The 134,131-nt window shown below is 36.8% G+C and overlaps 2 protein-coding genes across 4 annotated transcripts; both read left to right on the top strand.

Moving 5' to 3' along the window:
• Window positions 1–17,410: 17,410 nt before the first annotated feature.
• Window positions 17,411–37,107, top strand: C2H5orf47 (chromosome 2 C5orf47 homolog). The gene is made up of 4 exons (XM_087923169.1): window positions 17,411–18,080; window positions 20,214–20,302; window positions 20,957–21,059; window positions 35,591–37,107. Exons 1-4 carry the CDS (start codon window positions 17,672–17,674, stop codon window positions 35,674–35,676), a joined length of 687 nt encoding a protein of 228 aa, XP_087779295.1. The 5' UTR covers window positions 17,411–17,671; the 3' UTR covers window positions 35,677–37,107.
• Window positions 37,108–48,313: 11,206 nt separating this feature from the next.
• NSG2 (neuronal vesicle trafficking associated 2) lies at window positions 48,314–107,479 on the top strand. 3 transcript variants are annotated; one of them, XM_087924511.1, is made up of 5 exons: window positions 48,314–48,521; window positions 49,231–49,381; window positions 72,534–72,653; window positions 102,212–102,322; window positions 103,841–107,479. In XM_087924511.1, exons 2-5 carry the CDS (start codon window positions 49,253–49,255, stop codon window positions 104,030–104,032), a joined length of 552 nt encoding a protein of 183 aa, XP_087780637.1. In that variant the 5' UTR covers window positions 48,314–48,521; window positions 49,231–49,252; the 3' UTR covers window positions 104,033–107,479. The 3 variants fall into 3 exon arrangements, with proteins under 3 accessions (XP_087780637.1, XP_026551890.1, XP_087780638.1); XM_026696105.2 differs by having other exon boundaries at window positions 48,315–48,533; XM_087924512.1 differs by lacking the exon at window positions 48,314–48,521 and adding an exon at window positions 48,894–49,046.
• The last annotated feature ends 26,652 nt before the right edge of the window (window positions 107,480–134,131 follow it).

The raw sequence follows: 134,131 nt of genomic DNA, 5'->3' as shown, positions 1-134,131 counted from the left end.
TTGCAAAGGTTAAAGAGACCATTAAAAAGTGAAAATACCCTGGAGGATTTTTCCCACCTGAAGAGAAAAACTGCACCTATTTTTCCTCTCCCTATCACCATACCCTCTCTGGTGATATTACATCACTGTCCATGATCCCAGGTTCATAATTTATGAATGATTGGTAGGTTGGAGTAGAAATAATTAAAGTACATAAGCATTGCAGTCTCAGATTTTAATCCCTGTCCATCCCTTAAGTGCAATACTTGATTATAATAATTGCTCGGTATGATTCACATATTTAATACTGCTGTTACTGATAAAACCTGTACAGCAGTATATATAATATGTTATGGAAATTACTTCACTTCTGTGAGCTGACAGTTAAGCTGGTAGACTGGGAGCAGGTGGAATATATTATGGTTAACCTCAGCTACAGCAGATGCATGGACAACTTTGGTCTTATCACTTTCACCTACCATACAGGTTTGTTGGCATAGGGAAAAATAGGAAACTGGCATCTTAGCTTCTGATTAGCACTAAGTAACAACTATTATTATAAGAGTTTCTGTAGCTTGCCCAATTCCAAAACTCTGGCTGGGTTACAAGAGTCAGAGTGAAGATGATCAACTGACCAGTCCAGGGAAAACTCCATAAAAGAGAGTTTTCTCTGGACTGAAGGTTTTTCAATTTATTAGCAAGGGAGCTTAGTTTATATGACACTCCGGGGTTAGGGAAAGTCCTAGAATCATCCACAAGATCCTCCATGCAGCAGCAGTCTGCAGGACAATTCGGGGAGCTGTGCTCCAGAGCAGCCCATGAGCCATTCAGCTGGGGTGGGGTGGGGTAGGAGGAATGCAATCACTTCTTTGTTGAAAAAGTCGTTTCAGTGTGAGGTTGCTGTTCAATATTACCGCTATGCTGCAGTGGTCATGATCCTCAATAACATTATTTATTAAATTTATATGCCACTCATCTCACTGTTTGGGGTGACTCTAGGTGTTCCCTAACATCTTCCCACAACTCATTTGGGAAGCTTGCAGGAAAAAGTCGATGCGGATCACTTAGGTGATGGTGGGATCACAGTAGCAGATTTCAACTTGCAACTTCCTTCCTGGGAAGCTTGCAGGGAAGGTTGCCAATTCTTCGGGTAAGTCTCCAGTCCCCACACAATCACACCCAGTCCCTCTGCACTTGCAAATATCTGAAAGAGTGATCCAAAAATTCACAGGTTGCCTGGTTATAAAATAATATAGAAATACATCAACATTATTAAAAAATATACTACTAATAAATCAATCCTCTCTTAAGATGGATGCCAATAACATTTAGCTAGATTTGAAGGATCAGTGTATTAAAACTATCTTTAAAGATCCTGTAAAAATAATAAGGGAAAGAGTTTTATGGACCTTTTGGGTGGGTGTAAACTTGTCTGTGTATGTGTGTTTTAAACTGGAATCGACAAACAACAAGAATAAGAGTTTTACTTATTAAAAAACTAGAATGGGAAGAATGAATAATGAAACCAAACTTGAAAGATGTTCGCTTTGGTCAATGTGTTTAAAGGTTATGATTTCTTTAGGAGTTCCGGTTAAAGACCAACATATTAAACTCCAGTTTTTCAGTGTCATGTGTTCATTTCATTGTTGTATTCTGTAATATTTAGCCATTTGCCTCTGGTTGTTTGACTGGCTTGTAACCTGTATGGAACAGACATCAATTTATACTAGTCCTAGCAACTTCAGTCGTGTTGGAACCCTTGTAACATCAGTTGATATCACAGGCCCAACAATAGGAGAAAGTCCTAAAGTAGACATCAGTGCACTGAGGATAAGCCTTCAGCTGTCTGCTCACATGTCAACTGGGGTGGGGGGAGAGCCAAATGCTATTTATATTTTGTTAATGTGGTACTCAGATATACATTGATGTCTCTGGCTGGAATCTCGTGACTTTGGCATGAATATTCAGCAAGCTCAGCATCCTGGCATTTATTTTTAAACTTACAGCCCTGAGTATGTCAACTAGGTCAACAACAAGGAGCCAAGTGTTCAGTCACCTGCTTCCACTTAATGTTCTGCTGCTACTTAATCGCTGGGGTCAAAAGAAGCCCAGAATGAGATGCTCAAATAATGGTAAGTTGGGAAAGGAATAAGACTTGAGATGGCCGTGCGCATCTGGGGGGAAAAAGAATGCAAAGCATTGGGAAAGTGAGCTGTCTGGCAGAGTGGAGTAAAGGCTTTGCCAGGCCTGCCAGGCCCACACCAGGATTCTTATGGATAACTCCATTGCTGTAGCACTCTGGGAAAACACTGGGGGAAAGTGAAAAGCTTTTATGGAATGCTCACAGCTGAGGCCTTGAGCTTCTCATTGGGATCTATTTCAGCACTGGTCTGTTAGTAGTTAGAATATTCCACCCAAGAATATTTTGGATTTTACCTTCAGATACATAGTTGAAATAATACAAACAGATTGGCACAGAAATTTCCTCTCCTAATTTTTTCATGTCTCTATTTTCCCAAATGACAACTTTGAAGTATGACAAAAACATTTGCTTCACATATGCGCTTTCCATGTCTATGAGTTCCACATAAAACTTCAAAAGTAACATGGCCTTTATTCTGTAAATGAAGGGGTCAAATTTTATATTATACCAACCTATTATTCTTTAAGATATAGAGCCCACTCTTTCCGTTCTGCAAATATAATTAAGATGAAGGGCGGTCCTGGGACACACTTAACATTTTGCTTCCCTCTCAAAAACTTGTAATACAAATCATTTTCAGCTTCTTACAGAATGACTCATGGCAACTGATTGACAGTTTTTTTTAAGTGAGATTGCCATCTCATGATATTCAGTCTACTCAAGACCTCACATTTTAGTCAGAAAGTAATTCTTGCCACCTGGATATCAGACATATGTTTAATGTGGGAAAAAGAATGAGACACTGACATTTCTCCCTGTTTTCTTCCCAGTCTTGTAATTTTTGCTACACCACACTGAATGCTATATGGCAGATAAGAAAACAGACTCCTCAGGAAGAGCTGCTTTTCCAGTTTAAGGTGGCCTTAAAGCAGCGGGCTCCAATATTTTGAGTGCCAGGGACCGGTTCCATGGAGAGAGGCTTTTCTGTGGACTGGAGGGAGTGTGGTTTTATGTGTTGCCTGCATCCCGCACACGCATGGATGGGGGCTTTGCTCATTAGCATGGCTGAGTTTCTGGTGCGCTATGGACCATTACTGGTCCACAATCTGGGGATTGGAGACCCCTGGGTTAAAGTATTAGATGAGATCTTCCTGTACACCCTAAGGCCTTTGGAGATACAACGGGTCATATAAACAAGGAGTCTTGGAGACAAAAAGACCAAAAATACCCCTGTGTAGAAAGTCAGGTTATCTTCTAATGTTTAAAGTTTACCTTTTACATCAGGCCTTTAGTGGTGGGGTGTTTTGTTTTTTTTTGGCTACTTTAATTATTCTTGGGTTTTTAGCTGATATTTTATTCATTATCACATTGGATTTTAGCTATGTTTTGATTAAGCACATAGGTGTTTTCAAATAATATCTTCTGTAAGTTGCCCAGAGCCAATGTGAATTAATTGAGTAGTTGTATAAATTTTCTTAATAAAATGTAAATATTACAACTTATTATTATGCAATTGAATAATAACAGGCCTGAACTGAAAGTAGTTGCAGCTTTTTCTGTACACCCCTGCATTTCTTTTCTAAGATGATTTTAAATAAAAAGCATGAGGTAGAAAGATTACAGGTGTTCTGGTAATCCTTTGACTTTCTCGACAAATTTATAATGAGTGATTTTTAGAAAGCCAATCTAGAAATGCTGTCTAAAGTATGCAACACATAATTTGTATACACCATTTATTTGATATGAAAGCTTTGATATTTTTCCTGTTAATGTCTCTATAAAAGAGGCTTGGTTAGTTTGGAAAGCACAGTTAGTGTATTCCAATAATAAAACATATGGGGGAAAATGATCATGGCCAAAGTTCACCCTGACCTTGAAAATACTAGTAGTTTAAAAGTATTGTTGATTTGTGGGGCTGTTTACATCAGGTGTTAGTTAGCATTCATCTTTTAAGACTTAATAGAGACCTCAAAGTGGTTGTTCAATTTCCTTAAAAGATTCAGGTGGCTGGAAGCTGATGTGGCAACACAGAGGTGTTTTCATCTGATCTTCTTGGCTCGCTGTGAGAAATGTGCCAGTCTAGCTGAATACAAGTAGTCCTCAACTTACATCAGTTCATTTAGTGACCGTTCAAAGTTACAACGGTACTGAAAAATGTGACTTATGACCATTTTTCACAGTTATGACCTTTGCAGCATGCCATGATCATGTGATCAAAATTTACTTGCTTGGCAACTGGTTCATATTCATGACCATTGCTACGTCCCAAGGTCATGTGATTAGATAACAGCTAATCAGAGTTGGAAGGGAACTTGTAGGTCATCTAGTCCAACCCCCCGCCTAAGCGGGAGACCCTACACCATTTCTGACAAATGGCAGTCCAATCTCTTCTTGAAATTCTCAAGTGATGGTGCTCCCACAACTTCCGAGGGCAAGCTGTTCCATTGGTTGATTGTTCTCGCTGTCAGAAAGTTTCTCCTTATTTCCAGGTTGAATCTCTCCTTGTTCAGCTTCTATCCATGGTTCATCTTTTATGATCTTCTGACAAGGAAAGTCAATGGCGATGCCAGATTCCCTTAACAATTGGCTTATTAGCTTATCAACTGCAGTGATTCACTTAATAATTATGGCAAGAAAGGTCATAAAATGGGGCAAAATTCACTTAAAACTATCTCGCTTGACAACTTAAATTTTGGGCTCAATTGTGGTTGTAAGTTGAGGACTACCTGTAATATATGTGAACAAAATGCTATCATTTTGTAGTGCTTTAACAAATCCCCTCCTCCTTGAACTGACATGCTCAAATAGGTATATATCTACATGTGGGGTTTATTTTTTAAAAAAATCAGTTCAGAATAATTAAAACATTCATTTTTTCACATTTTTTAGAATTTTAAATGAAAAGATTAAAAGTCAATACAAACTACGAAATATACAAATAGAAAAATAAAAAAGGGAAGTGAAGGGAGTAGTGGAAAGAGAGAGAGAGAGAGAGAAAGTAAAGGAAAACTAGAAAAAAAACAGAAGTAATTTTCCCCTTCAATCCCAGAAGGTTAAAAATAAGTTTAGTTTATTACTATCTCTAAATAAAACATAATCTCTTTTTTCCCCATAGCTGCTGTTTAAGGTAAAGAAAACAAAGTCCAAATTCTATGTCAACCTATTTTTGTTAGCAAAAGCCCAGGCAACTAAATATAATTATTTTCTTCTTTTACCCCTGGTTGAAGAAGCCAATGAAATTAACTTTATCTGAGTTTTTCAAATCATTATTTTAACCCCTTCAAAAAAAACACCACCACCTATCTCAGAGATTGCTTGTTAATTATCTGGATTCCAAAGCAAAAATCCATCAGAATTTAAATGGATTTCTTTTGGTATCAATAAAAAAAAATCTTTTTATTTATCACTTCTAAAAAAGTTCTTCCAAATCTTAACAGAGTTCTTCTGTATATACAGAAGAAGAAAAATATCCAAATCAGTTTCCTGTTTGAATATTTGTTCATCTCCTTTAGGGAATAAGTCATTTCATAGACACCCATTGCAGCTCGTTCTTGTTTTATAACTTTATTAAATATATTCTGTCAATTTGATCAAACATTTAATCCATTCTCTCTCTAAAAAAAAAAAAAAGACTGAGAGGTATTCAAAAGTTTGCACTAAGGCTTTCTACTCCATTGTCTTTGTCCTCTGGTTCAAATGTTGAATTTTCAAGATCTCAGTTTGAAGCAATCTCTATTTTTCCATGAAAATGTAATAATTCAAAACTATAATTCCACTCTGAGCCACTTAAAACGTCATGCATCCTGCATGTTTACTCATGAGGAGCAGTTGTGACACAATGATTCAAGTGCAGGACAGGAGCTCATTTTAAGATTTGGAATATTTGTTCCTGTTCAAAAATACCTGGCATATACCTGTGGTGGGGGATCAGTACACTTCTCTTCCCTCTGGGAAGGTGGGAAAGTTCAAGTCTGTACTATTAAGTCCTGACCCAGATTTAATTTTAAACTTAAAATTCTCCAAAACTTTATTAAGAGCCTGCAGTCTTTGTCAGAAATGCAAGGACTCATCAACTAATGTTCTCAGGTGAATGCACTACAAGCAAACTTATATAGTCAAGTTCACAGTAGGAATTTCAGATGATGAGATATTTTGATGACTTATACATCTCTCAGCAAGTGGAACATTCCAAAGGTTCCTTTGCATGTCATAATAGTGCCATTTCTGTAGTATTATTTTGTTATAGGGTTGGTTCCATTATCTGTAGCAGCTGTTTCACAGTGTAGTGTGCAGTCCCATCGCACCTGGGCTACGTAAGCATAGCACTCTATTCAGTGCTGTTTCAGTTACCTTTCCATCTTAAGAATAAAGGCTCTCTGGTTAGGGCTATCCCTTTTTATTAGGACTACATTCCTCATGAATCCCCCAAATCCCTCTGGGTTCATCCATCTCTTAAAATCTGTCTCAATCTACAAAAGAGCCCTATGTAACCACAGTGACCATACATCCTTTACTCTAAGGGCAGTCCTTAATTTCAGAAAGCTGTCCTTTCAGATTTATTTTTCACAATACACTTTTGTCTTATATTTTGGTCATTTAAAATTTACTGTACAAATGATAGCACTTAATTCACAGTCTTTCATATTCGTGTGGATAGTAGGGGAATTGAATTTATATATGTGATTAAAATATTTATTTTTATAAAGTTTATCTTGGTTTTGTTCTTAAATTTTCATTTGTAAAGCAAAGTTAAACATTTTTATATCCTTATGAACCTCCTTGAGATTTGTTCCTTTTTTAGGTTCCTCTATTTTTTCCCCAAAATTATAGTCATCATATCTATAACTCAACTTATCAGAGACAAGACATGATATAAATCCTGTAGTAAGCAAATAATGCAAATGTGAATCAGCTATTTGGTAATAGTCAAAAACATGGGTATGATTTTTGTGGTATAAACCCAAGGTAGGGATGTAGTCATTATATTGAATTGAAATAGGCTTGCTCTGATCCGTGCAGGTATAAGAGATCAGCATAGGCATTGGCAAGGAATGCTGGGAAGTGTAGTTCAGTAACATCTAGAGAGGTATAGATGTGCATTCCTTGGTTACTGCTTTGACAAGGAAGTGCCTGAAAATGCAGTGGATATTATTTGCAAGGGATATTGCACTAGCTAAACTTTTTAGGTTTATGTGTATGATTATTATAGCATTTTCTATTAGGTTAGATTATTTGTAATTTTTTTCCCTGAATAGAGCCTTCTCCTTTAAAATGCCATTTTGTACTAGTTGTTACATGAAAACCATCCATTTTCTCTGATTTTTCTTCTCACCCATGTCAGTGCAAACACACGCACAAACATACACAGACATCTCCTTTTGGAAGTGAAATGGGAGTAGATCTCCACAAAATAGTATCTCTTCTCATTGCTTTAAAACAGATTACTCAGAAGGAATTGCTGGCCAATAAATGCTTATAAAGCAATTCCTTAGCTGCTCTTTATTCAGCATCCTGAAAGGCAACTCTGACAACAGTCCCAAAGGCCCATTGCCTGCCTACAGGAAATCTGAGACAAATAATGGCCACAGAAAAAGAGAGCCAACCAGAAAACATTGCCTTCTTTTCTTCAGAGAAAATAAGCCAATTCAGTTTGTCTTTATGAAAAAGAGGGCCCAGGATGAGGCTGTGTATTCAGCTGCCTTTAAAGGCATAAAATGACATTAAGTAATCCCAGCGTATAAATGGATTAAGGAAATACCATTCATCATGCATTTCTACAATGTGATATAATGGATCTCTGCATAATCAAGGTGTTATTGCTTTTAAGGGGGGGGGTGTTGATTTTTTAAAATCTATTGGTTTTTTTATATTCAAAAGGAACCAACCCATCCAAGTATATGGAATTAATGGCATTATACTCCCTCTGCTGGGCTTTACTATACAATTCCACTATTATTATTATTTTTCCAGACATATGTTAAAGGTAGGATTAAATTCTATGTTTTTGAATCTGAAAATATTCTCTTTTGTGAATATTAATTAAATATTGATTTCAAAGGGGAAAAATATGAAGCTGAGAAGCACAGTTGTGGAGTTTTGTTCCTTATTTTACCTTTTGGGTATTTTCCTGTTTTCTTTCTTTTAAAAAAATTGCAAAGGATTCATTGAGGTTTAATTTTCAGTCAGGGTTAAATTTAAAGAGGGAATGAGGCATTCTAATCTAGCTGATGTATGAAGTTTTCATCTATTCCCATTAAATCCAACTTTCTTCTTCTTCTTCTTCTTCTTCTTCTTCTTCTTCTTCTTCTTCTTCTTCTTCTTCTTCTTCTTCTTCTTCTTCTTCTTCTTCTTCTTCTTCTTCTTCTTCTTCTTCTTCTTCTTCTTCTTCTCTTCTTCCTCTCCTCCTCCTCCTCCTCTTCCTCCTCCTCCACCTCTTCCTCCTCCTCCTCTTCCTCCTCCTCCTCTTCCTGCTTTTAAATGCTCCTTGCTTTGCTCTTCTGGATTAGAATATAATAAAATTTGCAATGATAATCATCCCTGTAATGGAAAACACTCATACCAAAGTTGAGGTTAGGACAGCAGTAGGGGGGCATGCAAAAGTTATAATTTGTAAGAAATTATGCTGGCCCCTATATATGATGAATTTAATATTGAAATTAATAAATATGGATTCACCCACTTATCTATCTTGATTTATCTATCTATCATGCACCCTAAAAATAGACAAATCATTCAGCTAAGTTAGCCAGTGAATTTGACTCATACAGTGCCATCACATAAGAATGTATCACATAAATAGACAATTGTGAGATAGACACATGGAAAAATTAAGGATCACTATCTTAACCTTTCTACTCTTCATGACACATTAATCAGGCTAAGATCATTATGATCTGAGAGCAGACCTGATGGACATTAATCCCAATATTTTCCCTCTCCCATACATCCTGGCATATTTTATAGGTCATGATGTCTTTTTCACCTTTGTTCATTCCACCATCTGCAAAACTAGTAGTCAAGACTCCAGGCGAGAAACTGGGAGACTGTGAGATTTAGTCCGTCTTTAGGCTTGAAAGCCAGCTGGGTCACTTCGGGCCAGCCATCTCTCTCAATCCAATCCATCTAACAGGGTTATTGTTGTGAGGAAAAGTAGGAGGGGCTTATTTACAAAAATAATAAAGGTGGGATAAAAGTAAATAAATAAATAACCCCACGGAAATATTTCAAGATTACCCAAAGGTGCTTTTTCAAGAGGCAACTGGACTTTCTGGTTTTTCTTTGAAAATGTTTTGCTTCTCATCCAAGAAGCAAAACGTCATCAAAGAAAAACCAGAAAGTCCAGTTGCCTCTTGAAAAAGCACCTTTGAAACAACCATGTTCTGGATGACTAAGAATCTCCATAAACATTTCAAGACTACCAATTCTTTGAGGCCCCAAACTTGAGCAGAACAGTTGAGATAGGCCTAATAGAGTCATTCATATCAGTTCTTTCACATCAGTTTATATTTAATTTGACAGAAGGAAATTTGCTTTATTGGGGATTGAATTGAAGTACAGGTTGAAGGAAAATCTTTATCTACTCTTTAATGATGAGAGAGTGCTTAACATATATGGCAGCCTAGGCTTACAAAGCTCTGAAAATGGATACCAAAGAGTAGATGAAGGCAGGCATATTCATTGAGTCTTTCAGGAAGTAGTCAGTTTGGATTGCCCATCAGTGAATTAAATACAACCACCCAATACTGAGATGCTGAAATGTATTTTGCTTCAAATTCCTATTCACTATTTACTGAGATGGAAGTAGGACCATCAGATATACAAGAAGCTGGGCAGTTGCTTAACAATGAATAATCGGGAAAATAGATATTTAATGTTGTATGAAATTGAAGGGGAAGGTATCAGATTGATGGTAGTTAAAAGGACCAATAAATATGGTAGCTGGTTTCTTAGGCAACTACTTAAAGGGAGAAACTTGGTGGAAAACCAAGTGAGACCCTTCACAGTGATGTGGGTTCAAACAGCATAGGTGGAGGATTTTGTCCCAAATTAGATGTACAGTCAGGAGGTCTATCTATGCTGTCACTTCTTATTGATGTAGCAAATTAATAGTTGCTAGCATCTAGGATACTAAATCATGGATTCAGATTTTCCTAATCATTGCATGGGTAATTGAATAGTTCTCACAAGTAAGGAACTAAGGGACAAATTGCCAAGTTGGCAGATTCCCATTGAGACAAGAATAATTGTGGCTAGAATATCTTTATTATATTACAAGAAATGATAGCCATGCAAGACACACGTTTCTAAGTGAGCCAGAAAGATAATTCAAAGTTTATACCTGGCCAAGCCCTTTCAAACCCTTCATGTTCCCTCTCACAAAAGGAAAGTTGGACTTATCTTTATTTTGGATAAGAGATGATTATTTATATTCCTTGCATTCCATTCAAAAGGATGGAAGAAGAATTAGACCAGTATCTTTCAACCATTAACTTGGTATGATTCATACATTAGATGAGGTGAATATAATCTTGAGGCACATGATTGGGATCTAGTTCTAAGAACAACACATTTTAATTATGGCTTCACATTGCAGCAAAGGGGCCACCATGAAAAGGACAGCCTATCAGTTTATCATTTACCAATTGCATCTGATTATGTGGGATAAAATGTGGGAATTATGTGGGATAAAAGTCTTCCCACCAAACGCTACTTGCCACTGTTATCTTGTGAATAAATGTCATAAAATTATTTCTACTGCAGTACGGAGTGGAAATATTTGATCAATATCAAGCTCAGCTTGTCCTGTCCTTGTTCCTGATCCATGAAGATGTCCCCACCTAGTAGAATTTTATCCATCTGCCAAACAAGCAGCTTCTTCAACATGAAATACCTACACATTACAAGGCAAGGGAGACTCATAGCTCAGCCTATTCCTTCAAGCAGGCTGTTTTTTTGCAATGAACCAATCCAATACGAAGAAAACTGTACAAAATCAGAATCTGTGGACAGGGGTGGGATTCTACCAGTTCTCACCTATTCTCTAGAACCGGTTGTTAACATTTGAAGCAGTTTGGAGAACCGGTTGTTAGAAGAAATTACTGGCCTAATCCTGTAAGGAAGTCAGGAAGGAAACTTTGTTGTGTTGCTTACAGAAACTGCTTCTCCGTTAACCCTTATTACGTTCTTGGCAGGACTAGACTTCCTGTCTCAGGAACTTCTTTGGAGGTTTTTTCCCCCTCCTTTGCTGGTACTTTGCTTGTGTGGAATGACCATTCAAAGTTACAATGGCACTGAAAAAAGTGACTTATGACCATTTTTCACACTTACGACTGTTGCAGCATCCCCGTAGTCATGAGAGGCCAGGCGAGGAGATGGTGCCTCGATGTGAGTGATATTGAGTTGGCCATGCCCAGCCAATATCATGACCACCAAGCCATCTCCACCCAGTCAAATGACCACCAAGCCATGCCCACCAACTAAGCCACACCCACAGAACTGGTTGTTGAAAAAATTGAATCCCACCCCAGTCTGTGGGTAAACCCTGGTGGAACTGAATTTCTGAGAACATTAGAGCCCAGTGGAGACCTCCTTTTGCAAGGGTGAGCAAAACAGAGAAAGCCAGGAGGGGATTGTGTTGTTCAATGATTACTCTACCCCAGTAGAACCAAGCTTTAAAATCCCCTATGAAGGAAATTTAATAGATGCAATCACAGTCTGGCTTCTACAAGCTCCTTAAATTCTCTATATTGCCAGCATTATATTACTGTAAACTAGATGAAGCATATATAATGAGGCATTAATTAATTAAAATTAATTTTAAAAAGTCTTAATTTTCCTATAAGATGGAAGAGACTGTGATTTAATCACAAAATATGCAAACAGGACAACATCTATAATGGGTAACATCTTCAAAATCATTAAGTTTTGCTCAGCCTTTCTATTTATGCTAAATTTGTAGCAATCCCTTTGCTTCCAATTTCATCCTATCTGTTTTACACAAGTCACATACAGGTAATCCTCATCTGACAACCACAATTGAGCTCAAAATTTCTGTTGTGAAGTGAGACTTTCGTTAAGTGAATTTTACCCCATTTTATGACTTTTCTTGCCACAGTTGTTAAGTGAATCTGGCTTCCCCATTGACTTTGCTTGTCAGAAGGACACAAAACGGTGACCATGTGACTTTGGGAAACAGCAACGGTCATAAATATGAGTCAGTTGTCAAGCACCTGAATTTTGATCACATGATCATGGGAATGGTGCAAAGGTTGTAACTATGAAAAATGGTCACGTCACATTTTTCAGTGCTGCTGTAACTTTGAACGGTCACTAAACAAACTGTTGTAAGTCAAGGACTACCTGTACTACCATGTCTGTTCATAATTTTCATTTCTATATCTTTTTCAGGTACAACATTGTAGAAACTAACTTCAGCCTTCGTTTTCTTTATCTCTCCTGCTGTATTTTTGCAACACTAGCAGAGTCTTTGCTGAGCCTTAGAAGCCTCACCTGTCTCATATGTCTATTGCAGATTAATTTTGTTACCTACCCAACCCATTGATTGTTTGTAATTTGCTTGTCCCAGATATTGTACTTATACCAAACCAGTAAACAAGCTGCTGTCAGTTTAAATATACATGATGCACAATGTTGTATGCATTGGCAGAAAGTGGCTACCATGGCAAGAGTTTTGCTCATTCAAACAACAACAACAACAACAACAACAACAAGGCTATGATTATTAAAGAAACTAGTCACAGGCACTAATTCACCAGAAATGTGACTGCCATCCTATGCACTTCCCTTAGATGAACTGTTCTGACCCAGACTTTGTAAACTGTAATTATTCACAAACTTGTTTTAAAAACAAAACCTATTTTATTGCAATGCTGGGAATTGTTTTCATTCCCAGCCAGAATTAAGCTCAAACAGTCCCCCAAGGTAAGCACACACCTTTCAGTTCTGTGAAGTACTGCCAAAACAGAAGTATCAAATTAAACCAACTAAAGTACAAGAAAAAACAACCAAAGTACAAAGAGCTTCAAGGATGACTCAGAACCGATCGAACTACTTTGCTTCCTGCGAAGGTTTCATCATCTTGGCCTGACTTTTATCCCTTATGGGAGAGGCAATCACGTTCTAGCCTTACTCCCAAGTTGCCCCTTTTGTTTCAGCTGATCTCGCCTTCTAGCAGCTCTGCACATATGCACACTGGGAACAGGCTCCCCTGTGTCCTCTGCCTCGCTGCTGCCAGACTCCAAAGGCTCTGAAGGCAGCACCCCACTCCCAGGTGGTCCTGGCCCCATCTCTGCCTTGGATGCAGAACTGTTGTCTAAGTCCTCTCCAGACTCCCTGATTGGTCCCCATTCTTCCCCACTGTCTGATTCTGCTGCTGTCTGCACTGGCTGCCAGCAAACCACAACATGAACTCTTTACATCTCACTCCAAAAGAGTGAACTACGTCTTTTATTTTTCTAAGCAATACTTGTATTGTTCACATCCCTATAATGTTGGAGACTGGTTATTTTCCAACTAACATGCTAGGTTTTTTTTTTTAAGTTGAAATAAAAGTGGAGAGAGGCGGGGGGGGAGAGAGGAGGAGAGGAAGAGACAGAGAAAGAGAATATTTGTCAAACAGGCAGGAAAAAAAAACCAGTCAGGCACTAAAAAGATTTGTTTGTTTTTTGAATAGATAAACATATTTCATGGAATTCTTATGAAAGTAAATTAAAGGATCACTAGGAGAAGGAATCAAATGTTTTTGTTTGACTATATAAATATAATATATCTATGTATGTGTGTGTGTATATATCAATCAGAGCTAATAAAAAGATATTGATTCTGTTTTAGTGCTTAAAAGGAGAAATGTGATAAACTGTATGTACTCATACATATACAGTAGTTTGGTCTGGGCTAGCTTTGAGTATCTCTCTCTCTCTCCCTCCCTCCTCCCTCTCTCTCCCGCTCTCTCTCTCTCTCTCTTCCTCCCTCCCCCTTCCCCTGACAGATGCAGAATTTCTAGTGACAAATATAAAGTGCTTTCAAATATTTAAATTCCCAAATTGGATTCAGACAGTTTATGACATGATGCATTCTTCCTTTTTTCCAAATAGCAATCAGTTAAACAATGTAATTGCTGGTGTTTTCTTACCAGGATGACAAGTTTGCATTTCATAAGGGAAAAATATGAGCACCTGGTTCCTTGAGCAGAATTACCTGTTTGTCAACATACTAGAAGACAAATAGCAAGCCAGCCCTACCTACTTGTTTCACCCCACTCCCTTTTTCTGGAGGGAAAAGGTTGTTCTCTGCTAGTTTATACATTATTAAAATAATATTCTTCTCTTGTTCATCTCTCCATAAGATGAGGTTCCTCTTGGCTGTAAATGCCTCATGAAAGCCTTGGGTAGAGTTAATATGACAGAAGAACAACATTATTGAATAATGAAGAATAGTTACTTCATATTTAATCTTCTTAACTGACATTTACAATTAAATCAAATTTAGGTTTTTTAAAAAAAAAATTCTCACGGACGCTCCCATTTGTTGGAATGTGACCCCTGGAATGCCCTTCAAAATCCGAGTGTGGTCTTTAGTCTAAAAAAGGTTGCACACTTCTGTGCTATATGATCTCATTTTAATGGAATGAATTTCTTCTGTGCTGTGAAAAACAAATCCCTATCACTCATAGCAAACCATCCTGCCATGTTTTAACAAGCTGAGTTCATGCCAGCAAACCATTTTTACCTACAATAGATTTGCCATCCAGGGAATCCCTTTGGGATGGATTTGTTACAATGATTTCTCTCCAATTACAAGACTGCATTGAGATATCTTGCTACAATTCTTTCTGGTTTCACAGTTAAGAGTGCCATCTCATGGTTTGTTCTTGAACAACAGTTTGTATCCTTTTAGTTATGCTTTTTGTTTATTTTTGAAACTCTAGTACATTCTATTTTGGGAAACTTTAGAAAAACAAAACAAAACTTGTGCATGCTTTAAATATTTCAATAGACAAATCAATGCATTTGTTAACACAGAATGCATAATCAAATAGGTAATACACATCCACTATTGACTTTTATTATAAAAATAAATGATGGCTCTGGAACGGAATAATTTACATCCTTATGAAAAAAACAGCAAACATGATAGGAAGATGGCTGGGAAAAAATAGATTTGCTTAGGTCTACCACACTGTTCTGCATGCTTGACAGGTGACTATCCTCTGCTTAAATCAGTACAGCAGAGAAGAACCCAAAAACCTCAAAAGGCAGACAGTTCCACAAATGGACAAATATTATTAGGGAGTTCCTCCTTGGTTTTGGCCCAAACCTGATTCCCTTCAGTTTTCACAGAGCATAATTTGTGAAACTAGCGAAGCTCTATTTGAGCAAAAACCTGTCCATTGGATTATTCACTGGTCTCCTCCTAAAAGTCTTGTTGGTTGGGAATATTGGCAACTGTGAGCTCATGCCACTCAACAGTTGACATGGCATCAGACCAGTGGGATTCAGCCAGTTCATGCAAACTGGATGTTAATTTTACATCCAATTCAGCAAACCGGTAGTTCCGTAAACCATCTGGCTTCGCCCCACCCTTCCCAGGAGTCCCCACATACCTGGTTCTGGCTCCCAGGTAAGTGCAAGGAGGTCTTCTAGGCCCAAGATGGGGCACAGGAGGATGTGGCATGGCCCCTGCGCCCTGTTTTGGCTCCCAGGAGGCTCCAGGGAGGCTTTCTAGGCCCAGAACAAGGCATGGGGGGGGGTGTGGCAAAAGAAAGAAAGAGAAAGAAAGAAAGAAAGAAAGAAAGAAAGAAAGAAAGAAAGAAAGAAAGAAAGAAAGAAAGAAAGAAAGAGGAAGGGAGGGAAGGGAGGGAGAAAGAAAGAGAAAGAAAGAGAGAGGGAGGAAAGGGAGAAAGAAAGAAAGGGAGGGAAGGGAGAAAGAAGGAAGGGAAGAGGAAGGGAATGAGATATGGATGGATGGATGGATGGATGGATGGATGGATGGACGGATGGACGGATGGATAGAGGGAGGGAGAGAGGTAAAAAGGAGAGGAAGGAAGGACCACAAACTCTGGCACTAGATGCAGCTTCAGAGGATGCTTTGAAACAGCACAGCAATCCAGGGCTGGAAGGGACCTCAGAGGTCATTTAGTCCAATCCCCTGCTCCAAGAGCATTGTTAAAGTGAGCTTCTCTCTTTTGACCCACCCAGTCACATGACCACATAGTCATGCCCACAGAACCAGTAGTAAAATGTTTTGAATTCTACCACTGCATCAGGCATTTGGTAACACGTGGACTTCATACTTCAGCAGTATTTCTTGCAACTTTAATTGTGTGGACTTCAACTCTCACACTTCCCTAGCCAGCATGCTAGCTGGAGAAGTGTGGGAGCTGAAGTCCATACACCTTAAAAGCTGCCAAAGTTGAAGAAGACTAACCTAAATGGATCTGGCAACCCATTTATTCTGCTCATTAACATCCTTTTATAAACCTGGAAATCTTATGTACAAAATTGTGAACTTTTAAGAAACATTTAAAACAATTAGGATTGAGGTGGAGATTTATGACATCAAGCAATGTTGAATTATTTCTATTGGAGAATGTGACTTTTGGGGGCTGTTTCTAACTTTTAATATTGGACGTAATTCCAGGTTGTGTCAGATCCAGAATTACTATGGAGTTTGCCAATTTGATGCTTTCCTAAATAAAATAAATTGTCTTGGAAGATGGACTTTGTTCTTTTCTTTTTAAATGGATTTCATCACTTGGAAACCTGACATTGGAATTTATTATCCCTTCTAAATTCATATCAATTGGCAGCAGAATAAAAGTGTAAAGCATCTGTTTTTCCATAATTAAGAATTAAGAATTGTCTGTCTTTGTGTCTGTTTAATTGTTTAATAAAGAAAACTTTTTTAAAAAAGTTTCCGCTACCGGTTCTCCAGAACTAGTCAGAACCTGCTGAATACCACATCTGATAATATTCCTGTGTTTCCCATTCCACATCAGTTATTGGTCCCACCAATAACTGTAATGCACTTTATTCCCTGAGCTAAATAAAGAGGTGCTATTAAGTATTATTAAGGCATAAATGTATTCATTTCCAATAGACTTTATTAGATGAGCAAATTCTGGGTCAGAATACCTACCTTGTTCCATTATGGATTAACATATAGCCTTTTAAAAAAATTATTCACATTTGTTCTGTTTGAAACTCTGACTCCTGGACAATATTCTAAATGTCAGCTAAAAAAACGTGGATGTTAAAATGCTCTCCCTCTTATTCTTTCAGATACTGTAAATTGCTTACTCATTGCTACTGCAGTATGAGTCATCCGGGCTTCCTGTTATTGAACAAGCGTATTATTTCTCCACTCCCTTCATGCTGCAGGCATTACAACTTTTGCTCTCCCTGCTCCCCTCATGGGCTCACCCTGAGTCTCCCTCCCCCCCTCCTGGTTTATTGGTTCAGTCCAGAATCTCCTGGTTGTGAGTGATCAGGCAGGAAGATGTGCCTCAGAGCTTGCTAGTCTTGTATCAGTATGAAGCCCAGTTCTGGGCCTCGCTTTGGCCGGCAGCATTTTCCAGTTATTTATGTCACTCGTTTTGGGAAACACCCCTGTGGCACGAAGATTCGTTCTAGTGGCAAAAGTCCTCCTAAAAAAGCAGCCCAGGAGGACCTCCGCTCCTGCCTTTCTGACAAAGCTTCTTCTGCCACTTTGTACAAAACAGGCCCGTTGGGTGTCACCCTTCAGAGACAAAGGAGGCGCCCAAGCCTGGCACCTGGGACGATGCAAGTCCGAGGAAGCCAAACTAGACATCAACAACCACAGAGTGAAAGCGGGAGCAGCAGTATGGCCAAGCTCCCAGGCCGAGAAGCTTCTAAGCAGGCCCCTTCAAGGAAAAAAGGCCAGGGAAGCAAAAGGGGGGCAGCAAATCCTACAATCTCTGGTAGAAATGCCTGGCCTATCAGCACAACCCAGCATGTACCAGATATAACACATTTCCCCAAACTGTTGCTTTCCAGATTTAAATGGCTCTTAGGCAGCATAAGCCAATACAGTGGAGGACTGACAGATTAAAGCTTAAATACACTGTTCTTTCTGTGAATAAGAACCATTAATTTAAAGTACACATATTCCCCCCCCGCCCCCCCAGATGGGTCAGTCTCATGGTGGCCAGCCAATCCAGCTATTTATTTATTCTTTCATTTAGCATATGTTATGTGGACCAGCAGTATATATTAACATTTCAGCTAGATTAGTAAAACACAATATAAATGTTCAAATACCAAAGTCTAGGCCAGCTAACCATTGAACCTCAGCATTGTTTATATTTTTTTAAAAATCAGATAATGGACTGGTATATTCCCTCAGCTTACAGCCAGTCACGATGTGATCTATAGTTTGACATGGGACTTCACAGGCACACTAAGGGGAAGATATTATGCTCCATTTATACAGAGTGTCCCAGCAGATGCCATGTGAGGTGTAAATCCTATTCAGAATTGTCCATTGCTGAAATGGTAGTTCAAAGCTTGGCACTTATTTTGTGAGGACATTTATATGTCTGTCTACAATAAGTCTGGGTGTTCAATCCGGTGATTTTACATAAATGATGAGCAAGGATAGATTCCCTATGAATTTTGTATTAGCAAGTGGATTTTTCTCTTCCTTCTTGGTTACTATGAGGCCACAATAAGCATTTCTCAACCTTGGCAACTTTAAAATGTCGGGACTTCAACTCCCAGAATTGTGGGAGTTGAAGTCCACACTTCTTAAAGTTGTTAAGGTTGAGAAACTCTGACATAGAAAATATTGCCTACTTTGTGACAAAGGGCAGATCCTCTTCACACCCTTAAATGGCTCCTGTCCTGTGCTCATGCCAATTTGACTCTAAACTGGTTTAAGAGAATCCTGTCCAGATTGAGATACTTTGGCAATAGCTTGTATAATAATTCAGTCTAGACTACAGGTTACTGTGTCGTACACTGCACAATTCCCCTCTTACTTTTCCCTCACAGCTTTATGTTCCAAAAAAGCAATTGCCAGCAGCTTTCCTTTCTGTGAGTTTTAGTAAACTCATATATTTCATATGTCTGTGTGAGTGTGTGTGTGTGTGTTTATGTCTATATACCCATGAGGTTAAATTGAATTTATATACATAAACATAAAATAACAAAATGCATTCCCATGAGGCACATCAACTAGCTCTAAAGTAAAAATTCTTTTTTTTTTAATGGCCCAGGCTATCTCTAATGTTTTTGAAAATACCTTTAGTAGGAATGCCATTATAACATTATGGTTAAAACACTTTTTAAAATCGAAAGTTCCTAGTTTAATGCACTTCAGATTTTTTTTTCTTTTAACAGCTATTATTCCTGCATTTCCCCATGCAATAGCTATTTTTCCCACAGTTTTTTTAAAATAAGTCCAGAGCACTGGAACAAAATAAGGAAATGCTCATTTTCTTTAAGTCTACAGAGCAGTTGATTATTTGGAAAAGAAAAATAATACAAGGTTCTTAAAACAATACTTCATGGAAGTAGAACATATTCATAATTTAAAAATTGAATAAGTTTCTGCTTTCTGCTTTCCAAATTAACTTCTAATATATTAAATCACAAAAACGTACAACCTAACTTTATATAAGCTATCATGTCAATCACTAGTTATAATCTAGGATGCAGACATAAAGAACAATTTTAGCATATCTAAAAATACAAATGAGCTTTTAAAAACTGATTTACTTTAGAAAGTCAAAAGGTTACTGCCTTAGCCACAGACAACATAGTGAATTCCTCCCTCCATTTTACCTCATTTTGATTTTCATCTTCCTTTTAGTTTCAGCCGCTATATGAAGGAAAAGATGAGCAGTATATGAAAACATATGGTATCCTCTGAAAGGTTTTAATTCTGCTTTCAACTGATATGAAGTATTGATTTTTCAAAATAGTTTGTTAAGATCAACACCTAAACATACACCTTAGTTATAATGAAAGAAGAAAACATATATTTCATACCCACACGGTCACAGTAGCTTAAATTGAATCACAAAATAAATACAATTAAATTATTTTAATAGGTGGCTTCAAAGAGAGTGGAGCAGATGAATATGAATTCTTGACATCCAAAGAAAACACTAATGAAATGATCAGGGAACAAAAGAAAAAGGTAGAACATCAGAATAATAGCAATATATTGAAAAACACTTTGGCTAGTACATTGGTCTCAGTAATGGTTGAAAATGGTTTTCTGTGCATATTATATCAGTGCAGAAACAATTATTAACTTTAAAAGGGTGTTTTAAAAGCTTATCAAAGAACAAGCAGGGTAATGCCCTCATTATCAAAACTATAGCTACGTAGATTCTCATAGAGAATCATTTTCCTTGATGATGATGATGCAATTTATACCCCATACAAACAGTGGTGGCTTTGAACATGTTGTTATCCTGCCTTAAAATGTGTGTGAATTTAATAATATTTGATATCATTGCTGGCTAGCCTATTAAAGTTAGTATATTACTATTAAAATGCTAAGGAATGATTTTTGAATTATATTGTTAACACAGGCCCAAATTGCATTTTAAAAATTCCCTTATGAGAAAACAAACTTTTTGAGATATGCCTAGACATACTTTAGGTTTCTTTGCCAAGTATACATATTTTTTTAAATTCACCTACGGCTGGCCAAAAGGTATTCAGAGATGGTGGTTCATAGAAAATGATTTAGAACTGGACTAGGGAAAATGAGAGGAAGAAAATTCTTGATACATGAAGCAGTACAGTTTTGTCCATGTTTCTCACATATCTTTTTTTTTCCTAGTCTGCAGTGTGGCTTGAAGTATTTGAAGTAATTTCCAAAATGGTAGAAGAAAATCGATACTTTAGGAACAGATTGGTGTCTAATTTTCATTTTTCAGGTGAAGGTAAGTAACACATGAACTCTTTTCACAAGGAGAAATTGCCAGATAATTGAGCATATTTTTTACAAAATGCATTGGTTAAGAAGGATTTTCAAATTAATTTTATCTTACTGAAAACAATAATCCCTTTTTCCTCATTTAGACCAAAAAGCTGTGGTCCAGTCCATCTAATGTTAATTATAGTACACGTAAAGCTTAAATCCAAATTAAAGCATACTCAATGGATAGCCATCCATCTGCTATTGTATAAACTGGTAGAATCTGCTCTTGAATTTCATTTTTTCATCATGAGAGTTTTTAAACATTCATAACTATAAATAAGGTAACCTCAGGAGGGGAAAACAACTGGCTTATTTTATCTGAACTCAAAGGCTAAGTATGGGAGAATAGAGAATCCCAAACTGAGGTGGATGAATGAGTATGTGAGGCCGAGAAGTCAGAAACAACCTGTAAGAAGGCACTTCATGAAGTTATTAGCATTTGCACTTGACTTGAAGGAAGGAAGGAAGCTTTATTATCTAGCACAATTCTGTATCCTGCATTCTGAAACAGTAGAAACAAGCCTTGATTTTTTATGTGATAACCCTTTAATGTGCGTAAAAGTGAACAGGTCAAATTTTCATTGATTTGAGTGGAAGCCAATCTATAGAAAAATTTAGATGTGTTGTATATTAATCTGAACTATTCCATCATGGCTTCCCAATAAAAACATCATAAGGCTTACAATGCACTTGATACAGAATTGTATGGATTTCTTTTTTCAAGTAGTTTTCCCATGCAGTCTAGAATACTGCTACTAGTTGCTTAGGAAGCCATCAAAGCAATGTTCTCTCTAGAAATTATCCCTCCAGAGAATGAATGCCTATTTATTTGTTTAACTGATAACCTGACTTTTCTCTGAACCTGAAAGTGATGTACTTAGAACTCTCTCCTTCATTTTTTTCACAACTTGTGGGGAATAGTGGGGCTAGGAAACAATTACTGCCCCAAAATCATCTCTGGGAACTTCAGTTGCTAAGAATAGTTATGTATCTGGGTTTCTCAGCTTCAAGCCCAATACTTTTATCATTTTACTGCAGTGAGATGAATGGAGCTTTGAATCATCACTATTTTTTCTCACACCTTTTTTATTATGTGGAGTAGCACTTCTGAAAAGAGTTAATTCTGACATTTGTTTGCCTGATTAACAAGGGATAGACAATTTATTCTTGCATATTTATGCAAATCTTCCTTGGTTAGAAGTAGTATAACTCTTGTGTGATTTGACATGTGGCAGTTAAATATTCTCTTAAAGTGTATTTTTTTAAAAATTCATAACAGTGGTATTCATTATTCCATGCCTTAAGGATGAATGAGATGCATTTCAAAATAAAGAATTTGATTTGTTGGTTTCTTTATTGATTTGTCCTGGTAATTGTATTTCTTGCAACTTTGGAATGCCCTCCCCAGAAAGGCAATATTTTGGCTGTACTTTCCATGCTTTCAACTGGAAAGAGATTAAAGAGAGAAACAAATGGAATCAATGTGGAGCAGTGGGCTTGCAGAGTTGCTTCTGGCCTGGTCATTGATGTTAGATTCAAAATCAACTGCCTGGGGATTTGTCCATTCCAAATGTGCTTTTCCAGCTAGAATGCCTGATATTTAAAATAGAAAAGTCTTGATCACAGAGTGGACAGAAGAGATTTCTATTGTCAGCTGCCATTGCCTTGCCTATTTGACAAAGGCAGATTTTTTTAAAAAAAATTCCCAAGCTTCTTATAATGTGTAAATATTGCGGCAATATTTTTAACTTTTAATTGCTTTTACTCTCCATTATTATATACTTTACTGTGTGATTTATTTTGTACATTTTTGCAGTTTTTTGACAGTGTTTTATAATTTTGTTAGCCTTTTATGAATTTAAATTTTAAACTACACAGAGATTTTTTAAATAGCAAATAATGTACAAGCATATTAAATAAATAGTCATTTCTTTAAAATTAAATGATAGGAAAGCTGTATCATCATGAAAAAATAAGTGTTTGATACAGAATGTAATAGTAAAGTTTCTCCATCTGTAAGATTAGAATAAGGATCATTCCATAGAACATATGTGTGATTTATTGATAAACTACTTCATTGTGTATGCTGATTCTGACTTAGAAAAATGTAATTTTAGAAAATTTTACATCCAGAGGTGGCCTAGGTGCAGAATTTCATTATGTGAAAATGAAGCAAAGATTAAAACTGACATTCTATTGATGTAGTTTCTATTAAAGCTTTGTTGCTGCTGCACAATTCAAAGTAACACAATATTAAGCTTACCAACTTAATTGGAATTTCTAGCTTCATAGTTTAATTAGTTTTAGGAAACTGATTTACCAATCCATTAAGTGTTAACTGATTACATTTATACTGACATATTCCCTCCCTCAATTTGCCTTTACTCAAAGTAACTTTTGAGTTTGTAAGCTATGTGAGAGCAGAATATTTATCATAATATATTGCAAATGAATGCTGGTAGGTTGGAATGCTTCATATTTCTTTGAATTATTAACATAATAAACAATACCAGCTAGCCAGATTACAATTCTTTATTTTCTTTATTGTATATGAAGTGTTTTGGGATGATTTTTACTAGTACAAGAACCCAGTTTTTTAAAGAAATAAAAATAAATTTAAATGAATTGACAATCCATATTATACATTGTAGAAATTTAATATTAATACATTATGCCAATTATTATGCAAACATTCATCATAAGATCTTATCTATTCTAAGTTTAAAAAAAAATGGTGTATGTCATACATTTTTGGCTGTTAACCATGACCTGTAATTTAACCTATTGTACCATTTTATAGAAATCTTCTGTTTCTGTAATTTCAAAATTATAGTTGGCTTCAGCATATTGTCTATGCTGCATAGATGAAAGAAGCATTGGACCCAAATTGTTGGGGGCAATATGATGACTCTGTAAATCGCTAAAGCAGTATATAAGTCTAAGTGCTACTGCTATTGCTATATGAAAACACAGAATTTGTTGAAGCACATTCAGTACACCAAGTACAACTGGAATATCTATGGAAATCTAAAAAGACCTATCTTGAAAGACCTATCAGATATACCAAGTACTGTTGCTTGGAAGATATGTCAGATATATGAATTACAGTTGTTACATATGTGAATGGAACAGTCGTGCAAGAGAGGCACAATGTCAGGTTTCCAAGTGAGAAATCCATTTAAAAAGAAAAGAACAAAGTCCATCTCCCAAGACAATTTCTTTTATTTAGGAAAGCATCAAATTGGCAATGTCTATGGTAATTCCGGATCTGACACAACCCGGAATTACCCCATAATATTAAACGTTAGAAACAACCTCCAAAAGTCACATTCTCTAATTGAAGTAATTCAATGTTGCTTGATATCATAAATCTCTACCTCAAGGGGCCTAAGCACGGACAGCTCGTTTTCCCATGGGAAGACGAATCACCTAGCCAAAACGACTCTCTCTGTCTCCATTCCTCCCCCTTTAGGAATGTGGCAAACCCAAAACCCTTCCCCCCATGACTGCCACTGAGAAAGTAAGAAAAATAATATATACTAAGCCTAACTAAAATGGCTACATATATGTCAGTTTCAGACTTGACTGGCTGTCCTCCCTCATTTGAAAAGAAACACATTTTAACCTCCTCTGCCACCCACAGAATTCAGTTTGGGCCTATGTGGATATTTTTCATGGAATTTCCCCACCAACCAATCAGCATTTACTTTCCAGCTATTTACCCAAGTCGCTTGTGAAATTGGATAGCCTTTCCAATAAATTAAATAATGTAACTTCCCCCTGAAAATCCTAGAATCCACAGTTTTCTTAACCTCATAATGTTTATGTCCTGCAATGAACAAAGGCTTCAGAGCTACACGTTCTGCTGGCCTCAAGGAAGAATCAACAAATGTCTTTTTTTTAAAGTAACAATTTGGTCAAGAATCTGTATTCTCATCTGTCTCACTTTTCTGGGTACTTGTTTCAAGACCACAATCTCCTTATCTTTGTATTTCAATGTTTTCTCTCTTGCCACTTGCAATATTTGCATTTTAATGGCTTTCTTTATAAATCTAATGTGAACTTCTCTTGGTAAGCTATTTCTCATCACATATCTTGTGAAGACTCGATAAACCTCATCTATTCCATCCATCATCTTCTCTTCAGTTATTTCCAAAGTTTCAACCAATATTTCTATCATTATCTCGGCTAGATTTTGTCCTTTTTCTTCCTCTATGTTTTGGAATCTAAGATGAAATTCTGATCTGTCCATCTCCCATCTCAGCATACCACATTTATCTTGTTCAGCCACAGTTAATCTGTTATCAATGTCTCCAATCTTCTTGTCTCTTTGTTTTTCTTCTTCTTCAATTTTTTGGAGTCTCTCATCATACTTCATCATCATTTGTTGGATATTCTCCACTTTTTCATCAGTTTTCCCTGTTCTTTGTTCAATATTCTCTGTTCTTTGATCAATGTTCTCTATTCTCTTTTCAATATTCTCTGATCTTGTTTGAATATTTTGAATTCCTTGCATAATCATCTGCAGGGTCACTTTTTCTTGTTCTTTTTCTTGCCTTAATATTGTCTGTATTGAACGTTGTCCTCCAGATGGTGGAGAGGAAGAAGTGGAAGTTGAAGAACCGGGAGCTGTTAATTTCCTACTCATTTTGAGGAGTTCAAAATCTTCAGGTTCTTCTAAACCTTAATCTAGTTGTAAAATAACCAATTGCAGTTCGAAATAAAAATAGTAGGAAAAAAGTAGAAGAATAGTAAGAAAAGAGAAGCCCAATAGTAATAATAGAAAAAGAAGAAAAAATTTCTTCAGGTTCTTGTATCCAATCGGTTGGTTAGATGACAGTAAAAATTCAAAAATGAAGGAAAAGACCATAAACACACCATGGACACACACACAAAAGAAAAAGTTGTAAAATCCTAAAAATTCTTTCTAAAAAAGAAAGGAAAAATTCTTCAGGTTCTTCAACACCTTGATCCAATTAAGAGGTCTCAAATATAAAAGTATGCATAAAATAAACCATAATTTTTTTTCCATTGCTAGAAGTTATGAATGAAGTTATGTTAAAGAAGAGGATAACTAAATCATGGTCAGAAGCTTATATCACACTTGTTCCAAAAGAGGAGACCGATCCATTACAAATCAAGAACTATAGACCTATCTCTCTACTAAACGCAGATTATAAAATCTTTTCTTCAGTATTAACAGAAAGACTTTGAGAAATATTTAAATAATTTTATCCATCCTGATCAAAATGGATTTCTGGCAAAGAGACAAATCAAAGACAATATGAGAGTAATCTGGGATACTTTGGAATACTATGAGGCACATCCTGAAAAACAAATGGCTTTGATATTTCTAGATGCACAGAAGGTATTTGATAATGTGAATTGGTGATTCATGTTATTACTGCTGGAACAGATGGGCTTTGCTAGAACATTTATTCAATCAATAGAAGCTATATATCATAAGCAGACGGCAAAGGTAATGATAGAGGGAGAACTGACAGAATCTATCAATATAAGAAAAGGAACAAGACAAGGGTGCCCACTATCACCTCTGTTGTTTGTGTTAACTTTGGATGTGCTAAATAGAAATATTAGAGATGAAAAGAATATAAAAGGGATGAAAATTAAAAAGGAAGAATTTAAGTTGCAAGCATTTGCAGATGATCTGGTTTTTATCTTAGAAGACCCACTAGAAACAGCATCAAAATTGATAGAAAAGATAGAGACATAAGGAAAGGTGGCTGGTTTGAAAATAAATAAAGATAAGACAAAGAATATGCTATCAAGACAAAAGGAAGAACTGGCAGTCCTATTGAAAATTCAGGTCACAAATAAGATCAAGTACTTGGGGATATACTTGACAGCAAGATGCAGTACACTAAAAGAGAATAATTATATCAAACTTAAACAGCAGATAGCGCTAGATTTGGCGAAATGGGAAAATTTACAGCTGTCATTAATAGGGAGAATATCAACAATCAAGATGAATATATTACCCAGAATTTTATATTTGTTTCAAACAATTCCAATTAGGCTTGGAAAAGACTACTACTAATTGTATAAGATGTTTTACAGGTGGCACTTTCCCCCGACAAGAATAGCAAGAATGTTCAAGAATAAATCCGAAAAATGTTGGAAATGTCATCAGACACCTGGCTCATATTACCATATGTGGTAGACTTGTGCAGATGCTAAAAAGTACTGGACTAAAATCCACATGTGGTTGGAAAAAATGACAAAAAAACATATAGACTTCAAACCAGAGATATTTTTATTGAGAATTTTACCTGAAATATATAGTAAAGACTTGAAATATCTGATTGTAAATGTATTAACAGCGGCTAGGATTGTATTTGCTAAAAACTGGAAAAATGAGAAAATGCCATCATAGGAGGAAATCATTCAGAAAATATTGGAATGTGCTGAAATGAGTAGATTGACATTTGAAATTAGAGAACAAGAGGATAAACAATTTTATAAAATTTGGGATCTATTCTATCAATGGTTAGACAATAAAATATAGTAATGAAATATGTAGACTTTTAGAAAATAATAAATATACAAAGATGTATTTTTTTCTTATATCTACATTCTAGGATAGATCTGGGATGATGATACGAATTGTCATAAAACAAATTAAGTAAAATATGATCATTTTGGAAAACATGAATGAATAAAAGTATAGTCAAATGATTGATTAATAATGTATTTAATATATTGATTGAAAATACAAGATTATATACAATGTAATTATAATTGAAGACTATGAAATGGAAGCACAAAACAATTTGCAAACAACCGGCACACTGTATGTATGTATATGAAAGATGATTTGATGTTTTTGTTGAAATTCTGCCTAGCAATGACAGTTGTAGGTTTTCCCATTTCTTCAAATCAAGTGCTATCTGCTGTTTGAGTTTAATATAATTATTCTCTTTCAATGTAGTGCATCTTGACGTCAAATATATCCCCAAATACTTAACTTTATTCATAACTTGAATTTTCAATAGGTCTGCCAGCTCTTCTCTTTGTCTTAATAACATGTTCTTTGTCAGAATCTTTGTTTTATCTTTATTTATTTTCAAACCAGCCATCTCACCGTATGTCTCTATCTTTTCCAATAATTTTAAAGCTGTCTCTAGAGGGTCTTCCAGAATGAAAACCAAATCATCCACAAAGGCTTGTAGTTTAAATTCCTCCTTTTTGATTTTCATTCCTTTTATATTTTGGTCCTCTCTAATATTTCTATTCAACACTTCCAAAGTCAATACAAATAACAAAGGTGATAATGGGCATCCTTTTCTTGTGCCTTTTCTTATGTTAATAGAGTCTGTAAGTTCTCCCTCTAACATTACTTTTGCCGTTTGCTTATAATATATGGCTTCTATTGCTTGAATAAATTTTCTGGCAAAACCCATCTGTTCCAGTAGTAGTAACATAAATCTCCAGTTCACATTATCAAATGCCTTTTGGGCATCTAGGAATATCAAAGCCATTTGTTTTTCAGGGTGCGCCTCATAATATTCCAAAGTGTCCAGAATTACCCTCATATTGTCTTTAATTTGTCTCTTTGGCAGGAACCCATTCTGATCGGGATGAATAAAATTATTTAAGTATCTTTTAAGCCTTTCTGCCAAAATTGAAGCAAAAATTTTATAATCTGCTTTCAATAAAGAAATAGGTCTATAGTTCTTGATTTGTAATGGATCAGCCCCTTCTTTTAGAATAAGTGTAATGTAAGCTTCTGACCATGTTTAGGTATCTTCTTATTTGACATAACTTCATTCATGACTTCTAGCAATGGAATGTTCAACGATTCTTGTAATGTTTTATAAAATTCTGCCGGTAGCCCATCTGGACCTGGTGCTTTTCCATTATTCTGTCTGTTAAGTGCTTCGGTTAGTTCCATCACTGTTATAGTACTTTCTAGCATTTTTTCAGTCTCATCAGGTATCTTAGGTAGGTTAGCATTTTGTAAATACTGTTTAACTTTTTCCTCATCAATATCCTCTTGTTTATATAGTTGTCCATAGAAGTCTCGGATAATTGCCTTTTTCTCCTTATTACCATAGCACATTTGGCCTTGATCGTCTATTAACTGTAATATTTTCCTTGATTCTTTCTCCTTTCTCAGTTTGTATGCTAACCATCTACCTGGCCTATTTGCATCTTCAAAATAGTTCTGTTTAGCACTTCTAATTTTTTGCGCCAGTTCTTCTTTCTCTATCTGACCCATTTTATGTTTAATTATGTCCATTTTAAGTTTAATCTCTTTTTTCTGTGGCATTTTCTGTAATTCTTTTTCCAGTTTTTTATGATCATCTTCTAAGTCTTTGATAGTTTGCCTCTTCCTAATGTTCTTTTTCTTTGTATAGTCTATTATTAAACCTCTCGCATATGCCTTCATTGTATCCCAAACATTCTGTATTGAAGTATCTTCTTTTTTATTTTCACTAAAGAAGAAGGCCAATTCTTTCTCCATCCATTGTGTAAAGTCTTTTTCCTTTAAAATAGTATTATTTAATGCCCATCTAGATCTTCTTTTTTGTCCTTTCCATTTAATTGTCATTGGATTATGATCTGCCCATGTATTTGTTACAATATTTATTTCTTGGATATTAGATATTAATTCTGTTGAGGTCCAAATCATATCTATTCTGGACCATGATAAATGTCTATTTGAGTAAAAAGTATATTGTTGAATTTTAGCATTTCTTTCTCTCCATATATCTTTTAGGTTTAGTTCATCTATCATTTTGAAAAAGGATTTAGGGAGAGTCTTTCTATTTTGTCTTATTGCTGTTGCTGTATAGTCCAGTTTATTGTCTACAATCCCATTGAAATCTCCCATCATAACTATATTAATATAGTCCAGTCCCAATATTTTCATATGTAATTTTTTGTAAAAATCTTCTTGTTTATCATTTGGGGCATAAATTGCAACCAGGAGTGTTTTTGTATTATTATCCACTATTTCAACCATTAATACTTTTCCCTCTTCATCAGTATATATCAATTTTGCTGTAATAGTTTCTTTAATATATAAAACCACTCCTCTTTTCTTACAATGGTTCAGAGAAGTGAATATTTTCCCTAATTTTGGTTGTGCCAGTAATTGTTCATGTTGTTTTTTAATGTGTACTTCTTGTAAGCAAATTATATCAAATTTTAACTTCTCTAATTTATGAAAGGTTTTTCTTCTTTTGATAGCTAATTTCAGTCCATTTATATTCATAGAAATAAATGTTTTTTCCTCCATGATTATGTTTTGTATTTAGGTCTAACAGCTCTCGTAGATCTTATTTCACGTTGTTCTTTAGTCTCCACTTGTCCACCTACTGCACCTTCTTCTTTTCCCATCTCCATTTGGTCCTCTTGAGATTCAGTTGCGATGATCTCTTTTTCTGTTTCTATTTCTCTTTTTTCGAAAAATTGATTGTAAAATATTTCTGCTTTCTCAATTGAGTCAATTCTGTGTCTCTGTTCTTGCCATGTAAACATTAATCCTTCTGGAATCAACCATCTATAATTCACCTCCTTTTTCAATAACATTTTAGTCAGGAATCGATATTCTCTTCTCATCTCTCTCACTTTTCTGGGTACTGGTTTTAAAACCACAATCTCATTGTCTTTATATTTCAATGTCTTCTCTCTTGTCACTTGTAGTATTTGTGTTTTGATAGTTTTCTTTGTAAATCTGACATGAACCTCTCTTGGTAGATTGTTCCTCATCGCATATCTTGTAAAGACTCGATATATCTCATCTACTCCATCCATCATCTTTTCCTCTGATATTCCCAGGGCTCCAGCCAAGATTTCTATCATTATTGCAGCCAAGTTTTGTCCTTTTTCTTCCTCTATATTTTGAAATCTGAGATAGAATTCTGACCTGTCCAACTCTCACTTCAACATCCCACTTTTGTCTTGTTCAACCATTGTTAATCTGCTGTCAATATTTCCAATTGTCACGTCTCTTTGCTTATCTTTCTCTTCCATTTTTTGGAGTCTCTCATCATATTTCACCATCATTTGTTGAATATTTTCAATTTTTCGTCGGTCTTCCCAATTCTTTGTTCAATAATCTCCGTCCTTTTGTTCAATACTCCCCATCCTTTGTTCAATATTCTCAGCTCTTTGTTCAATGCTTTCTATTTTCTTTTCAATAATATCCGATTTCGTTTTAAGTTCTTGAATTCCTTGCATAATCATCTTTAAATCCACTTGTCTTTTATCTTGCTTCAACATTATCTGGGTTAAACATTGTCCTCCAGCTGTTGGTGAAGCAGGAGCAGAGGTTGAAATGCCAGAAGGTATGGATTTCTTACTCATTTAGGTAACTCAGGGTCTTCAAGCTCTTTTAATCCAATTAGTAGTGTGGTCAATTATGATCCAATTAGGAAAAAAGAAAAATAAGAAAAAGACAATAAAAAAGCCCAAAATTAAAAAGAAAAAGTTCTTCAGGTTCTTCTAGACCTTAATCCTATTGTGAGATAGTCAATATAATTCAAAATAAAAATTAAAAATGAAGAAAAAAAAAGAATAAAACCCAATAATATTAAAAAATAGTAAGAAGAGAGAAAAAAGAAAAAATTCTTCAGGTTCTTCACACCTTAATCCAATTGGAAGATCTCAAAAGTAAAAAAATAGCCATCAAAAATGGATCAAAAATGGAGATGGAAAAGGCAAAAATCCCAGCAGGAAAAGAAAAAAAAATATTCTAAGGCTTTCCCTTTACAAAGAAAAAAAAATAGATAAAAATAAATATACAATTATTACCAAATACTATGGGATTGAAGAGGAGGGATAAGACAGCTAAGAAAAAATAAAAAAGAGCATACTGCATTTTATTTAATTGTCCAAGGCTCTTATTATGGCTTCTTCACAAGTTTCAAAGCCAAGCTTCAAATATTCAATTGTTGATAGAAGTTCCGAAGAGCACCTGTAAAAATATTCTCCAGTGTTCTTCCCTCTATCTTATCAAATTCCAGTGTCCTTGAGAGAGAGTTTTTCACAGTTCTCTCAGCTTCAAATCAAGCCTCTAGTTGGCAGTGTTACAAAGTTTCTTTGATCCACTCCCCCTTCTTTCCCAGAAAAAGCATAATAGAAAAAAAAGATATATATGTATATATATATATTAAAAAAAAAATTACTAAAGGGAGCCTCTATTCTAAAAAATATGAACTGTCAAAAAGGAGAGAAAGAATAGGTAGATATAAGAGAAAAAACCAGTCCAGTTAATAATTGCTAAGTCGCAATAGAAGTTCAGTAAAAAAAAAAGTAAAAGTAAAAAGCCAAGCCTCACTTTGACATTTCTCTTTAAAAAATCGCCGCTAAGTCAGTTTTGTCAAAAATCTTACAGATTTCTTCTCCTTCTTAGTGTGTCCTTAAGTCCCAAATATTAATAAAAAAAAAAGTCCTCACCAACCGATACACTTTCTCTTTCAGCCTCTTCCTTCCAGAGCTGTCCCAGCTTCAGCAGCTTAGTGGCTGCCTCTCCGCCAATGGTAAAAGGGCTTCTCCTGGATCAACCAGGGACTTTGCGATGTCCCTGGGATCAACAGAATGCGCCCCTTACTATCACCATCCCTACAGGACGGTTTAGGTCCGTTGGGACCGACCAGGGGCGAAGATATCACCTGCGATCTCAGAGCCCTGAGATTGCAGCTGTATCACAGCGACGTGGCTCCGCCTTCTCCGATTTGATGTTTTTATGTTTTGTTTGTTTATGTTTGTTTTAAACACCAATAAAAATTAAAAAAAAAAAAATCAACAAATGGCTTGAATAAACTACTATGAAACATGGGATGCACCTTCCCCAATAGCCTAGGGAGATTAAGGTTCACTGGGTTTATTACTTTAATTATCTGAAAGGGCTCTATAAATTTTGGACTTAATTTCCTAGAAGGTAAGTGTAACTTCAAATATTTAGTTGACAAATAAACTTTATCCTCCATTTTAAATTGTGGCTGCTGGGAACGATGTTTGTCAGCTTGCAATTTTTGGATTTGTGCTGCCTTATTAAAGCTTTTGTTGTGTTTTCCCAAGACTCTTTAATTGTGTCTATCCACTCAGTTACAGACATGGGTGGTGGGGATGTTCCTCGGCAATTCAGGCATGGGAACGAACTCCATCCCAGTATTAATTTGGAAAGGTATTAACCCAGTACTGCTATGTACAGTATTATTATAAGCAACCTCTGCAAACAGGCAACAAATCAGCCCAGTTTGTTTGTTGATAATTTACATAACATCTTAAATATTGTCCAATAATTATGTTCGTTTTCTCATACAATCCATTAGTTTGTGCATGAAATCCTGAGCTTAGACCTTGAGAGGATCCAATTGTTTTTATAAATTCCCTCCAGAATTTTGCAGTAAACTGAACCCCTCTATCAGAAATAATTCTGCGAGGCACTCTAAGATCATGGCTTGAGACTCCCTGGCTGCAGTTAGTGGCCGATCGGGTCAGGAATGGGTCAGGAATGGTTGCTTGGCCAAGCAGGTCTCCTTCCATCTGCTGGATACTTATGCTTCCAGACCATTCATTCTGGGATTTTGGGCGGGCCCTAGCTGGCGCACAATATCCTCCACGACCGCCATTCCCCTGATGGTCTCCTGGGGAATTTGTTGGGAGGCCTATTGCCCAATCGGCAACTTAACACAAGCCCCCCCCCCCATTAAAAAAACCTGGTGAAAGAATTTGGTTCCAATTTAGAAAAATGTGGCATGTGAATTGCTTCTTGATCCATCAAAGATACTTTTGCCTCTGCTTCACATAAAACTCGGGGTGATGAAAAATTTTGTAAAAGTGATGATCAAGGATGGTGAAGGTTTTCGTTATTTGAGCAGATGTTTCCAAGAATAACTGATGCCAAGATTAAGGAAAACATTTTTGTTGATCTGGAGATTAGATATATTGTCATTGGCAAGTGTTTTGATGATGTGTTAGTGGGGCTAGAGAAAATTGCCTGGAAAGCATTCAAGGATCTTGTTGAGAATTTGCTTGGCAACTATAAAGCAGCAAACTACAGCAAACTTCTTACAACATACAAGAACATGAAATGTAACATGTCACTGAAGATTCATTTTCTGCATTCACACTTGGACATCGTTCCCAAATATGTGGTGCAGTCAGTGACAAACATGGTGGAAGGTTTCACCAGGACATTGCCACAATAAAAAAATAGTATCAGGGCAACTGGAATCCATCAATGCTGGCTGATTATTTTTGGATGCTGCAGCAAGATGCATCAGCAGCGAAATACTTTTAGCCTGTTGAATGCATGCAGCATGTCAGAAACGTTATGCAATTAAATACTTTATAGTCATTAATTTCATATTTCTCAAGATTCTACATGATACAGACATTCTGAAATTATAACTATGTTTAGTTTGAGAGGGTCTATCATAATCACCACAAGTTTTTCAGGAAGCAAAACCTTTTGAAAAAAATTGTTATCCAGTGAACTAATGTTTATAATTCATCTTAATTCAATTTGCACACAATGAACATATTTACTACTGTTTGATCTTTATTGTAATCCTGTTTACCTACAATATAGGTTGCTATGTGCATTGCGTATAGGATTCAAGGCTCTTGCAATAGGAGGATCCCTTGCAGCTTTTTCCTGCATTGCTTTCTTACAATAAGAATTATATTGCTTGAATGCACTTCTATTTTTTTTAACAAGCAAACAAAAAAGACTTTGTGGACATACAAAACTTCCACTAAAAACATGTTGCAACACATTGGTCCTGAAAGTAGTAAGAACTGTTTTGTCAAAAATCTGTTTATACCTCTGGAGGAAAGAATGAATATGAGTAATGCTCCCTACCTCTCCTCATTTGTCATCATTCATTAGAAATTACATATTGGCAATTATCTTTGGCTATAATTTGCATTTTTTAAAAAGGCACTATTATGTTACTCTCATCACTAATTGTAGGTCTTTTTTTTTCCCCAGAGCTTTGATTGTGGCTCACTTATTAAACTCTATTTAGCTGAAAGCTCTTGATTCTAATGCCTTTTTTCTAATTACTAGATTTTGTTCAATATTGCAAAGAGATAAGTTTCCTATTGATCTGAATTCTTTATCAGATAAATTGTGAAAATAAATGGAGTAGTCCAAGTAGGATTGCAAGATACAGAATAATAAATCTGAAGAAACAGGTTCATAAGTGATGTGCAAAGTGTTCTCTTATCTTTATCTAATATAATTTTAATAATATACATTGTTTAATGGGGATTATGAGAGTTATTTTCCCCATAAAACAAAGTACTGTTCACTGTAGTGACTAAAGTGCTAGGTTAGAAACCCGGAAAATAGGCGACTTTGGGCCAATCTTTGTCTTTCAGCCCAATCCACCTAATAGAATTTTTGTGAGGGAAAATAAGACACAAGGGAATACAAAAATACAAGGCAAGATAAAAAGAAATAAAAATAAATCTAATCTATTCTTCTATATTTTCTCATCTGAAATTCTTGTACAGGTACAGATATAAATCAGAATTTGCAAAGTGAAATTTCTTTTATTGAGACAGTAAGTAAAACAAGTTTTCTTTCAATGACAAAATAGGATTGTTTAAAATATATAAAAATATGGCATTTATACACTTCGGCCCAGTGGAAACCATTCATTAGATTTACTTATGGAAATACTTTGGGTTACAGTTGCATTATTGCTTTGTATACTGTATATAGTTTTAGTTCTTAACTTATATTTCTTTTATTATATATCTTCTAGCATTTTATTATTCTCCACTGTAATTTTCACTCCAATTTTGGTATAGCATGTTAGGTCCGTTGTGCTCCTTTTTAATAATTGTACCCATGCCCTTATTTTGTAACAATAATAAAAAATTGGTTTGGAGGGAAACACTTTTTTTGGCCAACCACATTTGTTTATATTGATCAATGCTAATTTCAGAGGCAAATAAATGTCAATAATAGAGTCAATAATAACAATGGAATATAACAGCGGCACTAGGAAAGTTAATATTATGGTAAAAAAGGTTAAGTTATTGAACAGCTATTGTAGATGGTTTTTAAAGCTGTTACAAAATGCTATGAGTTTGCCTTTTCATCCAAGGCCGTATATACACTTTTATTTCAAATAAACTAAGGAGACTTTTGTTGATGCAATTTTTCATAATGGTTTCCTCAAGAGATATTATTTATTAATTAGAAATATGTTATCTTTTACAATAGACCCAAGACATGGATATGTCTATCGTGAAACTATAGATTCCAAACATGTACAATTTGAAATTACATTCTTTGCCATATTTCATTTTTTTAAATTGCTGACAGAAGGAGACTATCTAGTCAAATAAATTCATTATTTGAATTTGTAGAATATAGTATTAATATTTGCTAAGTGCAAATCCCAAGGAATAAATTTGTTGATTTATGCTAATTTCTCCTATTATACTTTAATGTTAGGAGGAGTTTCTGCTAGTATCAAATATTACCATTTAGGGAATCCAAGATACATAGGGAAGATCAATTTTATTCCATGCCTATCAGCCCTTCGAGGCAGATTATGTCAGGAAACAAATTACATAAAAATGTTAGAAATCTACCTTATTGATGTAGACTATATAGCAGAAACTTGACAGCCAGAGTGTGTTTTCCTTTCCTTCATTTTATAATCCAGGGATTTAAGGTAAAATCAGCTTGAGTTTCTTTTTAACGGTCTCTCATTTCTAAGGCTTAAAACATTATTATTTTGCATTTCAATTCAAAAAAGCTCTTTTTCATTTCACTCTCACCACCCTATGCAATGGGTTTGGATTAGAAGTAAGATGGGCTTTTCTGCAATATGTGCAGAATATTCTGCAGTTATACTGTATGTTCTGCAATATATATATATCTGTACACATAGAAGGCCCTTAATAAATTATGATTTTGCAGATAGATAAGTTAAAGTCTTTCAACTTGATATACGCAGAAAAAGAAATAGTTGGTACATTTGTTTTAACAAGCTGTTCCTAACCAACATATTTAATCTTTTTCTTTTAGGATGAGGCAATTTTTGGATGGGTATAGAAAAAAAAAGCAACAAGGAAAAGAAGATGTATTTATTGTTCATATTTTCATTGTTATATATAATTATCACCTAACCAGTCAAGAGAAAAACATTCCCACCACCAAAAGTGCTGGAACATAAGTGCCATATAGTTTATATGAAGAATGTACAATATAAAGTGCAAAGTATGCATTGTGATTACTGCATTTAGTGCATTTATGATTATATTACACTGTTATAATATTTTGTTTAAATTTTGAGTAAGCAATGCTCTTTGTTTAGTACAGTATTTTGTTTAAATTCTTATATAGGAATATAATATGGATCTAACACTACTGAAAGAACATTTAGAATTTCAGAAAAAAATAAGTTTGTATGAAATAAATATATAAATTGAAACACCTGAAGTTCTGAAATAATTTTATTCCCATGCAATTAAAATTGTATACCTGAATCTTTGTACGTATGTTGAAACATTTAAGTAGCAGTCAGTCATCAATCTCAGCTTGCCATAAGTAAAGTTCAAGGTAAGTGAAGCAGCAAAGTGTGAATTCATAAAGGTGATGGATTTGGGGTGCAAGTGGCAGTATTTTATTATTGCAGTTAGGCATCCTAATGTTATTCAACCATGTAACCTACTGAGTGTTAAAAGGAAGGGTCATTCTTCTTCCAACATTCACTGTCATGATATAACTTTTAATTGTTTCCTTGCCTCTATGGGTTATTGCCTGGAAACCTCATGAGTCATAGTGCAAAATTATATTATCTAACAGTAATATGTTTCCTGAAAACCCAAATAAAAATGTTCCTTTCCTGAACAATAAAACATTGTTACATTTGTTGATGTTTATTGTCAATCATAATACCAGCATTTATAATATAATTTATTTATTTAGGTTCTAAAACAATAAATTTTAATATTTCTGTCCCCATCCACATCTTCATGTCTTCATCTTTAAGTCCATGCCTTCACATGTCATTCCACCTGAGAATGTTGTCACAGAGTTGATATTCAGCATCCATGTACCAAATATAGTTTAGATGTCGGTCATGCATTTCCATGCAATTTCCTGTTCTCCAGTGGTAATACACAAACACTCTTCCTTTAAAATAGAGATGTGATAGTTTGGTAATTTACAGTGCAGGAAAGTAGCACACAATAATGCCCAAAATTGTGCCTGCAATATATAAACTGCACAAATAGGAACAGCAAAAATACCCCCCCAAATATATAATATATAATATTTAATATTTAATATATAATAATATATAATATATAATCTTAGTTAAAAGTAGCTGATGAATTCATAGTTAATTGACAAAATGCAAGATGTACTGTACTTAATTTCCAATTTGTGCTTTCAGATTACCAGATGTTAAAATTCAGCTTCTCTGAGAAATCTAAAACAATCAACCCAAGAATAAAAGAGACACAAAATCCAGGATTTTCTATTACGTCATTGAACTTTCCTGAAATACAATTTATCCCATTCAGTGCAGATCTTTAAAAGGTTATACTTGGATTTGAAGAAAATATCTACATTACAGTCACACAGTCCTGCTACAAACTTGGACATTGGTCCAATCTCAAAGTGGAGAATCTGTAGCCATTAAATTGCTGTTTTCTGCAGTCTGGCCAAGGATAAAAATGTTGGAAGCTGCTATTCAATAAGACCTGCTCATAAGAAAATACATTGATGCAAGACTTATCTGATTGAATTATAACTCGTGTATAGTTTGGTGTTAGGAGAATTGAAAGTAGCAACAGAAAGTATATAGGCTTAGATTTTCATTAAGGAATCCTACAAGATATTATTATTTATTACAAGATAAAAGTCTTTTAAAAATATGTTGATTTCTTTCATCCATCCTTAGGATTAACATCCCTCAGGAATGAAACCTTGTATTAATTATTTATGTAATATATGGTAGGCAAAGGAGGTGTATGTTCATAGATTCTACATTTTAAAACTGAATGTGGGAAAAAAAACCCCACACTGCTTTTATTTCTTACTGACGTTTTTTGAGTTGATGATGAATAAGTCTGATCAATAAGATAAGAGTGAATTGGGAGAGAATTAATTATTTTTGTTTTACAAAGGTATCCTTGAATGAGAATGAGAGAAAACATTCATCTAAAATGATAGGTCCAAGTAAAAATTGCACCCAATCAACACCTGAGGTGTTTTATTTTATTAAATCCCTATAGCCTCAGGGAATATATCTGCCTATGGTATCTACAGCTATGGGAATATATTTTTTCTACCAGAATGAGCTCAAGCATTAGGTGCAATGGAGTAGACTAGAGGCTTTGGATTTCAAATATAGGCCAAGTAAAATAGGGCCTAGCCCACAGCCACTGCTACTCTGATTGTTAATAACTTTATCTGCCACTAATGTCATTCACTGAATGTGATTTCAGTGGAATCTAAGCACATACAACCTCCATCCTTTTCAAGGAAGCATATGGATTTTGATGCCTTGCTTGGAGAAGCCTCCAAATGGAGGCATCAAGGTCATAAAGACTGAAACAAGCATGCTGTTACCATCTCCTTAATCTGAAGAACACCTCAAGTCCTGCCCAATACATGTGGTTGCCCTGGCCAGCTCTTTGGATACAGTCTGAAATCAAAACTAATTATTTCCAAGCTTCTCACTGAATTTTTGCTAAGTTTATTGAGATGAAAGAGATAGGATTATAACAAGCCCAGCAAGTGAATTATTTCCCATTTAGAGCTTAATAGGCAGATGATTTTTGGTTTCTAACAGCCTTTCTATGTTCTAATGAAGAACAAGACCACTCACTAGCAACAAAATGCTTGCAATACACTTTTTACTTAAAAGTCTACAGACTTGAGTGGTCCTTGGTGCTCTCTGAGCTTGGTTGTTTTTTGGCAGCTATTTCATTACCCTAGCTAGCATTGATGATGTTACCTGGCTTGGTTAATGAAATGTCTGCAAGAAAACAACCAAGCTCAGAGGGCACCAAGGACTCCCCCCCACCATGTCAACCTTGAGCTACAAATGTTTTCCTTTATTGGTCTACAGACTGTTCATTAGCCTAGGACTTCATTATTACAGATATAAACTGTGCCAATAAAGTTGCCTTTTGCAACTGACTGATGGTGATTTTCTCAGGTGGTGATGTAGATAGTTTGGATTGCACCCCAGGTATCATAAGTACTGTCTTTGCTTGTTTTTGCCACAGCCATTTTACTTCCACTTGCAGGTCTTTGAAATTTGTGATTTTCTCCAGTTATTTCTCCTCTATTCTGCTGTCTCCAGGTCAGAGGTGGTATTCAGCAGGTTCTGACTAATTCAGGAGAACCGGTAGTGGAAATGTTGAGTAGTTCGGAGAACTGGCAAATACCACCTCTGACTGGAGATTTTACAGTATCCTTCCCCGCCACGCCCACCAAGCCATGCCCACAGAACTGGTAGTAAAAAAAAAATTGAATCCCACCACTGCTCCAGGTACTGCAATATCCACAAGATTTTTTTTCTGGACAATTGTTAATCTGTTAAGTAGTGTTTGTATAGTATGTTTGAATTCTAAAGTCTCTGAGCACTTTCATTTCTTCATTTTCTATTATTTTGTCTATTTTGTGGTGCCATCCATTCTGCTTATAGGCAAGTAGTATTTTTTTTGCAAATATTCCAAATTAACCAATTTTGCTACTTTGCTATGCCATTGTTTATATCCAGTCTGAATGATTTTCTTGCAGCAGCTAACTAGGGGGTCCACAATTTCTTCAGCTTCTTTGTGCAGGCAGAATTTGTTATCTGTTGCTGTCTTCTTAATTCAGAAGAATTAAGAAAATACATTTGTATTTGTATACATTTGTTCTTAAGGCTTGGTCTTGCACAACCACAATCAGTCCCTTGGTCTCTTTTTTCAATTTTCCCTCTCTTAGCCATTGCCAGGACTTGTTATTATCTAGCTCTGTGTGTGTGTGTGTGTGTGTGTGTGTGTGTGTGTGTGCATGTGCACACATGCGCATGCGCGCCTATGCACACATGTAATACTTTTTTTGGCATGTCTCTTCTATTTTTCCTTCGTTTTTTCTTGTAAACCAGTTTGGTCTCTTTGGTATTCAGTAAGCCTCGATGGTGTACTAGCTTCAGTGTATCTTCTTCATTGTGCTTCAGATATTCTTCCAGTGTCCTTTTTCTTCTTCCATTTTCTATTTGCAATATTCCACACCTATCTATACACTTTAGCAAGTAGTCAGCATTGCTGCATGGATAAAGGGCATGATTCATTGTCATTATTTTTCTGCTTCAGTGCTCCAGTGTGTTAATTACTATTATTATTTTAAATGTATTATAGTCATTCAACTTCAGTGGATACTGGGTGGCATATAAAATAAAAAAAATCCATAAAACAGATAAGACATAAAACCACTTACAGTAGATAACCTGGACTAAAACAATCTGAAAAACAACACAGATCAAAACCCCATCCCAAAATATAATAACATCAGCCCCAGGCTTGGGGCCGAAGTCATATTTTGAAGGCTTTCCAGAACCCTAGCACAGTCCATATTTATAATGGGATGCTGTTCCTGAAGGCAGGGGCCACAGCAGGCATGCTTCCTCCATCTTGCAAGTTGACAACATTTAGTAGAGGGGATCTGTCACATGATAACAATCATTTCTGCATGTTGAGGCTTCAATTTACTGCTTTATTGTTCAAGCTTATACACAGGAATCTTCACAGCCGTTTGCACCTGGGTAAAACTAGATAAGGTTCAACAGCACCTCATGGGTGTGAGTGTATTGGACTTCACTCTCTTATGACTACATTGAGACTCTAAACTAATACCCCTCTTTACTCCTCCCCCGGGCTCTGCAAGTCTGTCTCCAATAGCACTCCCACTTTTCCAGAACTTTTGTCTTCTTCAGGTAAAAGTGATTTTTGCCCCTTGAGTAATCAATTTGCCCTTGGTTTTAGTTGGAAAACTTGGGGTTCTAGTAATAAAACCCAACAACAAAGAAGATCCTGTAAACCTAAAATCTGCCACTATTCTTGATCAAAACCATGTGGAAGGTGGCTATTGGAAATACTTGCTGTATTGCAGCTGCACAATGTCGGTAGGTTTATTTTTATATTTCCTACAGCTGTTGTCAAATTACCCCCTGTTTAATAAACTATGCACCAGCCTTTGTTTCCTGTAAACTATCCCTTTTCTTTATGGTATGCTTTAATTAGAGATGAAATGCCTAATCACAGTTGCAAAACTATAACAAGGAAGGGCTTGTATGTATCTCAATTTAATAAAATGAAATAGGATTGTTTGAACTGAATATGTATTAGTGCCCCCTTTATAAATTTTGCCCAGATTTTCAATGCTACATGCCCAAGCTATGGCATACTATAGTCACACTTCCAACTATAATTTTAGTTTGATTCAGAATTCGAGTTTGAGTCATTATATAATTAATCTTCCAATCCATTTTCCATGTTATTTGCATTCACCATCACTCAGTGAGGGTGAACAGGCTTTGTTTATAGAATGAACAATATCCAGCCTCTGAAAACTCTAGGGAAGACAGAAAATTCTTTGTCCAAAATTTTTAAAAAGCATATTACGTCTTACAGATAGGTTTACTTCAACTTCTCTGGTGATGATGGGGAGAGCTTGTAGATGACACTGTCAACCATCCGACTAACAGACCCAATAAAAGCAGGCATCTTCAGGAACTTTAAAATCCCCAAAGCAAGTCTTTATTGAGTACATCATTTTGGCACAGAAGAAAGCAAAACCAATTCTAAATTTTCCCATGCAACCCTACATGGTTCATCCCCTGCTCCCATGGAACGGGTCACATTGTCCAATTAAGAATCAGCCCATTGTTTTGATAACAGTCCACATCTTGGCAGACACCCGCAGAAGTGTCCTTGGTTCTCATGGGTAAAGATTGTAGCTTCCGCATTCCATCTCACTCTTTCCCCCACCCAGTTCATTGGCAGGTTGAAAAGCAATTAGGAGTCACAGGAAGGGTAAGCATTTTTCAATCTTGACAGACACTTCCTGTAGTAAAGATTGGTTGAAGTTGAAAAATTTTATTTATTCATTTAATCATATTTGTATAGTTACCCTTCACACATAATAACTGTAAATGATATTAATAATAATAATAATAATATATCAAACCATTAAAATAAACCATTTTGAATAAAAAGAATAGAAATCAGTTAAAAACAAAATGCTAGCAAAAATATACAGAGTGTATTGTCATATAGTAGGGGTGTCAAACTCAAGGCCCATGGGCCAGATCCAGCCCACAGGTTGCTTAAATCTGGCCTGCTGGGCTGGACTAGAAATAGCAAAGACTGGCCTGAGGTGCCTCTGCCAACCAAAACAGGCCAATTTTTGGCCTGGACGTCCCCCTGTAGCATTCTGGTGGCCAATATGAGGCACGGGGGTCCCTTCCATTTTGGCTGGCAGGGTGCTGCAGGAGGCATCCATCCCATCTTCCCCCCCCCCCACACACACTCTGGCTGGCCCATGGAGAAGTACAATGCTGATTTGGCCCTCGAAGAAATCCAATTTGACATTCCTGTCATATAGCCATCTGGCAGCTTCTATTGTGGGATCTTCAAGCTCAGTGACGAAAACCAGAAAGGCAATGGATTTGGGGCCAAGTTCACCTCAAGGAGAATGATGTTTCACAGGGCAGGAGCTATGGTAGAAAAGGTTTTCTTCCTAGGTTCCACACAATAATATCCCTTGGCTGATGGAACCCATGCTTCTCCTATGGGACCTGGGTAAATATAGTTAGGGGTGGGTGGGAGATGGTTTCTCAAATAACCTGGTTACATGCCATTTAAAGGTTACAATCTTGAATTAGACCAGGAATCCAACTTTCAACCAAATAAGAGATGTCATGTATGCAGATCTTGAAGCACATACAACTTTTGCATTGTGCATGTGTAAAAGTGTGCATTAGTGTTTGAATCTAACCTGAGCAATAATTATATTTTATAACTGTAACAAAAGGAGATCCATTTATAGGAAATACATTATAGGGATAGGCATAGGCTATGCATCTGGCTAACTAAATGCTACCAGGAGAATATCTAAAAACATGTGCTCTGTGCATGTGTGCCTAGGAAGAATGGCAGGAGGAAGTAACCTCAGATGAACAATATTTTGAACAAAGAACAGATGGATTGATAGACAACAATAGGTTCCAGAGATAATCCTTAACTATCTATACTTACTGCCGTTTTGGGGCCATGAGGTGTTGAAGAGTCAGTGTCACTGGATTTGACTCTCCAACATCCCTACGTCTGCCAATCTACAGCTCCCACTTGGTAATTTTTGAAGATTTCTCTGTTGATCTCTGGGGAAAATTTAGTAAGTGGATCTGTCAGCAATGTATCAATTGGGCGATCTAATCTGATTTGTATTCCACTGCAATAAAATGATTGTTGTTTAAACATTTCTTTGAGTTTAAAATCAGCAACCTGTGTCTTTAATTGTGCATCTCTTTTGAAGGGTGGTGGTTCAATTCAGGGAATTCTACCTGAGCATCTGTGCATGGTGGAATTTGGTTTTCATGTGCTTCAGTCACCTTTTGTGCAGCCTTTCTCCATCCGATCCTCCTCTTGATAGGCTGTAGTTAGCTAGATGCTAGACTTTGCCTATTGCTATAGTTTGTTTCCTATAAATAATCTCCTTTCTGTTAGGCTTATACAATCTGTTCATTAATTATTGTTTGGTCATAGCCTGACTTTCAAAACTGCTTAAATGCATGCGCAGAATGGTTCAACCTTGAACAAATAAAACTTCTAGGCTAGCTCTATGGAATTGATTTCCTTATTAATATGTACACTGTACATACTCAATTAGAACATTTTGGTGCAGGTAAATACCACTGCAATGTATAGATGCATTCTCAAGTGTTTTTCAAGAGAGAGAACACTTTAAATTTTTTTTTCTTAAAATATTGCAAAATACGACTGCTAGAAAATGCATATACAAGTAGTCCTCAACTTATGTCCACCATTGAGCCCAGAATTTCTGTTGCTAAGTGAGACATTTTGTTAAGTGAATTTTGTCCCATTCTAAGAGCTTTCCTGCCACAGTTCTTGAGTAAATCACTGCAGTTATTAAGTTAGTTACACGATTGTTAAGTGAATCTGTCTTCCCCATTGACTTTACTGATCAGCAGGTCCAAAAGGTGATAGCATAATCCTGGGACACTGCAACCCTCCTAAATATGAGTCAGTTGCCAAGAGTCCGGATTTTGATCACATGACCATGGGAATGCTGCAATGATCATAAGTGTGAAAAACGGTCATAACTCACTTTTTTCCCAGTGGTGCTGTCACTTCAAACAGTCACTAAATGAACTTGTTGTAAGTCAAGGACTATCTTTATAGCTTGTATAGCTATTTCAATTTTTAACTGCAGATCTGATTTATTTAATAAAAGTTTTATTCTGAGTAACATGCAGAATAATAATAAGAAAAATTTATTAGGAGTCTTAAATACATTTACACGAAGAGAGAAAATGGTTATCCATAACTCAGACATACTAATAAAACTAAAGAGCTGGTTATATTAACATAGTAATATAGATATGAACAGTGCTGGTATTGGACTAATCTGGCAATTTGTTTATGGGCATTGTAGTCGTGCTTCTCAGCAAAGATAATTGTAAAAAGTAATAACTTCTTGGTTTGCTTAAATTGAAAAGGATATATTTCCCATGCTGAGAGCCATTTAATCTAGTGATCAAGGCACCAGGTTAGAAATCAGGAGACAGAGAGTTCTAGTCCTGTTTTAGACCTGAAAGCTGGTCGGCCATTCTTTTAAAATAAAATAGACTTTGGGCCATTAAAATAAAAATTAAAAAAGACTTTGGGCTGGCCATTCTCTCCCAACCCACAATTTCAGGCTTGGGGATGATAAGGTAGTTGGTCAGTTGATAGTAGGAGAAAACAAAAACAATCTCATTCTATGAGACTCTTAATTACAAAATAAAATTAGGATACAAGGTACTCTGGCAGTAAGCAACACTCAGTACTTCCATGATCTTCTATTGCATACTTTGGTTCTGGATGGACGTCTGTTCATATTTAATATGCAATATAATCTCTAAATCTCTCTTTTATTTGTTCCTTCCAAGTTACGTTTCTGTTTGCTTTTTTTAATGGTGTTCATGTGAGATTTAACTTGTTTCCCTCTTCCCCGCCCTCTCTCTCTCTCAAGCTGATAGCTTCAAACATAAAATACCAAGTTTATATAAACTCATTATTGTTACTTCATATAAATGTATAAATAATTGATTTGGCAAGTTGTAAGGCAAAGGCATTTCAACCTTAAAATCAGCCTTTTGAACTTTCAAAAACAGCCATGAGGGCTTCCACAGCTTTTAGGAGATAGCACAAGTTTTTCTTCTCAAATTTCCACACAAGTTTTTATTTCTAGAAATACAGAGAAACAGAATTTTATGTTTTCTCCAAAACTGGTTCTGAGCAGCAAAATAAAAACACAGGTCAGATAGTTTCTTTTTAATTGTCATGATGAACTTAACTATCATATTTGATTTAATGGCAATTTAACCTCATGGCAATTAATCAAAATTAATTACATTTAATTTAGTTTTGTTATCACTACATCTTATTAATATTCAGTTAATATCATAGTGAAGGAGCAATATTTATCTGCCACTTCTTCTCTTGCTCATTCTCTCATCGTTTTGTTTCCAGCTAGGTTTCTAATTAATTACCAAATGAACACAAAAGACTTGAGACATGAAAAATAGAAATCACTGGATTTTCAGCTGTGCTCCTGCATATGGTGTTCATATTGTACATGGATTATTCATCCTAGCTTTGGCTATTGATTGGAATAAAGGATTTGAGAATTTTAGCTCTTCTTTGGGATCAATTTGAGAGTTATTATGTGTCTGTGCATGGATTATTCACTCTCTGCACTTAATTGACTCTTTCTCCTCTCCTCCCCTTCCCTTTCCTCACCTCACCTCTCCCCTCTTCCAATGAAAAGTTGAGCAATATAGTATTATCATTTGTGAGTGTATGGTACTGTTATAACCTTAATTCTTCCTCCCTACCCCATCATCATTATCATCATCATCATTATTATTATTGTCATTATCACTATCATTATTCAATTTTGGTATCACCCAGAGCAACAACTATTTGATATATTATACATATATACATATATAAATGTATATATATATATATATATTAATACACACACACACACACACATATTCTAATATGCGAAGTATTTATTTCCCATATTCTATCTTCCTCTGAGACAATTCTTAACAATACCAATAAAAAGCATAATACTAAAGGGAAAAAAAAGGTATCTAAAATAGTACTGGTGCGTCAGTGCTCTGGAATTCTGTGCTGCTAAAATGGAAGGGCAGGAGATTGTTTCCCACCAAAAGTTGGACATGAAACTTGTTTCCTTTGCCAAATATTTCCCTCAAGGAAATAGAGTTGAAATTTAACAGTGAGCACCGATCAGTGATCAAGCTGGAATTAAGGAGAAATGCAACTCAGCAAGATACATGGATAGCTAGAATGAATATTATACCAGAGGAAATATAACCCATGACAGTATTATATCCATTCCACTTTACATATGGGCTGAAAGGAAGCCTTTTCTTATTTTAAAGGCAAGTTAATCTTCACGTGTTATGGTCTGGCCTTAAGCATGTATATTGCTTGAGAGTAACTTGAGTTCAATAGGTGCATTGCTGTTTAGAAATGTATTATACTAATTTACCATTTTTCCATATTCGGATGCATATTCTTAGAGCCCTACTGTTTTAACAGTCCTCAGCTTCCAGAGGATGCTTTTTTTTCCTCTCAAGAATTGAAGAGTGAGCCTTTAAAAAAAACCCTGCTTAGGATTTCTTGGCAAATACATCTCTGCCTGCTGTAGCTACATCTACTCTAATTCCTGCAATTGTCACCTGTCTGTCAACGACATCACAGCAGATTGGGAGGCGGACTTGGTGAAGACTTAAAACTCTTAGCAGGCTGCAGGAAACAGTCAGGCCAGGCTGAGCTGGAACGTCGCCTGCCTGTGCTCTGTGCAGACTGTAGGTGGCGTTGTCGATAAGCACCGTCTCTTTTTCTCTTTGCTAGCGCTTGTGGCCGCCCTGGGCGACAGCAGGTGGTGCCAGATCCCGCACGGAAGCCGCCGCCCCAGTTTGGGAGTGTTTGCCTGCCGCAGATTCGAGCGGCTGTCTCTGCGCTCACTCCTTGATCCTCTTTCAGTAACGTTTGGAACCAGCCGGCTGAGGAACGAGGCGCTGTCCATTCAGCACCACCGGGGGGTTTAAAAACCAGCTTTTTTTTTGGCGCAATCCGTCGCGAACCTTCTTCCAAGAGCGAGGTGTGCCCTGCAGTAAGTAGATAGTGGGAGGACGATGGGGGTGGGGGGCGGAGGGAGGATTTCTCTCCCTCGATCGTCTGATTCTGAGGCATGTATTTGCGACCCGCCCCTGATTACTGGCGCAGATGCATCAGGGCTAAGAAGAAGGAGGGGGAACCAAAGGGGCTCTCAGTATCCTTCACACTGTGTTTCATTTGTTAATTTGTTCAGAGATTATAATTCATTCTGGAATATGTCAGTCGCCAGAGAAGAGGGGGTTGTTAAAGAATGATTGTTATTAAGGATCACTTTTGAAATGTTTTGTGAAGTTGCTATGATTTTTTTAAAAAATAGATGTAATATACAGAAAAAAACCTGGGCCAGATATTTTCTGTTAGCAACAAAGGAGCCAAGCTAGATTCACTCCTACAACAAGATCTTGATATAAAGCAATCCTTGTTTGGAGCTAAACCAACAGAAGCTTAGCTGAACTCTCTTGTGGGTGGTTTAGACCTGATGATACATTCTTTAAAGCAAGAAATAAAGGTAAAATGCTTCCCCCTCCCTCTCCCCCTCATTCAATTTAACAGAGATATGCAAGTGGGAACCATGTGACCTGCAGGGTGATTGAAATATGGCAAGCTGACATATTCTGCCCTTAATTTCCCCTACTTTCTGTTCCATCCTCCTTTTTTACTCCTTTAATACTGATCACATCAATATGTTTTAGGTCTGGAAAGTGAGATCTAAGGATGGTGAAGCTGGGAAGCAATTTGAATGAAAAGAACAAGCAGCAGCCGTCCAATGAGGATGGTTTTCAGACGGTTCCTTTGATAACACCCTTGGAAGTCAATCATTTACAGTTCCCAGCTCCAGAAAAGGTAAATGGAAAACAAAACAAAATCTAAAGCAAAATGAGAAAAAAGAGAGAGAGAATAGGCAAGATAGGCTTCCCATCTATTCTCTTCTATTGCCTCTCAGAAGCATAGAAAAAAACCCATTGTTCCCTTGAAAGGGGTTGACTTTTGCTGTGTGCACCTGTCTGTTTTTAAAAGCGGAGCAGACCAGCATATAATAGAAATGGATTGTGTCTCAAGCCTGAAAAATGGCAGAGTCTGTTCATCCTTTTATCCAAAAAAAACAGAGAGGGGGAAGTCTGCTTATTAGAACAATTACAATGCATTTGTGTATTTTAAAATCAGCTTTAAAACTGCAATCCCAGTTGTTCATCTGACATGAATGTAACCTGCTGCAATGAATTCTTTTGACAAAGTGTTGCAGGGAGATATTTTATGCCTATATTGCTGTACCTCCACCTCTATTAGTTTATTGTCAAGCAAGTCAAAGCTTAGATTTTGAATGGGATCCTCAAAAGTCAGTATCATTGATTTACTTCTTACTGAGCCATTATTTTAATACAATTTGCTGTCTAACCTGTACACGTTATCCTATTCTTTAGTATTATTATTACTGGGGATGACAATGTAAGGTCATAAATATGTCTCAAATTCATTTAATCTGCGTTTTAAGTGGTTAGAAAATCACTGCAGTGTATCTGTCTATTCAGTTCTCAACCCCAAAATATGTAGAAAACATACTACGTGGACTGTAGGCATGCACACAAAGGTGAAAAGAGCAAATTAAACAAATTTTGCTTAATTCATCTCAATAATGTCACTCTCCTGATAAAACATTAAAAGTTCTCTCTTTAATACATTACAATAAGTCATAATGTCTTTTCTTACATAGAGGAATTCTACTAAGTAATTTGGAGATGCAGTGATTGAGAGATAAACATGTTAGAAAAGATTAACAATTCATAAAATTGCATTTCTGATTGCAAAGTGGTGTGATGTGAATCAGTTCTTAGAAGCATTGGGTTTGATAGAAATATTGTGATGATAATTTTTATTATTTTGAACCTTGAAATGTTTATTTGTTTCTTTCCAATAATTTTAAAAATGTATTTATTTATTTATTTATCCAATTTATATGGATACCTGTCTATCCAAGAGCCTCCAGGCAACAAACCAAAGCAGAATTACATTAAAACAAAATAAAGAAACAAACAAATAAAAACAATTAAATAGCATTGAGGCTCAATAAAAACCCCAAAACTACAAGACACCCATCCCCATGCCACAGATCCCATTCTAATGTCCTAGATGTCCCAAAGCCTGGAGGAAAAGTCAAGTCTTCATGACCTTGCCAAAGGCCAATAGAGAAGGGACTGCCCATGTTTTGGGAGAGACTATTCTAAACACTTCAAGGGTAATAATCTTAAAAATATAGAAAAGAAAAATAAGTCTGTCGATTATTACTCTTGATTGTTATATAATATTTTCAGAATTAGAATGATGGGCTCAGTATTTTGCTGTGGAACATGTGGGTTTCATGATTGGTTATAATGGAGGAAGAATATTCTGCTAGATACGCCTCATATCTGGTTCAACAAGGTATACCTTGTTTTGAAATAATAAAAAAAAATCATTGAACTTAAGAATAGTCCATATTACAGACAAAGAATATTGTTTATCAGATACACAGAAGTTCTAACAGATGTAAGCTGTTGATCCAGTGGATAAATTCCTTGGATCATGGAGATCTGGGCCTATACCTTTCTTCAACCACACAATTAATCTAGGCAAATATTTATCAGTTTCAAGTCAGAATAAAGGTGATATGAACATCATTTTATTTAGGCAAGGATCTCAGTGCACATGGATGAATAGCTGGGGCAAACAAGCTATGAGCAATGCAATGCAAAATAGATAAGATAACAGATTACAGATAATCAGAGTTGGAAGGGACTTGTAGGTCATCTAGAGTAGGTTATGTGGCTGTCAGTTCTGGAAGACATGGGCTTAAGCAGATCTTGAAAAACTTTGGAAAAAAAGTCATGTGGCAGCTGCTATATTTGGGGATGTATATGTTTTTGGATAATAATTTCTACGATTGCTTGATGAAGTTGGTCATAATTGAGGATTTTTAGAGTCCCAAATATCTGGTGAACTACATATTATTTGAACTTGTCTAGGGTGACAGAACAATATAAGGTGTTACAGAATCACTATGATTTTTATTTCTGTTACTCAGACTTCCATTATGGTACAGTTCTTAAGCCAAACAATGGGACTTTGTTTACTTATGATTAATAAAGACATGAGCAAAACTGAATTATGCTGTCATTTCCCAACTGTTGCGTTGTGAATGTGTCAGATTCTATTTGGCCTTTGGTCAAGACTTGTAAGTCGTATTAGCCCTAGTTTATAGAAGAGAAGGATGTTAACTAAGAAATACATAGAAGTATATACCACAATGTATGTAATTATCATAATTTTTTAAAAAATAAACTCTTTCAATGCAAAATTCTGGTAGATGTCCCAGGAAAAGGCCCTTGGAGGATATTAGGAAATGATTACAAATCATCAACTTTACCTCACAATATTTTTATAAGAAACAAACAAGCTCAATTTCCTATGTAGAAGCTTTGGAAATTAACAGTAATTTCTTACATGCAGTGCAGCTGATTATTTTCCCGCCAAAGCAATAGTTAAAATTCTGTTACTCAGTCTTTTGCTATCTTAAGAGCATTAAAAATATCTGTATATGCAAGGATAACTGATAATAAATACTAGCAGACCATAAACTATGTATACACAATAATTTGATATCTGATGATAAATAATCTAATCTGAATGTAGATGGAATTTATATTTACCTACAAGTTTCCTGTGTATCTTAATTATATCTGAAACTTAGTTTCATTTATATTTAAGATCAAATTAGGCCTTTTCTAAGAAGGTTTTAGTGAGGGAAAGCAAGCTCACTGATGGCACTGGAAAGAAAAAGAAAGTATTGTTCTGTTATAATATATTTAAAAAAAACAAATAGGAGAAAAGATCCTTCTGAATATTTTATTTAGTGTCTTGGAAAAGGCAATAATTTTCTCAAAATCATTAAAAAATAGGGATATCTCAGTTCCAAATTTGCCATTCTTTTGTCAATTCCTCCATGCATATATAGCTTATAGTATCTATTTGAGTATATCTACTCTATTTCTTTACATGTGTGTAGAGTATTCCAACTAAGGCCACACAGCAGTTTATTTTCTAGCATACTGCCTAAAAGAATAATAGTGTGGATGATGCCCTGTCTCTTAATGTACTATAACTAAAAAAAAAAAAAATTAAATTGATCCAACCCAACCAGTTCTTCTTTGTTCACAAGAGAATCTAAAAAATGGGGAGTTCAGACTGTGGCACTACAATAATCAGACTAATGTTCATGACAACACATTGCCTTTTGCCAAATCAAGAGTTACTTTGTAGACAGTGAGGCATCCACTGCTATGGTCTGGAAACAAATATAGCCCTATATCTGTTGTTTATTACGTAGTATCATATAGAAGAGAACCAGCTTGTTGCAGTGGTTAAAGACATTGGACTAGAAACCAGGAGACTGTGAGTTCTAGTCCTGCCTAGGCATGAAGTCAACTGGGTGATTTAGGGCCAGTCATTTTCTCTCTGGGCAATTTCAAAATCAGCTCTGAGAAATGTTGCCATGAAAACTATATGGCCTTGTCCATGTAATCACCAGAAGTCCAGACTGACCTGAAAGCATGAAGTCACCACCATCATATAGAATCAGACTCCAGCATAAAGGAAAGGAATGAGGTTTTGTCTTCTTTTGGAAATGTTTGATAATATCTGTGAAGTGTCTGGTATGGTGTAAAAAATGGAGGTAGTTTAAATGACTCCATACTTTATTTAGGGCACCTCTGTAGCTCAATGAAGCTCCTCATTTGCCTACAAAGCACTCCAGATTCAGTGCTTGTGATCTTCTGTGAAAAAAGACTAAGTATGTCATGAAAAGGCCTTATCTAGAAACAGCCTAGGCTGTTTTGTGTTCAATGAGCTAATAATGGGATATGATATAAGACCTTATCTAATGCCTCATCATCCCCCAATGTATTACTATAGCTGAATGCACTCAGAGTCCATTACTAAATATAGCCAAAAGCTATTTTGCATCTCAAATTCTGATCAATGTCTATTTTTGTCTTTTAATTCTTTTAATTGATTGAAATGCACATTTTGCCTTTTTGGAAGCTCTGAAGACTGCAGGGGCTAAGGATGCAAAGTAGATAAAAATAGGTCACCGTGACTATCCACAGGGGTCAGAAAATCAAAATGGGAGTACAACCATGCAATCGAAACCCTGACCATTTTTAAAAATGCATTGCATGTACAAACAGATGTAAAAAATAAAAGCAGAGTTTCAATTGGCAAACACAGCCACCGTCTTGACTTTTAAAACCCTTCCCTGTAGATGCCCCAACATATCACTAAAATTTTCATGACATGGGAAGTTAATTTATCTTCTTTGTTTTTCAAATAATAAGTTGAATTAAACAAGTAAGCCATATTTAGAGTTTATAGAATAATGATCTTCTACATCCCACTTCACACATGCCACTGATAGTTTGTCATTGTGGTCAGGTTTGGTTAGGGTTAGGTTAGGCTCAAAATGTTGCTAAAATTTTTTTTTAGCATCTTAGGTCTTGAGTACAAAATAAATTAGTTACCGATAAGCAGAAGCATGGGTATTTCTTTTTCTTTTCTTTTTTTTTATCAAACTCTTGCTATAGTTCTTGATAAAAGAAGGGAGGTACATAGTTCTTGATAAAAGAAGGGAGGTACAATGTGGCCTACTCCTAGGATTGCTTTTAAGAAATATGATTCAGACAACTCTATACTATTTTTAACCCAGAAATTGTAGGTGGTGGACATTTTGTTCTTTGTGAGAGAATAAATAATAATGCAGTTAATGAAGGAGAAATGGAAATAAATGCATAATAATACTTTTGCTTTTTCTATGCAAGCTCTTAAAAGCAAGGGGTAAACTTTTATTGAATTTAGTGAGGGGTATAGCAGATTTGTATAAACTTGCCCTCTTAAAAATGATTGCTATGATTTTTAAATTGCATACCTTTCTCTTTCTTGACTATCTGTATCTTAAGTCTGTTTGTTGCCTTCAAGAAACCTTAGACATTATTTAAGCTACCAGGGACATTTACAAAAGATTGTTTGGCTGTTATCCTCTGGAAATTTTAAAATTAAATATGAAATTCATTTTTCAATTTTAGTGGAAAATCTCTCTATATTCTTACAAGTATTCTTACAAGTATTTCTTCAGAATAATCAATTCAAATAAAGACTTCAAAAACTATTGTGATCAGCTCAGTGATACCTTATTCCTTCTAATGTAGGGATTCAATTTTTTTTTACTACCAGTTCTGTGGTGTGGCTTGTTGGGCATGGCAGGGGAAGATACTGTAAAATCTCCAGTCAGAGCTGGCATATGCCAGTTTTCTGAACTACTCAAAATTTCTGCTACCGGTTCTCCAGATTTGGTCAGAACCTGCTGAATACCATCTCTGAGGGACATTGCTTTTATTATTTCCTTTAATGTCCTTTTTAACCTAAGCAATTTTGGAAATTAATCTTCTTGAAGTTAATTAGACATAAAGAGAACTAGTGGCACTACCAGATCAAAATGTTTATTTCCATTAAGTTTCACATTTCTATATTAGGAAATGCGAAGCTTGCTTAATTTCAGCAATTGTTTGCATTTGTTATTTATTTTCAGGCTTAGTCTAATCAGAATACCTCAAGAGTAGAAATATAAAACTATACAAAGTAATTCATGAACTCTAAATATTTCTCCTAAGAAAATGGAGCACATTGAACAATGACCTAAGATAAAAAGCTGAATGAAATAGAACTTTTGGCTGTTTTTCAGAATACCACAGGGGAGAGAATTGCACAGATTATGGGAAAAAAACAGAAAAGGTCTACCATTTGGTCCACAATCTGTTAATCTCCAATGGACTGGGAAAGTGGGTACCTTAATGGCCTTATTAAGATATTCATATAAAATGGGCAAATTCAATCCTGGTGAGGTGGTGTTTTAGGTGCAATGTCAGTCTGTGCTCCATTCAAAATCCAAGAAGAAATACTTAGACTCCATAGATTAGAGGAAAGAAATCTTTTACTGAAATTTGAAGTGGTAGCTTCAGGTAGAATTCTGAATCTAAGAAATTAGGCGCGCAGATCACATATACAAAGGGATGGAATTGTTCCCACCCCCCAAAGTTCAAAAGATTCTTCCAATTAAAAGTTCTGGATATGGTCATGTGGGCATCTTCAGGTGGTGATGAGGCCTCTGTCCGTTGACCTTGACATATTTTGATAAAGATTTGCACTTGCGCAGAGAAAAGAAAGGCTAAGCAAGGAATAGAAACTTAAGAGCAGGAATTTATACTCCCCCTCCCCCACTCCTCATTTATACAACACAAGAATGTAACACCTCCAGCTCTCTTCCCAGACACAACCCCTCCCCCCGTTACTTATGGCAGCTGAAAGATGCAAAGCAGTAGAAAAGATCTTGAAGGCTGACATGCATTGTGTATGCTATATAGGACTTTAGAGGTGGATCAATACTTTGAACTATTGATATAACTCAGAAATTTTAGAAGAGATATTATCTTGCATTGGTGAGGTTGATGTACAAGTACATGTACATTTTGGACCAACTGCAGTTATCAGGACATCTCCAAATGACACCCCATATAGAGTACAACATATTAATCAGGCTGAGCTTGAATTAGCATTACTAAAGAATCCTGGTGTAGGTATGGTTGCAAGTAGAGCACTAGATAACACTGGACAAAGGACCTCTAGCCATGGCCTGTCCCTGATGCTGAAGCTGTATAAGCCCAAGAGGACTCTTAGACCACGAACCAGTTCCTTCAGAAGGAGCAGGAGGCCATCCAAGGACCAAAGTTCTTGGATGTTCAGAAAGTTCGGATTTAATCTAAATTAATTTTGCTCTATGCAGATATCAGTTCAGACATTTAGTGTCATTCCCAGCTTAGTTTAAGATGACAAATTATACCACCAGAAGCCTGATGGCTCCTCATCCCAAACTGTGAGTGTCTCTACTTAGAAACTTCATATACATGTTAAATACCACATGGGGAGAACCTTGCCTTACCTCACATTGGAGCAACTATAGCAGCAAATACTGTGATAACAAACTAGGACTCATTCAGGAAGATGCAGAATCATTGAAGAACTGTACCTACAAACTCCAAACCACATACTTATTGAAAAGAAGAAAAAAAAACACGCTTTCCCTCAATGAAGTCCTGACAAAGCAACAATGCCATGCAACAATGCTGTTTAGGTTCTCTGACCAGGTCTGACTACTGATTGATAGCAATTCAAATACATCTCTGAAGGAAAGCTACCACCGCCTTCTTCTCCAAATGGACTCTCTGTGTTTTTGCATCTACTGTATATGTGTCAGAGAGAGAAAGCAACCTCCAGTTATCAAAAGTGTTGGCTCCTAAGAGGACTTCATCCAACCACATACTTGCAAGCAAGTGCCATCCGTTTTCATATTTGACAATCTTCTTAATCCAATTACTCACGTCCTATTGGGCTGCTTGTAGGAGCTAGCAAGTTTAAAGATCCAACTTGCAAGTGGCACAATTCCTCTAAAATAAAACTGTATTTATTTCTTTGAATGTAATAAACTCAAAAGAAACATATCAAAAGAAACTCATATATAGAAGATCCTACCTCCACCCTACAACATTCTGGTTTTAGCCTATTTAATTTGTTTACTTAATATTTAATGTGTGTACTTCTATTTTTATGAGGCTTGTAAGCCAACTAGAGTTGCTTGACAATAAGATGGGTTGCATATAAATTTAATCAATAAATCAATAAAATAAATAAACCCAGAAAGCAGCATAAGGCTCTGCCTTGTTCCCCTTGCTGGGCTCCATCCAGCTGGCACCCAAACTGGAGTATATGCAAGCAATTTTATCTACCAAGAAATCATAAATATAATTCAGCATGCATGCAGGTATTTTATCATATCCATTTTTCACAAAAAGAGTCTAAGTAAATCTACCAGTTGGGAGTAGTGGATAAATGCAAAGAAGAATTGACATTTTGCTGCTCTTATCACAAAAGTTAAAGCTCAGAGATGAACTCTTATCACTGTTTTATCACATCTGTTTGTCCTCCATTTATTACATGACACTTTCACATAATGTATTTCAGTAAGATAGAATAAACTACAGTATCTTACTAGCATTTGTCATAACCATAAGCATATCTGTCAATTTTAGTGCATTTTGCACAATATGGCAAAGCCCAGTTTTATTCCAAATATATATTATGCTATTCAATACATAATAATACTCACATCTATCCAGTTTGGACATACATGCGTGATATGGCCATACTAAGAGAATAAGGAGAAGACTAGGACAGTTGTGATGAGATGGAATTAAGGAGCTCTTCTGTTCTTGCTTCTCTAACAACAGCAAGCCATGATCAGGAGCAGCCACGATCAAGTGATAATGGGGATTAATTGTAAGATTTCTATTGAGACCTGGTCCCATTAATTGCTTACATAGACCCTTCTACCCACACTTTCTTAATCAGAAGATATCTTTTACAGTTGAACCAAGCAAACATATCACTAATTATCAAATTCAGCATGAAAAGCAATGAAAACAAAACAAAATGAATCACAAGACCAACAACAATTCAAAACAAAACAAAATGAATCACAAGACCAACAACAATTCAAAAACATACTAAAGAAATACACTAGTAGAACCAGCCAAGTCTGGTCACTGTAGAGAGGGTATATAATAGTTATCCTGCAGCATCTGAAGGCTGCTGGTTCCTTGTCCCTAATTGTTCCTTGGGTCCCTTATTTAAGAAGAATAAGACAATGCAACCTGAGGTAGAGCAGCAAAGATCCTCTCTCTATTCCCCAGTTCTCCAACCCAAGTTATTACATGTGATGTATAGCAATTGGCTGGCATTAAATTGGGTGGAAAAAAAACGCTTTCCCTGTTACTAGACAGTTAGCATCTTTGGTAGAGGCAGTGGTGGGATTCAAATTTTTTTTATTACCAGTTCTCTCGGCAGGCTTGGTGGGCGTGGCTTGGTGGGTGTGGCAGAGGTAGGATACTGCAAAATCTCCACTCCAGGGGAAGGATATTGTAAAATCCCCATTCTCTCCACATCCCACTAACCTGCTTTCCAGCTCCATTCTCCTGTGCAGGGCAACAAAAGAAGACCCAGCTGATCAGCTGGGACTCGGGAGGCAGAGAATAGATGGGGGTGGGGCCAGTCAGAGGTGGTATTCCAAACTACTCAAAATTTCTGCTACCGGTTCTCCAGAAGTGGTCAGAAGGATATCATCTCTGGGTAGAGGGCTTTGTGCAGAAAAAATATTTTGCTATTCAGTTGGAATTTCCCTGAAGGAAATGTGATTTCTTTGGCTTTATGCTCATGATGACATTATAAATTATGGGAAAAGGTACATCTTCAGATATTTGTCTTTGAAGCAACTTGATGTCAGACCAAAAGGCATCTTCAGAGGAGTTTTGCTTTTAGTTTTTTTTGTCTTTAAAAAACAATGTTTCTATTATGGGAGAATATACCCACAGGGATTCAACGGTAAAGGCCAGTACTTCAAAATGTCAAACATATTAGTTGGCAACCTTTTTCATAACAGAATAAAGAAAAGGGATGGGAGAACATGAGTGAAGACAACTCCCTCTCCTCCCAAAGAGCTTTTATCACCAAATGGCTCCGTAGAAAGAAAGGCAGTGTGTTCATTTGTGTTTTGAAAGATATAATTTGCTGGGCTTTTCATTAGGATTGTTGATTATACTTAATAGTATTTGTATTCTGGGAAGTGTGATATAAAATAATGGCAATAAATAAAAAAGAGACAAAACCAGTGAGAACTGTATGCATTTTCAGTGTGAGGACAAGGAGCCATTTCAAATTTAGATACTGGCCATCTCACTCACAGAGCAATGTACAGTTAATAACACCAAAGGTTAAATCAAAGGTTAAAAGCCATATAAAAATATCATGCATCAATAAGAAGAGCCAGATAAAAACAAAAATAGAATAAGTTAAAAAGCCACCCAGAATTGTTCCAAAAATGAGATAGATAGGTATACATTTAATAAATAAATTACATTTATTTATTTAAGAAAATTTATATGGTCATCCAACTCACCTCAGTGACACTGGTTGTCTTATAAAGATAAAAAACCCAATATAAAAAAATTAGGAAAGCAACAACTCTCCTGGCAATGAAATAAAAGTTAAAAGGTGGGGCAGGAGCCATCAAGGCACTAACCATTCCCATGGTTGTGGGCTGCCCAGTGAGCCCCAGGTGAGTTGCTAGAGCCAGGGCTTCAAAACACCTTCAAAAGTGGAGGCCTGCCTGACCTCCAGAGAGAGAATATTCCAGAGAGCAACGGCAATGGCAGAGAAGGCACTTTTCCTGATTAACTGATGGAATCCATAACGTATCTTCCTTATTTGATCAAGTGAGGCAGACTGAGGTGATGGAGATGAGTCCATTCCTCTGGCAACCTGGCCAACATTTGTGTATCTCTTCAAAGCAAGAAATTTTTCAATGTAGGATCAAACCAGGTTCTAACCACTCTCTGAATTCTTTCCAGAAGTCCCTGGTTAGGGATGGTTATGATTCCATATTTCCTGAGTGGCCAAACAGAAGGTTTCAATAAGGCAAATCTCTCTCTCTCCTGACTCTTTAAGAAGGGACTCAGGAATCAATCTTGCTAAAGGCAAATCAGCATGGATTCTGCAAAGAAAAACCCTGGCTCACTAAAATAGAATTTTTTAAAGGAGGTTAAACAGGCACATGGATGGAAGTGACCTGTTGACATTGTATTCTTGGATTTTCAAAACATCTTAAATAGAGTTCCTTAGCAAAGGATTCTGAGTAAACTTAATAATTATGGGAGGGACCTATCTGGCTTTTTAAAGAATTACTAAGAGTCAAAAAGTAGAAAGCAAAGGGTAAGAATTCATGGGCAATTTTGTCAACGAGTGAAGCTAAGAAGAAACCTTATTCTGACCAGTGCCCTTCAACTTTTTTGTACATAACCTTATCTTAGAGTTAAGTAGAGAGCTATCCTAATTTTCAGATAATAGAAGACTATTCAAGGTAATAAAAATCAAAAGTAACTGTAAAAAGCTCTAGAGATGTCTGTTCAAACTGAGCGAATAGAAAATGTGGGTCAATTCAAGTAAGTATAAAGTGAAAGCACTGGGGAAAAATTGCCCTGTGTTCTTATATACTGATTCAGTCTGTTGTCCTTAACCAGTAAAAAAAAGATCTTGGGGGTCATAATAGATTCTTCAGAGAAGATATTGATTCAGTGTTCGACAGCTGTGAAAAAGGCAAGGGATTATTTAGGAAGAGGGTAGAAATCACACTGTGATACTGTCATACAATTCTATGGTAAGTACACGTCTAGAATATTGTACAACTCTGGTCATCACATATAAAAGAAGGATTTAACAAAGAGGGTAAAAGCTATGAATTTCCTTTTCCAGTTGGTGTGCAAGCATTTCCAGTTTTGCAAACCGGCAGGGGAGGGAGAGGAAATGGTTCTGTGCGTCTGGCTGGCAAGCGTGCACTCACAGCTCCATTTGTGTGTATGTCTGCCACTCATACAAATGGAGTGCGCACACACTATTTGTGCAAGTGAGGATGCATGTGCATGCACATGTGGTCACCAGCTGTTTCCATTGCCTGGTTGCAATCCCCTCATGGGCCACTAGTGGGCCATGACCCACAGGTTAGGGACCCCTGTCCTAGACAGTATATGTGATAAAACAAAACCGGGTAGTCATTGAACTAGATATCAGTTTGAAATGGATTTAGACAAGTCAGGAATCTGTCTTTGGAAAAACAAATATATGGAACCTCCTATGGTTTGTTGCTCTCTTTTTCTCCCTAACAAAGGGAATGCTCTAGCTAAATGGACAACCTTTCTAAGGATGAGTAGACCAATTCCAAACCAGGAAATTTAATTTCTTTTGGCATTGTTAATAATCTGGAGAAGAAAAAATTAAAAATTCATGTTCGGTGCTCCTTATGCCTCCTGACCTGCAATACATTATATACTCTGTTGCTGCAAAGTGAGAATTACATGTCCTTCCCTTAAATGAATAATTTAAGAGCATTCATAGCATCCAATCATGTTAAATATTTCACTCTGTCCTTGGTAGAAAAAAAGTTTAAGTGCAAGGATAAAGTGCAAATAAATGGTACTAAATGTCCTAAAATGAAAAATAGTCTTCAAATAATACAAGCCAAGATTCTGAACAGCCTTAGTCTTTAGCCTAAAAATCTGGGTTTTTTTAAAACATGGGAAGTAATATATCCTTGCACTACATTATATGCTTTATTTCTTACTGTATCTCTCCAATTCCCTTTTTAATTTGAGCATCCATTAAAGTTTCAAACAAAGTTCATGGGGTTCATGCTGGAACATGAAGATTAAACTTAGAAAAAAGGTGAGTGGGCATTGCAACTTTAAGTCCTTCTTCAGCATATATTAAACTTCGATCTGGAAGGAAAGTTTCCAGTTTATGATCTTCCTGTTCATCCTCCTGATTGGAAGTTTGTAAAACAAGGAGATAATTCTAGGAGGGCTTTTTCTGACTAAAAAATCCCTGTCAATGCTAGTTTTGGATGGAAGAGTCTGACATATTGGGATGTAATAAAATGGCCGGGTGGTGGGGAAAATCCATCACTCTTGTCATTAGATATACTTCTCCCAAAGATCCTAGAACAGAGTTCTCCAACCTTTTTGTGGCTTTGAGGACTGGTTGTGGGGCAAAGCTTGTGCAAATGGAGCACTCAAGCACACACTCACCCACCACTTCCGGTTCCAAAAGGCTCAAGACCCAGTGACTGGGCATCCCATCCTAGAAAATAAACTGTATGTTCTACTGTTGTTGCTTGTGTCTATATCTCCCCAGTCATGATTGAGCAATATCTGCCTTGGGAATTGTTTATAGAGAGAAAAGGTGATATAGCTTCAAGAACAGATTGGTGCATGTTATTGGGTTTCTTCTTAGTGGCTTAGAAAGAATACAGTCATTTTGGACAGTGAGATGGGAAGCGTATACATTTTATAATCAATCAATTTGCAAACTGGAATTGCCTAAGAAAAGACAACTGCAGTGGTATCTCAATACCAGAGGTGGTATTCAGCAGGTTCTGACCAGTTCTGGAGAACCGATAGCAGAAATTTGGAATACTCCTGAGAACCAGCAAATACCACCTCTGACTGGTGATTTTACAGTATCCTTCCCCTGCCACGCACACCAAGCCACGCCCACAGAACCGATAGTAAAAAAAAAACGAATCCCACCACTGCTCAGTATTTATTGTTAATTGGTTCCAGGAGGTGTGATGAATACTAAAAATAGTGTGTACCAAACAAACCATGTGACTTAAGTTTGTTTTGGCCAGAAAGTCACGAGGCAGCCAACAATGACAAGTACTAGCTTGTGCATTAAGTACCAAACAAATCACAATTTCACATCAAAATGTTTCGAGTACCAAATTCAATGAGTTTTAAAACAACCGAGTACCAAGTTATGACTGTAGATATCTGGGAGAAATCTGCAATATGTCTGGAAATATACTGGAAACATATTACTTCAGTGTATTTGGATGATACCGTGGCACTAGATGGTACCTAGCAATGGGACTGACTCAATTAATTCTTGTAAAAAGGTGTTTATTAATTTGAGTTCCTAAAGGCTGAAACTGAGCTTCCATTCCCCTATGTAACCAAACAGAATAATGATTAGCCTTCTTAAATAAAATTAACTATTAATAAATCATTCTATGGTGTTTTTTTTGTACAATAGCAATTAGCAAAATCAGCACTATTACTAATTAGCAAAAATTAACAATAACTGAATAGCATAAATCTATAGTGTATAAATAAAAGAAAAATATAATCACTAAAATATAGACAAAATTAAGGGAAACAGACAATAAACTTCTTAATAGTTATCATGCACCATAACAATTTCTGTTAATGAGACTGTTACAATTCAGATAATGCATAAAACCCATCCTGATTTGTTAGAATCGTGACTCCTAAATTGTGATTTTTCATTATTCAGAACTAATCTATAATCTTTTCTAGTATGCCAGAAGTTTTATTGATGGTAGAATCCTTATTGATCCAAATCTTAATTGTTATTTTCTCTAAGGTTTTCCTTTATAAGGTGATAAATTCAGTTATTATTTTAACTGCTAAAATTAAATAGGTGATAAATTCCTTCTTTTTAAACTTAACAATTTGACTGAATAAATTAATGCACGGCCATAACGCTGGGTAGCATTCAATTCTCTGCCTGATAATAATACTTACACTTAACACTTTTTAAGACATCATCATCATCATTTTTCGTTCTCATATGCTCCCATAAGTTTCCTTTGATTTTATTTTTATCAGATTTTTTTCCCCACATAGCTTTTAAATAGCAATTTCACCTTCATTCAGATTTCTGTTTTAAGAGTTCTGGGTAGTTAAATGTATCATCTCATTTGTTTATTCCAGGAAATATTTTTTTAAAAACCCAGTATATTGGAGGGTTTTTGAATCGCCCATAGTTGCTCCTGGTTGCTATTACTGTTATACCAAGCCACGTCACAGCCACGCCCACAGAGCCAGTAGGGAAAAATTTTGAATTTTACCCCTGGTAGGTATGCTATAAAATATTTTTGGAGGGTTTTAACATTAGTAAACTCTTGCCCAATCCATCCATCCATCCATCTCCCACCCACTCACCCACCCACCCATTCATCCACCCACCCATCTGTCCATCTATTCTATTCTATCCATCCACCCATCTCTTTGAATTCCATTATAAGACTGTGAAATTGACAATCATCTTCTGTATCAAGTATAGGAATCAATGGCACTTTGGGATAATAAGTATTTTATGTATCGAAAACTATTTTAGGGTCTTGAGGGAGATCCTTTTGTTATATTTTAATGGCTAACATTTTAGTTTAGGTCTATAGAGTCTATGCAATGCAATTTAGGGACTGGATGGAATAGGATCTCGAGAAAGAATTTTTTTAACTGAGTGGTTATGATGTTGGACTAGGAGTAGGAAGACTTAGAATCTCATCCTCCCACATCCACATAATTTCACTGGGTAATGGGGCCAGTCTCTCAGACCAACCTTCCTCACATGTTGTTGCAGGGAAAATAGGCATAACAAATTCCATAGCTTATCTAGAATACAGTGGCCCAAATATTGAGAGCTGAATGGCTGTTATTTGGCCTTTGGTGACATTCAAATTGTTAACTGTCACCTTTAAAACCCTTTGTGGCTGAATGTCTGGAGATCAGAGGGATCAGCAACTCTTCATAGTATTCATCTGTTCAATATCATCTGTTAGGGTGGGGCTGCCTCCTCATCCTTTTGCTCAGAGAATGGCATCTTTAGGGACTATGGGAATGAGCCTTTAGGATTTCTACCACCTTCTGTAGAGAAGCATTCTTCCAGATATCAGAATGGTCCTATTTTCTCCTGGCTTCCAGGAAGGCCATTAAAATGCCAGCCATCTAAGTCAAAAGATGACATATACTATTCCTTCCTGCAAAATGAATATCCAGACTAGAGGTTTACTTGTGTGTGTGTTCTATAAAGCAGGGACAGGCAATTAATTTCCCAATGGGCCACATGAGAAAGTGTGCCTGTTGTGGAGGGCCACTGCCATGCCCTCCACCAACGCTGTTTCGTATCCACTGATGACACCCTGTTCTCTCCCAACAACAAACCCCTGCAGGCCAGATAAGGACAGTTTGTAGCCTGTAAAATGAAGAGGTTTCAGGGGTGAAATTCAACCACCTCAGACCACCTTGGGAAAGGTGGTAGGAACAATTTGAATTGCCCCTGGTTGCTCCTGGTTGCTATTACTATTATACCAAGCCATAGTCACAGCCATGCTCACAGAGCCAGTAGGGAAAATTTTTGAATTTCACCCTTGGTAGGTCTGCTATAAAAATATTTTTGGAGGGTTTTTAACATTAGTGAACTCTTGCCGAGTTTTCTAGAAGTCAACAATGCATCAATATGCATTCAACTGATGAAACATATTGAAAGAGAGACAAAGGAATTCCATTTGAAAATGAATCAGAGATTGCAGAGAGTTGTTCTGATATGCTTTCATTGCATTTTAGGATTAGAGAAGGGGAAGGTACAACCAAGGACTGCAGATGGGCAGAGTTGACAGGGAACGAATGCAGTGCTTGACTTGTTTATAAAAAGAGCACAGATGCATCCACAGAGCATTACTGAGCTTAGTGCTAATGATCAAATTTTCTTTAATTAATGGTCCAGGCTTTACAAAGCATGGAGAAAATAAGTATTGAGGTCCAGCCAGGAATATAAGTGGAAAACAGGAAAGGAAAGAGAGGTGCCACAGCACTTAATGGAAGTAGAGCTCTTTTCAGTTTAGTTAGACGGTACTTGTTGATACAAAATAGCAGGGGGCCAGCTTAAGAGGATCACATCTAATTTACGCCAAGAACCTTCAATATAAACAGGAAGACTAATTCAGGGCAAACTCTTAATTAGAAGCTCTTAGTTCCTTGTTGTCTAGCCAATAATTAGAATTAATGACATTTTGTCACCTTGCTAGCATAATATGGTACTTTCTTTTACAAGCATTCGAAACCTCTCCTGTATTGAAAAAGTCCAACAGTTTTTATTTTAAAAACGCTTGTTACTTTGTCCTGTTGCACCCGTGTTACTTCTGCATTATATAATATTTATTACTTCATTGGTGACGTCTCAGTCCCTTTATTCAATTGTGCTGTTAAAATTGAAGGGTTATTTATACATGCTGATGATGTTGTTATTGTTAGTGTGATGTGGGTTAGCAAAGTGGAGCAACCCAGACAATGCGTCTCCATGGCATTTAAGGCAGACACACCTTGATTTCTGAGATGATTTCTGGGGGAAAAAAAACATTCTGAAATCTCAAAGAAGGAGATTGGGCAAGCCACTGATTTATTGGTGTGTGGCATCTCCCAAAACTGTCCCATTTTTACATTTGAAAATATCTTTTGTACTGTAAATAAGGCAGGAAGAGGTTTCCGTAGCATCTTGCTTTAATCAAAATGATCAAAACACCATTATACTGTCATGCAAACTCCTTCCTTTGTGTACCTGCTCATGATGGCATGAGGCACCTAGAAAGAGAATTGAACTTGTGGAGGCAAAATTGCTTTTGTCATTGCCTCCCTGTATCTCTGAGGGCAAAAAACTAACAGATAAATGTATACATATCAATTAATTAATTATTTTTAATTCATAGCCAATAAACAATTCTGGGTAGCTAATAAATAAAAAAAACAACAACATGTAAGAAGAATACAGCAGACCAGAAGAGCAAAATGGAAAAACCAACCAAACACATTGATGCAAAGCGAAGCGAAGCGAAGCGAAGCGAAGCAAAGCAAAGCAAAGCAAAGCAAAGCAAAGCAAAGCAAAGCAAAGCAAAGCAAAGCAAAGCAAAGCAAAGCAAAGCAAAGCAAAGCAAAGCAAAGCACGAGTTTGACTCCATTTCCCAGATCTCCTCAGAAAACCCAGGTGCATCTGGGATCTGTGCAGACAGGAAGGCTACATAGCAGCAATCCAGTCTAAGGCCCCAGCCAGATGCCTGCTGTGGTTCGCTGGCAGCAGGTGTGGATGGCTGAGGTCTCTGACAGCAAGGACTCGGTCGAGGGGCCTGCATGTGAGGCAGGGATGGGGCCAGGAGTATTGGAGTGTGGGGTGCTGCCTTTGGAGCTTGTGGAGTCTGGCAGCAGTGTCGAAGAGGACCCTGGGGAGCCTGTGCTCAGTGCGCATGCACACAGGGCTGCTCAAAAGAAAGAGCAGATGAAGCAGCACGGGCAATTTGGGAGTAAGGCTGGAAGGAGATAGCCCCTCCCATAAGGGATAAAAGCCAGCCTTCAGGGTTGGCTTCTTTGCAGGAAGCAAAGAAGCCAACTTTATGCTCAGATTTCTCATCAAATCCATGCTTACTCCGGTTTGTTTTTGGAAAATTCTGGCTTTTATTCTTGGCAGCCTTTTGCAACCTTGAAAGGACTTGCTCTTATCTGGGACAATTAGTTTGGAATGACTCTTGGCTGTGAATGTACAGAATTCGCAGCGCTGCATTAAAAAGGTTTGCTTATATAAATACTCTGTTTGTTTTATTTGAACAAGCCTTTGGTCAGAACATTGCCTATTCCAAGCTGTGAGTAGGTTCCTACCAAACTGCCTAGCAGATCCTTGTAGAAAACCTGAGCTCTGTTTAAAACCCAGCTATGTTCCCCCACCCCAACATTTCCCAGATAAAAATGGGATGCTACTCAGTAGGATCTGATATAATATAGCGACTGGAAGGGTCCTTCTTTCGTTCCATTTCAATATTAGCAGAAATACATAAGAAAAAAAACTAAGGGTAGTATTCCTCAGATGGTGCCACATCATCATCATCCTCTTTTAATCACCCAATAATCCCATGCGGGATGGAGTCTGGCAACTGAATGTTTACTGGCCGGATGCCACTCCTGTTGCCAATGTGGATTTTTTCCCAGCAAATATATTCTCAGCCTGCCCAGAGAGAGAAATATCTTCCTCTATCTAGGATCAAACTCACAGCCTCCTGATTGTGAGGTGAGAGCTCCACCTCTAGGCCACCGCATCACCTCAGATGGTGCTACATCTCTTTCCGAAAAAATAAATCAGTCTCCAAAGACTTTCTGCAACAATCAACTCTTCATAAATTTCCAGAAGGCCACAAGGGTCAGTCTTACAAATGGTTCTGTAGAAAGAGAGGCCCCTACAGAGAATATTCATTTCCAGGAGTACTTACACCAAATAAATTGGGAGCTTCAGCAGGCATTATAAGCCATATAACTGTTTAGAGGTAATAATCAACATTTTGTATTATACACAGAAACAATGTATTGTTACATGGGCATTGGGCAATCAAACCTCATGCTCCCAGCTACCAGAATGTAGGAAAATTAATCAGGCACAAAATTCACATGGCATTTCTTTGTCTCTTTACAGGACACTGTTTCCGTTTTATGATCTGAAACTATGGTTAATGAATCTATGTCAAGGAATTTTGAAGCAAATACTTTTTTTTTTACAAATAGAGAATCTTATAGCAAAGCACAATGCTTTTTCCTCTTTACATTGGTCATCTTTTCTTCCATATATTTAGGAAAATATTCAAGGAGTGCTTTCCATTTTCTGCTCTGACTTCATCTCCCTAAGGAGCAGAATTTACATCGTTGGCATACTGGACAGACACTGTGCAACGAATGCTTCATGTCTATCTGTTTTAAAATTAAACATTGAGGCAATCTCCTTGTAAAGATACTACAAATAGTAAATGATTGATTTTTCAAATAGTTCAATTTTTGTTACAGAACTAGGTAATTTTGTCCATAGATCTCCCTTCATCCTTGTTTTAGGCATCACACCCTTCTTACACTCAAGGTGCACCAAGATTTCCCAGGGTTCAAACCATTATTGCTTTAGGGAAGAATTTAAACTTGCTCCTTTCAAACTTATCTCAAAGTAAGTCACATTGATCCCAATGGATTTTCTTTCTGAGTAAATGGCCTAGATTTGTACTGCCAATAAAACAATGACTTTTGAGACCAAATGGATTGGAGGTGAGTAGTAAACAGCAGAATAATTTACAAGAAATTATTATCAGTCTGTTCTGCTTAGAATTTCCAGCAGAAAAGTTATTTGTCCTGAGATACATATTACCAAGGGCAATGACTATAGTATATTTTTTGTTGGCAAGGCAAAACAATTTGCTTTTTGGCAAAGCAAAACAATTGGCAAAGCAAAACTGCCTTCCTTCATGTATAAATCTTGAAAATAAATATCAAAAATAGTATTTCCAGTTCTATTTTGAAGGAATACAGTCACATTAAGATATAAAGAGTGGATTCTCACTTATCAGTGACTTTGCCAGCTCTTAAAAATAAGACAATGCAGAAAACATAGTCTAAAATTATTCAGATATATGGATTGATGTGAAAATGGCAGCTCTCCAAATTTTGTAGCCCCTGGAACAAAACCATCTGACTTGGCACCTAAATTTTCGATGAAATTCCAACATTTGTTTCATTATCCACATATAATTCTGTTATTTTTTTAATGTGTCATTTTCTCAGCCAAAATAGCTTCCAAAGTAGTAACTCTCTAAGCCCAATGCAAAATATAACAAGGTGTTGAAAAGTGCTTATATGTATATTATATAAGTGAATTACAGTGGATATTGCTCATCTAACATCAGCCATAAAGTTTGCTATTTATAGGATTAATAAACATGGTAGGTAGCATCCAGCATATTTTTAAACAATTTTAGCAACAGTTCTTAAAAATCTGTAGGACTATCAGAATCCCAGTTAGACACTTTGTTCTAAACATAGAAAGGGGAGAAGGATCATTATGGAATATGGGTAAGATTTAAAGTAGATCATAGTGGTATACTAAAATAATACTTGGTTCAGTTATATAGTTGAATCATTTTAGACATGAGTAAATAGCTTTGTCCATCTTCCTTTTAGGTACTTTCACTGTCCAGCATGTAAGAACTGTTGCATGCTTTAGAACAGGTGTGTCAAACTCAAGGCCTGGGAGCCAGATCTGGCCCGCAGGGTGCTTAGATTTGACCCGTGGGGCCACCCTTGAAACAGTGAAGGACCGGCCCATGGTGCCTCTGCTAGCAAAAATGGAGCTTGCAAGGGCCACTTGTAGCCTTCCCAAGCTCAGCTTTCACTAGCAGAGGTTGCAGGCCATCCCAGCTGAAAATAAAGCTCAAGCGAGCCATGTGCGGCCCTCTGGGCTCTGTTTTCACTGGCAGAGGGTTGCAGGAGGGCGTCCCAGCTAAAAACGGAGCTTGGGAGCCTGTTTTTGCTGGCAGAGTGCTTGGGCCACAGGTGCCTGGCAACATGAGTGATGTCATACTGGCCACTCCCATCCTGGCCACACCCACCATGCCCCCCCCAAAGATCAAACACAACCGTGATGTGGCCCTTAATGAAAACGAGTTTGACACCTCTGCTTTAGAACTACTTCAACATTTGTTGTATTAGAGAGAGAAAATATTGTACTTATTATAAATTTTGAATGTGCAAATTCTGAGCATGTGTTTTATTTCAAATGGAAGGAATGCTGAGGTGCCACATTATGCCAGAAAGTTGCACCTTTACTTGCCATTAACTATAAGGGTTAACCTGTGCTTTAGATTTGAAAAGAAAAAGAGTGTTGGAGCACACACAAGCATATACATTGCTTCTCAAATCAAATGCATGTTTTCCTGAGAATATTCATTGAATTGGTTTCTATAGCTGCCCATTTCTATCCAGTTGACTGTTACACTAGACTAGTCAGATTTCAGTATGGCCTAATCCCTTATTGGATGTTGTTGGATGTCCCTGAAGAAGATGGACGAAGAAATAGAAGAAGAAATTCTATACAAAACTATCATTTGAAGTGCTGTCTTCACATTCCACCTGATTTATGGATTATTAATTGGCAACACTAGCAGAAAATTGGTTGAACAAAATATTTATAATGAGAAATACATATTGCTTTAGCCAAATATGATATGATGTGGTTAAGTAAGATGTACTCCATCAAATAAGGGATTCATATTGCATGTGGGATGGTTGTCTTTGCAAAATGGACTCCCCATACTTTCCAAAGTAGTCAGGGGTAAGGCTCAGGCTTTTAATCTACGATTTTCAGAGCATCTTTGCTGAAATTCAGGGCCAGAATGGCTGATGTTCAGCTATATAGTTTTTAATAGTCCTAACATTTATCCCATGTCTTTTGTATCAATCTGCAGCATTTAAAGACTAAAATAATAACTTTTAGGTGGCATTTACCCTCGATGAGAATTGCAAGAATGTTCAAGAACAAATTGGATGAATGTTGAAAATGTTATCAGATACCTGGTTCATATTACCATATGGGGTGGACATGCTCGGATGCAAAAAGATATAGGATGAAAATCCACTCATGGCTGGAAAAAAATGATAAAACAATACACAGACTTTAAACCAGAGATATCTTTATTGGGAATTATACCGGAAATATATAATAAAGAATTGAAATATTTGATTGTTAATGTTTTAACAGTGGCTAGAATTGTATTTGTTAAGAATTGTAAAAATGAAAAAACACCTATGCAGGAGGAAGTTATTAAGAAAATTATGGATTGTGCTGAAATGAGTATATTGACATTTGAAATTAGAGAACAAGAAGATAAACAATTTTATAAGATATGAGATTTATTTTATCAATGGTTAAACAAAAAGTCATGGTAATGAAATATATTAGGACATTTCATAATATAAGACTAGTAGAATGATATAGAATATAATATAAAAATATATAACATTGGATGAATGCATAATATACATTCATATAAAATTTAGAATATTCTGTATAAAATGATGGTATAGTTTAGTCAAATGAATGATTAATAACTGATAATGTATAAATATATGTTGGATTGATAATGTGAGAATCTATACAAATTGTAAGTGAGGACTATGAAAGGATAGCACAAAAGATTTGTAGCCAACTTAAACACTGTACGTATATAACTGGAAGATGGTTTTATGTTTTTTATGTTTTGTTTGTGTTTTCGTTTCAAAAATAAAAAATAAATTAAAAAAAGACTAAAATAATAACTTTGAAAATACAGATGCCAGGAGGAAGATGTTATCTGTATTTTTTTTTCTGAAAGAAATTGATTTTTTTCATCTTTCCTTATCCCCAGATGTGAACTGCAAGACACTAGTAGATTTAGGGAGAGTGACTTAATTTAGCTTCTCACCTTCATGGAAAATGCTGTCAGTTAATTTATTTAACCTTCGTTGTTTGTCCATGTTTGTGTGTTTTTACCTACAACAATGACTTCTATACATATATAAAGTTATTCACAGAGATGACTTATTAAAAACCAATTCTTTAATAAAGCTGCATGTTTCTTTTTAGCTGGGGAAAACTGAAGATATCAATGTTTGTGTCTTAGGTGATTGTGAAAACAAGAACAGAATATCAACCAGACCAGAAGAACAAAGGAAAACTTAGAGTGCCCAAAATTGCTGAATTCACAGTCAGTTTCACTGATGGTGTAACAGAAAGGTTAAAGGTAAGAAATGCAGAGGTTTGTCCAGTAAATGTCCAGTTTTCAATTGTCATAGAATAATTAATAGACAGCAGCTCTCCTATTTTGGCATACAACTCAAGATCACATGGAATTAAGAATTCTTGGGTTGGAACATACAGTTTACCAATGCATGTTACCATGGTGCATTAAAGTTGGATTAAAGCTGGCGCATTAAAGATTGGATTAGATGTATGACATGAAGAGGAAGAGGGATTCAGCCAGGCCCAGCCTAGCTCTGCCTAGCTGCTATTACCCATGCTATGAGAAACCTACAGTGATAGTCAGAATTCAGTTGGGGAATCAAACTTCTTGCCTTCATTCTAACCATGATTTAAATGATTCCTTAATTCATTAATTACCTTAATTATCTGAATTTTGGTATGTTCGACCTCAAAATCACAAGATACTTCCAGAATCTAAAGGTAAATGATTCTTCATGTTTTTATAAAAATCATGCATTATATTAAATCTATGTTCTACTCCATCTGTTTCTTATTGGCAGAGAGGTTTCAGAGTTGTTAGGCTGATTACATAGCGGAGAAACAGACCTGATTATGCAGTAGATTGAATTTGGGCTCAATTGCAAAATTTTATACTGTTGCAAAAAATCCCAGATTAAAAGGATGTCATCTCCCTGACTCAAGATGATTACTGATAATATTGCTACTGTTAGGAGGACATAATGAAAAAACAGAAATTGCATTTGAACATGAAATTCATGCAAGCAGACTATTTCTATCAAGGCCTGTTCATTGGCAGGTATGACCTTGGCAAGGTCTGTGATCTGGGTTTCTCTAAAGGATGAGATAAAAACTATAAACTTTATTTATCAGTAAAGAGGAATCATAAATTTTGGCATGAGAATGAGCTGCAGCAAATTTTAGAGTGATCTACTCCTGCTCCTGTAATTTCTTTTTTCTGTCTGTCATGAGGTATTTGTTCAATTTGCATTTTGATGTAAATTTACTTAATTTGAAGCTTTCAAATCAATGTGCAGCCTGTGAATATATATAATTGTATATATTAAAGAAAATTGTGCAAGAAATGTCTATATTTTTCTGATGAACTGCACATGAATATATATGAAATTTGGAAATAAAAGAATGATAATCTGATTCTATAAGGAATTTAATTCTAAAAAAATTAGGACCTGAAATGAAAGTATCTTATTTTCTATAGAAAACTAGCAGCTTCCACTTTTGATATCAAATTAGTATCAAATGCAGGAGACTTTCCTGTGATCTCCAGCCTTGATTTATTTAAAACATGTTATCTGGAATAAAACATTCTTCGAAAGTATTGTTTGGTCCCAATGCATTGCTAATTCCATAAAAATCATACCTCAGAATTGCATGCATAATTGACAACCCTTCTGTAGTTATACAGTATGTGGGAAACACAGCTTCTATATCCATGTTGCCATATGAATGGCATCCACATCAAAAAGTAATCTTATAAGTATAGTATTAGCAACCATGTTGCATATGAAGTTGCAGAATAGTTCCGTTGACTGGAGTTCTGCTTTGTATACCACTGAATCTTGTCTCAACACAAGATCTATAAGAGTTAGTTTGAAATGAACTATGGACACGGGAATCAAAAATCTGCCAACAATCAATACAAAATGTAAAAATTAATAGCACTTGGACTTAAATCAATGCAAGGGCCAAATTTTATCCTTTGAAAAGTTCTGAGAATCCTTTGAAATCAGTATCTTATGCTTCCTTAAACCAGGAAAATGGTTTTCTTCATCAGGACTCTATAGCCTGAAATTTGGAGGCATATTTAGTTACAAAAACACATTACTGACAACATAGTTCCCTATCATTTTTATTTCTCTTTAATTGATCTCCAAAGCTACTGTTTTAACTCTCTTTCCCTTCCCAAGCATTTTTCTCACATTGGTTGTTATCTGGGTCAGCAAATAAATCCAATGATCTGTCATTCAATGGAAAATGTCAGTGCTATTTTCTGACTCTTCATTTGATTTTGATTTTGAGCTCTCTGCATCACCTATTAATCACCTATCATTAATCACATAAAAGAAGGTCAATCAATCTTTATTGTCAAACATGTGTACAATGAGATTGGCTAGAAAATAGACTGGGATGTAAACTTCTGCCTGCTTTTTATAGATACTCCATATTCTATATTTATTGACTTTATTGGATTATTTCCTGATTAAAATAAGCTGAGATAATAGATCATTTTTATTATATCTTATATGTTTTTAAAAAATTGTTCTTCATTTTTATTCCAGTGAATATTGTCAGGAGTAAATATACTTCCTTCTGATTATACACATATCTTTTATCTTGTGCTAGAAAAATATATTTCATTTGTGCTTATGGAGAAGGGAAGGGGCACAAATGTTTTAAGGTTTATCGATTTTGATTCTGGTACTTTTAAAAATAAAAGGAAAGGTAAGGAAAGGGGTGAAGGAAATAAAGACTAACAGATCTTGTAAATGAGATCATCATGTTTTCTGTTTTTAGATAGAAGCTTGTTACTCAATATAACTCTCCAGTGAGTAATGTGCTAGAAATTTCATTTTCATCTTTCTGGAACAGTAAAAACGGACTTTTATCATATATATAAGCCATCTTTTCATTTTTTCTAAATCTTTGTGTGATTGCTTATTAAGAAGTAATTATTACTATGCTCAGTGGAATTTGCTCTTAAATTGGATTTAAGGAACTGCAGCCTTCTTTGTCCTTCCACCCAGAGTTTATTCATAGAGCTTTTCTATAACAGATTCTTGGTGTCTAAATATAGGGAAGGAGCAAGTGGTTTGATTAATATCAGTGAGATTCATATAGCTGTTTGAGAAGACTTCAATTTCCAAAATGACCATTTTCTTAGTTTTGCTTCTCCTGTTTTACTAATTCTGATGCACATTTACTTTTGAGTAAACTCATTTGAATTTAATGCCCTCCCGCTGATATTGTTGATCTACAGGATTTCCTTCCTAAAATGTCATGTGGTGCTTGAAACATTTGAATCTGTTTTTCAAATATAGACTAAAACATTTCTTTTAATGGTATGTTTTTGATAAGATAGTCTTATGAGGAAAAATGTAGGTTTGCAGATAGTTTCTTAGTGGTTGAAGTTTACAAATACAGCTATATGGGTGCCCCATTGTGAATTTATATTTTTAACAAACTTGATTTAATTGCTGCTATTAGGGAAGTTGTTAAATGTTTTGTATTTTTAGATAAAACAAGAACAATCCATTTACTTTGGAAAAAGATATGTTTTCTTGTTTAGATATTTAACTAAGGCATTTCCTTTTCTTTTGCTCCGATGTGAGTGAAAATTTCATTGTGGCAGCAGCCATATTTATTTTCCCCAAACTTAAAAATCACTTCAAAACAACATTTTAGGGCCAAAAGTAATAATGCTATCACTCCTTCCCCTCCAAGGAATATTGCCTTACCCTCAAAATATAGGAAAAAGAAAATATCTAACATTTAAAAAGGGATCCTTCTCAATTAGACTATGTCCTATGTTGCTTCTAGCTTTTCCTTCCATCTCCCGCTTGTAAAAACAGCTTTGTATTTCTGCTGAAAATAGGTTGTGATCACATGCCTATTGCAGAACTGTCTAAAGTATGCAAATTAAGCCAAATAGTGTGCTGTTTTTGCTCAGTATATTCTGATTTTTCCTATTAGAGTACAGAAATAGAAATTCTCAAGGATATTGATGTTCCTTTGACTTCCAGAAATCTTTTTAGCTATGTCCTTGACATAGAAATTTCTGCATTATCAAACATCAATTTCCACTTTTGCTAAAGGGTGAAAACTTGCCTAAAAATAATGAAAATTGAGAGTGAGGTTTACCTTCCAGCATTATATTCTTCTTACTTTGCGTATTCTCTGTCACATTAAGTTTATCCTAATCTTTGCCTTTAAACATACTAATTTTAAGAACAGTAAGACCTTTTATTTAGAAAACTACATTCTTTTATTTCCAAAAATAAAAGTAGCCATCTTCCCTCCAAAATTATGAAAATGATATGCTTTCTATAGGGACCCAGAACGTGAAGAGACATCTCCTATATATCTTGTTCAAGAGATTTTACTGGGTGGGTTGATGAGACTTTGCAAAAACTGAGATACACCAAACTACCATATTGTACACTAAATATACCTACCTGACAAGGAAGGGGAAGCCTGGAGAACTTGTAGAATCTTTTTGAGGGACTTAATAATAGTTCTGTTCTGCATCACATGACTTGAAGGGAGAAGGAAGGAAGTTTGGAACAAAGGATCAACTTTGATGCCCAACTATCTTTTATAGGTAGAGATTTTTAATGACCCCTTGCCAGCTCTGGCTGGACAGAACCTATTTTTGAATTCAGTCCTTATTTTCTTCCCCCAGGGGCAAACATGGTCCAGTTCCATCAGATTCCAAAGATTTATCCATACTCATAGAGAGAGATAGTCAAGAGTTGTGACCCCATTCATATGCCTTCTTTCCGACTCTTTGTCAGGTTGGATAAAAAGATAATTATATACAGAAGATCGTATGCCTGCTGTATCCTTCACTATCCATTAAGGACGGGCCACAGATTAGTTTTATTAATTCCATAGATTAATTCATATGAGCAAAAGGTACTTAATGGGTGGCTTCAGTTTTCAGTCAGCACTAAAAAAGAAAATCAATAAATGGCCGACCATCTTCTGTAGCTTTAGAAGCTCCGTGTTTCTCATTCATGGTAATGTGTGATTTGCCCGTCTGTTTCATCTGTTTAGCCCATTTGGTAGAAAATCAATTATTTTTATTTAGAAGTTTGGGGGGAAGGGATAATTCTATAATGGAATGGAGAGGGTTTAAGATGCATGCTAGACATCAAGAATGTGCTTCTTTCTATTTTCCTTTAGTTTTGTCAGTATGTGAATGGTAGCCTATGTAATTGGTGCAAGATTGATAACATATGTTTCAATGACTTTCCTAGTGTACTTCAATGATGGTTTCTGAACTCTCTTTAAAGCAGCTCCTGCTCTTGCACTGAGTTGAGCAAACTGCATCGAAATATGCCCCCAATAAACATTACAGGAAAGACTGGATTCAAATGGGAAACTGTTATAAGACTATCCCACCTTCTTTCTATTTGCTATTCAGCAATGTTTTTTTATTACATGTTCACGTCTTCTCAATTTCTTGTATAGTTTTTTTTCAAAGTTCAAAATGTTTTGTGCTGGAGTGTACAAAAATACCACAGGAGTTATCACTGATACTTTTCATGCAAAAGAACTATATTGATCTTGCAACATAATGCACAGTATTTGATATTCTAGTTGCTTTTGCAAGGTCTTGCAATTCTTCAGAAATAGTATCTATCCCAGGACAGTATTTGTTCAATTTCAGATGATGGAGGAGCCCAATGAAATTACAGATATCAGGATGCTTCAGTGAGTTTCCATCTCTTTATTTGGTAAATCTTTTCCAAAAATTCATCTGATATCCTGACTTGGGTGAGTTTGAAAGAGACGTGGAAATTTACCTGATGTATTTCCTTACAACACGACCTGTGGCTTCCTCAATGTTTTCTTATTCTAAAAGCTTTGCAAAACAGATGTAAGGAACTAGCTGGAACTGCTGTTTGGATTGGTCAAAAACACCCCATGCAGTGGGAATGTTTGGCCTTAGGGTGAGTCTCTTCAATCAGAGCTGCATAGTTGCATGTACAAGATGGAAACTGCATGTACAAGCCAGGAAATACTGTATATATTAGGGTAAGCTATAATAGATGTTATGAGGAGGGAGAGAAGAATTAATAATACATAACTATTTTCAATATTTCTTGCCTCTTGTAGACTCCAATTCTATCCTCATCCTTGTCAATTAGAACATTTTGTTTTCAGGAAAGTCATTTCACCTTTGTAGGAAATATCAGAACTCCTTGTACTTTATAAGTAATTCTGAATGAATCTTTCATTCTGAGCCAATTGAATAAACTGACCTGTTAATAGCATCGAACTTTGATCATGAACAAGACAGTTTCTTTAGGAGAGAATGCTATCATCCGCCTTGGCAAGAATATTTGGTGGGTGGGTGAAGCAGGAAGATTCAAGATGTTGGCTGTGATCAAAGCCTTTCCCCCCCTTTTTTTGTATGCATCACAATCACTAGCTTTAATTGTTTGCTCCCACACCTATGTTACAAGAATAGGGTTAAAGTGGGTAGGAGAGACTGAGAAACTGAAGCCAAGCTCACAATAGCTGGCGTGTCTGTAGAAATCTTAGGCAGAATATGCTTATATCCCTATCCATATATGTATTGGGTCAGCACACACTCCATTGTGCTTTTGTTTATTTTAAATGCAGATACCTACATAGGGCTCTGGGATAATTCCCCAGAGGAGTTGTTGTCTCTGCGCAACTGCTCTGATTTTTGTCTTACTGAAAACTTATGTTATTCCAGGAGCTTGTTATTTATGAAATATGATATTGCATTTCTGTGTTGCTCAGCTCAGTTATGGAGCATTCTGGCAGCTTGACCAATTATTCTTCAACTTCATGACTCATCCTGTACATACATTATGACAAATGTCTTCACCCACTCTGTGTAGGTGGAATGCAGGAAAATAATGTTAAAACAACATTAAGATCCAGCCACCAAAATCTCAAAGTAATTTCAGTTCTGTTCTGCTCTCAGGGAAGACTTGTCAAAATTTCTTTCTATGGAAGTTTTATTCGTTTGCTGTGGAAATGTACTGAAACAGAAGTCCATAGGAGGTTTTATTTCTCTAGAGTGTCCTAAATTCTCTGTCAGGAATCTAGAAATCATGATGAACAAAGTGGCTGAATATGTAAAGTAATCATCCTATGGATTTCCCTTTATTGAATGAAGGTGGAAGAGAGGTAGGCTTTGGTGATCCCTATATTTCCCCCAGAGCTTCTGACAAGGAGCCTGGGAGATCCCATGGTGAAAGAGGAGCTGAATTTGCCCCAAGTGACAAATCATTTTTCTCCCACAGATGACACTCTTGATTGGATCAAAGAGTTTTTGGTCATCAAAATAACACCAATCAGAACCAACCCACAGTGGTCTTGTTTATGGATGTTGCCATTCATTTTTCAATATTAAGTTATATACTGAGCTTTTCTTTAGGTATATTAATATTTAAAAAGTACAAAAATACATAATCATTATAATATTTGTGGATTGATTTACCTCATTCTGCCTATCTGCCTGAAATGAAGTAGAACTGTCCACTAATCAATCTAGATTTAGGTACAATTCAAAATCGGTATTTTGAAGATTAAAATTTCAAACCAAATATTATTTGCGTTTCCTCCTTTGTTGAGACAAATTTGGTCATGGAGTATATACCAAGGAATCTTGAATTTTGACGAATATTAGAGACATGGTTTTTAGCTTAATGAGCATTCCAAAGAGTTGAATATCCTTTTTAAAAAAACTTCTCATAGATTGCTATTTTTACTTTTCAGTTTATATTCTGTATTAAGGATCAGGTAAAATACTATATTCTCACTAATGAAGGTAAAATCTTGTCTCTTGATCTTCTATTTACTATATATATATTCCATAGGCATTAGAGAAAGTAAAAGTTGTATTGGACATCAACAAATTATCATCGATCTATATTTTATTAATTTTGAGAATTTTATATGTTAACTTATTTTTATTGCAAATAAAGGATAACAGCATAGCTATTAGTTATGGTGACATATGATTTATTCTTTCACTCCTGCTTTTTAATACTATATGAAGTCACTGGGAGAGAATATCTTTGTGATTTGGGTGCCATATCATCAGTATGAGATTGAGACTCAATTGTTTATTGTCATCTTGAGCCACTCCAGAGACACTCTTGGGGGTTTACTATCTGAAGGTAGTTGGGGTCTGGATGGGTCAATGTAGGCTAAAATTAAATCCAAACAAAATAGATTTTGTGACAGCATTAGTCTTTTCTCTCAGGCAGAAGGCACTTCCCTGATAGAGTAGGTCCACAATTTGAGGACCTCTTGGGCTTAGCATGGATATTGCTGGATGGGGTAGGTAGAGGCTGTGATCAGGAGAGCCTTTGCTCAAATTTAATACCAGTTGCAACCTTACTTAGGTCTGACTATAATGGCTCATTCTATCAACACCACTTGGTTAGACTATTGGAACATCACCTACAGGAGACTGTCTTTAAAGATTATTCAGAAGTTTCAGATGGTACAAAATGCAGTGGACTAGGTATTTGCAAGAGTTGACCATTGCAGTAGCTGATCACACGTGGTTTTTGGACCCTGCATCAGCTTTCTATTAGCTTTCTAGCATGATTTATACATTGATGGTATTTACTTATAAAGCCCTTTATACATTGGCACCTGGTTATTGCAAGACTGCCTCTCTTCATTAGAGTCATGACCACATTGGTCATGCTTAAGGAAATGCTTGGCTTCTATTTTGGAGAGGTGGGGGAGCCAAAAAGTGCTGTTTTTGATGATGACATGATCACTCCATGGAGATCTGTTTATCTGCTATATAGTCTACTTTCTGAAATTGGTATTTTCTGGAGGGCTTCTTGGGCATGCTACATATGCTATATGAATTCCATTTGTCTTATTTTTTTCTTGGTGTGTTCGGGACTTTTCCCATGTAAGATTGAGAGTATCTTGGCAATGTTTCAACAAGATCCCACTCGCCATCTTTAGGCTGGTGCTTTCGGCTTCGTGCTTGTGCGAGCAAAGTGTGATCGGAGCTGCTGTTTCCCTATATATACTGGTGGAGAGGTTGGCTGTGTTGTCAGTTCTTGATTGGTTGATGGAGTTGATGTTTGCAGATTGGCTGGCTTTTTAATAAGAACATGTGTGGCTGAGGTATTGGCTGTGTGTCTATCCACCTCCTGTGTTATAACGACCTGGGTAATGGGCTGTGTGATGACCTTCTGAGTTCTATTGTTTTGACATCCTGGGTCTTGTGCTGTAATCTCCTGGGTTGTAATGACCTGGGTCATGGGCTGTGTGATGACCTTCTGAGTTCTATTATTGTGACATCCTGGGTCCTATGCTGTAATCTCCTGGGTCGTTGGCTGTGTTGCTACATCCTGAGGTTTTTGGGTGTAACCTCCCGAGTTCCGTGATGTGATATCCTGAGCAGGTGGCTGTGATGTGATGTTCTGGGTTTTGGTTTCATGGCTGGGACTCATTTGTTGATAAAACAAGCCACAAAAACCAACACCGGACCCAAACCAACACAGGATGCCACCACCAATCTTCCTCACCAGACTCAAACTCAAACCCATCCCATAGATGAAAGGCAACCACCATCCAGAAACCAGACCATGGCTGCATCACCAGCTGCCACACATCCCGACCCCCAAACCAAGCAAACTGACACACGCCATGAACACATAGTCAAGCCTCAAACTTGGAGCCAAACCAAAACCCTAATGCTAACCTAGCCAATGCCACCTACAAACCCAAACTATGGCTAAGATATATTGATGACACATTTGTTATTTGGCCCCATGGAAAAGGAAACCTAAACAATTTCCTAACAAATCTAAACAGCACACACCCAAAAATCAAATTCACCACGGAAACAGAAACAAACAAACAAACAACTACCATTCCTAGATATACTAATCTACAAAAAAAAAAAAAAAAAAAAAAAACCAGATGGCTCACTAGGACACATCATATACCAGAAGAAAACACACACCAGCCACTATCTCAATGCCCAATCGCACCATCACCCAGCACAGATAAACTCTATGGCCAAAGCATTAATTGCCAGAACCAAACACCTGGCAGACAAGACACACAATAAGACTGAACTATGCACCCTGACTAAAGTACTGTCAGCCAATGGCTTCCACAAAAGTGAAATCACAGGCCTGATCCACAAAAACACATTGAGACATAATGGAGACCTAGAAGATGAACAGACCTATGGAACAGCTGTCCTGCCCTACATAAGAGGTACTACAGACAAAATCAGTAAGATACTACACAAGCATCACATCAAGACTGCCTTCAAAACAGACAGAAAAATAGCAGCCATCCTAAGAAACCCCAAAGATAAGATTGACCTGGAAAACCAAGGCATATATGAAGTCCCCTGCGCATCATGCCCTACTACATACATCGGACAGACCAATAGAAGAATAAGGACTCACCTGGATGAACACAAAAATGCAGTAAAAAAGCTGGAACACACTTCCTCACTAGTCCAACACATGAAAGCCACAGGTCATAGCATCGACTTCAATGGCACCAAAACCCTAGCCGCTATAGAAAACCCCAGCTACAGAATTATCAGAGAAGCCATAGAGATTGAAAAAAAACCCTGAAAGCACTGAAAGCATGAATAGAAGAGATGACTCCACCAGACTGTCAATTATTTGGAAGCCTGCACTCACAAACACAGAAATCTGCACACCACAAGCCAAGCAAACATCTGGACACAAACAGACCCTCCCTGATACCTCCAGCTCAAACACACCCCAACCAGGAACCCAGATGAAACCTAGCTTCCTAATAAATGATAGCCGTCCTTTTACCGGAAGCCAAGCTGCACTAAAAGCCTCCAATACAGGAAACACAATGTTGCCAGCCAATCAAAAAATGCTACAAAACAGACAGAAGATATTAGAAACACCAATCAAGCAGTACACAGCAAACTCCAAGACCAATAAACACAGACCAAGACTCCCAATCAATCAGGATGAAGAAAAAACCATTCTAACACAGCAGAAGGCTAGTACCAAATTTAAAACAGAAATGGCTGTGAAAGCCTGACTCACAGACGAACACAATACAGAAGCCTGATGATGGCAGATGAGATTCTGCCAAAATGTTGCTACAACTTTAAAAGCACAACTATAATGACGTGGGAAAATACCCGAACAAAGCTGAATACCATATGTGTGTGTGTGTATGTGTGTGTGTGTGTGTGAGTATTTTTCTTGGCCACTGAGAGTCTTGGGAATACAGCAGTGTATATATACATCTGATAAATATTTTTTAATTTCCTCAGAAAGCTCTGGAATCTATCAGACTTCAATGTCAACAATTCACTTTCCCATCTTAGCTTTGTTACGTTTCATATTCTTTTTATGCCTTCTACTGCCCTGAAGACTATTGTAATACTCTTGTATCCAGTGGCTTCTTTCAATTATGTGATAGACATCCACTCATAATATGAGACATTCATTGCTTTTTCCCCTTCCAATAGTATGTATGCATGTGTGGGCGAGTATGTCTCTAAATTATTTCAAGAGACTCTTCTTCCTGTCTGATCGAACAACCTTGGGTGGCAGAAAGAATGGCATTCCACCAACAGCGTCTGTTCTACTGATAAACACTACTAACCTTTATTTTTTCTATTCAGAAATAATGCCATGGGGCTATATAGTAAATAGTAAAGTTGTGCTGTATTCTTTTTAGTAAAAAAATGCTTCAAGGAGAGCAGAGATGCTTGATATATCTTCAGCTCCTCCAGACAGATGTATATTTTCCAGAGATTGCATGGCTACTCTTCACATATCTAGAAAAATACATTTTTGGTTTATGAAGTTGCAACTAGGGGCTTTGTGTACAATCCTATATGCTCCAAACCACCTATCTTCTTCTGATGTAAAGTGCTATACAGCCTAGCTGTTGTGCCACTGAATTTCTTCTAAATTTGCCATAGGGAACATAGTTTCTGTGGGATCAATAATTAATAAGCGCATTACTTTAAAGTCACAAAGAGTTATTGGTAGTCAGGCAGCATACAAGTTTAATAATATTTTTTTAAAAATATTGTATGTTCCATGGGTAAGTAGATGGCATTGCATTCCTTCCACTTTCACAATACTCTGCAAAATCCATTTTCCTGGTTCTTTTGGTCAAACTGAAGTTAATGTGAAATCACCAGAAGTCACTCAATTTCTTCTCTGGAAGACAACAAGCAATAATGTCAATCATCTCTAAATCCCGTCAGGAATGTTTCTTCAGCCTTGATTTGCTCAGCTGAGCATTTCTTACACCACTTAAAATGACAGTTTTTTTTCATTTTGCCACATGATCAGCCCTGATCTAGTCATTTCTTGTTTTGGATTTTTTTGTCATGAAGAATAAATAATTGATTGTTCTTCTGACCTTAACATAATTGTGTCATATGGTGAGAAAGAGTTTTATATAATTCCAGTAATGAAAATCAGTCATGTCACTCCAAATATATATTTTATATTTTTTCTCTTTTACAAAACTCATATTTAGAGTTGTTCCTTATATAAGCTTTTCTGTTTTCATCAAGGTCATCATTTCCAAACTAACTTATCCTTAAATGCAATTTTTTTTCCAAGTATGTAGTGGGAGAGGAACATTTATAAGCCTAAACGACTAAGTATGATAGAAACAGAATCTCAGAAATAGATTGTTTAAAAACCCCTGTAATCCCTTTTAATTGGGTGGAGTTGGGATGATTGAATAGAGCTGCGTATTTACTGGCCAGATACCCTTCCTGATGCCTAGGCAAAGTTTGCAACAGATATTTTCTCTTTGTGCCCTGATAGAAAAACTAATGCTACTGCATGAGATTGAAATCTCTATCTCCTGAGTGTGAGGTAAGCTTCTGCACCTCTTGGCCCCCACACCACTCAGAATCTAAGAATTAGATAAATGTCTATAAATAAATTAAAATGTTGCTAACATCAAATTTTATTAAAGAAACTGACAATATAGTCATTCAGTATCTAAGAAAACTTCTGAACATTTCTCTTTCTCATGTTCATCTATATATATGCACTCACACAGACCCACATACAGAGAATTTTATACGATTATCTCATCTGTCTTTATGTACAATTTGGTGCATTGCTTCTGTTTAAGAATTAACAGAAGAAGACATTTGAAGGAAAAAGTAGTCTTCTTCCAAAATGTATTTTCAGTTTATCTGTTCAGCTCAATTCATTTAAACAAATTGTCAACAGATTAGTGACCAGCTATTGAATATAAAATATATTAAAATATATTATAAAACACTGTATATAATCACTGTGTGATGCTAGGTAACACAGAGGGAAGTATTTGAAGAATCAGGGTTGAGTCAGAAAGAATACAAATATTATGATGAATATCAGAGGTTGTATTCAGCAGGTTCTGACCAGTTCTGGAGAACCAGTAGCGGAAATTTTGAGTAGTTTGGAGAACTGGCAAATACCATCTCTGACTGGAGATTTTACAGTCTCGTTCCCCTGCCACGCCCACCAAGCCACACCCACAGAACCAGTAGTAAAAGAATTTAAATCCCACCACTGATGAATATGGATTTTTTTTCTTTCTTTCTAGGTCTGGAAAGCCTTGGTCAAGGCAGCTAAGTTTTTTAAGGACAGGATTTAGTGTGATGTTCAAATGTTTATGTATTCCAGGAAAGTTGGAAACTAATTGAAGTCAATATGAATATGGTTAAAGTGGTATTGAAAGGGTACGAAATGAACAAGGATACACATATGGAGAGGGGAAAGACATCCTGATAGCACTGACTGGAAAAATAGAGCAAAAATCCTTTGACTCAACCGGACCTTCTTGCCCTAGGAATGGATTTTTAGGGGTGTATGTGAAAAAAGAGAGTTGCATATACATTCCACTGATGGATTCCATGTCTTCAAGTTGAATGCCATCACTGGATATAGACTTATTTAAAGACATTAGATCCTCTATAGAACCAGTAAAAGAAAATGCTGTAAATTAGATTACATTCTAACTCTTCATGGTGTATCTGCAATTGGGACATTTAATAGTTTAAATATGAAAACGAGTCTTGCTGGATGTGTGAGGAATACAACAGCAGTTGCAAAGACAGTACAAAGAGATGATCATCGGGGTCTTCCAAATCAGTAAAAATTATAACATTAATAATAGTTTCTGAACAAGAGAGAATAACGTATGTATGAATGCTAACAATAGATTTTTTTCTTGATTTACAGTGGTCCATCAGCATTCTCAAACAGAACTAAAATGCTAGAATATAGCAGTAAATATGCTATAACTGCTTTTCATCTCATCTCACATGAAAAGGTCACTGCATTTGAGGCAGAGAAATTATTTCTCTGCATTTATATGTAAACTCACTTCTTTGTACAGCTCTTGCAAGTGAAGCTCAATTTTGAGGGATATTACATTAAATGTCAGAGCCAGTAGAACACTGAAATGTGAAAAAATGATCTGAGGATACAGAACAGAATACAAAACTCAAATCTCCTGAAAATTAGCCTTTGTTTGCCCTCAGCTGTTCAATCTATTTTTGTGAGAGTGAAGCAGCAACGCCTATTTTGATGCTTTTATAAATTTTCCTTTTTTAAAATTCCCTGTCATAACTAAATGAAAATACGCTATCAATAACAGAGGAAGTCAGTTGGACAACAGTGACTCAGAATTTAACAAAGGTGCTTTTTCAAGAAGCAACTGGACTTTGTATTTTTGAACTTGTATTTTATCTTAATTGTTAAATTGTCCAGATAATTTTTGTTTACAAAGTGGCATGTTACTACAAAATGAGATACTGGGTTCTCTGTCCATACAGTAAAAAAACTATATTTTTCAATAGATATTACCTCTACTCTACTCTAATGCTGGTACCAATTCAACCCCTTATTGCTAGGAATAGTAAAGAGGTTGTAATTTTGAAAGTTCCAACATGCATCTCAGAAGGATTTCTGGGGACAAAAATATTTCTGGATGTCTTTGTCATAAATTGATTTCCTCAAAAAAGTTACCATGCAAAATAGGTCATTAGAAATGGAAGCGTTTGATAGAATGCCATAATTTCACTTGAAATTGGAGGTGATTGTCCATCTGCTTTTGTTGTATCCATAAATGTTCTTTCCCCCAAAAAACTTTATTAAATTTCAAAAAAGTATAAAATAGAAAAAGAAAAAAAGAAAAGAGTCAAAAAGAATGGAAAGAGGTAATGGAAAATACAAACAAAAGCTATAGAAGAATGATAACTTCTGACTCTCTTTGCTACAGATATAAAACCCTCAAAATCAATTATCCTTTGAACTAATATAAACCATAAGCTATAACAGACAGTTGTTCTATCATCATAAACAATCTAATCATCAAAATACAAGGTTAAAATTTCATTTCTTTCAGTTTCAGACAAAAAAAAAAATTCCAATGGTTCCAAGTAGAAAGGAAGCTAGATAAAGATTGATTTAATCAAAACAATCAATTCCACCTTCTTCATCAACTCCAGTAATTTTACTATCCATTCTTCCATTGTGGGAATATGTGAATCCTTTCATCTATGTGCATATAAGAAGCCTTGTTGCTGTTATCATATATAAAAACAAAGTTCTATGTTTTTTTTCAGTCTGTCCATCAAATCTCTGGCTTTACTTGTCCAACATAGGTGATAAAAAGTGCCTTCAAACTGTTTACATTTCCAATATACTTTTGACATATCCTTATACTGTAGATCTTCAACAATTTATCAGGTGTTAAAAGCCAGGGGTACATCATCTTGTAATAACTCCCTTCAAAATTATAATTCAATGTAAATTTCAATCTTTTATTCCACATATTCTCAGGTTGATCAAGAGTTATAACCCATTTCTTACCTATTTGATCAAAAAAACTTTCACACATTCATCCTCCATATTAATTTTAACAGTTATTTATACATCTTGGCAATCACATGTTTTTCATTAATGCCATTAGTCATAAATCCAACTCAAAATCAGTTTTCTCACTGGTAAGAACAAAATTATTCTTATCCAGTTTAAATCTTTCTATTAACTGATTATAGGCAAACCATTGACAAATGTGGGCTTCCCTTTCCAGCATATCCACAAATGTTCTAACTTCTCTGATAATTTCAATGCCAAATTGTATTTGGTGTTGCGCTTAAAAATGTCCTTCAAGTTCCATTAATGCAAAATTAGCTTGGTGAAGTACCCTAGATTTAACATAATGCAATGTGATATCACCTATAAAAGCTGGCAGCTGGGAGACAAGCTCTTATATAAGAACTCTATTACTTGAATCAGTTGCTCAATTTACAGATTTGAAAGACAAGTCAGTCCCAATTTTTCTCATCACAAACTTTCCTTTTTATAAGGGTCAATTTAGAAAGGCTGCTCTGAAAAGTACTCATCAAGTCACTGAAAGTGAAAGGATCATGTTCTTACAATCACTTTTTTTTTCTGGAAAAGCAACAATCATGTTTCTGAATCTCAACATCAAAAAATTAAGCATCCTATCTAATCCGCTATTCATAGTTTATCAATATTTTTTATTTTCCCTTAAATATTTCACTGTTTAGTATTCAGCTGCTCATGTCTTTCCAATGTAAAGATCTTCTACAGTTATGCCATTGCTAGACCTGCAGGATGGAACCAACCATGACAAGAGTGAAAATAGTTGGAATACGTGGGTGTGGAAACAGTGATTATGGGTTCTCACAATCATACAAAACCTGAGTTTATAAAATCATTTTCACCAGTTGAAATGGACTAGCTGTCTAGGAATTACAAGAATTGAAATCTAACACACCAGACAGAAACCAAATTAGGGAAGAAAAAGGTGTGTAATTACTTCCTAGTCATATTTATTACAGAAATTTTCAATCAGTTCAGTACATTAGATGATGTCATGCACTTCATATTACAAAGTTTTGTTTGTAGAAAAGGATATTTATAAGCTAGTTTAAATGTTATTTTGACAATGGAAGACTGGGCTATAAATACACATAAGAAGACATTACAAATAAATAATGACAAGGACAGTCTCAAATAGTATCTCCCAGTACCAAAATTTGATATTTAATATTCAGTGCATGACAAAATCAATTGTTTTATAGATATTGGCTTTTATAATTTTTTATAGTAAATTCTTAACTAATCAGTATTGGAGTGTTTGATGTACAATTATCCTTTGGGCTAACAGGATAAAACAATGTATCAGTAAAGAAGAATATTTGTAGCTCAGGGTTGACATGAGGGGTCCTTGGTGCTCTCTGAGCTTGATTGTTTGCTTGCTGATATTTCATTACCCAAACGAGGTAACATCATCAATGATGGACTAACACTGATGATGTTACTTAGTTTGGGAAACAAAACATTAGCACAAAAACAACCAAGCTCAGAGAGCACCAAGACCCTCTCAGAAATATTGTCAAATATTTCACTGGGATTTTAGAACAGAATAATGGAATAGAACAGTTGGAAGGAACCTTGGAAGACTTCTAGTCTAATGCCAGGCTCAAGCAGGAAACCCTATATTATACCATTTCAGATAAAGATTGTCCAATCTCTTCTTAAAAATCTCCCATGTTGGAGCACCCACAACTTCTGGAGACAAGTTGTTCCACTGATTAAATGTTCTAACTGTATTGTTGGGCACATAGCTTTTAAAATAAGCCAAAAAAAAAAAAAAATAGTAAGAGAACACCTGTCTGATCTTGATGAAAACAAAGCACCGGGGCCTGATGGATTACATCCCAGAGTTTTAAAGGAGCTGGCAGAGGTCATCTCAGAACCACTGCACCATATCTTTCAAAAATCCTGGAGCACCAGGGAACTGCCAGAGGACTGGAAAAGAACTGATGTAGTTCCCATCTTCAAAAAAGGAGAAAAAAACAGTCCCAGGAAACTATAGACCAATCAGCCTAACATCAATACCTGGGAAGATACTGGAAAAGATAAAAAAAAAACAGATCTGCCAACATCTAGAAACAAGTAAAGTAATAACTAGCAGTCAGCACGGGTTTGTTAAGAACAGATCATGCCAAACCAATCTTATTTCATTCTTCAACACAGTGACTAAATTAGTAGACCAGCAAAATACTGTGGACATAATTTATTTAGATTTCAGCAAGGCATCCGACAAAGTAGACTGCAATCTACTCCTTAGTAAGCTAGAAAAAAGTGGAATAGATATCACCATCACTAAATGGACTCGCAACTGGCTGAGAAACCATACTCAACTAGTAGTCCTTAATGGGTCTAAGTCTGCATGGAGGGAAGTAAGCAGTGGGCTGCCACAAGGTTCCGTCTTAGGCCCAGTGCTCTTCAATATCTTCATTAATTATTTAGATGAGGAAATAGAAGGGGAACTTACCAAATTTGCAGATGATACTAAGCTGTCAGGAATAGCTAACACCTAAGAAGATAGGCTCAAGATCCAGATGGATCTTGACAGACTAGAACACTGGGCCATATCTAACAAAATGAAATTCAATGTAGAGAAAAGTAAAGTTCTATACTTAGGCAAGAAATAGCAGTAACTTTGAGAGGGATCTTGGAGTCTTAGTGGACAACCAACTAAATATGAGCCAGCAGTGTGCAGCAGAAGCCAAAAAAGCTAATGCAATCCTAAATTGTATTAACAGAGGGATACAATCAAGGTCAAGCTTTAGTAAGAGCACACCTAGAGTACTGCATCCATTTTGGTCACCACATTATAAAAAAGATGTTGAGACTCTAGAAAAAGTGCAGAGAAGAGCAACCAGGATGATTAGGGGACTGGAGACTAAAACATATGAAGAACAGCTACAGGAACTGGGCTTGGCTAGTCTAGTGAAGAGAAGGACCAGAGGAGACATGATAGCAGTCTTCCAATATTTGAGGGGCTGCCACAGAGAGGAACAGGTCAAGCTACTGTGTTTCTCCAACAATACAGCCTCTACCAATAGGAAGGCCCAGTATGATTTCTAGGCATGAGGTGAAATTAAGCCCCACCCTCAAAATTTAGGCCTATTTAAACCATACGTTTCCCCGCCATTTCTCACATCGTTCCTTAGAACTACACGAGGTGAAGAGAAATGGATGGGAAGGGCTGGGGTGGGGTGGGGAGAAACCTTGCCTTTAGGAGTGCCCTGCAGGTAGCCTAGGCTAGAATACCCCAATCTACTACCGATAGAACATCAGCTGATAGAAGTTCCCTGAAGGCAGAGTCACCAGCCGCTTCAATCAGCTGGTAGAAGCGGCCTCGGGGTGAGTGCCCACGCACAATCCCCTTTCCACGAGGCTGTTTCTATCAGCTGATGAAAGTTCCCCAAAGCCAGAGTCCCCAGCTGCTTCGGGGCAAGGCCTGGCTGCCCATGTCCCCTCGCCATTAGGCAGTGTCTTTTGGGTGATGGAAGCTCCCCAAGGGCAGTCACCAGCCACTTCAATCAGCCAGTAGAAGCGGCCTCGGGGTGAGGGGAGTGTGCGTGTGTGTCCAGCCTATCAAAGTGGCTGGTGACTGCCCTCGGGGAGCTTCCATCGCTTGAAAGACACTGCCTAATGGTGAGGGGACATGGGCAGCCATGCCTTACCCTGAAGTGGCTGGGGACTCTGCCTTTGGAGAGCTTTCGTTGGCCGATAAAAATGGCCTCGTGGAGAGGTACGTACACATGGGCTGCTCTAGGTGGGGGAGGAAATTAAGTCACCCCCGAAAAGATGGCCTAGCCGTTTTTTCGGGGGTCAAAAAAATAAAATAAGGGCCGGCCTTATTTTGTGAGAAACACAGTATTTTCTAAAGCACCCGTAGGCCAGACAAGGAATAATGGATGGAAACTGAACAAGGAGAGATTTAACCTGGAAATAAGGAGAAACTTTCTGACAGTGAGAACAATCAACCAATGGAACACCTTGCCCTCAGAAGTTGTGGGAGCGCCATCAGTTGAGACCTTCAAGAAGAGATTGGACTGCCATTTGTCAGAAATGGTGTAGAGTCTCCCGCTTAGGTGGGGGGGTTGGACTAGATGACCTATAAGGTCCCTTCCAGCTCTGATTATCTATCTATGTTGGACTTTTGGTTCTGTGTATGCCCCATTCCAGAGTATTATGATGTTGGTGATTTATTCATTTATAGAAGAAAACTGAATTGATGATATCAATATGTGTGGGATTGCCAATTATGAAAAAGTAAGATTAGTAAAACAGATTAATCTGAAATAGAAATTCCTCCAGGGAATAATAAGATAGTTGCTATTTATTCCCCCCAAGTTTAATACACACACATACATACACACTGTAACATGCAACCTTGTGGGTTTGCATTCTGGCTTAAACTCTGGGGATTCATTGTGAAGCATGAAGTCAAAATGCCATGTCTTCCTTCACAATTGGCTTAACAGACTGGATGGAGTTAATTCAATTTTGTAGATTTGAATGAAGCAAGCTTTTTTTTCTTTTTGCAGTTTGCTAAAAAGCTAAGTCCTAATACAGACATTCAGTAATCAACTATTTGTCTGTGATTGATAACGTTTCTTATAACTATATGATTATACATGGCTATATAATCTGAGGTTACCATAATTTGACTGATTATATTGTAAATAAAATTGCTCATATCTGCTCGGAATAAGAAGCTGAATAGGTTACTGAGATGTTTCTGAGCAAGTAGCCAAAAGGGTTCTTTGTAGCATTATCTCCAGAATTTGTGGACTTAACCCCTAATCTTCCTAGCTAGTTAATTGTTTGGAGATAAATGTGTATTTAGGTAAACTTCCTTCCACAGTGTGTTGATGCTGGTAACTTTGAGAGAAGCAATGTTCTGCCCATAGTCAATAAACTGCCTTGGATTAACTTATTTTGGGAAACCATCATCCTACATCCAATTTCTACTATGTGGGGAGAGTGGTAGGATAACAGTTGCAGAACCCTGGACAAAACTGATTGTCCAGATCCATTGAAACTGAGATTCAGACCTGAGCATGGGTCTAAACTTAATTGGTGACTCTCATATATGACTTGTGGCTGAACTTGGATGAAGAAAGCATGGCCATCCATCCTTGTTTTATTAGAACTTTTGCCATTTGTATAATCCTGCTTGATTGCTTATGCAGTTGGGATTTGATATTATAATGATTCCATTCCTTCTTGAGTGATGGAGTTCAGTTGGCTGTCAAAAAGTATGGTGAGAATGATCAGGTTGTTGGTCATTCCCTCAAGGGAGGCGAGTCCTGGATCTTCTCCCCTCTCTGATTTAACATCAACTTGAAGCTTCTGGAAGAGGCAGTTCACTAGTTTAGGGTGAGATCAGTGGTTGAATTCCAATTTTTTTTTTACTACTGGTTCTGTGGGGCGTGGGCTTGGTGGGTGTGACAGGGGAAGGATACTGTAAAATCTCCAGTCAGAGGTGGTATTTGCTGGTTCTCTGAACTACTCAAAATTTCCGCTACCAGTTGTCCAGAACTGGTCAGAACCCGCTGAATACCATCTCTGGGTGAGATATTATCAATATATCGATTATATCCAGTTGTACTGAGAATTACTAACCCTATCCCAAGGACAGCAGGTCCACAATTTGGAGATCCTCCTCAACTAAAAGGTCCTAAGAGTGGAAGCCAAGGCAGAAGTAGCCTTACCTAGAGGAGGGAGCACTAAATATCGAGCCTTTATCATCTCCAGTATTAATTACTTTACATGGGGCTACCTTACATGGGGCTAAGGCAATGAGTCTTCTCTGTCACAACCTCTCTCCACCAAAAACCTTAGTTGGAGCAAAGCATAGCAGTCAATAGCCTAGGTGGACAGTCTTGCTACTGCCATATAACATCATTGTAATGGGATTTGCACTGGATATGTTTCTAAGTACAATTCAAAGTGCTAGGTATCACCTATAAAAAATTAGTGGTTCACGACATAGGTATCTTTGAGATTGCCTATCCCATGGTGTCAGAAAATGCCTACTGAAGATCTCTAACTATAAAGACATGAGAAGGGACGGGGCATGAAAAGGGGTATTCTCTGTGTGGACACTGCCCTATTTTGGAACAGCTTGTCTCTGAGCCAAGGGCAGCATCTGCTCCCAAGTTTGCAAAATTATGGTTGTTCTGCAAGCCTTTGGGATTTGAATAACTATTGTAACTATTTCTAAGACTAATTGGGATGTTTAACTGTAATTATTATGTTTGTTTCCATTATATAGTATTTTGTGTGTGTGTGTATATACACACACACACACATACACATACAGCATTGGCTTTGGATGTTCTTGCACAGTATTTAGAGTCAATTGACTGAACAGGTTAAGGATTAATTAAAACATTTCCCTATGGATCCTATTATACTCACTCCATGTCCTCCAGGGGTGAGAAGAAACTGAATAACAGAATAATGGAATATTTTAAGGTGAAACCTCTCACATCTAAGTTGTGCATGAGCCAAACAAGTTTTCCATGGAACATTTTATTAAAAGCTGCTACCATTTTGGTCCCATTAACCTTCTTCAATGTAAACCTCCCACCCAAGTGTAAAACATTTATCACTTTAGTGCATTCTGCTTAGAAAAAAGCATGTTATAACTCACCCAGTGCTTATTAAGCATACTGTAATTGTTATTCCCTCACTGGAAATTTAGGACTTGGCAATGAAATATGTCTCCGAACTGCAATCTGGCTCCACAAACACTTAAAGCATCAAATCCATTAGGATCAAAACAAACTCCAGAAATGATATTATGTGATGGAGTTTGGCCAGTCTAATTGAGCCCCCTGCTTAATTTAATTATTTGACAAACTACTTGGAAACACGATGTGCTTGTTTGTTCTGTCATTTCATTGCTATCTCGGAATAGCAGGGCAGGGAGAATTAATGGCAGAGATATCATCTCAGAAAGCAGGCTTTGTGGTGACAAGATGTGTAAAGCAAACTGGGCAATGGTGACATTAGAGGTTCCCAAAAGAAAAAAAAAAGTTGGAATAGACATCGTGAGTTTTTTTTTTTTTGAATGAAAACATCTTTTGAAGAATAAGAGTCTAATTTAATTCTATCCATGTTGTGCTTTTATTAAAGAAACATCAAACATTCATTCCCACCTTTAAACTCTCCTATATATTATGCACAACCTATTTTGAAATAATATTTCCTAGCCTAAGGATTATAAAACTTTCCAAATAGTGGCTGGATCTCTCCCTGGAATGTGTAGAGCTGTTCTCTCCAATTGCACCAAATTCTAATTCCATGCTCCATATATTGTGTATGTTAGAGCAGGGATCTCCAAACTTGAAACTTTGGAGACTTGTGGACTTCAACTCCCAGAATTCCTCAGCCAACCATGCTTGTTTTTAAGCATTGGAAGACCAATTTATCCTGATGTAGGGAAAATATTGCTTATAATAGAAAGGGGCCATCATTCTGCCACAGTAAGATTATGATGGGATGGCTGTTAATGAAAGGGGAAAAAGAACTAATACCATGGAAAGGATGGATATTTTTTATTTATTTATTAGGTTTACATGCAGCCCATCTCATCTAGAGGCAACATAAAGATTCATTTTTCATATTATAGAGACTTAGAGGGTGTATCTTACTTGTCTCTTCTGCCAAACCTTCTTGGCAGCTGTATGTGAAATTTCAGACAAATACTGAACCCTCCAATTTGGCCAAATGGGAAATTCATTAAATTTATGCATTCATTACTTAGCTTCAAATAGAGCCAAAGTGTTTTTCTTAACATTGTCAAGCTTTCCTACACGCTTCCATCTTTTATTTTTAAACTTTATTTTTGTGAGAGGCACTCTTAATAGATGACTCACCTCTATAAGACATCAACGTTCAATTATTCCTACAAGCATTAAAAATGTTTCCTGAGTTTTCTAAAACCAGCGGAGATGTTAAGAAACACCGTGAAATATATTTCTAATGCTTTTTATTTTAATGAAAATTGCTGTGGACAAACCTCTTTAGGTTCATCAATGGAAAAGAGGAGGAATGGAATAGGAAGATGCAGTCCCTCTTGGAGAGCCCCATTTCCAAGGTGTCTGGCTGTCATTCCCCTTTCCTACTTCCTTTCCTCTCTCCAGGTTGCACCCACATGCACATAACAAATAGTATTGACTATATGGGTTGACTCTGAATCAGCTCTGAAGTAAAATAAGGTTATTTGAACTGCCCAGATCAAGCCCAGGTAAGCTATATTTCTTTGTTCATTAGTCAGGGTCATTCCATTAGTGGATCAGATCATGGAGTTATGATAACAATAAGTTAAAAGGAATTAAATATGTGGCTTCCACTTTCAATTATAAATTTATTTTATCATGCAGGTGAGTCTAAGAGGAAAAAAAATGACATGAAGTTCCATGTGAACATGATGTATATCTGGTTTTGAGAAGAATAGGAAATGATGACACTAGAATTCAAGTGTCATGAGATATGATAAAAATAAGAGGGGCATTAGGAAAAATGAAAGTGCTGAAACATAAGTTATTATTAAAAAAAACTCCTCCCACTGTGGATTAAGGAACTTTTATTGAAGGTTCCTTCTGGAGATAGTTCAGATAGTTCATTTTCCACCAAGTTCTGTATTTTCAAGAGAATTTGGAAAAAGGTTACTTACGCTTATTACTCTCATTTTTTCCTTCAGTCCATAAAGGGCTTGATTTCTTTAGTATACTGGATTTTTGTCAACTTTACTATTCTTTAAAAGAATATTACTATTCTTTAAATTACATGATTTATAATAATACTTGCAAACTTGAAGCATAGCTGCATTGGAGGCTTTGTTGGCCACACTCTGTTTCTCATAATGACAGGTTTCAAGCTAGTTCAAATGTTAATTGTGAGTAACTGGGTATAAACATGAATAAATATTTATTTTGCTGGCTTTGAATTTTGTATTGGCTGAGAGAGGCAAAGAGATTGCAACCTGTTGATGGAAGACCAAGGCAAAGTGAACTGAAAAATAGGCTGGAAGTTAATACGTAGTATATCAGGGGAAGGAAGCGCTTGAATGGAGAATACCACTAAATAAACAAGTTCTTAGGATAGTTTTAACTTCTGTACTACTGGTTCTTCTTTCCATTTGATAGATTTATTGTTTATATTTTATAGAATATTTTAGTATAGGCTTTAGCTTACCATTATAGTTGCTTGAATTGTACTGTCAACCACTTTGAATTTTTTAAACAAAAAGAGGCATATAAATGTATAAATATAGAAAAAAAAACTGGAAGTGGTTTCAATTTTGTAGGTTGTGGTGGAAGTATCTAAAAGGAGATAGCAGTAGGGTTGGGTGTATAGAATGATTAGTATGACAAATCTCCTGAATATCACAAGATACAGAGCCAATATAGCTACTAAGAATCTTTACTTCTACAGAATTTTAATGAGGCAGAATTTTAATGAGATACCCCTTTGAAGCCCTGCTAAAAACAAAGCAATGGTCCCCTATATTTTTTTCCCCATTGTGTGACACAGCAGCATTGCTTAACAACTTTTACAGACAAGAAGCATCTGACTGAAGCAGATCAGCACTGTTTCAGTATTTTGTTAGGACAAAAGCTGTTTGTCAAGGCATAAATATCTTTCTCAACCCAAAGTTGCTTTTTCAAATGGTTCAAAGAGCTCTTGGATGAGAAGCAAAATGTTTTCAAAGAAAAACCAGAAAGTCCAGTTGCCTTTTGAAAAAGCGCCTTGGAGACAACCATGACCTGGATGACTGAGAATTTACATAGATATCTTTCTCAACTCTCTTGATGATTTTGCATCACTGAGACAGGGGAGCTCAACCCCAGAATTACTTGAGGCAGTTTGCAGTCAGTCTGCCTTAGTTTACAAAGCAAAAATATTGGAGACTCTTTAAGAAAGAAGAACAGTGATGCTTTGGCCTTAAGATAGATTGTCTGCCCTTGGACAGAGGTATATCTAGGCAGCTTTCCAGTTTTTTTAAAAGATTTTGTGGAAGAAGACGGTCATAATATCATATCTTCAGTTGTGAAACTCAATGTTCTGTTTACAGTCAGACTGTCTTTCTAGGTTCAACACTAGAATAGAATAACAGAAGGGACTTTGGAGATCTTCTAACCCAACCCCCTGCTTAGGCAGGAAACCCTATACAATTTCAGACAAATGGTTATCCAATCTCTTTTCAAAAACTTCCAGTACTGAAGCATTTACAACTTTTGGAGGAAAGTTATTCTACTGATTAATTGTTCTGACTGTCAGGAAAATTATCTTTAGTTCCAGCTTGCATCTCTCTTTGATTAATTTCCATCCATTGCTTCTTGTCCTGCCTTCAGGTACTTTAGAAAATAGGTTGACGCCCCTCTTCTTTGTGGCAGCCAATCAGATATTGGAACTTACTATCATGTTTTACTGTGGTTTTACTGAGTACCTGATATATTATAGCAAACCAAGTTTTTGTTTTTCCTAATAAAAATGGTTATCAGTTTTGTCTCAACAGATATTTGCAAATTGGCTTTCTTCTTGTTGTGGCCAAAACCTGTCTTACCTAAAGCAATCAAATCACTTTGAAGATATGACATAATCTTATTTGCATATCTTGCTTATTTGAAAATCGATAAAAAATATATTCTGGACTCCCAGCAAAGCATTGACACTTTGCTGAAGAGCTATGAGCCAAGGCAAAATCAGAGTTTAGCTACATTACAAGGGCAAGAATTACAAGGGCAAGAAAAACAGAAAGGCAGACACAGTGGCAATTACAGCATGATATTGAATATTTTAGATAAACACATCTGTGTGACTTTATTATTATTTATAGCCTTCTTACCTCAGCATGCTAGTCCTTCTGTCAGGGTTCTGACCAGTGCCCTAATGCAATTAAGAGTCTCAAGCCATCTGGCAATAAAAATCTAGGCTTTTATTAGGAGCACCATGTCAGCATTACTTAGGTGAAGCCAACTCTGACTTCATCCCCTTCACGCCTTGCCTCTGACCCTGTTTCCCTCTCCCCCTAAAGTGTGTCACCCGTCACATTCCTCAATGAGGTAATTTCGCAGGTTGCAGAAGTCACTCCCTCCAGGCATTACTGGTATCCATTAGAGATGGCTTTGACTTGCTCATCCAGACTGTGTCATGTTAGGACTGAGGAGTAAATTCCATGGTGCAGCTGCGAGGCACAATTTCCCATCCCCCTGCCTATGGCAACTCGGGAGTGGGTCAGGGAAGCTTCATGAGTTGACACCTACTGTCTTAGAAATATGGTCAGTGAATGGTTTATTGGACCACAGGTTCCTGACTGATTTACCTTGACAAGGACTCTATAAGGAGTTGGTATATATTGGGGAGGGGCATTTCATAAATTTGATAATGAATTCAGCATACTTGCATATTGGAGTGCATACCATTATATTTACAGTTATTTTTGCCACTACTTTTTCTTGAAGATAAACAATACATTTTAGAAGTGAAAATAGTAACATTGTGTTGAGGATAGGCATGTCCAACCAATTGCCCTAGTTATAATGCATTTTTAAAAATGAAAAAGAGGGAGCAGGATGCAATGAGCATCACTGTTTGTGGCTTCTTCAAATCTGGTACTGAGGCTGGATCTATTTCCTGCTTCCTCCCTCCTGCCTTTGTCTTCTATACTCAATATCAGCCAACATTTATATTTAGAGTGCATTGCAGCCAATAACATCTCTGTCATTTACATCCAGAAAGTCCTGTTTTCACCTTGAGCTGTTCTCAGATCAATCTCAGTGGGAAACTATGTTATTTTGACCCTTGGCTTCCTAGGTGTTATTGTGTTCTTATTGCCAGATGGAAACACTCTTGGTGATATTTAGTATTGCATATTTTATGTTTTTCTGCCTAGATATTAGATTCCAGTCCAAATTAGCTTGTTTACATTGTATATGCTAGAAATTCATAGTTTCAGATGTTAATATTTATTGTTATTATTATGGTTGGTCATGTAGTTAGCCAGATGTTCAGATCGAATCTTTGTTTTCCTTTTGCCATCATCATTCTATTTTTATTTGCAGATCTTTGTATTTTGTGAGTTTTTCCAGTTCTTTCTTCTCTTCTGTTGACTTCAAGACATACACTATCCAGACATGTTTTTCTTTCTTATCAACAATTGTTAAGTCTGGGGTTTTGTGGCAGGTGCTTGTCTGTTTGAATTCTAAAATCCCAGAATGCTTTAGCTTCTTCATTTTCTATACTTTGTCTATTTCATAGTTCCACCAGTTGTTGCTTGCAGGCAAAGGAGCTTTCTTGCAGATATTTCAATACACCATTGTTGCTACTTTGCTATGCTATTGTTTCTAATGAGCCTGCTTCTAATGATTCTAATGAGTGTAACATATCATAAGTATGACCCAGATATTGATAGCACTAATATGTTTTGTGCTTAGTAATATTTTTATTTTTTGGATGTCTTGTTTGTTAATCATGCTTTGAACTTATCGATGCTTCATGTTATTCCACTATATAATGCCCAGATAATTTGTAGGCTTCATCCTGATGGCTCTTGATAGTTTGGCCATTTGGCATTTCAATAAGATTACTGCTTGTGATTTTAACCTGATTTATTGCTTTAGAGCAGGGGTTCCCAACCTGGGGTGCTCACACCCCCTGGGGGTGCGAGACGATATTCCAGGGGGTGCGAGAAAAGTCCAGGTAAATAATAGGATATTGGCTATATTTTGGCATTTTTATTTATTATGCAATGGATTAACTTTGTTTTCATTTTAGAGTTAAGTATCGTTATTTAGTGGCCATCACATACACAGCTGAAAAGATTCAATCCTACCATATATTTAACGCGTTCAGTAGTTCCTAAAGTCTAAATTTCAGGGGGTGTGAGGTTCGAGTGAAATTTCTTTAGGGGTGCGGGGCAAAACAAAGGTTGGGAACCCCTACTTTAGAGGCACATTTTCCTAGGCCAAATACCATTACTATATCTGTGGCTAAAAATTCTTATAGAGTTTATCAATAATTGGATTTCAATTTCTGATTTTCTATAAAGCTTTAGGTGATGATGATTATTTAATTTTATCACAATTATCTCTCTATCTCTGTGATCTCTTATCTCTATCTCATCTATAATCTATCTATCATCTATTTTACATGTATGTATGTAGGTATGTACAGGGGTGGGATTCCACTGGTGTTACTACCGGTTCAGTAACTACATTTTGCTGTAAAACCTTAAGCTATGCCGCCTGTACAGCTGAAAAGCACTGTGCACAGGTGCACAGTGGTTGAAAAGCCACTTTTTTCCTGCTTTTTCAACCTTATCTGTGTCACGCAAAGCAGCTGAGGTTGAAAAAGCAGGAAATAAAGGACAGGTAAGAGCCCGGGTTGGCAGGTCAGCCAAACAGCAGCAAATACAGACCTGGTTTGGTGTCTGTTGCTCTTCAGAGCTACCAGTTCTATAGAGCTGGGCAGAACCAGTAACATCCCACCCCGGGGTATGTAACTCAAAGCAGCAGAGATACCTAATATTCTTGTTTTCTATTTTCTTTGCAACAGCATCTTTTTTAGATGGGTTGGGTTGGGTTGAAAGAATTACTGGATTAAAGTCACCCAGTGGTTTTTATGCCTAAGGCAGGCCTAGAAACTGTCTACTGATTTTAAGGCTAGCACCTTAACCACTACATCAGACTTGCTGCAATCTGTTCTAGTTTAGCTTTCTGTCTTCGATATAGCTCCTCTATAGTTATTAATTTGCTTTCCTAGAGTTAATATACCCTTTCAGAAATTATACCAGTATTTATTTTAATATCTGTGATGATGGGAGTTAAGTGCTGCATGTTGTGCTAAAAAACAATCACAGCCACAAATCTGTTAAAATGACTATAAATATCCATTATTTCATGGCAAGATATTAATTTAATTGTTAATTGTTTTGCAGGTCACTATTCTCATAAGCCTGGCTCTTGCATTCCTTGCCTGCATAGTCTTTCTTGTGGTATACAAAGCGTTCACCTACGACCACAGTTGCCCAGATGGATTTGTTTATAAGGTAAGAAGTCTGGGATGAAGTAACTACCTCAACTAGTGATAGAATTTAGTTTACTGCATGACTACAATTTAATCCTGCCTTTCTCTGTCAGGACTGAAGATATAATTTGTCAACAACATGCTGAAAAGTGGCTAGTGCTTTAGGAAATAAAGGTCTGCAATACCCTTCAACAGCCTCAATTATTCTGAATTTGACAGGTATAAATCTTCAAGCAGACTACAGCCAGCCACCCCCATCTATTTTTGAACAGGCTGACAAAAATTAGGTTTTTGATTCAGCTTAGTCTCAGTATCAGATTAACAATGTAGATGGGGGTGGCTGGCTCTAGTTTTTGCATACAGTTACACATCATGCATTTTGAAAGTTTTGGGACATCTTTATTGATCCTCAGTTTATTGTCACAGAATAAAAGGAAAAATAGGAGTAGCAGTTATAAAACTGAGAAAAAATTACCTATTGGCAAACATAATTCACCGTCTTCTAGAAAGACATTTCATGTCTATGTCTTTACATCCAAGGACAATATTCTGTTCATCGGCCTATACCAGTAGTGGCTAACCTTTTTGGGGTTCTATGCCAAAAATTGTGCATGTGCTTGCACACTTGCACTTGCATGCAAGCACCCAGAAGACGATGCACAACCCCACCATGTCCCCTACACATGCGCGCACAATCCACCCCCACCCACCATTCCCTTACCTGCACTGCGCCTCACAGCTGATTTTTGGCTAGTTTGAGACCTTTTTCGGCCTCCCAGAGGCTTGAGGAAGGCTTCTGCAGGCCCAAAACTTGGCCTGTTTCATCACTTCCGGTATTTTCGGAAAAACAGAAAGTGAAAAAACGGGCCTGGTTTTTGGCCTGCAAAGCCTGCAGAAGCCTTCCTCAAGCCTTTGGGAAAAAGGCCTCAAACCGGCGAAAATCAGCTGTGAGGTGCATGTATGCACAGTGAGGTAAGTTTGCCTGCAGTTTGTGTGCCAGCACAAATGGCTCTGTGTGCCACCTGTGGCACGCGCGGCATTGGTTTGCCATCACGGGCCTATACCATACAAAGAATTGGAATTGAGAAGCACATTTACTTGTAGTTCTGCTGCGAGTTTCAGGATTATACTTCCAGAAAAGAAAATTTTCTTTTGAGTCAAGATCAACTGCTGGTGATTTTTGCTCTGTGGATAGATCTATGCAGTTATTTTGGAAACAATGCAGAATGGTAACCCATTGCTCTTTTTTTTTCCTTTTTCTATTTCCCTATTTCTTATTTCCTATAGTTTGAACTACAGCCCTGGGCTTTCAACCATTCAAGTAATAGCCAGACACCCAACTCTAGGTTTAGTTTTTTGAGATCAGCCAATAGTCAACTGTTGTGGAGCTGGGATCGGTAGCTAGAATTCCACTCAAAATATTTAAACTTTTGCAAGGGGTTCAGAGTGAGCTAAGTTGATGGCAAGTAGATAATTAAATTAAAAAAGTGTTTTTGCTAAATTAGTATTCATGGTTCCTGTTTTTTCCCTTGATCTTCAGCATAAGAGGTGCATTCCTGCCTCTCTCGATGCTTACTATTCAGCTCAGGATTCCAACTCCCGGGGCAGATTCTACACCGTCATCAGCCACTACAGCATGGCTAAGCAAACCAGCTCGCGGTCTGTATCTCCCTGGCTTTCTTCAGGATCGGTAAATCATGAAAATAAGGCCACCAAGACAGAAGGCCATTAAAGCCATGTGATGGCCTGGGGATGGAGGGAGTGGGAAAACCACATCATGTCTCTAAGTCATTGCTCTAGTTCACAGAGGGCGCCTTGCTAATCCGTGTGATGGGAATACACTAACTCCAAGTGCAGGTGTCATCTTAATGGATAGTTTTCTCTCTTTCATTCATTCTCACCCTTCCTTTTAGTGCATTGTTCTCGTTAATTTGTAACTAAGTCAGGATCTTGTACAAAGGCATGTTAGGTGTTGACTATATCTCACAATGTACAAATATTTTTAAAACCATTGCTAAGTATTTGTTAAGAAAATAAAAATGAAACAAAAAAAGCAAACCCAGTAAACATTGACAAGAAAGGAAAAGAAATCGTAAGCATAATTTATTAGGCCTTTCTTGGCTGAGAAAACAGCCTTGAAACTTGGCAAACAAAGGTGGGTAATTTGTTTTTCACAATGTGACATGAAAGGAAAGTTCAGATTGTTGGAGCAACTTTATAGTGCACAACCATCATGTACAAATAAAATACATAATTGTCTGGGCAAAAATCCATCTCAAAGAGTTTTCAAGGGATGGTGATGTTATATGGATGCTTTTAAAGCAGTTTAGCACCATTGGTGCTCCAATGTGCATTATTCTGTCCTTAACATTAAAATGAATGGAAAAGACCTTACATACAAGGAAACTCCTGTCTCTTTAGCAAAAGCCCCACACATGCATTAAACTATTGGATTGTGGCTACTAATCTTTGGTTGTTTCTCAAGAGGGAAATATTAGCCATGAGAGTGAATGCAAGCAGGTTCCTATGTGTCTCCTGACTGTCAACCCAATTTTAAACACAACAGTTCTGTCCTCCCACAATCCAAAAGTGACCGCCGAAGTTCAAAAACAATAAATAAAGATTCGGCTTGGAGAAAGAGGGTGAACTGCTGTCTCAGAAGGACTCAGGTGTTTTTTGGGGTTGTTTTTTTTGGGGGGGGGGTGAATTTGAGATAGAGACAAAAAAATGTAGAAGTGAAACAGACTTTATTTTGATTCTTCAAGGAGTATAAAAATCTTACATCTCCTTGGCTACAGGGAATCTTGTTCAATAGGGCAACAGACAGATGCTACCACAAATGCCCCATCACATGGCCAGCCACTCTTACAATAGAGAGATTTAAAGTTAAGACAGAGATAACCTGTTTTCTGTATGTTTGCCAAAATACATTAAACATAAAAAATGGCTACCCAAGCAGGTGTGTTATCACACAAATAAAAGGTAGCTAGAGATATGTAAGAGGAATAGCAATGGTATTTGTTACTAGCCACCATGACCCAAAAATGATGAAATAATGCATTATGACACCATGCAGCATATGACTGCCCTTTCATATCCCAAGATTAAATACAAGTACAAAAGTTATTGGTTTTGCCTGGTAATATTATGGCAACATTTAAACACTTGCCCTCCTTATGCCAATGGGTACCAGATAGCTTCAGAAAATCCTCATCCTCATTGGCAAGGCCCATTTTCTTTCCTGAGAATCTGGAAGAGTTGGATAATACTGTACTCTCCTCAAAATGTAAAAGACAGAAAAAAACAAAAGAAAACCCAGCCAGCCAACCAAAACAAGCAAACAAACAAACTTGCAAGCAGTAAGTGATTTTTTTAAAAGTGGAAATTAGATTAGAAGTAGCACAAGCTGAAACAGTGATATTGGCTATTCAGCTTCACATTTTCTGCAATAGGGATCGTGAAGGAGGTACTGGTTCTCCTGTGTATTGGACAGTATTTGACGAAACATATCAAATTAAATTAGCACATTGTGTAGATGATGAGTAGGTTACGAAAAGGATTTTAGGAGTATAACCTTGCTGTTTTATGCCACATTTGCATGCTGGCATTTTTAAATTCTTCCCTCTTCAATTTTCCTTCACCCTATACAATGACTGAACATTTTTTTTAAAGAAATGCAAAATAATTTTAAAAGTCACCCATGAAATAATGTCAGAACAGCTGTGGAATAAACCACTACCACCACCAAAAAAAACCCATGTGTATTTCTATACAATTTCATGTAATCATGCCATGCACCTATTGCAGATCATAGCTTCACTCTTTAAGAAGATTCCCCTAACTGATTCTGTGGGTTCATTTTTACTAATGAAACCAATGTCTAATATCACTGTCAATATGTAGGTGGTAAAGAAGTATGGAACTACTCATTGGAAGCCATTTTTTCCTCCCAGGAAAAGAATCCACATATGTTTCAAAAACTAACCATATACATTACTCTTAATGGAATATAATGCCTGTGTTCATTTGTACCAAGTCCTTGACATCATCTAAGAAACTGTGTTATACAAATTGTGTTATACAAATATACAGGCTACTAGTGCAGCTGGATTAGTACTAGTGACCTTGACAGGCAATGGCACTTCATAGTCTCCTAAATAGTACTGATTAAGGTCACATGATTCAACCACTTCAAGGTCTGATCAGTGCTTGGATGGAAGACTCAAGTCACATGAGTCCAATCATAGGCATAAATGTGCTACATAAATTTATATTACAGCTACAGTGAGTTCATCTTCAGTAAATAAAACATACTGAATTTTTAACAGAAGTTCTCAGAACCCCACAAATTGGTAGAGCCATTTAGAATGATAAGAATTACTGAATAAATGCATAGGAGGAAGCAGTTGAAGAGTGCGCTTGATCTAAGACATCATATCAGGAAACTGTAATCTCATATGTTTATACTTTAATACACACACACACACACACACACACACGCACACACACATACACACACAAACAGAGGTTTGAATGAATTATGTATTTAAATATTATTGGTTTTGCAGAACTGGTTTGTGTCAAATTAACCTTCAGTTTCATGAAGAAAAAAGAAACCAAGTGCATGCTCCACCAAAATCTTAATTTGTATTAATAGGAATTATTTGGGAGTGGTCAGTGGGGGAAATTCTTGGCTATGCCCAAATTATGCAAATTCAATTAACCTGAATGTAGAGAAAAATTAAGCAAACAACAGCTATTTTAAAATTAATCAAATTGTCACTAAGAGCCCTAACGATGGGCCCCCAAATCAGATTTCTGATTTATATTTTACCTGCAAGAAAAAAGGAAAGCCTACTCTACTGGAGATGGAAAACAAAAGAAGTAATGATAAATGGTTGTATAATGTAGCCAAAACTGTAGTGCCAAATCTCAATGTCTTTTTATCCCTGTCTTTATCTCTTTCTTCATACTACATCTGTAAATCCATTTCTCATCTAAAAATGTAAAAAAAAACATCATTGGAAAAAAAGTAAACAATTTCCAGAACAGCTACTGGATAATTTATAATTTTATGGTTGTTGTATGTCAGTAGGTAGAAGAGACTGAAGTATTTTTGGTGTAGTTCTTGACTTTTTCTGACAGGACAAATAAAATTAGATGTGTCTGAGAGTCTCAACTATTGTGGTACCATTGTTTCCTTCCATTTTTTTTCACTAAAAATTTATATGGATATGATGAACATGTTAGGAATGATAAAATATGGATTGCGCATGTTTATTTCACCCCTCACAAAACATAATAGACCATTCTTACATTTTTAACACACCTGCATCTTTTAGAGAAATATATAGGTGACTGGCTTACCTCAGATCAACTCAATTCATAGGTTGATCTGGCTCACAGTGATCCCAACTGTCAGTTTCAGGACTCAACTGGCATCTGCCAGTCAAGTATATTAAACATTGCATGATTGCAATGAATTGCAGTTCAAAATGAGTGGGTCCTTCACAGTTCAAACCTGCAGCTCCTGACAACATTGCTTAGACATCAGTCACCCACACGTACGTGCAACCACACTACATGCCTGGTATATGCCCTTTCCTTTTGTGAACGTTTTGCAGCCCTCATTTATTTTAAGATCCAAGCTGAACTTATTCTGCAGAAAGTCATACTTTTCTGGGAGGAGGGAAGTGCTGAAAAATTGTTCCCGAAAACTGCTCAAACTCTGAGAAAAGTCAACAAAACTATGATTTAATCAACATCACACTAGAAACAGAGATTATAATCAGAGTCTCCTCAATATCAGCCAAGGTAAGTGAGATATATAAACTGAAGCCTGTTCAATAACATTTTTGTCTATCTAAAAATATTTACTTTTAATAAAAAATAAATCCGATAAAAAGAGAGTTGTATATAAGACTGCATCACACAGCTCCAGCAATTAGGGAGGACTTTAAGTGAGCAAATACTGTATATGTGCAAATACATTTTACTGCCAATTAGGGGTGAATGAGCATGCATAAAGGCAAAGTTAGTCACAGTGGTTATTATATTATAAGAACACACAGACATCTTACGCATTGTCTTTATTCACTACCTCGTGTAGGATGAGTTTTACTTATCCGAACTTTGCCACTGCAAAGCATAATAATTGCATACTTAAACATGTGTGATTAAAGTTCTGGTTTGTATGGAGGCTGTTGTATTTCTGCAATCTCTCTGCTACAGAAAATTACATTGTAAATGCAGACATCATAGTGTGACTCAGAGAGGGGAAGATGCTGCTTTCCATGTGTTGAATCTACATCATGCAAGCACATCATTTGATCACAGGACAAGCGATGGTTTCTAACATGAAATAAAACCAGTTCATGGAAACTGAGGCAAAGTTAGTCACAGTGGTTATTGCAGACTTTCAATGCTAATTGTTGCAGGAAACATGATTGGGAAGTATCAGTTTTGAGACCAGCTCTTGGGTTTTCCCCAAGTATGTATTTACCAATGGGAAAAAACACAGACAAGGTGGAAACAAGGCAGTCATTTTCTCAGATTTTCCTATAAAGAGGGAAAGCTTTACTAGTGGCAGGATTCATTCTGATTTTACTTAACCCTACCTCCTTTTTCCAATGCCCAACATTATGTTTGTTTTAAAAAATATTAGTAACATGTTGTTTTGAAGAGAGTTAATAGCAGAAATAATTGTTGTACTAAAATCAGTGCAAAATTAGTCTTAAGAAATGCAGATAGTTGATATTCCAAGGATATTCTTCATTATGAAATTTCAACTTGGAAAATAGGGGAAACACTTCAGTCTGATCCCATATTAGTCTCTTTTATAAATTAAGCACCAATTGGGAATACAGATAAATCAAGGCTATAGATTAAAAATAATTTTGCCCACCGCCGAGTTCCGTAAAAGCAACAAAGATATCTTTGAAATTATTCTGTGTGATATTCATATAACAAAGTTGTTGATTGATAAAAGTTTGCACAAGCTGTTGAACCAAATTTTTCTCCCATTGAGCAAAAACTTTGGGAACATGAGAGCTCAGCACTAGCGGCAGGCAAAAAATGACCAAGACCAAAATACAAATATTTATGACATTACTGTATGAATGCCCAAATTAAATGTGTACGTTCAAGAGGAGACTTTAGCAGTCCAATTTTTTTACATGTGTGTAGCACCTGACTTGGGTTTACTGTAAAGTGACTATTCACTTCATTGGAAGCTAAATAAGCATGCATTTGGAGGTGTATTCAGATATAAGTTTCACTGAGTTTGGTGAACTATTTAATGTGGCTGAAATTTTCAAATCCCATATCTTTTTTCTCAAAATACCCAATGAGTTGGACACAAATGTCAAAAGATAGATACTCAGAACTGCAACTTAAGTTCTCTTAGCTGTGGAGTCTGAATTACAAAGAACCTCCATTCCTCACATCGGAGGCACAGAATTATAGATATAGAAGTAAAAGAAAGCATAAGTCTTATATTGAGCCATTTAAATTATCTCTACAGAAAAAAAAAAGATGTGGGCTGTTTGTCAGTATTTACTCTTGCATTTTCCTATGGATTCTATTTCCAATCCCCTCTCCACAAGCAAATCTCTTTGGCTCAGTTGTGATTCTCTCTGATACTGTTAAGAGGGAACATTCTTCTATTTTCAGCCCACCCTTGGGATTTTGTAAGTGTGATGCTGATAGTGAGTATTAATAATATTTTGAAGCAAAAAGAGACTGAAATTGGGACAGCAGAGACATTCAGGATCTTGCAGTAACTGATGTCACTGTCAGGAGTTTGTCTGATAGGTTTAGTCCACTTAAAATGTAGAATAATTGGCATCCTTGAGTCCAAGCAAAAGTGGCTGAGTTTTTCTGCATCAAAATAGTTGGCAGCAGAAAACTGCCATCAATTGGCCTTGGATAAACATTTGTACATAAAAGAAATGCAGGCGTCTTGTGATGGCTTGTTTTAGCCTTCCAAAATGACAGCAGCCAGGGGGGTGGGGGAGAGAGAGAGAGAGAGAGAAGGAGGGAGGGAGAGAAGTATTGAATGTTTTCATTTTATGGGGCTAAGGAAATGAGCCTTCTCTGTCACAGCCTCTCCAGGCAGCATTAGGACAGACCTATCTCCCCTGGAGTTCCAAAAAGCAGGGTTTTTTATTGGTTTATATTTATATTTGTAAGCTGCCCAGAGTCTTTAGGAATGGGAGGCTAGAACAGTTTTATAATGAATGGCGATAATAATGATTCATGTGGATAATATTAAGAATTTATTGTGAAACACTCATTAGAAATATTTCACATGATATCATCAAAGCGATACATATCCAATCACACCATATTTATTGACTTTTTATCTTTTGAAATCCATGATCCAACACAATGGACTCTTCAATCACATGGATGTCAGCAGTGATTGGAGTTTGCAGCCAGGTATTGTTCTTGGCTCAATAAGTAAGCTGACCAATATGTAAAATCAATATATGTTTATGAATAATGCATTCAAAACATGCATTCTTGGACTGAGTTGTACATAGCAATGGCACTTAGACTTATATACCACTTCACAGTGCTTTATAGCTATCTCTAAGTGGTTTACAGAGTCAGCTTATTGTCCCCAACAATCTGGCTCCTCATTTTACCGACCTTGGAAGGATGCAAGGCTGAGTCACCTTTGAACCGGTGAGAATTGAACTGCTGAACTGCTGGCAGCCAGCAGTCAGCAGAATTAGCCTGCAGTACTGTATTCTAAACACTGCGCTACCACAACTCTCGCTATGGTGCCCAAGCATAATGACATAATTTATACTGGAAAAATACACAGATTGGGATAATAAAATATCTGCATGAAAGCAACTCATTGATTCTCCAGATATTTCTACAAAAATGGATTTGTCAGGAAACAGATGGAACTGAACAATAAGTACATAGATGTGGCAGTGGCACAAATTGAATTTCCACTTATCTTTACATTCCTAATAATTGATGTATGTGTTATCACATCAAGAGATTTCATCTGGTTAAAAATACAGGGCTCAGATTTTTCTAAAAAAAATCCCCTGGAACATCATTGTTGTTATTTAAAGATCTCACTATATTTCTGTGTTAAGCACATATGCAAATAGCAGTCTATTTTTTAAAAAAATCTATTCTTCTGAATTAATTTAATTTCTGCATTAATCATTCAGATATAGAGAACACATTCAGAGGAAAGCGAAGTGGCCAAGCAAAGCTTGCTATTATATATGATAATCCCTGAAGTGCACCTTAGCATTAGAACTTGTCATGACTGAGTAAACTGCAACCAAGAGGAAGAAACCAAATAATAGTGCTTTATTCTTGTTCCTCTCACTTTACATGGCCCACCTCTATCAGAACATAGGGAAGATAATTAGCTCTAAACATTTGCCTGGGTTCATGAAACTAAATCAATAATAGAATAACTGTGGAGAACATTAATTAGTTCTGAGTCACAGGACTAGATCAGGGCTGTCAAACTCCCGGCCTGTGAGTCAGATGCTGGCCATGCCCAGTTTAATGAAGGATAAAAAAAATCCTGATACATCACATGACAACACCATGACAACGTGAGTTTGACATCCCTGGGTTAGATAGATTTGATCACCTGCCAGTGCAGTGAAATTTGTATAGACGGTGCTCTACTTCCAAGAGAAGATTCCTTGGGAACACCCAACCAGCAGCCTCAGATATCAAACTCGGGGGGAGAGATTAAGCCTGAAGGTCCTTAGTTCTGCTTTATTTTATTACAAAATCAGAAGAGAAATGTCAACTGCGGCTGTTAGAATCTGCTAATCTAAGAAATTGTAGTCAGTTCAGCCATTTGCTGGATCAGCTGGGGAAAAAAAATAAGTAGCGCAGTGTGAGATGAATTCCAACATATTTTGGGGAATTGAATCATGCTGTTTAATTATTTCAGGAACCCCCAAAAACAAACAAACAAATAAATAAATAAAGTGACAAAAGTCCAAAGAGAGCCATTGCTTAAACTAATCTTTGAATTATGGCCAGGAATTTGTGGTCTATAATAGCACAGCACCCCTCATTGTGTTCTGTGTAGGTCTGGACAACTGGACCTTCTTTCATAATGGCTATGTGAAACAAATGGAAAAATGTGAACAACTTTATAAACATCTGACACAACATTGTCATGATTCTGCAAATAAATGTCTCTCTCTCTTCTTCTTTACCCTTTTCATAAGATGTGTTTCCTGGGCAATGTAGAGGAAAAATTATGGTTCAGCTGAAAGCTGTGGAGTGAATTTATCAGTAACTTTGGTCGTTTCGTTAACTTCCCAGTAAAAGTTAAACTTTCACCCTGCAAGTGGAAGGACAGAAATGAGATTTCCTGATGCTTCACAGTGATATCATTACATTATCTCCTGTTGGAGACCTGGGATGGAAATTGTCACTCATCATTTATAACAGGGTTGTCAAACTCCCAGCCTGCAGGCTGGATGCGTCACATGCTGACCATGCCCATGCCTGGTTAGCGAAGGGGGAAAAAATTGCGATACATCACATGACGCTGGTGTGATGACATGACTTTGATATTGATACCCCTGGTTTAGAACATGATTGATTACTATTGTTCAACAGTTTCACCTGGGGGCAACAGGCTATTTCAGGGAATGCAACACAAACATTCACCCCGATAGCTTCTTGCCTGCCATCTCCTGGCATCTCTACTTGAGGTTAATTGCTTCATTCTCCACAGCAGTAAAGCAGAAACTGCAGCCTACTTTGCAAAGCAGAAAGAAACCCCAAACCAAGAATGGTGGATATATGTACATTGTTCAACTCAGAGAGTTGTGAACTAGTAACCAGGTTTCTTTGTTGAAATGGCAACCATGCTGAGGAGGATCTTTTGTAGTCATTCCAATTGTTCATGTCTCCCTAAAATGCTGATCCCTAATTTGTATGCATAATTTGTATCTATCATATCAAATAATCATTTTGCTCACAAACACCCACACAGCATTTCCTGGGAATCAGAATTGATATTTTACATTTTCTCATAAAAAAATATTTAAAGTTTACATGTGGCGATTCCAGTCAATAGAATCTGCTGTAAATATTTTTTAGCTTGACACTCTCCAGAGTAGATACTGAGGTTGACTACATAAATAGTCTTTGAATTAATGCATTTTTTCCCTTCAAACATCAATATATTGTTCTGGAAAGGAATTAAGATCAACTTCTTATTCCTATCACTGGGTAATACTGCAATGTGAACATTTACAATGATTCCTGCAGTGATCCTAGTTTCTCAACGTGGCATTAATGAAATCAATTTATGCACTGACATTCAAATCTACATCCTTGAAAATCCCACTGAAATATTTTTCATTGGTATTGGATTGACAGAATTTCTTTACTCTATACTTGATTTTGATTTTTTCACCCAATTAAATTTAAATCTTTAAACTAAAGCATTTAAATAATGATGTAGAGCAAGGGTTTCAAACTCACATTGTTATGGCAGTGTCATGCGACATATCGGCACTTCCCCCCTTTGCTAAACCTGGTGTGGGCGTGGCCAGCCCGTGACACATCCAGCCCATGGGCTGGGAGTTTGGCAGCCCTGATGTAGAGTATTTCTACAGATTTAAGTCTGTTAGTGAGGCAGCTATGCTACTATTCTCCCATACAAATAGTATTTCTCCTTTGCACTGCTTTATGCTCTTTCAAGCTCTGTTATTTCTGGCTTGACCTGCTTCTTGAAATATCACTGGTTGGTCTGGTATGATGTCACGGAAGTATTTGGAGCAATCACAATTCATCATTCGTCTGTCAGTGGCTCAAGAATGCTGGTTTCATTATAATTTTGAAGTCAATCCAATAATGTAGTTTATAGTGTACTGTATAGGACTTTAGCATTCTGGGAGCACCATTAAAAAAAACCTAACATTGATCATATGGTAGGATTCTTCAGCTGATATCATAATTTGAATTGAAATGGCCCATGGGATGCTTAGATCTGACCCGCAGGGCCACCTTGGAAAGGACTAGCCCATGGTGCCTCTGCCAGCAAAAACAAGCTCCATTTTCACTGGCAGGGCACTTGGGCCACAGCAGGCACTCCTGACACAAGTGATGTCAAGCTGTCCATGCCCATTCTGGCCATGCTCACCTGGCTACCCGAAGTCAAACGCAACTATGATGTGGCCCTCAATGAAATTGAGCTTGACACCCCTGATTTATTAGATTGCATTGAGTTTCAGATACATATGGAGTAGAACTATTGAAATCTATGAGCATAGCTTATGAATGTCTAACATATTCTATAGATTTCAGTGGCTCTATTTCAAAAAAGACTAAAATTGGTCTCAATCCATTATCATGCACATATATCTATCATGTCATTACTTTTTAGGACCTGCAACTTTATGTAAAGTGTAGAAAATGATTACAAAGTAGGAAGCCAATTGAAAATAAAGATGTGAGACAGGAAAATGTCACATATACATACATTCCCATTACCAATAGTTAAATATTCTGTTAATAAGCCCATTCTCCCAATGTGGCATACTGATGTTTGAAAAAAACCAGTACTTTAGGGGACAGGAAAATGAAATTCTGTTAGTATCCTTTAGGCCTGAAGAGGCTGTCATTAGTCATGTTTGGTCCCCTGTTATCCAACAGTGTTTGATGAGGTTGACTTAGATTTTTAGCTTGCAGAAAAACATTTTTCAAAGCCGGCTTTGGGAATTGGTTTGCAGCACCATATTTTGAGTTAAAACCCCTTCTTGAAAGTTGCAGAAACTTCTTAAAATATATACTGTAGCTTGATTCAGGGTTTGCCAAACAGCAAAATGTCTTAATATTCAGTCAGCCAGCACAAGGAGAAAACTCTTTAATATTACCATCATATATCTTCTATATTGTAAAAAAAAAAAAAATCAGATCTCTTGATCTGAAACAGCTTGGTTGAAGTATGTGAATGCATGCATATGTTTACTGCATACTTGTATTTTTAATAGCAATGGATAAAAAAAATGACTTTTCAGGATTCACCTTTTGGAATATACTACTAAATAGGCTATAGGTTATCACTTGACTGAAGTTGTTGGTGACCAGTCCTTGGGAGAAGCTGGCTTTCATATATGTATGTGTATGTGTATGTGTATCTGTAAGGCAGGACAAGACCTCTTGCAGAAATCAAACTGAGATTATACCAAAGTCTATCATATGAATATGGGTCAAAATTATTCTTGAACGCCAGAAGCTTCCAAATACATCCTACTGACATTAATGCTGAAAATACAATAGAATTGAGTTTAAACATGGAGACAAGTCTATGCCTTGATATTGGAGGAGCCACAAAATGACTTTCAAGTTGTACCCAGAGTGGTTTGTGGGGGGTTTGTTTGTTTGTTTGATAACTTTGTTTGTTTGATAACAAGAGGAAAACCTTCTATGCACCAATTCCACCACGCTTTCTACAATTCTGTAAACAACCATCTAAAAGACTCAAGGTCCATCCCACTCCTGAAAAGACCTAATGGTAAAGACTGCAATAATGACACCATTAAATCCAACCTCTTTAACACATTCTTTGGCTCAGTATTTGTAAACAGCAATGGATCATGCCCAATATTTCCTAGTCGAACCACAGATAACTACAATGATCTAATACATATCGATTTTACAGAAGACAATGTTGAAAAAGCAGTACGCAATCTAAAACCATCTCTATCTATTGGACCAGATGGAATATGTGCCTACTTCTTAAAACAGCTATCCCACTGCCATGGCCGAACCTCTAAGCATAATCTTTGAAAAATATTTCAGGACCAGCTAATTGCCAAAACTATGGTCACATGCCACAGTCATCCCCATCTTCAAAGAGGGAGAGCCCAGCCTAGTTGAAAATTACAGACCAATCTCTTTATGCTGCGTCAACTGTAAAGTCATGGAATCAATTATTAACCAATCCATCATCCTTCACTTAGAGACAAACAATCTACTCTCTAATAAACAATTTGGTTTCAGAAAAAAAACTATCTTGTAATCTGCAACTCTTACACTGCAAAAATACATGGACCACACAACTGGATCAGGGCAAAGCAATAAATGCAATCTACATAGACTTCTGTAAAGCCTTTGATTCAGTGGTACATGACAAACTACTCCTAAAACTAAAATCTTATGGTATCTCTGGACACCTGCATAACTGGATAGAAATTCCTGTCAAACAGACAACAAATGGTCAAAATTGAGAGTGTCCTATCAAATTCTGTACCTGTCAACAGTGGTGTCCCCCATGGCAGTGTTTTAGGACCAACTCTTTTCATACTCTACATAAATGACCTCTGTGATCATATTAATAGCAACTGCATTCTCTTCGCTGATGTTGTAATGCTATTCAACACCACAGACAATACTGCTACCCTTCTAAAAGACCTTGACTATGTATCAGAATGGCCAAACAAATGGCAACTTCAAATCACAACAAATAAATGCTCTGTCCTACATATTGACAAAAATAAATAAATCAGAAAATAAAATACAGGCTGAATAGTCAAGACCTTATTGATGATCCAAACTCTGTCAAGGATCTTGGACTACTCATCTCTAATGATCTGTGTGCTAGAGCCCACTGTAACTACATAGCCAAAAAGGCATTAAGAGTTGTTAACCTAATCTTATGTAGCCTTTTCTCTGGTAATATTACACTACTAACTAGAGCATACAAAACATTTGCTAGACCAATACTCGAATACAGCTCATCAGTCTGGAACCCACATTATGTATCTGATATTAATACAGTTGAGAAAGTCCAGAAATATTTTACAAGAAGAGTTCTCCACTCCTCTACTCATTGCAGAATACCTTATGCCACCAGACTCGAAATTCTAGACCTAGAAAACCTAGAACTAAGTCACCTTTGGTCCGACCTAAGTATAGCATATAAAATCATATATTGCAATGTCCTACCTGTCAATGAATACTTCAGCTTCAACCATAACAATACAAGAGCAAACAATAGATACAAACTCAAGTTTAATCTCACCAAACTTGATTGCAGGAAATACGACTTCAGCAACAGAATGGTCAATGTCTGGAATACTCTACCTGACTCTGTGGTTTCTTCCCCAAACCCCCAAAACTTTAATCTTAGACTTTCTACTATTGACCTCACCTCTTTCCTAAGAGGACTGTAGGGGGCGTGCATAAGCGCACTAATGTGCCTACCGTCCCTGTCCTATTGTTTCTTTTATTTTTTATTTTTCTTATATGTATCCATGTATTCATAACTATGTTTTTATTTATACCTATTATCTTGTAAGCAATTGAAAAACCAAAATAAATCAAATAGAAAATAAATAACTTACATTCCACAAAGAAACGGAATAATGGATTACTAATGATTACAATCTGGCTGGTTGTTTACTACCTTCAGAATCACAAACAGCATAAATATCAGGGTTTTGGAACAACAATAAAAATGGACTTTTTGTCTATGCTTCTGAACTTCTGGGATACATTTGGTTGGCCTCAGAATGGCATGGAAGAATAGAATGGATGGTCCTTGACTGGATCCAACAGAGCTTCTATATCTCCAACCAATTCCAGGTGAACACTGAGATGACATAATTCTTCATGTAAATCTAACAATTCCACTTCAGGGTTTTCCAGTTTCATCACTATCTCTACATTTGACCCATCAGGATATTTCTAATCCAGATGGGCTGTATGGATTTACTTATTAATAGGCAGAGCCCTGAAAGTGGTATTAAAATATTTGTTTCAAGCCTTACTGTCAGCATATATACAACTAATGTATATAGCTATAATGTCCTAGTATAGTATAGTACAGTATAATAACCATTTGAGAGAACCTTCTGGACTAAAGTACTTTTCTCTTTAGAAAAGTACTTTAGTCCTGAAGGTTCTCTCAAATGGTTACTAGACTAGACTAGACTAGACTAGACTGGTAGTCCTTGATTTATGACCACAACTGAGCTCAACATTTCTGTTGCTAAGTGAAACATTTATTAAGTGAGTTTTGCCCCATTTTACAAGCATGCTTGCAACAGTTATTTAAATGAATCATTGCAGTCATTAGTCACACAGTTGTTAAGTGAATCAGGCTTCCCCATTGACTTTGCTTGTCAGAAGATTACAAAGGCGATCACATGACCTTGGGACACTGCAATGATCATAAATATGAGTCAGTTGCCAAGTGTCTGACCAGGGGGATGCTGAAAGCGTGAAAAATAGTCATAGGTCACTTTTTTTCAATGCTGTTGTAACTTTGAATGGTCACTGAGTGAACGGTTGTAAGTTGAGAACTACCTGTACTATACTAAACAAATAAATAATATAAGTAACACAATCAAAATTAAGAAGCAGTGGTTTGGATCTTATCACCTGTTATCTTTCATGTCATGAATAAAACAAAGTTTGTTTAGTTATTTAAAATATATGTCTGATTGCCTATCTTAGAACATAAATCTAGGTAGGTCATAACAAACATATGACCAGGAAACAACAAAAACCATAACACGAAAACATGGTGTCTCAACTCTCCTCCTTGGATATATCCAACAAAACTGTCCGCAGGATCCCTGTGTGGGCAGTAAAGATTCCTGTCTTTACTGCCTTCCAGAAGTTTAAAAGGCCTAGACCTGGAAGTTCCTCCCCCACACCACCAATCAACACTCACTACAACTGGCCCCAGAGAAACCACTGCCAAGCTTTGCTTCCTATTGCCAATCTCTAATGCTAGTCCAAAAAAAATTCTGTAGACAATTATATTGAAAGCCCCTGAAAGGTTCCAGAGGGTCAGGACAATTTCATCAATTCATGAAGCTGATATTTAATTAACAGTTGTCCAATGTACCCTTCTCCTCTGCAGTATCTTCTTTCTTCCAATAAATTGTGAGTTGATGAATCCTTCGACATGACATCAGATAGGATATGGAGGATTGCAGATGAAATAAAGAACAACCATTTCCTTATAATCCCCTTACTTGAATTTTGTTTGGAATCCAAACCATTATATTTAAGCCAACTGATTTGTTGCTGAATTACCTTGCAAATGCCATCAGCCTTGTTAGAAAAGAGTTGATAATTTGTCTCTGGGTATGCATTATTTTGCTAGACTTTGCCCAGTCTCCTAATGGGATTACATTATGCATATTATTTCAAACAGTTTATTAACATTCTATTGATATTCTGGATTCACATCGGCTCATTCTTCTACCATTCCATATTTTTTTGGGGGGGGGGGTCATTTTAAAAATTGTACTCTATGTAAAATGTCCATATTGTGCTTATTTGCTTGCATACGTATTTTTTTCTTGCAGGACTTAATCTTCCTCTGTTGGGTTTTTCATTACTAGCCTCTGGCCTGCTAGTGTAAATTTTCAATATTCTTGACTGCAATCAATGTTTCCCCTGCTTAGAAAAGTGTGGGTGGGTGTGAATGGACTTCTTAGCAGACATAAAATAAAAAATACCGTATTTTACTTCCATGTCCAATATTTCGGTTGACTGAAAATCCAATACAGACATACAGGAATACACTTTGTAAAACTCCCATGTCACTTATTTCAGTCTTTCATGTGAACGGACTCACGTTGCACGAATGGATCTTGTTCACTTGGGAGGTTCCTACTGGTGATGTTTAACCTGGTTTTCCTTGTTGTTGCAGACATCTGCTAGTTTAAGCCTATAATATTATTTGATGTCTTAATATTGTGCTTTTTGCTCCATCCACTGTCATTTCTCACTCAGCTAAATGCTGACATCCTTCTCTATAGAAAGCAGATATTTATCACCATTAGCCATATGACAACAACAAGAAGAAGGTCAGTGAGCAAAGACTGTAACCAACCTTCCTTGCGATGTGTCACTTTTCAAGTCCTTAGGCCTTGTTGCCAAGGAAAGCTTCTGAAATCCCCATGTTACTAATTCTCTGCTAGATGAAAAGGCTTTCTCCTACACAGGGACCTCAACTGCTGGTTGATATGTCTCCTGTTCTTAGTTAAAGTGGGATTGTTGCACTACAGGTGGTCCTCGATGTATGACCATGATTGAGCCAGGGGTGGGCTTCAAAAATTTCAGCAATGGGTTTTCTGCCAGATTGCTGGTTGGGCATGGCCATGGTATGCATGGCCTAGTCAGCTTCCAGCACCTCAGCAGGGTGGGCATTTTTGCCTTCTTCAGGCTCTGGAGGCTTTCCTTGAGCCTCTGGGAGGGCAAAAATGGCCTTCCTTGTGCTCCGGAGGCCACCCGGAGGCCGGAAATAGGCCCATTTCTGGCCTTCCAGAACCTCTGGGAGGCCCATTTTTCACCCTCCCCCAGCCTCCACATGGGCCCTGCACTTACCTCGCATCAAAAATGGACCATTTGGTGACTCCTGGGAGGGGGGAAGGGTGGGGTTGGGTGGGAAGGGTCAGCCAGGGGTGAGATTTGGAGGTTCTCAGAACCAGCCATAATATTAGCTACAGGTTCTCCCGAACCCAGGTGAACCCGTAGCAGCCCACCCCTGGATTGAGCCCAACATTTTTGTTGCTAAGCAAAAGATTTGTTCAGTGAATTTTTGTCCCATTTTACAACTTTCCTTTCCACAGTTGTTAAGTGAATCACTGCAGTGTCTAAGCGAGTAACACATTTGTTAAGAAAACTCTATATTTCCCATTGCTTATAAGAAGGTTGCAAGAGGTGATCGCTTGATCCCGGGACAGGATCAAGCATCTTAAATATGAATCTGTTGCCTAACCATGGGAAGGCTGCAATGGTTGTAAATGTTAAAAATGGTCATAAGTTACTTTTTTAGTGCCATTGTAACTTTGAATGGTCACTAAATGAACTGGATTACCAGTCAAGGATTACCTGTAGAGTCTTTTGGGAAATTTGCACACTTTATTGTATATTTCTTGTTTCAAATGGCAGATGTGTTCTGTAGTTGCACAGAACAGGAAAAGGAAAAAAGGGGTGGCACTTTGAATTGGTCATTGCTGATCCAAGGAAAATAGCAATAGCACTTAGACTTACATACCGCTTCACAGTGTTTCACAGCCTTCTCTAAGCGGTTTACAGAATTGCCCCCAACAATCTGGGTCCTTATTTTACCCATCTTGGAAGGATGGAAGGCTGAGTCAACCTTGAGGGAGATTTTAAGAACACCCTTTACATGACATTTGACTTTTAAGGTAGTAACTTTGAAATATGTTTTTGATCAAAGCATTCATTATGGATTGCATGTCTTAATTTTTTCCATCTAAATTATTTTGGATAAGGCAATGAACGCTGAAAAGTGGTTTAGAAATATATTCAATATATTAATAATCAGGTTTTCAGCATGCTAGCCCTCTTTACCTGTTAATGAGTTTCCTGGTTTATCCACTTCAGTGCATTTTGGATGAAGAGGGAGATAAATTATAATCTATATTGTTATAGGGACCTTTGGGTTAAGTTGGAAAGTTGGTGGTATAGTTATGGTTTTCCTGGCAATACAGGAGTGACTTACCATTGACCTCTGGATTTATTTTACCTTTCACTCTAGCTTAGAGAAGGTTTCCACCTGTGTATTCATCAGGTTTGGTCCTGCTTAGCTATTGGGCAGCAACCAAACTTGGTTGGCTGCTGCCATGAAATAACCAAGAGTTTAGTCTGACTGGAAAAAAAGAAATTACAGAAAATATTTAAAGGAATATATACAGTATATAATTAATAAATGACAATTAAGAATAATTGATTGCTTCCTAACTATCAAAAGACTCTGTCTCAAAATTTACCACCTTTGCAGTGACTGTGTTGCCATCAGAAAATTTAATTGCTAGAATAAGACATTTGTTAAGCTTAGTAACTCTTGTTTCTTTCAAATGCCTTAATAAACTCGATGAATCAAATAAATAAAAATAATGTTTGAAAGAAATTGTTTTCTTTAATAAAATTAAGGACACTCTATAAAATGGGTGAATGGGTTTATCAAAGTTGTCTAAAAACAGAATTATGTAGTTATTGCTTTCTTTCATAAACTAAGAATATAAGCAATACATAATAAACTGGAGAATTAATGTACGCACAGTTAAAGAGTAAAGAAGTGGAAGGAAATCCACGTTGTCATTTTGCAAACATTTGGGGTTGTAAGTTAACCCCAAATATTAGTTTATATTTGTTCCACTCTAATATAAAAACAGGCAGAACAACCAAAACAGGCAATAAACCAAAATTCAACTGTTTTGTTTCAGGGGAAAACTGAACACACATGTTGGACTTTCCTATTGAAATTAATGAGCCATTTTCTTACTGATTGCTAAGCAATCTTCCAGCTCAACAACTTTGAAAAGGTCTCTTGATGTTGCACAAACATTTCAAAGGTTAATAAGACATAATGGGACAAGAAACTTCATGGAAATGGAAAGACATGGGGTGGGAGGGGAAAACATAAATCAACTGAAGCGCTACTGTATTTCTAATAAGGTGGTGGAAACAAGTTATTTCCAAGAGCGCCATAGGCTGCAAGAAGAATTAATTAATCCTGGAAGAAGAAGAAAAACCTGATTCCTCCCTTGAAGTAAAGGTTGCCAAGCAGAATTACAAATTTTTGGTGTGAGCAGGTGATGGATTAAAAAAAAATGATGGTGGTCAAAGTTTAGGCGACTAGAAGAATGAGAAGATAATTGATAGGATAGATGGATGGGTGGCTAGATGGGTGGATGAATGAAAAGAGATCGTCACAATAGGCCTGGAAGAGCTCCAGATTGTCACTTGGCTGAGATTATAATTGTTACATGGAACCATGTTGACTGTTATTAAAGTTCTTGCAACCAGCATAATTTGCAAGTTACAGACTATTAGGGTTATTTGAAGGATTTCCTCTTCCCAATTTCAGTTGCCCATATTATCACATCCAGCAGAGATGTCTTGTTATGGGTTCCACTGCCTCAGGAGTTACATTTAGTGGGCCATAGTGGTGGGTCTTTTCTACTTTGGTGCCTGCACTATGGAATCTTCTCTCACTTGAGGTAAGGTTATTAGACTCGACATTGTTGAGCTTCCAGAGGTCCCTCAAAACTTGGCTATATCAATAGGCCTGAGGGCTCCAGGGCACAGGTGAATTATTGAAGTGGCTCTGCTATTTTAAACATCCCTTCATCTATTATTCTTTGTTTTATCTTAGTTTTTATACCTTTTAATGTATTTATTAACTGCTTTCAGCTCTGTTGTATGCCACCCAGATTGCTTATTTGTGAGATGGACATCTACATTAATTGGTTTAATAAATAAATAAAATTGTCCAAAAAGTTCTGCCACCCCAATAGATATGAAGCTAGATTAGAATAGTGGAAAGCATTCTAAAGTGGGTGAGATTTTTGTTAGATTTTCTCCTTCCTTCCTTTTCAGTCAGTGAGATGAATTAAAATTACCTTCATTATCTTATGTCCCCATCTTTTACAGCAACATATGAAGCAACTATGTCATATCTTCTTCACTGTAAGACTAGATATAATTATTGAATCTACCAATGCATTCCAGATTAATTTTTTTCAAGAAATTTGTAAAACATTTCTTCATAAACTTTACTAACATAATTTCAGATGCAATAGATCTGAACATGGGAGGAATTTGAATACAGCCAAGGACCTGAGAGAATCTGGCAGAGAAAAGTAATAGAGAGCTAGCGGTCTTTGTTGCTATTTGAAATGAAGAGGAGGGCAATAGCCAAATTCTTAGAATGAGATAAGATTGATCATGTTTTCCAAACTAATGACATTCACCACCTTCAGTTGGAGGTTCGGAGGAAAAAGGGATAAATGAGCAGGAGGCAAAGCTAAAAAAATGTTCTAATGAATATCCCATAAGGTGTGTCATACAAATCTTATTTTCTCCCTTTTGTTAATCAAAAAAGGATGCATAGGATATTAGTTTATTATTAATGTATTTGGTTCCTTATAAGCCCTTCAAATGTTCTTTCCTGGGCTGTCTTCCTCAATTACAGTAAATGGAAACTAGGTACCTGTTTCATGCCTACCATGTCTGGCTGATTCAGTGGAAACCAAATGCTTTTTCAAGAAGGAACCCATGATATTCTAGACCGGGTTCCTTCTTTGGATGAAGGAAAGAACAAAAGAGGTGGTAAGGTACATTATTGCCTCAGTCAGAAGCTAAAGCAAGTTTTCCCAGCACTACTTTTTGTGTATGACTCATGTAAAATTCCTCCTGAAATGTATCTCAGTGTGACAACCTGTTAAAAAACTAGAGTAGAAAGGATCATATGAATGTCCTGGATACAGTCTGCATAAGCATCAAGATAAAAGGATAGAATGTCTTCTGTTTTAACAATAGCAATAGCAGTTAGACTTATATATTGCCCCATGGTGCTTTACAGCACTCTCTGAGCAGTTCACAATATTAGTATATTGCCCCCAGTAATTTGGGTCCTCATTTTACTGACCTCAGAAGGATGAAAGGATAAGCCAAACTCAAACCCATCAGGATTAAATTCAAGGCTGTGGGCAGTCACCCTGCAATATTGCTGCATTCTAACCACTACACCATCAGGGCTCTTGTATTGCTACAATCTCTACTCATTTGTGTCTGAAGACTTAGAGAATGATATTAAATCAAGGATGGTTTTTTGGTCACTTTAGATCTTGGCTTAAATACTCTTTAAAGGAGTAGAGGAACTGAAAAATCCATGTGTTTTTCTTCCGTTGGGAAACATACAACCCTGCTCTCTCCCCCTACATTAACAGTTAATTAAGTGGGGCTTATTTTTTCTAGCTGGCTTCTTGGAAATTGATATAACTAAACAATCATGAACTGTAATGATTGCTGTTCCTTTAGAGCAAACAACATATGCCACTTTACAGAGGAATCATTGAAGCAGCAACATGTTAAGCAATGCTTAACCAAGTGTTCAATGAGGCTTTGGATCTAAATCCTTTTAATATTTAATTGGTGAATGTTTAAACATCTTCATATTGCTTTAAGCAGAAGATTCTGGGAGCTATTATTTCTCCTAGAATTCAATGGTTATCTGTTTCTACCTCCTGTGAATAAGGAAGCAGAAACTGATGAATCTGGAATTAGATGGCTATAGAAGCAGGGAGTCTTTGGTTATTTTAATCAGGCTGGTGGTACATAAGAGTCTTTCCATAGAGGAGAGGAGCATTTCAAAGATTTAAGATTCATGGTAGAGCATATGGTTTCATAGAAGAACTTTCAAAAAGGTTAAGATGGCTTATTTCTGATATTCTGGAGAGCAGCTCATCACCCATGGTCATATTTACTATTAGTTTTATTCTTAGATTTTTAAATTCCATAATCCAAAAGAATCTAATTGGCTTACAAATATGTGAAATTCCAAACCCAAAAACAGAACATAAAATAATTCAGAAAAGGACTGAAATCTATGAAATCTGTACAATGCTGAAGGCCTCCTGATGAAAAGATCTTCTAGAAGAGCTTGGTCTTCAGTAGCTTCCAAAGGTGTTCAAGGTAAGAGATGATCTGACCTCAAGCAGAAGACCATTTCAAATGCTGAAGAACCAAAGAAACAATGCTTCAAATATTGGCTCCCTTGACTCTTGAAAATGGGGAACAATCAACTGTTTCTCTCAACATTATTTTCAGGTTGATTTTAGGAGATAATAGACAGTGTAGACAGCGGGGAGTGAGTATATTCCTTAGTAAAAGAGCTTTGTATTATTTTCATTTCAAGAATGTTCAGGTTGGTGAAAAAAAATGATTAAAAATCAATTCTTGACTTGCCACCTCTCTTTATAACCACAATAACAATGGAGATACAGTAGCTTGAAAAAATAACCTTGTGATATTTACAGAATAAATACCTGGGGCCAATAGATAGCAAATTTAGGATGGAACTTTCAAGCCACTTGAGTTAGGAAGGATTTTTTCGCCAGATTAAATGCATTAAGCAACAAGAGCTAAAAAACCATCCTTCTCAAGATGCCCATAACTAAACACTCTTGCTCTCTGCTAGGGATGGGGTCATGGGGAAAGATAATTTAGCACAAATACAACACCCATGAAATCTAAATGCCCTAAAATGGAAAATCAACACATGAACTTTTATCTATTATTGATTAATAGCATGTTAAATGGGTGACAATGATATGTAATTAGCCAATTACAGTACAGTGATATATGTTTAGCCAATTATAATGGGTACATGTGAATATCTGACATGTTCCAAATTCCCAAATGCATTTGATGTACTTTACATCCTGAGGGTCCCCATTCATTTCCCTAAGAAAATGCTCCTGCAAAGAAATCTGCTAATATCTCCATAAACTCTTTTCCTTATTGGTAACAACTTGACCCCAATTTATAATCATGTTTGATCATTATTCATAAACTTGTAATTCCATAACACTGTACTTACTGCGATGCAATAAAATATAGAAATGTTGATCAACACAGAAAATGATGTTTGGAAGATGGTTAAACATATGAGTTTCTTGCAATATGTAGAAAGAAAGCGAAAGTGGCATGGTCTTCTAAATAGCCAAAACTTTGCTGGAAAAAAATTGTTCCTAAATCCACATTTTAAGAAATGTAAAGTAAACCTATTACCTAGGACAAAGCCAATACATTGGAAAATCTGCTTTTATGTCTATTGAATTTGTCAAATAATATTTACAAAAGACTTGTGTTGTATGAAATTTCAGAGGTGATTGAGTTCCCTGATTTGGTCATGCTCCTTTAGGCTGTCTTTTGGTTTCAGTATATATGTATATGTACTGAAACCAAAAGACAGACAGACAGACAGACAGACACACAGACAGACAGACACACACACACACCAGGAAAGAATTTGGGAAGTTCAAAAAAAAGTGGTGCTGAACCAGCTTCCAAAAATATAGAAGTCGACATTTTAAGATGAATTCTGGTTCTATCAAGCTTTGGCTTAGCAAAGGCAATTATCCTGTATAACTTGAAACAAAACAGTGTTTCACATGTTGTTAAAGTGTGGCTTGAAAAGATAAGTTCTCTATTGATTTTTGAAATATCTTTCTATTGAAAATATACATATATATACAAGTTCAGTCTTAATATATATAATATTATATATATATATATATTATATAAATTATATATATATAATTTTTTAAGTTTATACTTTGAGATTATATATATATATATATATATATATATATATATATATATATATATATATATATATATATATATATATATATATATTTGTTTTCTTAAGTTTATGTGGTACTTACATGTATGGCATTCAGCTTTGTTCGGGTATTTTCCCACGTCATTGTAGTTGTGCTTTTAAAGTTGTAGCGACGTTTCAGCAGAATCTCATCTGCCATCATCAGGCGTCTGTATAGTGTTCATCTGTGAGTCAGGCTTTTATAGTGGTTTCAGATTTAAATTTGGGGCAGCCTATTGCTGTGCCAGAATGATTTTTTCTTCACCCTGATTGGTTGGGAGTCTTGGTCTGTGTTTATTGGTCTTGGAGTTTGCTGTGTTCTGCTTGATTGGTGTTTCTAATATCTCCTGTCTGTTTTTTGCCTTTTTTTGTCTCTTGATTGGCTGGCAACATTGTGTTACTTTATTGGAGGCCTTTAGTGCAGCTTGGCTCCAGTTAAATGGACGGCTATCATTAGTTAGGAAGCTAGGTTTCATCTGGGTGCCTAGTTGGGGTGTGTTTGAGCTAGGAGTATCAGGGGGGATCTGTCTGTGCCCAGGTGTTTGCCTGGCTTGTGATGTGGAGATTTTTTTTGTTTGTGAGTGCAGGCTTCCAAATGATTGACAGTCTGGTGGAATCATCTCTTCTATTCATGCTTTCTGGTCTTTTTTCAATCTCTATGGCTTCTCTGATAATTCTGTGGCTGGGGTTTTCTATAGTGGCTAGGGTTTTGGTGCCATTGAAGTTGATGCTATGACCTGTGGCTTTCATGTGTTGGCCTAGTGAGCAAGTGTGTTCCAGCTTTTTGACTCCATTTTTGTGTTCTTCCAGGCGGGTACTTATTCTTCTATTGGTCTGTCCAATGTATGTGGCCGGGCATGATGCACAGGGGACTTCGTATATGCCTTAGTTTTCCAGGTTGATTTTATCTTTGGGGCAGTCTTGATGTGATGTCTGTGCAGTATCTTACTAATTTTGTCTGTAGTACCTCTTATGTAGGGCAGGATAGCTGTTCCATAGGTCTGTTCATCTTCTAGGTCTCTATTATGTCTCAGTGTGTTTTTGTGGATCAAGCCGGTGATTTTGCTTCTGTGGAAGCCATTGGCTGTCAGTACCTTAGTCAGGGTGCATAGTTCAGTCTTAATGTGTGTCTTGTCTGCCAGGTGTTTGGTTCTAGTAATTAGTGTTTTAGCCACGGAGTTTATCTGTGCTGGGTGGTGGTGGGATTGGGTGTTGAGGTAGCGGTTGGTGTGTGTTTTCTTGTGGTATACGTTGTGTCCTAGTGTGCCATCTGTTTTTTTGTAGATTAGTACATCTAGGAATGGTAGTTGTTTGTTTGTTTCTGTTTCCATGATGAACTTGATTTTGGGGTGTGTGCTGTTTAGGTGTGTTAGGAAATTGTTTAGGTTTTCTTTTCCATGGGGCCAAATCACCAATGTGTCATCGATGTATCTTAACCATAGTTTGGGTTTGTGGATAGCATTGGCCAGGGCTCTGGATTCGAATTCTTCCATGAACAGGTTTGCAGTGACGGGTGACAGTGGTGATCCCATAGGGGCTCCTTCAATTTGTTTGTATCTTTGTCCTTTGTATATGAAATATGTGTTGGTTAAGCAGTCTTCTGTTAGTTCCATGAGGTGTTTAGCTGGTTGGTATTTATTTTGATGATTTCAAGGGTTTCTTTTATCAGGACTTGAGTGAATAGAGAAACCACATCAAAACTTACAAGCAGATCTTCTTGCTCCACATGTAGATCTTTGATCATTTCCAAGAAGTGGTATGAGTTTTGTACATGTGAAGCTGCTGTTTCAGCATGGGGCTGTAGCTGTTTTGCTAAGTATTTGGCTAGGTTTTGTAGTGGTGCTCCTCTGGAGCTGACTATGGGTCTGAGAGGTATGCCTTCTTTGTGTATTTTTGGGAGGCCGTATAGTTTGGGGCATCTGGAAGATTTTTCTCTTGGGATGATTGTCTGTTGGATCTCTTTGCTCATGTGGCTGGTTATAATTTTCTTCTTAGTTAATTTTTCCAGGTATGTGGTTGGATCTGTGTTTATGGTTTGTATGTGGAGGCTTGGAGTAGGTCTGTCAATTTTGTTTCATAGTCTTTTCTGTCCATTACTACTGTGGCATTCCCTTTGTCTGCTGGGAGTATGATTATGCTGTTATCTCTTTTCAGGGTTTGTAGCGCTTTAATTTCTTCTTTCTGCAAGTTGCTTTTGGGTGGTTTGCTCGTGCAGAGGATGTTGGTAACTTGGTGTCTTATTTTATCAGCTTCATCTGTATTTAATTTGGTTAGGCTGGATTCTACTGTACATATGATGGATTCTGTGAGGATTTTTTGGGGTGCTATAGCATAATTGAATCCTTTGGTTAGGACATCTGTTTCTGTTTTGGTGAGTTCTCTGTTGGAAATGTTGTATACTAATTGCTTCAGGTATTGTTGTGAGTTGTTGGGGGTTTTCTTGTCCTGTTCTAATTTCTTTAATTTTTTCAAGAGTTTATCAGTTTTGTAAGTGCTTTCAGATTCAGCTCTCCAAGTTGTAAGTTGTTTAATCTTGTCCCAAAGTCCCAATTATGCTATAGCACCCCTTCTTTGTGTATCTTGGGGAGACCATAAAGCTTAGGGCAACTGGATGATTTCTCTCTGGGTATGATTCTTTGCTGGATTTCTTCACTGATGGGGGAGGCTTTTATTTTGGATCTGAAAGAAGACACCAGCATAATAATCCTACCAGCAGACAAGGGCAACACGACAGTGGTTATGAACTCATCTGACTACCAAACCAAGCTAACCAACCTACTCCAAGACCCCACATACAAACCCCTAAAGACTGACCCCACCACCTACCTAGAAAAAACCACCAGATCCAAAATAAAAGCCTCCCCCATCAGTGAAGAAATCCAGCAAAGAATCATACCCAGAGAGAAATCATCCAGATGCCCTAAGCTTTATGGTCTCCCCAAGATACACAAAGAAGGAACTGCACTTAGACCAATAGTCAGCTCCATAGGCTCACCTCTACAAAACCTAGCCAAATTTCTCACCAAACAACTACAGCCCTATGCAGAATCCATCAACTCACACGTAAGAAACTCATTCCAGTTCATCGAGATCATAAAGAAACAAAACCTACAACCCAGCGACCTACTAGTGAGCTTCGATGTCATATCCCTCTTCACCCAAGTGCCAATAAAAGAAGCCTTGACAGCCATCCAAAACAAATACAACCCCTCCAAGCACATCCTAGATCTGACCAACCACTGCCTATCCAATACATACTTCACCTACAATGGACAAAAATACAAACAAATAGAAGGAGCACCCATGGGATCACCCCTCTCACCTGTCATCGCTAACCTCTACATGGAACACTTTGAAACACAAACTCTAGAAAAATATGATCACAAACCCAAACTCTGACTCAGATACGTAGATGATACCTTCATAATCTGGCCACATGGGAAAGAAAAACTGAACAACTTCCTCACACACCTCAACAGCCTACACCCCAAAATACAATTCACCATGGAAACAGAAGCTAACAATCAACTTCCATTCCTAGATGTCTTGGTATACAAAAAATCCAATGGCTCCCTAGGACACACCATCTACCAGAAGAAAACACATACAAACCGCTATCTACATGCACTCTCACACCACCACCCAACACAGATCAATTCCGTAGCCGAGACACTCATCTCCAGGACAAAATGCTTAGCCGACAAACAACACCTAGAAACCGAACTACACACTCTCACTGGCGTGCTGACAGCCAATGGATTCCAAAGAAAGAAGATTATCCACCTAATCCAAAAAAAAAAACCCAACCAAAACCCAAGACAGAGAACAAGACAATGGCAAAGCCCTCCTCCCATATATAAAAGGCACTACAGACAAAATCAGCAAGATCCTCCAAAAACACAACATTAAGACAGCACTCTGCACAAACAGAAAGATATCACCTCCCGCCTACCAGCCATTTGGAAACCCGCCCTCATGAACAGACGAGTACCTAACACGAAGAATGACACCAGACCCACACCCACACCCATGAGAGCCACACAAGATGGCACCACCACACTTCCATGTAGAAAACAGGCTCACACCCACACAAAAGATGAGAAACGACCATGGACCAGAAGCTGCACTGCAGCTGCATCACTATCCACTTCAAACCCCTCTGAGCCACACATGAAGCAAACCGACACCCACCATGAAGATTCGGCACGACCACGAACTCGAAGCCAAACAGCAGGATCACAGCTCACCAGCTCAAATCTCCCAGCAACTAAGACTAACCTGAGCACAACCAAGCCCCCACCTGAACAGAACACGCCTCCAGCCAATCAGAACACAGCCAAGCCCCCACCCAATCAAGTCACACCCCCACTAGCAGTTAAAAGGAAGAAGCAGCTGCAAGCTCACATCACTCTGAGAAGCACAGAGCTGAAGACACAAGCCTGAAGATGATGAATGAGACTTCATCAAAATGTTGCCTAGATACTTCCAATCTTACGCGGGAGAAAACCCGAATAATATATATATATATATAATCATCATCAGTCTGACTCACAGATGAACACTATACAGAAACCTGATGATGGCAGATGAGATTCTGCCGAAACGTTGCTACGACTTTAAAAGCACAACTATAATGACATGGGAAAATACCTGAACAAAGCTGAATACCATACACACACACTCACACACACATATATGGATCTTTGGTTATTCGGGTTTTATTATATACGTATATACGTAAAATTATACGTATAATCTGCTTGTATCTTTGTCCTTTGTATATGAAATATATGTTGGTTAAGCAGTGTTCTGCTAGTTCCATGAGGTGTTTAGCTGGTTTTGATTATTTCAAGAGTTTCTTTTATCGGGACTTGAGTGAATAGTGAAACCACGTCGAAACTTACAAGCAGATCTTCTGCTTGTATGTTTCTAATAGAAGGAGCCCCTATGGGATCACCAGTGTCACCTGTCATTGCAAACCTGTTCATGGAAGAATTCGAATCCAGAGCCCTGGCTAACACCACCCACAAACCCAAACTATGGTTAAGATACATCGATGACACATTTGTGATTTGGCCCCATGGAAAAGAAAACCTAAACAATTTCCTAACACACCTAAACAGCACACACCCCAAAATCAAGTTCACCATGGAAACAGAAACAAACAAACAACTTCCATTCCTAGATGTACTAATCTACAAAAAAACAGATGGCACACTAGGACACATCGTATACCAGAAGAAAACACACACCAGCCGCTACCTCAACGCCCATTTCCACCACCACCGAGCACAGATAAACTCCATGGCCAAAACACTAATTGCCAGAATCAAACACCTGGCAGACAAGACACACATTAAGACTGAACTATGCACCCTGACTAAAGTACTGACAGCCAACGGCTTCCACAGAAGCAAAATCACCGGCTTGATCCACAAAAACACACTGAGACATAATAGAGACCTAGAAGATGAACAGACCTATGGAACAGCTATCCTGCCCTACATAAGAGGTACTACAGACAAAATCAGTAAGATACTACACAGGCATCACATCAAGACTGCCTTCAAAACAGACAGAAAAATAGCAGCCATCCTAAGAAACCCCAAAGATAAAATTGACCTGGAAAACCAAGGCATATATGAAGTCCCCTGTGCATCATGCCCAGCCACATACATTGGACAGACCAATAGAAGAACAAGTACCCACCTGGATGAGCACAAAAATGGAGTCAAAAAGCTGGAACACACTTCCTCACTAGTCCAACACATGAAAGCCACAGGTCATAGCATCAACTTCAATGGCACCAAAACCCTAGCCACTATAGAAAACCCCAGCCACAGAATTATCAGAGAAGCCATAGAGATTGAAAAAAGATCTGAAAGCATGAATAGAAAAGATGATTCCACCAGACTGTCAATTATTTGGAAGTCTGCACTCACAAACAAAAAAATCTCCACACCACAAGCCAGCCAAACACCTGGGCACAAACAGACTCCCCCTGATACCTCCAGCTCAAACACACACCAACCAGGCACCCAGATGAAACCTAGCTTCCTAACAAATGATAGCCGTCCATTTACTCGGAACCAAGCTTCACTAAAACCCTCCAATACAGGAACACAATGTTGCCAGCCAACCAAGACAAAAAAAGCCACAAAACAAACAGAAGATATTAGAAACACCAATCAAGCAGAACACAGCAAACTCCAAGACCAATAAACAGAGACCAAGATTCCCAACCAATCAGGATAAAGAAAAAACTATTCTGGCATAGCAGTAGGCTAGCCCCAAGTTTAAAACTGAAACAACTGTGAAAGTCTCACTCACAGACAAACACAATACAGAAGGCTGATGATGGCAGATGAGATTCTGCCAAAACACTGCTACAACTTTAAAAGCACAACTATAATGATGTGGGAAAATACCCGAACAAAGCTAAATACCATACATGTAAGTACCCGCGAAAACTTAAGAATATATATGTATGTATGTATGTATGTATGTATGTATGTATGCATGTATATATGTCAAAGGACTGAACTTATTCTACAGTAATAACAAGGATGTTTTCCTCTTTTTTTCAACTTTAGATAACTTTAATCACCACTATGTCAATTTTTTCCTGCAACTACATTACCACTGTTACCTTGT

Source organism: Pseudonaja textilis, chromosome 2 (genome assembly GCF_049901715.1).
Source record: "Pseudonaja textilis isolate UNSWEBS1 chromosome 2, rPseTex1.2, whole genome shotgun sequence".
Classification (NCBI taxonomy): Eukaryota; Metazoa; Chordata; class Lepidosauria; order Squamata; family Elapidae; genus Pseudonaja; species Pseudonaja textilis.
Note: the sequence above shows the minus strand (reverse complement) of the source record. Positions and strands in the feature narration are given on the sequence as shown.

Coding starts and splice junctions, on each gene's coding strand:
- NSG2 (XM_087924511.1), top strand. CDS start 49,253: ATGGTGAAGCTGGGAAGCAATTTGAATGAAAAGAACAAGCAGCAGCCG. Junction 49,382..72,533: donor AGTTCCCAGCTCCAGAAAAG/GTAAATGGAAAA, acceptor TTTGTGTCTTAG/GTGATTGTGAAAACAAGAAC. Junction 72,654..102,211: donor GTGTAACAGAAAGGTTAAAG/GTAAGAAATGCA, acceptor ATTGTTTTGCAG/GTCACTATTCTCATAAGCCT.
- C2H5orf47 (XM_087923169.1), top strand. CDS start 17,672: ATGAAGCCCAGTTCTGGGCCTCGCTTTGGCCGGCAGCATTTTCCAGTT. Junction 20,303..20,956: donor TCAGGGAACAAAAGAAAAAG/GTAGAACATCAG, acceptor TTTTTTTCCTAG/TCTGCAGTGTGGCTTGAAGT. Junction 21,060..35,590: donor TTTTCATTTTTCAGGTGAAG/GTAAGTAACACA, acceptor ATTCTTGTACAG/GTACAGATATAAATCAGAAT.